General features: G+C 37.8%; 1 protein-coding gene and 1 long non-coding RNA gene across 6 annotated transcripts; one reads left to right on the plus strand and one right to left on the minus strand.

Annotated features, from left to right (window-relative positions):
- Positions 1–2736: 2736 nt before the first annotated feature.
- On the minus strand, positions 2737–11123 carry LOC121061980. The gene is made up of 3 exons (XR_005815359.1): positions 10400–11123; positions 5709–5790; positions 2737–3102 (listed from the first exon to the last, which is right to left on the minus strand). It is a non-coding gene; the product is annotated as an uncharacterized LOC121061980 (long non-coding RNA).
- A 1377-nt stretch (positions 11124–12500) lies between these two features.
- Positions 12501–107360, plus strand: DTWD2 (DTW domain containing 2). Of its 5 annotated transcripts, XM_040541482.1 has the most exons (9): positions 12529–13243; positions 43304–43394; positions 49673–49767; positions 72425–72614; positions 93108–93180; positions 93484–93533; positions 101152–101280; positions 106068–106217; positions 106978–107360. In XM_040541482.1, exons 1-9 carry the CDS (start codon positions 13083–13085, stop codon positions 107005–107007), a joined length of 969 nt encoding a protein of 322 aa, XP_040397416.1. In that variant the 5' UTR covers positions 12529–13082; the 3' UTR covers positions 107008–107360. The 5 variants fall into 5 exon arrangements, 4 of the variants coding, with proteins under 4 accessions (XP_040397418.1, XP_040397416.1, XP_040397417.1 ...); XR_005815358.1 differs by lacking the exons at positions 93484–93533; positions 106978–107360 and having other exon boundaries at positions 12513–13243; positions 106068–106205; XM_040541485.1 differs by lacking the exons at positions 12529–13243; positions 43304–43394; positions 49673–49767 and adding an exon at positions 68867–68977.
- Positions 107361–144179: the final 36819 nt, after the last annotated feature.

The following is a 144179-nucleotide window of genomic DNA, read 5'->3' on the forward strand; positions in this document are numbered from 1 at the left end:
AGGGGGTGAGGAGCTCACTGGTGCCCTGTGAAGAGTGCATTCGTAGCCCTCTGTTGGACAGCCGTAAGCAGCAGCCCCTTAAGAGACTGTCAGAACTGGCAGTGGACAGGAGAAAATCAAGGAAAGAAAGGAGTGTGCCCCTTCTGCAGCCTCTCCTCCATGACCATGGTCAAATGAAATCTCTGTGTTCTTGCCCTAGGATGGCTGGGATGCTGCCCTTGTTCACAGGTGCCACGTGGAGGCACATATGGGTTTTTTAAATGTGCCTCCAGTACTTTGCTGGCAGCCTGCACCACGGCTGCAGTCAGCGCATCATGCCTCTTCAGGCTCCTCAAGGATGGGCCACATCAGGAGAGATGAGCCAGCCAGTGCAAACCAGGTTATTTTACAGCTAGAAGCTCTCTGCTAAAACTGCCTGCACTTCTCTACCTCTATGTAATGGAGATTTTTCCGTGTAGAGTGCATGCTGAGCACCTGAAGGTGGTGTAAATTCGTGCTCCCAGTAGATTAATAAACTCCTTCTCGCAGCCTTCTGACTTTGCAGTGCATACATCATCAACAAAATTTCTGTTGCACTCTAATAAAAAAACTGTCTGTGAGCCAAGGTGATCTGACGCTAAACCCTTTACAGGCTGTCTGTGAATTTCTCACCTTCATCGTATCAGCAAGGAATTTTTAATGTAAAAGCAGTTTTATTAATTTTGCAGCCGAGGATGGCACACTATTGATGGATTATGACTGTTTTCTCTTTCTCTGTTTCATAACTTTAGGTGGCAGCACCATAACAAAGGCCTTTGCTGCACATGACCACACACATTCACATGACAACAAAATCTGTGCAAGAAGCAGCTCAAGTGACAGAAAACTCCAAAATATAAAGCTTTGCATAATACCACAGAGCCACAAGCAGCACTAATCTACAATCTTTGTGCCATTTGGCTGTTGGGTGGCTTTTCTTTCAGCATTGCAGGCACAGGGTTGCTTTTAAGATTTTTTTTTCACACACGCATGTCACCTGAGCTGGCCTTGGACATGCAGGAGATTTATTCCCTCCAGCCTGTTTCCTACTGTTCACTGAAGTGCATGCTGATTTTTTTTTACCGATCTCAATGGAAAAGCACTGAGCCATCTTTTGCTATTATCTCACAGCAGCTCTCTTCACTCTGCTGGCCCCAGTGCTGTAGCATGTGACTTCGAATTCCTCTGTGTCGCAGATCACGCTTGCCATGGGAAATGAGAGGGTGTGATTATTTATAGGCCTGTTTAGCAAGGTGCTTCCAGATCCTCAAATAAAATCTGTATATACGCATGGAATTAATACTACAAAAAAATACAGCTTTCTATATTTATCTTTCAGATTTTTTTTCTTTCTGCAAAGCTGTTTACAAGGGGAATGGTTCATGCAGACCTGCAGCCAGACTCACAGCTCAGACCATAAACACGAGGCCAGGGGATAAGGCCCAGCTGTGGCTGGAGAAAAGACAGGGCTGGGAGCACCCAGCAGCACCCCTGTGCCCACGGGGAGCTGCCAGAGAGCCTGACCTGGGCTCTTCTCAGTGGGGCACGGTGGGAAGATGAGAGCCTGGCACTGGGAAACCTCTCCCCAAGAGCAGAGGTGAGTGGGGGCACGAGCTGCCCGAGCTGCCTGGGACTGTGCAGGCTCCCTGTCTGCCTGAGCAGCCTGGTCTGGCCCCAGGGCTGGCCTGCTGGCAGTAGCTCTGGACACCAGGATTTTTCTTTATAAATTAATTGGTGTCAGTTACACTTTCTGTTGCCTTGGTGAAATGAAAATTTCTGGTTACTATTTTATATTAATTAACACTTACCCTGGAGACTTTCTGTTTTTTAAGGTACAATTCTGAAGTTCAGCAGTGCCAAGCCTGGATCCTGCATCAAAGGCCAAACTTTGAAACATCTACTTGCTCCTTTATCACACTTCCCAGCAAACACTTTTTTGGATAATATCTGGGAATGCATATTTCCTGTTTAGCTCTTTAATCCCCCACTATTAGTTTAAAATCCTGACCTCTTAGAATGAACTATTAATAGACCCATCAGTGCTAAAGGTTTTTGTTTGACAAATACAGATTTATGGTGTTCTGTGAGATGATTTGTTAATAGAGCCTCTGATAATGTAATTTCAGCCTGGTGACAGATCATCATAGCACTGTCTTCCCAGGATGTAATTACTTTAGAATTTTCCTTCTATGTGTCCTGAACTCCATGAATACACTCCTTTGTCCACATCAGTACCTTTTACAATTTTCATACTTCTTATTTCTCTGTGGACCTCTCTTTTACAGTTTGTTATGCTGTGTGTGACCTCCCCATGTTTTTCAGAAGCCTGCTTAATCTTTGCACCAGCATCATTTTATTACCTTAAAGTAGGAAGTCATCAATGACACATATCTCTGAACTGAACAAGTAATATGGGCTCAGTGCGTAATTCCCCAGCTGCCTTACTAGGGCGACCTTCAAAGTGTCTGCAGTGTCTCATCTTTTGCTGTGATCTCTGCAAATTTATTCCTCATTACTTCTGACATTGGGTAATCTAAGTAAACTACTCACGCTGTAAAAGTCTATCATTTTCAAGTACAATTCTCAAATACTTTTGAAAGCATGTGTCTTATCAGGTGTCTCTTATCAATCTTTATTTCCCTGTTTACATTCTGTTATTTAGCCACACAGTAATATCCAGAGAAAAGAAAACAGTCACTGTGTATTGGGAAGCACACCATTTTATTTCTCCTTTCTGTATATTGTGAATTTCTAATTTGCTTCTACCACAAAGAATATCTCCTACTTGATTACCCCCAAGGACCACAATCAGAATCTGTAATCCTTTTTTTTTTTTTTTTTAATAAATATTTATAATGTAAAAGGCTGTTTACACTGTGCTTTGAGCTTTATTCTCATGACTAGAGAGAGGAATCCTTCTGGGAGGAGGAATCCCTGGGCAATTACCTGCTGTTCCACAGCTTCCTCAGCCAGACACATTCTGCTGCTAAAGATATACTGATGCCAGGGTGGTTTTTGTTTGTTTGTTTGGTTGGTTGGTTGGTTTGTTTTGTTCATTCCTCTACATATGCACAGTGCAAATGGCTGCCAGAAGAAAACAGAACAAAATGAAAAGATTATATTAACTATTTTTTTTATAAGTGTACAAAACAAACCAGTTCCTAACTTTAATTCCTACTAAAGAAAGTGATATCTTGAGAGAGACAAACAATTGAATTGTTTTCTTTGCTACCATGAATTTCCATATTTGCCTTTCTCATTTTTTTCCTCTCTCTCTTATTCAGCAGCTACATTTTTAGCTGCAGTGTATGCCTGAGTATCAGTGTTTAATTTGCATGAATGCCATCACCAGTGAAAGAAGCAGTTTTCTCAGGTCAGATAGTTCTAGCTAGTGTTCTTGGTTGCTCACTCCACTGCCTTCCCATCACGCCTTGTTTTCCTAATTGTTAGGTATTTTGTTTCTTCCTGTCCTGACTGCAAATTAGTGCAAATTGTTTATATATCTTCCTGCAACTGTTGCAGCGTTTTTCAGGTGTTGCACATTGTTTGCAGCTGTGCAGCTTCTCTTCTGAGAAGTTTCCTGTCTTTTCAAGCTCTGTAGCACAGTCTACTTAGTGTAGTTGTATTTTTTCCCTCAAACGTTTTATTCCTAGGAAATTTGTTTTTCCACCTCACACACCTAGAGAGATCGATAAAGGTTAGTCTATGTCTTCCACCAATCTTTCCCACATTTTGGATCCTCGAGTTTTCTTTCTTCCTGGATCCATTTTTATATTCAGAGTGGAGGATTTATATTCAGAGGGGAGGTTGGAACATGTGGGCCATGGGCTGTTGATCCACAGCCTGCATCTGTGGCAGTCTTGACAGCTCTGCACTGGCTGCGCCTCACTGGGGCACTGCTCCATCGTTTTGAGCCAGCTCCAGGTAGTGGCCTTTCAGCCTGCATTATATGGCAAGTTCAGAGCAGAGTCCTGGAACAAAAATGGTGCCAGAAGGCTCTTTTGTCTTCTCCCAAAGATTTCACAGCTCCCACTGATTTCAGAGCAGGCTCTGATCCTCCTGAGGATGTGCTTGTTGTTGGAGCGTCGGCCTATTGCTGTGAGCCAAGCTCCCTCTTAATGGACAATTCTATAAAATACAAATATATGCCTTAAACTCACAAACCTGGTGTTCCTTAATATGGAAACTCCCTCATAATATCCACATACACCTCTGCCTCCAGTTTCCTTGTGCTATTTTTAATGATTTTGCCATCCTGTTGTCTATGATGCTATACAAAATAGCCTTTCCCTCCTTCTCTGTTTTCCCCTTCCTTCCTCTGCAGCCTCAGGACTAACATCAGGCGCCTACACAGGGCAGCTCGGTTTAGGAGTGATTCCCAGTGTGCAAATGCACCCTGCCACTCCATTCACCCCGAGCACAGCCTGCTGTCCATGCTGAGGCAGTGTCGGGCAGAAATGGTCCCAGCATCCTTCTAAGCAAATCCCTCTTGTGGCTGGTTGCAAGGCCAGAGGGGATCTGCAGACTGCCAGAGTCGAGGTTGCTGACAGAAGATGATATTGATGCCACGTCCTGGTCTGTGAGGTACATTGCCCTAGGAGGTACATTGCAGGGCCATTATGTCTACATTGCATCAGGGTCTGCACTGACATAATTATTTTAGGTATTGATCATGCCTCCTGCAATACCTACCAAGCAGATGGTAGAGCTGCAGTAGCCCGTAATAGTCAGTGCTAACACAACTATTTACTACTCAATGCCACTCCATGAAACTCCATATTTAGGTTATTTAGCTTTGTTCAAAGTCTGCTCTGGAAATGTTAAAACTTCTTGGGAGAAGAGATTCAATCCAGACCAAGGAAAAGAATCTAGGCAGAGTCTGGGAAAGCATTCAAATTACTCCATTTAAAAGGAAACTGGATGCTCAGCAAAATCTAAAGATCTCTAAAATAAATAAAGCATTTTATTTTTACTCTCTCTAATTTGCTAACTACAGGAAGAAAAAACATGTTTTGCTTGACAGTACTTTTTATTATGCAAACAGCTCTTTGTAGGGGAAACAGGCCCATGAACTTCAGTGAAAGCTTCCTTAAATGCCTGACATCATTAACGATATTGTTGGGAGGATGAAGGATTGGCAAGTGTAAACAGGAGTACCCAAGATGACTAAAAGCAACGCAAAAACAGAATCACAACCCAAGATGATTCAGCACAGATAACCACAGGGCACAGTATCACATCATGTATCACCACTAATATTTTGTCTAAAAATGCCCTTAGTTGTTTGCATGCATCCATTTAACAATTAAGGCTCAAATGTAAGAATAAATATCAGCTTAAGGGTATGGCTGTGATAGATGCAGTGTGTCTCAACATGGAAGATGGGGATTAGAGACAGTACATCTGCACTGCTAGACACAGAGTGAGAGGGCTGATTTGCCCTGTGGCAGTGAGCAGGAAGCACCCAGGAAAGGCCCTGGCCAGCAGCAGGTGGCACCCTGAATCATCCCCCCAAATGCACTTGCCAGTGCAGAGGAGAATAAGATCTGCTTTGCTCTGTACTTGTCTGAATCAGACATGGTTTTGTTCAAATTTCCTTCTGCTGGAAGTGTATGTCTTGTAAATACACCTTAGTTTCTGTGCCATGTACTATTTTTACCTCTTCTAATGCAATGCATGAGGCTACTAACCTTAAAGTAACCAGTGCAGGCTGGTTGCATGTTTGCCCCTCTCACCCTTTGCTGTGGCCTGTCCTCAGACTGTAGTGTAGGCCTACAAGAGAGGGCAGATAATCTGCAGATAACATATAATAGTAATTTAGGGTTTGATCTGTAGGCAGTGGCTCTGTGTGAATATCTGTTTGGAATAAAAGAGCTTTTCTGTCTTGCCGCGCACTTTCGCATCTGTCAATAATTTTCCTGAGCAGTGTACAGATGAAGCTGTGAAAGACAGATGCTCACATTTTCCAGACTGATAGTCTTATTCCATTGTGCTTTACAACAATTCTCAGCTGAATCTTCTGTGCCACTGCCGTTACCTGAGGCTTTTATACCATTTCATGTAGACTTGCCAAGGAGTCTGTGTTTATGGGAGCAGGAAAACAGATCTATGGAAGGTATCGTGCGGCTGCTCTGTGAAATTTCCCAGACTAAGCAATGGCAAGATGCTGCTAAGCACATGGGCATGAGTAAAATTACCCTGACATTTCCCCTCTGAATTGTCATGTTCTCCAAATGACCCAAACCTCTTGGATTTAAAAAGAGAGCTACTTCCTTTTTTTTTTTTTTTTTGGAGGTACATTCTTACAGCTATGAATAAATCACATGCACCACCTCTCTTGTTTGTTTATACTGTTCTGATAGATGGAACACTAAACAATATGCATGTTACATTGCAAGACAAATACTGTTTGGACTTCTTTCATCCTTTAACTTTTTTGCTTGGATATTTGGAACAAAGGCAGTGCAGCTACTCTTATTGTGGTAGATGGAGCAGGGAGTAGTATTCACTTGTGACTTTCCACAGCTGCCTCCTTTGCCCACATAGGAAAGGGCACACCACTACTGGAACCAAAGCAGAAAACACTAAAGAAATAGAGTAATTGTGATCTCTCTTTTCTCCCTGTGATGTGCCCTTCTGCATCAGCTGAAGGGGCAGGTACAGGTGACTCCATCAGTGCTTGTCAACCTTCCAGAGACACCTAAAGTGTGGGAGTCACCACTGGGGCATGCTGAAAACAAACTGTTTCATAAGCACTCTAAAACTTCAAAGCTGTGGGGACATATTGACTCTTTCATGCAGTACTTTAGCTGATACCACTTCAAAGGCTGCCTCTCTCCTGCTTATTTCAGTATCTCCATCACTTAATTTCACCTGTTTCATTCTGCATTTGCTCTTTGTACTTTCAGCTGGATTTTATAGCTACCAAATGACAGATCAAGATTATAAGACCAGCTATACTTGTGTCTATACAGTGCATAGGTTTTGATTTTTGAATCCGATTTTAGGCAGGGATTTTCAAATTAGCAAGAGTTGGTTATTACTGCAATGTGTTCCAGGTCACCTGAGTTGCAATTGCAGGCTGCAGTTACAGGTTTAGTAATTATAATTACCCCTGTTACTAACCCAGTATCAGGAATGAGGCCATGGCACAATCAGCAGAAGGACTGTTACCAAACTTTCAGACCAGTGCTTAAAAAACTGTCTTTAAAGATGTCTTTACATTTTACAAATACTCACTTTTTTTTTTTCCTAGAAGAAAAGAATAAAAATGAATGACCTGTTATATAATGTGTTTCATTTACCTTGGATGCACGGTCTAAGCTGTTTCAAACAAGGAGATGACTCTTGCATGTGAACTCATAAAATATGAAATGTTATGAAATTCCATACCAGTTTCTTATTGAAAATATGAGAACTACTTGCAATATATAAAGATGAAAGCAACTGAGAAGGTAGCTAATTTTTAGACACATAAAATCTGTGAGCCAACTTTGGCATCCAAAATAATACCGTAATGTATTTCTCCAAATTATTTTCTCTTCCACACCCTATGCAACCTGCAGCGCTAAGCGTGAGCACGTCCCGATTGCACAGAACAGCGCGCCACCACCCGGGCAGCAGCACACACCCAGTAAAGCAGTTTGTTTTTCCTGGCATGTGCGTTTCTAGTGCTGTTTTGCCTTTTTACCGACACCGGAGATCTGAACGATGCTAGCAGGGAGGGAGACGTGTTTCGGTCTGCAAGAAGGGGGTGCCTCACCCAGCTGCAGCCCGCCTGCCAGCATAAATTCGTCGGCATGGGCTGCTCCCAAATGATGGGCTTTTTCCTCTCCTCCTCGTTCCTCCTTCCTGCACACTTACGCCAGCACTAATACCTGGCTGGCCAAAGAGCAAACTGCACTGATCTGCCTGAAAATAAACCAGAGGGACAAACTTGCTGGGTGTCTGTGTGGCCACATGTCCTCGTGTCACCACACGGGGAGATAGGGAGTGTGGTAAGAAAGGCAAGATCACCACTTTTGGCAGCAGCAACAATTTACAGACATCTTCAAATTATGTGTCACATTTAGAAATATGCTATGACTCTTAAAGTTTGCTAAATATGTGGAGGCTTGAACAATGTGCCCGTTCAAGCTTGATGGAAGATGACTGGAGGAAGCCAGCTGTCAGCATCATCTAAGACCTGCTCCACTGCCAGCACCCACCAGTCTCTGAGGTGGAACAAGGAGAGGAAGACTGGTTTTCCTCCACTTTTGTTTTACTGACAACTCAAGGTGTGCATGCTTGTTGAAAACTCTCACTAGGACGTGTAATTCACTGTTAAAAGTGATTGTCTTACTGGGCACAAATACTTGAAGAGCCCTTGTCACCTGCCCACCAAACACACAATGCTGAAGTCGATTGCCAACAGCCATGCAAGTGTTTGGGTATTTATTGAATTCCTTAGGAGTAACTATCATTCTGCATAATTTGCATCATTCTGTAGTAACAAATACAAGCAAAATGCTCAAATGCTCTTTTTCAGAAATATCTGCTGGTGTAATTCTGCCTGTGCCAGAGACTTCAGACTCTGCCAGTCATTTGCAAGTGACGAATGATGCCTGCAGAACTCTGTTGTCACAGACCAGTCTTCAGGCTCGTAAGTGATTCTGTCTTTGAAATGAGACTAAACAATGTAAGCCACCATGGCTAAACCAGTTGATACTTAAAAAACAAAGCTGTAGTCTGTACTGGTATTTGTCTTGCCCCAGTGCTTTCCATCTTCTTGGAAGATAAATACTGTAATGTAAGTAGCTTTAAATAATTTAGTTAAAATTAGTTCCAATGAAGATTCCCTAAAAGAATGGAGTGCTGTAAGACTGACAGAAGAAATAGTGATACCCATAACACGCATCAGTCTACACTGTTACCTTTGCAAAATGGGAGATAGTTATCCCTAAATGAAAGGGAGAAGGAGGAAAAACACTTCCTCATATTTACTGCATGTGGGAACATGTAAACCAACAGTGTTGTGGTGTAGTAGTTATCTTGTGAAGTCACACCCTTGTTATTCCATGGTAGCTCATTTGTGTAGTCATAACCTAAAATCAAGGTGTACATACAGGAGCTACTGTGAGGCAGCTGAGATGAAATAGTTATTTTGAGCTATTTCCTCGCATGGAAATAGTTCATAACAGCTTTTTCTTACAGAGTGTCTCCAGGCTGTAGAGAAAAAAAAAGTTTGAATGGATCAACATTGTTATTCTCCAAATCCTGTGATTCTGAGAGGGAAACAAACTTGTGGAAAGTCTCTCTCTCTCAGCAAACAATGCAGAAGAGAGGAGTTAAAAAACAACAGCCAGCTCTGCAGAAAAACTTTCATCAGACAAAATAAAGGAATAGTCACTGTTACAAAGCATTTTGGACATGGTTGCACAAATTTTAGCCCTTATGTTAACAAAAAAAAATGCAGATGAAAAATAAGGAACAAACAGGATGTTTCTGTTGCTGCTGCTGTTCCTTTGGTATGTAAAAGACATTTCCAACCACTTGGTAATGACTAAAACAGCTGAAATGAATTCTGTGTTTTTCAAGTCACTTGCTGTCAGTTGTTACAAAGCAGTAAGTTATCAGAAATGACAGACAAGTCCAAAGACTTTAAATAGAAAATCTGAAGCTCACAAACTCAACAGATGGAGACACATGACACGTTCTACATCATTACATTGTTCTTTTTTCAGTACTGCATGGCTAAATCATTTTTACAGGTTTTTTTTTTTTTTTTGTATGTGTAATCCTTAGCTGCCCAGGCAAACAAACGGGATAGGATGGTTTACTCCCAGCTTTTGCATTGTAACTCAATTATATTACGGCACATCCCAGTATGGATATTGTCAGACTCAGCTTTTGCTCTTGAGCCTCACAGCATCTCTGCATGTGGAAAAATACAACGCCTCCAGTAGAACTTGTCACAAAATCCTTGTTGGGAGGTTGGAGTTGTGTTATACTGACCAGCTGGCTTGTCCCATTAAACCCTTCTTTTTGCTTCAAAAAGGCCTGCATTAAGCAGTGGGCTGGCAAATCTGGTCAGCATGTGCTTGAGTCAAACAGAAATAAAGCTCTTTCCCAGAACTCACCAGTTCCTCGTTCTGAGTAGTTCAGATGCTCCCAAACCTGTCTGGCATGTACCAATTGTCATCCACTGAGGTGTTTACCAACATAGCTCATGCACCCCCTTACCTAATATACTGGCTTCTATATGTCCATGTAGGCTTCTGTTCACAAATGTTCCCATCTTAGAAGGTGCTTTGCAAATGTCATTTTTCTTTATAAAAAACACCTGCCTTCTGTTGTGAGAAGCTGTGATAGAAAAAAATGAAAACAAACAAAAAAAACCCACCTTTCTCACTGCAGCATGAATGTTTGTGTGAGTATCTCCTAGCCCACATTTTCCAACCATGTTTCCACTTGTGACTGCGCTTCCAGTGCTACTGCCTCTGAATTTGGTTCACTGTCCTCTGTGCCGCTCAGTTCCCCAGGCTTGCTGGCAGTGTGCTGAGACAGCAGCTTAGCCAGTCGTGGCTTCCAAGCTCTGCCTCCACGTTTGCACCCTACACTTGGTGCTGACGCTGGTGCCCCTGCTGGGAGCCTGTTCAGGCAGTTCATCCTGCTTAGCTGCTGGCTTTTGGAGCAACCCTGTGAATGTATAGCTACGCATGGGGGTGGGCGGGAAAGAAAAAGAAGCCCGAATTCAACATTTGTGAGCCACCATGAAAGCATATTCTGTGTGAGGCTGTAGCTTTTGCAAAAGCAGGTCATAAGCTCAGCAGAATTTCATATGCCTTGTGTTGGTACTTGAAACCACGAGTTGAGACAGGGAGTAGAAATGTGGTGCTTTGCACCGAACTGGCTAAAGCTGCTGGGGAACACCTGCCATTTGAGTATGCTGGTTTGAAAACTGCTGCCCTGGAAAAGTGGCTTCTTCACATCTCCTGGAAACAAATGTATGTTAAATTGAACTTATCCAGAGGACTTTTCTGGGTACCCTACTGGTAACAGCAAGAAGTGTAACTTGTTCTTACTTGGTATGGGCAAATCCTAGAATAAATGTGAACTGATTTACATAATAATGCAGAAGAGATTGGACACGTAGAGGAATGGTACTTTCCATAAAATATAATGGACTTTCCATAATCCGGTGAGTCTATAGATAGTCACCAAACATGTGATCACTCACAGTCCCAAAAAAGGGAACAGTGCAGTACATGAAGGAGTATTAAGTGCAGATAAGAAGCTCCCAGTCATGCTGTCAACTGAGTTGGTGAATTTACAGATTGCAAACATAGATCCAAAGAGATGCTGTGAGTTTCTCAGGTCTCCAATAGGAGGGGGGAGGTGTTAATTTGGATTGGGGTATGCACAGCAAATACTCAAGGTAGTTATGCATTGAAGTTGTAGTATGGACATATCTTCCATATTAGTCTGCAAAAAAATGATTATCAGGAAGTCTTAAAAAATATTTACCTTTTTGCCTCTATCTTTAATATTGAGACATTTCTCTTAAACTTTAGACTCTTTGGCTTAGAAATTGTGCTTCTGCATTGCTTTGTTTTAAATAACTATTTGGTGTCAGATTTGTAGTTTGCTGGCCTGTAATTAGAGAAGTTACTGGTCTGTTAATTTCTGGTACAATGTGTAAATAACAAATACTAACTCTGTTCCACAGAAAGCTAGGGTCGGGCTGGTTTTAAATTCCTTTTGTGTTTGTTTGTAGTCCAGAACAGCAGTGTTCTCATAACAGGAACCCACTAAATTCAGACATACGTTTTAGGCATGGGTAGTTTATCCCAGCTTGGTCTTGTACCAACATTTTGCTTTGCCTTAAACTACCCACTTTGCTTTTCAGATGGATATATACAAGAAACACTATATTTGTCTGCTTAGCCTGTGGCTCATCTCTGCTACATTCGCCCATTCCCTCATCAATAAAATCACCCCATCTACCTTTATTATTACATTTATTTTACGCATCTGTCAGTATATTAATTTTCTTCTGTGTGTGTATCAGACTAGAGTGGTTTACAATGGTTTGTTTTTAAGCTTATGACTGAGGCTGATTATCCTTACAAGATTTGCTCTTTGTGGACTCCCATGGGACGCTGTGTGCATGCTCCTACCAGTAGCACTGCATGGGAAACTCTTTTTGGCAATTGGAAGGGTGAAGATGACCCTGGGCTAACTTAACAATACTCTTTCTCCTGTCCACTACAGTGGCATTACTTCTAATAATTAAGTCAAAATAAATCCTTTGCAGTTTATACCAATGTGTCTTGTGACAACACTGTCCTTCAGTTAAGGGAAAACTGAACCCTTTTTACCTCTGTTGGCCTCCAAGCCCATATTAGGTAGCATATAATATTTGCAGTAAGTAGCTTTGTAATTTTAAATTTGCAAAGCAGATTATTGAATTTACACTAATTTTACAGCCAGCTTCAGAAACCCAATTCTTTTGACTAAAATGCATTCTAGTAGGAAGAAATTGAATACATGTGTATTGTAAGCAACAAACTACAAAAATAAACAAATAAATAAATGGAAAACATCTTGTGTGTGTACCTAGTACCAGCAAGTCTAAACTATACCAAATGGCTCTGAAGATTTTAAATATGTAGAAATGTTTTATATGCTCAACAGAAAATATGACAACTGGACAACTCAGTTGATACTTTCAGGAGAGGATCTTCTGTACGCAGACTCATTAACTACCGTACGCCAGTTGTTTTCTGAGGTCAACTGCAACAACTTTGGTGACAAATTTTTTACTTTATAACTGGTCCGGCAGCCCCAAGCCTTGGCTCGGCTGGACTGGATGACCGCAGGGCTCTTCTCCAACCTGCCCGTCTCTGAAACCCAAAACACGCCGCATCGGGGCGATGCCGATGCGGTCGCCCCGCACCTCACCGCGCCCGCCATAAGGCTTCTGCGGCGCGGGAGAGGCGGGGCAAATGGCGGGCGGCGCCTCTCCCTGACCGCCGGCGCCCCCCGGCGGCGGTAGCGGGCACCGGCCCCCCTCTACGCCCGGCATGGAGCGATGCGGCGGCACCAGCGCTGCTGGCCCGTCCCCGTCCCGGTCCCCGTCCCCGTCCCCGTCCCCGTCCCCGCCCGAGGACCGCGAATGCTGCGCGGGGCTGTGGGAGCTGCCGGTGGAGCGCTGCGAGAGGCGGCCGGAGTGTGGCCGCTGCAGGTGAGGCGCGGCGAGGAGCCGGCGGCAGCGGGAGGGGAGCCGGAGATGGCGGCCGCCGCTGCGGGCCGGGCCTGGCTCCGCCGGGCCGGGGCGGGCTGGGGCGGGGCGGGGCGGGGCACGGCACAGCGCAGGCGGCCTCAACGGCCGGCCCCCGCCCCGCCCCGCCGCTCGGAGGCTGCGCTGAGAGGCTGGGAGGTGCCTGCTGAAGGGTCTTGGTGAGTGTTGTTGCTGCTCCGAAGTTGTGATCCCTGCGTTGGGAAACGGCTTCCCCGCTGCTGGCAGTGAGGGCAGCAGGCATTTGTGTGGGGTTTCTGCGGATTTAGGGACGCTGGGTGAGAGCTGCTGTTGTGTTTTTATAGAATCATTAGTGTTGGAAAAGACCTTCGAGATCATCTGGTCCAACCATCCTCTTACCACCAATGTCACCCACTAAACCATGTCCCTAAGCACCACGTCCAGCCTCTCCTTGAACACCCCAAGGGACGGTGACTCCACTACCTCCCTGGGCAACCCATTTCAGTGCCTGACCACTCTTTCTGAGAAGAAATGCAGTCCCCCATTGTTTTCACCCACAGCGTAAATCTGGCTGTTCCAGCCCAAAGCCTCTCCTCGCACACTGTGGACATGGGGAACCTTGTCCAGGTTGCCCAGGCCTCACCCAGGTCAGGGTGGGCAGGGGACTCTGGTGTCCTCTATGCGACATGCAGAGAGCAGCCAGGCTTTGGGTACTGTGCCACATGCAGCTTGAAGGCAAGAAACTACCAACACCTAACAGTTTTTAGGTAATTCTAAAATCCGTTCACACTCTGGGATGTGGAGGGGTTAATACAGCTTGGTGGGAACTCAGGTTTTTCGAGCTGTCAGTGACTTCTGATTTACAGAAATACGATGTAACCAGGCTAGATGTATATATATCCTTCTCGTGTAGTGACTGGGCAATACCTCAGTGGCTCCTGAAGGAAAAAATCTGTGCAAAACCACTAAATAAAATATTTTCTATTACCTGTATTTATTTGATGCGTTTCTGTTGATTGGCAAAACAAATAGAGAGGCATCTAATTTTATGAAGTGTAGGTGTAGTCACTGTAAAGTAAAGCTCTTCAAAACTTAAGAATTCAGGAGATCATTTTTGGTGAGGTTCCTGTAAATAGGTCTTGTAAATGTTCCTTAAATGAAAGTTGATGAGGTTTACTAGCAGATCTGCTATGTAAACATTCTGATGTTATGTCTAATTTTGACTTCATTGCAAATGTATGTATAGTGTCAGTCATAACATTTGTAAGTGTAAAGTTAGCTGTTTAAAAAAAACAAACATGGGTAAAAGTTGATGGCCAAGGTAAAAACTGGACAGATGAATGACTTTCCTTTTGCTACTCTCATTTTCTTCAGCAATTTTAGCTCAGGGGGCTTCTTGAGCCAGATTTGGCTTTGTGATTAATATGCTCCAGTAGATTGTTTTCCTGCTGTGCATGAATGTAAATGTAAAGTTCTTGTATCCACAACGTCTTGTTGGCAAAAAGACACCTCAGGCCTACAAAACCCAAATTGGAAGAATTATCTGTTTTTGTTTATTTTGATTCTGGCTTTTACCTTCTTTTGCACGCAACATTCAAGGTGTGAGGGAGCTGGAGATTTGCACCTTGGGTAATGTGTTTCTGTTTATTCTTGTGAGGACCCTTCCTCATGCTGTGACTGCATAGTTTCCTGGTAACCTTTTGGTAAGGGACTTTGTTAAATGCCTTTTGGAAGATCCAGGTTGGTTTTTAAGAACTAGAACACCCTCATCTACATGTTTGTTGACCGTTTCTGAGGTCTTCAGTAGTTTTGAAAAGCAGGATTTCCTTTTGCAAAAGACATGCTAATTCTTCCCACGTAAATCACAGAATTTTGTGAGTGTCCACTAACTGTATTTTAATTATAGTTTCTGCTTATGTGAAGTTTTATCTGTGGTAGATTTTTAAGTTTTCTCACATTTGCTATTTCTAGTCCTGAGGGGTCAAGGAACTGTGAAATGAGAGTTAACCTACTGTCTGTCATTCAGCCAGTTAACCTTGAGTTCTTCTGTAATGCCTGTCCTGGTTTCAGTTAGGACAGAGTTAATTTTCCTCGTAGTAGCTGGTAGGGTGCTATGTTTTGGATTAGGATGAGAAGAGCGCTGATAACATGCTGATGTTTTAATTGTTGTAGAGCAGTGCTTACACCAAGCCAAGGACTTTTCAGCTTCTCGCTCTGTCCTGCTAGCGAGCAGGCTAGGGATGCAGCAGGAGCTGGGAGGGGACAGACCCAGGACAGCTGACCCAAACTGGCCAAAGGGGTATTCCATACCATCTGACGTCATGCTGAACAATATATAGGGGTGGCTAGCCAGGGTGGAGGGGGGGCCGGCTGCTCGGGGATAGGCTGGGCATCGGTCAGCGGGTGGTGAGCAATTGCATTGTGCATGACTTATTTCATACACATTATTATTATTAATACTATTATTATTATTATTTTTCCTGTCTTAATAAACTGTCTTTATCTCAACTCACAGGCTTCACTTTCCCGTTTCTCTCGCCCATCCCAGAGAGGGAGGGGGGAGGGTGAGCGAACCCCTGTGTGGTGTTTAGCTGCCAGCCGGGCTAAACCACAACAGGGTGCTGCTGATTGTTGTTTATTTTGTCAGTGTGTTTCACAACCTCTGCTGTGTTTTCCTCAGTTTTGGACAGGCTCTCTGATGAGTCACATACAAAAATGGTTTTCAGAATAGGAATCTTGTTTTTTTTTTTCCTTAGTAAAACATGATGGAAAGTATTTACTCGGCCTGTCATCACCATGTAGTGTTAAAATACTGGCTTTCTGAAGAGCACTAAATGAGATCTACTTGTTGCAAAGAACACTGAAAGAAATGCAGGGACAGAGAAAGAAGGGAGGATAAAGAGACCATAGATCCACGTGCTTTTTAAGAAACAAAGAAAGTGATGAGTGTAACAATTAAAAAAAGTTTTGATGGATATTGTGATGACAGACTGCACTGTGCAATCAGTCTCTTTGTGAAGTGTTTTCTCTCCATCATCTACCACAGGAACAGTTTAACTAAAGTATGGTTTTCATTGATCATAGCATTCTGGGGCACAACTTGGAGTAAAAGTGAACACTTAGGTGACTTAGGGTATGTCATGGGAAGATGTATTGTGAAACATGATTTTTACCCTGAATATTATCATGAATGATAGTTGGGGGCAGGTATTTCTAAAAGAATTCCTAAATTTTCTGAAAAAGTAGATTTAAAGTAGATTTTCCCCATAAAGCACCTTAGTGGATGTGATTTAAGAGTATTTGTACTCAATACTTGTAGTGGTGATAGTCTGAGTTCAGTACAAATGCACAGAAGAATGGGTTTTCTTAAGCATGATTTGGTGATCCCTCATGGGGACTGACTTTTTGATATGGCAAGACAATTGACTTACAGCTTCCTAGCAAGTACTGAGTCAGTAAAGATGTGAAAAGGAGATTTAGGATGGAATAAGGTAGGTAAATTTTCATTTTAGATAAAATGAATGACTTGAAAATGTTGAAGGAGTAGAATGTTTGTAAGTATTATGCTTTAGAGAGCTTTTTCTTTTGGTTGCAGAGAAAATGGTGGCATTAGTGATAGGTTATGATGGTGAATTTAAATGAAATATTGTAAAGAAATTTTATGTTTTGAAAGTTTTTTTTTTTTGTGTGTGTGTGTTTATGTACGTGCAAGTGTGTGGAATTGCTTGTTTACAAAGAAGAGATTGTGGGAAATGATCCTACTCTTTGATGGTGTTAGAGATTGCATATTGCTGGTGCAAAAGAAGTATGTGCAGCATACTTTATGCTGGTCTATTCTTGAGGCTACAACTTGATAAATATTCTGTTTGCCTGCCAAAACCAAAAGGTGAGTGGTGATTAACTTTGAATCACTGATGGCTATTTGGTCAGTTTTTAAGGCTTCCTTGGCAGATGTAAGTGTTGACTTTACTATCAGGAGTTGAATCCCTACCCCCGTATATTTTAAACGGAAAATAAGCTCAATGTAGCATCCAAGTTTCTGTTAGTATGTAAAACAAAATAGGCAAGCCCCACAATAGCATCCATACACAATTTGGTGCAACATGACGTGGTGTGACAGTCTTGGAGCCACATAATGTTTTGAAAGTGTGTACTTGTGGGTCAAAGCTCGTTCTTTTTCTGGATGCCTGTTGTGCTTTTAGGCGAAAAGCCATTTGGTAGTGCAAGAGTTATAAATGTACAGTGATTTGCTGTTACACATCTTAACTGTGCATGTGCTGAGTTCTGCTGTAGTAGGAGAGCTTCAGGAGGAGTGTTTTCAGGAAAAGTTGAAAGACTTGTAACTGTGAGAATCATTTATGATATATGTTTAGGCATTGCTTGGTCTCAGTTTGTGGCCAGTCAGAAATCTCTACTGGAAACTCCTGTATGTTTGCAGGACTTTTTTGTTGTAAAATTAGGATAACAACCGGTGGTGTTTTCTCAGGTTCTACTATGATACAAGCTGTGATACAGTATTTGTATTTCCAGTTAAAAAAAAAAAAAGAGAGAACTTTAATCCTTTAATCCCATTGCTCCCTTTGCCTATACCTAAAATATTACATATACTTACAATTGGTGTTCCATGTGGCTATGTGTTAATCTGTTAAGGTCAATAGATGGATAATGACGTGATGGAACAGTCTGACTTCATACTTTGAGAAAAATATAATGTTCTTACATAAGTATCCAATACTTACTAACAATCCTATTGAGTCCTACAAATACTGAGTGAGAAAAAGTAATGTGATCTTTCTTCAACACAAGTAAATATGTGCAGCTGCTTTACAGCACATCGGTAAGGTATTTAAGTGTAAACATGAATTTTAATGTTTAATTAACAATATCAGAGAAAGCGAAATAAGCATGCATTGATTCTTTTAGCGATGCCTTGTGCATAAATTGCTTCTTAGCCTCTGATTTCTTTGATGTTCTTAAAATATGAGCTGTAGGCATTTATTTTCACTGCTCTAAGCATATTGCAATTTTTTACTTCCTGAAAGTACTGGTTGCTTATCACTATTTAAATAAACTGCTTATGCAACTAAACCTATATATTTTCCTATGGTTCATGACTTGTAAGAAGTGACTGACTATTTTGCAATGTAAGATATTTATAAAAAGCTTCATGCATTTCCTGTCATATTTGCTTTGAGAAAAGAAAATATGCGTGGTGACAAGCATAACTTGAATGGATTTTACTATGCCAGGTTCTTAAGAAGTGCATTGAGGGTATTTTATTTTATTTATTTTATTTTATTTTATTTTATTTTATTTTATTTTATTTTATTTTATTTTATTTTATTTTTTTAAACAACTATTAGCACTTTCAAAAACTCCTAAATCCGAACAGTATGTATTTATGCTGTGATTATACATATCCTTTTTGCCCTACCTTTTTGCCCTGTTCTCTTAGGATCCTGAACTCTGCCATCCTGAACTACAGCCATGGCTACCTCTAGCTTTCACACCCCTGAGCAGTTCTGTCTTGTTTGTACCCACCGGATTCAGCACAGCAACTTCCCCTGTGGGCTTCTCAATCACTTGAGCTGGGAAGTTGTCATCAACCCACTCAGGTGTGTATTGCTTGAGCCTGGCTGTAGTCCTCCTGGCAGATACCAGGATGGCTGGAAATGGCCACGAGGACCAAGACCTGTGAACATAAGGCTTCTTCTAGTTGTCTGAAGAAGGCTTCATCTCCTTCCTGATCAGGAGATCCAGAGCACTACAATACTGCAATAAATATTGTTAATAAATTAATTATAGAATGCACCAATGCAATTTTAATACAATTATAAATAATACTTATATATAAAATTATTTATACAGAAAGTTATTAATAACAAGTTTTAAATAATAAAATTTAATTCTGAAATGAAGCAAAAAGCCTGTAGAGATAGTCCTTTTTAAACATGAAACTGACCTCCTAGCTTTCCTTATTCACAGTCATAGGTTACATTATGATGATGCCACATACTAGAGTTTACGTCGCAGTGTCTCAGAAATGTCTGCAGTGTCAGCATTTGATGAGTAAGGTATTTTGGTAGATAGTATTCAGCGTTTTGCTGATATGTGTAACAAAGCATGTGTGAGGAGTGATCATGTTGAAAAAATTAAATCTTAAGTCTGCGTTTGGACGTGTGTGGAAGATTTGCTCACTTTTCCAATGGGGAGGAGGGCAGTGACCAGCAGGAAGACACGGTGGTGAAGGTGTTTTGTCTTTATTAAAACAGCTGTCTTTGCTGCTGCTAATAGCAAACAGGCTGAATTGTTTCGTGTGTTGCATTATAACTGAAGGAATCCACAATTATTAAATCCTCATGGAGTTTTGCCTCTATAACTTAACTTTATTTCTTGTAACTTTTTCCATGATTCTGTGCTCTTCACCCAGAGGGTGGTCGGGCACTGGGACAGGCTCCCCAGGGCAGTGGTCACGGCACTAAGACTGACGGAGTTCAAGAAGTGTTTGGACAGTGCTCTCAGACACATGGTCTGATGGTCTGATTTTTGGCTGGTCCTCTGTGGAGCCAGGAGTTGGACTCAATGATTCCTGTGGGTCCTTTCCAGCTTGGGATGTTCTGTGATTACTTTGCAGAAAACACAGTGCATTTGCAATTCTGTTGTACATTTGTGTCAGTCTAGTATCTGCATGCATGACTTTTTAAACTGTAGCCCAAATGTGGGCACAGCATTCCCCGAAGTGGTGAACTAGTAACACCTTTGTAAACTAGTTTCAACACAGATAAGCATGATTAAATAGTTATAGAAAATATAGTCTTCCCACCCATAAGTTGTATTTCTTCAAAAAATAATTAGAAGTGTTGGCAAAGATATCTCACTACTGTGAAAGTAAAATATTTCTTTTTTTTTTTATTCTTATAATTTAGTTGTTTTTCTGTATATAAATCACTTCAAATATGTATGTAATTTAATACAGAGAGGTAGGGATGTAAATGTATTCCAGTTTCCATAAGCTTAAGCAACTCAGAATAAGAGATCTTGGTGTAAATTGTGCCTGACCCTGATCTGGCTCTTTGATGACCCTGTAGCTAACATGAGTGGCATGAGGAAGCGCTCTGTTGCCATGACAGCTTTCTTTTTGATACCTGATTTATGTATTCATATCCAGACCTGAGCCAGCTCCCACCAGCCCCCAGACTTTGAGTTCATTGCGCTGTACTGGCCAGCTGAGAATCAACAAGTTATTGTTGTCTTTTGCTTAACATTTGTGCATTTAAGCAAAAACATTCCTTAAAGGTTTTATAGCCTAATGCAGGGTTATTAAACAATAAACACTTATTTTTACAACTGGAAAAAAAAATGCAAAAACTTTTTATTTTTTGGCCTTGCAGTGATTTCAGCTTTAAGTGGTTATGTAGATTTTCCTGTCATTGGAGCAATAGAGATATTTAGGCAGTAATATGTCAGCTCTTCTGAAGAGGCTAAGAAATTTTAGTGGAGTTGCGGGTGTGGAAAGCAAGCATGCACAAGCCTGAAAGTCCCTGCCAGTTAAGAATTACCTTTATTTTTCTTATATGAATATGTCTCAAGTTTTTAATCTTTTTTAGTAGGAAACTCCCAAATAAAGGAATTTTAAACAATGTTAGGAGGGACTTCTGAAATTACTTACTAAGAAATAAAGTACTTGTAGAATTTACCAACTACAGGTAAAGTTGAAACTTGACTGAAATTGATGCATACACCAAGATATATGTAATTTGCATCACATTTTAGGAAGAGATGCTACAGGTAAGTGGGAAGAATGACCAAGCATTAGTATAGTTCCCAAGTTCAATGCCTGTGATTTGTTTTAATCTGCCACACTTTTATTAATGTTGCTTTGAAATGACTGTAGTTTGCATATTAAATTCTGTGGCTTGTATTGGTTTGAAATATAAAATATCAAACTAAGCCTTGTTCGGTGGGTTTCAGTTTATTTTTATTCTGCAATTAGTAGTTACTGTATATATAATAATTTATCATGCTGCTGTTTCCTTGTCCTGAATTAACAGTAATGACTGGTGCCAGTGCTGTTGATGAATTGAAAATTTCACTGACTTGAATGCTACTTCTTTCTGCTCGGCTAAACTTCGAAGGCATTTATTCATTTCCTATTATATTCTGAACAGACTAATGAATACTGACCTTTTTAGGCCACTTATTTTGTGCTTGGCCAACTTAGTAGGCATACGTTTTGATCTGCTGGAATTAAAAAAAAAAAAAAGCCAATGTCATGCTGGCCACATCCTTTTGACTATGGATAACTAAGTGCTAGTAGAAGCACAACCAGAGACAAGAACTGCAGCAGAGAATAATCTTGTTAATTAAAGCAACTGTAGTGCCTTTGATCTGCTGCTTTTCTGTAATTACATCAAGTGTAACTTTGCCTTGGGGATGGTAGTTTATTGTAAGAGAAGCCAAAGATGTTTCAACAGTGATCAAACCTCCTCAGTTTAATCATATGGGATACTAAAAATACAAATGGTACCTTTACAAGAATTGCTATGGATTTTTATAAACATAACACAAAGCAAAAAACTAAAAACCAGTATGTATTTTTTCCTGTTTACAGTGTGATGGTAGATGAGAGCTCAAGACTCTTATCTCTATACCCAAAGGCTTGGTTTAGGTGCAGCCAATTCTTTAATTTTTCTTGCATTTTATGAGGGAGAATTTGGCAGAATTCTGTATATCCAGAATTTCTTTCTTTTTTTTTTTTTTCCTGCCTTCCCTGAGAATGAATTGTCAAGATCATCTGACTTCTTCCACCTGTAGTTTTTTGGCATGCCTGTCATTTATGTATTTTTCTTGTCTTCTGTTTCAGTTACGGAAAGTGGTTGTTGCTGTCATCTCTCCTCCCAGCGGCTGTATTTCATTCCATCATCTGGTCCCTGTTCCAGATTTACCCCTTTTAATGCTCATGTTTGTTACTTCTTCATTTTTTAAAGTCAAATGCTGTCTGCACTGGATTTGGTTTTCCCTTGTCTCTTTCATAGCTTTAACTGGATCATAGTTTTGTTCCATGAGCTCTGCTGAAATGTTTTTTGTCAAATTCTGTAATATTTTTTGCTTGGAACAAATAATCAACCCTTAGATTCCTGGATGTCAGCCTGGTGCTCAACTGTGTTGTGACTGGAAGCACGGCTTTCCTTTGCCTTCTAAAACATTGCCCTCAACTATTTTTACCTCTGTCTTCCTATGTACCATTTCCGAGTTACACCAATTAGGCCTATCATTTCTGTTAAGTTTCTATAAATTCTTTTCCTCAGTTCATAAAGCTATTAAGCTTCTATGTCAATGTTAAGGACCTTCAAACTCTCTGTAACAGATGGTTTGGGTTCACTTGTCTTCTCATGAGTGTCCAGCTGCTTCAGCTTAGTCACATAAAGGAGGATGTGTCCTTGCTGCACTTAGTTTTTGTCTTGCTTGGCCGTATGTAAAGGAAACAGATAAAGAGTGTCCTGGGAGTTTCTTACTATGGCTCTTCTGGCACATCAGTAGTAGACTGTAGATAATTTATGCTGTAAACGTGAATGGTATTTTTTCTTACCTAATAAGTAGTCAAATACTTATCGTCCCGGATCTTTATTTCTCTCTACACGTTTTTCTTAATTGTGTCTATATTAATGATTGATAATATATATATATATTTTTAATTTTCCAAGCAGACAATCAACTGACATCCAAAAGACTAGACATTTTACATAAAATTCAGTGTGCATGTTCCTTAGGTTTTGGAAGGAGCATCTTAAAAGGCACATTTTTTGTACAATTTTTTCAGTGTCTACTAATACACCCTTAGAATGTCTGTTACAAAATATTTTCATTTTCTTGTGGTGTCATTGAAATTGACATTCATTCCAATACTTCTTTCTAGTTTCAGAACTTCAACACTTCTATTTATTTCAAAAGTCCAGTTTAATGAAGTTGAAAATAGGGAAATCATGTGAACAAGGGAGTTAATAAATGGACCAAATTGGAATGAATGTGAAATGTTCAGGAATGATGTATTCGGATGCTCACATCAGAAAGTGGAAAGAAAATACTCCTTATCTTATATAAAATACCTATAGTTTGTGGGTTTATTCAGGAAGCCAAACAATCTGGAGAAATCCAGTGCTGGAAGAGTTAAACTGTCATGTTTTTCCATGTGAAGAATAAAAATAAGTTACTTTAGATACTAGATGTCTGTTTACATTTCTTCTATATTCTAAAAAGAAAAAAAATACCAAAAATGCATTTAAAATTATAAGAGGAATATAGGATATTTGATTCAGATGGTAGCCTTTCCAGCAATACTTTGAATGTGTGCTAAAATGGCAGTTACTAAAGCTAGAGTCTTTTATTGGCCTAGATAACCTTTTTTATCCAAGATATTTCAAGAGATGTCAATTTAAAAATTTTCTTTTGGTATCTAATTTGTTTTGAAGTCTTGAGTAATGGGGTGGAGAGTGGAGGAAAGCTAATGCTGTGATTATGTGTATTTAATTTCAACTTCACAGTGGTTACCAGCTTGACATAATTCTTCCAGACTTTAATGTTAAAAATCCTACAGAACTTGACATAGAACCGTATTTATGAAGAAAGGGCTTATTAGCAGGGGATTTTTAAATTTTTTAAAAAGCTTGTAATACCTCCTTACCTTCTTAGATGTTATTACATATTGAGTCAGTAAAGGTACTGATATAACTATAATTCCTGTGAAGAAAGAAATATCAGTACTGAAAAACTGATAGAGTGAACAGTAACATTGAAAATTAGGTAGTCTCAGTATAACTACAGTCAAGAAACCTAAACCCATTACTTCTTCAGTTAATCATCAGACAAACTTAGTTTTGGTCTTTGTGAGTATTTCTTCCTTGGGTGACAGGGAAAAGACAACGATTAATGACTGTTTTCTGATCTTAAAAGATGGATGGATAGTAAGAATTGTCCTTGAGTAATCAATCTGTGGGAATAAGAGGAGAAGTCAGGTATCTAGCAGCAGAACAATGTGGTGGAAGCTGCAGTTTTTGAGAGGATATTCCCTGGGTAATGTCTATCTGCAGCTTAATAGATGGAAAAAGAGTTCCAATACTTTTTATAAGAACTTTTTTTTTTTTTGTAGGAGAGTTTTCAAAAAGCAGCCCAGACGTAAGGTCAGACTGTTGAGAGGACTGTGACTAACAGTGACTAGTTTTGTTAACACTAGTTTATATTCTTAACTGCTAGAAAATAGTAAATCAAGAGAGTGGTATTTTAGAAAGAAAGGTGCTCAAAAAAGCTATTTTGGGACTTCTTTGATTTATTACTTTTATGGGACAACAGTGGTGGTCCTCTTCAGTTTTATAATGTATAGAACTTGTTTATTTTGGTAGTTCTGAAGTCAGTATTACTCTTAAGTAATTGGGGATTAGTCCCTTTAGGGTTTCCCTTAATATCTAGTGAGACTTCATTTAGAAACTTGGTAACTGCTATCTCTTTATTAAGTGTGTTCATCAGACTGAACTCTTAGTCTGTAAAATCATTAGGATTTAAATGTGTTTTGCACTTTTTAATATAAGTACTTGTTAATTGTACTCTCTAATAGGGAATTTCTTCATTAAAATACCAAAGAGATGAGCAATTAAATCCAGATGTGGTGTTTCTCTTGGAGACCTACACCTATCTCTAAGTTCTCTTGAACTTGGAATTTGACCATTTAAGTTCTTTTGAAAATCCTCATGTGTGCAGAAACAAACATTAAGTTGAATGATGCAGTATGCAATGCATTCAGTTGCTTTTAACTGCCTCCTTGAAGGCCATCTCCAAGTTGATTAAAAAAAAAAAAAAAGACCATCAAGTACAACAAACGTTCTTCTGTGTATGGCATCTGCGTGCACTGTGGAATTTAAGCAGAGATGCCATGAATAGTATGTATGCATTTTAAACTCAAGCAGTTTCAAGGGATTTAGAAATCTATCTTAGAGCTTCAGTCTCTAAAACTACTTTGGTAATGTCTTTGACATTTGTAACAGTACAGTGGTTATAATCCTTCAAACCCTATTTAGTTATTCTTTAATGCCATTCTGTTATGAGCCACTGCTTTGGTTTGGTATTTATTAATGTTTGCAAACATAGGTTATGTAGCAATTATGAGGGCAGGCAGGGGGGAAAAATCAACAAGGGCGGTAGCAGAGGATTAGTGAAATGTACCACAAAATCAAGTGGGGAAAGGAGAGAGAAGGAAAAACAGCATACACACATTCATACCTGATTGGTTAACAGAGCTAATAGTATCTAACCAGGATGACAGGTTTTGAGGTAGCGATGGTTATATTTGAGTGAAAAATTTCAGAAACTCACTTGACATTTCTTTACAGTACCCTGGTAACCAAACTGAGAAGATACAGATGAGGTGAATGTGTCTACAAAGTAAGCAAAGAGCTGGCTGACTGTGGAGCTCTAATGATCAACAATTAACAGCTGACATGACAGCTGTTTAGGAGAGGCTTTCTTGGGAAATGCTGTATCAGAGGCTGCTGGTCATGTTCCTGTTAACCTGGTTGATGGGGTGGGAAGGCAAGCACAGCAAGGCTGCAGGTGACACTGACCTGGGAGGAGAAGCTGCTGTACAGCAGGAGGGTAGAGCTGCCATTCAGAGAGATGTCGAAAAATTGTCATATCATTAGGAACCTCACAAAATTCAGCAAATTCAGCATCATACACTCAGGGCTGAACAAGACCTGGCAGCACTGGAAGCCTGCATAGGGGGTGGTTTGGGAGCCTCTCTGCAGCAAGGAACCAGGGCACGTATGTGGTCAGCAGGTTGAGTGGGAGCCGCAGTAGTGTGGCCCAGCAGCAGAAATGATCCAGCTCATGCCAGGCTGTTTAACCAGGGATGTAGCAAAAAAAAAAAACAAAAAAAAAAACCTCACAGTGAGAGTGGTGTAGTGCTGGGGCAGGTCACTTGTTAAGGCTGCGAAGCCTCAGTTTACGGAAGTGCCCAGTTCAGCTTGCTCAGGGCTTTTGAAATTATTCCTGCTTTGACTGGGAAGCTGGCCCAGATGACCTCCAGAGGTCCCTTCCAATCTGAACTATTTTATGAGTCTGTTTATAGCTTTGTACTCTGTGCTCTGCCTGAGCTCGTACCTGTGGCCTCTCAGAACAGGCAGTGCTAATTTTCTCAGCACAAAATCTTACTGTTGCAGTGCATATCATTCCCATCAGTCTTTTAATTACATATGTAGGTGCTGTCTATCCTCGTTGTTGTTGCCTTTTATGAGAATGCTTGCTAAATACACGATGTTTGGTACACAAGTTGTATTTTCAAGTTGCACAAGAAAGGTTAATTTCTGCATTGGACTTTCTTATTTGAAAGGAGGTATTATTGTAAGGAGCTTTTCCTCAGGAATGCTGTTAGCAGGGTGCCTTGGGTGGTCATTAGGTACAAGTTAATGTGGTTCCAGGGTTTGTTAGGGGGACTGCTATATCCAGCATTTAAAAGCACGTGCTTAATTGGTTGTATACCTTAAAAGCAGTATCTTAAAAGTATCCCCAAAACATTAGAGTAACTTAATTAACTTGATGTCTAGATATATACATAAAAAAGACCATGTATTCAATAAAAATCAACATTTTAATGAAATCTAATAACTGTTGAATAACAGGTTTATTATTTTAAAATACATTATTCATTGTATTACACCATGAAATTGGCTTCTATTTGATAAGATTTACGTGGAAGATTGCTAAATCAAAACCAAAGTGAAAGTATGTGCAACAGAAGTGCCTGCTATTTAGAAAAAGGACACTAGAGTGTAGTATAGCATTTATGTACTTGTACAGCTACGAGCTATCAGAAAGTCTGCCAAACAGGACATTAATCTGCTTACATACAGCCTTTTTCATACGGTTTATAATTTATAGTCAGAGAACTTGAGTATAGCTCTAAACAAAACTCCATTCTTCTACCACCTATGACAGAAGTGAATAGTTCACTAGAATTAATTGAAAGTTGGTTAATATTTAACCATTTCCTAGCATTGTTTATTCATCATATAAAGCTCTGTTAACTGTTTTTTTATTTGGTTGGTTGGTTTGTTTTGCTTTCAGTTGAAGATAAACTGCAGTGAATGGTGGATTTTCATTTTTATGTGAATGTGTACTGCTTAAAGAAGTAATTTTGCTTTTTAGAAGCCTTCCACTTTTATGTTCATGCTAAACATGGGTTGGAATACGCTTTCTGTTGTGGATTCATTTGTTTTACCAAAATAGAGTATAGCAATAAATTAATTTCATTTCATTGCTTTTTTTGTTATTTGTGAAAGGAAAAAAAAATTAAATTCATAGCTCTAAGAGATTGGTTAGGGCATTGTGGCACAGATTGGGAGAAACAAAAACTTAGCTCTTCTTTTAATTTACTTCTGAAAGATGTGTGGGTTCTGAGCCTGCTTTCATTTAAAATGAATGGTAGAATTCATTTCTGAGTTCACTTGGTGCGAGACTGAGCTTCTGATTTAACTCCGCTTTCTCATCTGCTTTGTTTTAAGCTAAGATTCAGACATGGTTTGCTATTAGCAGATGGTATGCATGGCAATAGACTCTGTCCTTAAAGTAATATGTTAAATAAGGTAATGTTGCATAGATAGGCCTAAATTTCAAATGTTAAGAGCTATTACTTATGTGGAGGTAAAGTTACTTAAAAAAGTCAGTTGTGTTAATTACATGGTCTGCGTTTTTTGGAACAGGAGAATCTTGTGGATGTAACCTAGAAAAAATAACTTCAAAACAAAACTGAAAAATCTTCATAAAAGTTTTGGAAACTTAGTGCTAGAAGTATTTATTCTTGTGTAGATTCTTGTAAGGTTTCCCTTAGTGACAAGCTGTAATTATCCTTTTTAAATAATAATAAAAAAAAACAACAACAAAACATCAGCGGATGAAGCTGGTTAGCATTTTCACTTCTGTTTGTAGACCAGGTTTACCCAGCTTCAGGTTCGTTTTGGACCACTGGAGGCAGCTGAAATTTCCTGTCACAAGCTCCAGCTGGCAGTGTCGTAGTCCTTCCCTTTTTCCAGCTGCCCTCTTCCACATAGGGTACAGGAGAGCCTGCGCTCCCCTGCTCCAGGATGCCAAACTGGGAGAAAGAGGGGGAGAAGGGCTGGTCAGCTGTAAAGTGTGAGGGCTTTATGCTGTAGTGAGGCAGTTTGGGCAGGTACGCAAGGGGCCAGCAAGGCCTGAGGCTGAAGAGTGACCAGGCCTACACGTCCTGGCTGGTCAGAGGAGTTCATCTGCAGTACAGCTGCCCAAGAGCCACGTGTAATACATTTTTGGTCCTCTTCTGGATTATCACGACAGCTTGGTGCCAGCGGAGTCAGCTGTGTGTGCTGTGTCTGGTGGCTTCCCTCACTGGGGAGGAACTTTTCCCTTTTGCTCTGCAGGCTGAGGGGGAGGCAGAAGCAAACTTCCCTTGGGCTGCACTAAGGTTTTTCTAATAAATCAGTTGCGTATGTTCCTGTGTGTGGAGCTGCAGGTGTTAGCAATGCACTGGACTGGATTGTCTTCCAAATCTATATAAAAATGTATAAAAAGATTAATTGTGTCAGCTGAAATTTAAATTTACATAGCTATTATTTGTTGCTAACTTAAAACAGGAACTGAAATACATCTAAAAATAAGCTTGCTCGTGAATGTATTAATGCTCACTAACATGCCATTCCTTGGTGTTAAACAGAATTTATTCTTGGATGGAATTTTTTGTTTTAAAGCCTGCTGAAACTGGAGCAGCAGAGGATGTTTCAGGTGCATAAGTGGGTGTTGAGATCCATGGATGCCCGGCACTGGGTGGTGGGTCCACCCGAGTCAGGTTTGGGCTTGGTAGCATTTGGTGGAGAAGCCACACAGCAGGTACTTTCAGTCTTACAAACAATTTAGTTTCTCTGTACTGTTTTATAGCTTAATGTCTTCTTGACCTGCTCCAGCCCACATCTTTAAGGTCACTTTCAGCTTTTTATTTTCAGCACTAGTGAAGAAAGTAAGATAATGGAAATATTTCCAGCCAGGTTAAGGCAGACCTGCCCAGTGTATCATGTTGTTGCAGGTAAGCAGAAAAGGCAACAACTCCAATTCCAGTGAAATGGCTGCTCATGACTTTTCTCCTTTTTCATGTGTGCACATTTAGGAAGAGGAGTAGATCAGATTCTGTATCTGTTGACAGACATAAAGAAGGTTTGAGATGGAAACTTCAGGAAACTCTGAGAGCATTTTATAAGCATTTTGTGTTCTTACATTGGCAATAGTTTGGTGCAGCATTTAGCATTTTCAGATGTAGGCATTTCTTAACCAACTTTTAAATAAGCTACATGTTAATTTAAATAAGTCGTGGCTGGACCCAGCTTTATCACTTCAGGCCAATAGCACAATTTCTCACTTTTTAATTATTGTTTCAAAGGCTGAAATAGTAACAAACGTTTGTGGAAAGAAGACTCTTCAGCTGGAAACAAACATTCAAACGTGTACTTCTGTAGTCTTGTAAAAAAAATTTCTTTGGCTAATGATATCCACAGACCTCATTTAACTTATGAAGCATTAATTTAGGAACTCGATATGCTCTTTAAAATATACTTCTGTTTTTACTTTATGCTGTTAACTAGTTTGTTCTCTGCATATGTACAAATGGATGAAGTAAGATCCTGATTTTATACTGTCAGATTTTTTTTCCCCCTTGGGTTTGTGAGATCCTCTGTTTCCAGGGAAATTCTGGGCTTTTACACCAGATTTTCTTTGGTTATAGAATTTTGCTCATCAGTGGCAGCCTCTAAATTTATGAGGCAAATTTGGAATTATATGGCTGGCAGTGTAAAACTGCAGTTTAACTTCCTAATCTTAATGTCTCAACTGCTCTGTTTAAATGCCCATACTGCCTCACCTCATTCAATAAATTTAAGGCTCTGCTAACTGTCTGGCATCAAGCTTATCAGAATGCCAGCTATTTTGCCAGACTGTAGAGCCAAGATGCATGAAAATGTCAGCAATTTCAGGCTCATTAGGTTTTGACTTTTCTGGCCTCTCTGTAATGAGTCCAGTGCTGCATAAGCTAAATGCTATTTTTTTATTTACTCCTATTAGTTATTGTGGAAACCACAGCCAACTTTAATATATACAGTTGAAATAGTTGCAAGGGTGTTCTATTGATTTGTTAATCTCAGTTATTTGTGAGGAAAACTGCCTGCCAAGGTCTGCTTCCATATAATAGGTTAAGGAAATATACATGGTGGGTGTTTTGTTCTTTGCTTCTTAGTATCTTTTCTCTGTTATAGAACTGGAAGGTATTTGTTGTTTTTAATATGTTGAGATTAGTTTTATAAAGCTGTCATGAACATCACAGGCTAAAAAACCTTGAACTTAGTTGTTTGTCCCTTATTTATTATACAGTTGGTCAGGCAAAAATGCTGTTTGCCTTGGAAAATGGTCACATTAGCAGACTGCAGAGCTTAAAGTCTTTCATGCAGGTGGTGTGGACCTTGTCCATGTTCCTGTTATATGAAATATATTCATTTTTGTCTATATAGCTTTAGCATGAAAATATGCAAAAGAACACTCGATGGTTAGCATTCGTACAAATGCTGTACTAATGAATTTAATAAATTTGTTGGATAACCCATTCTATTGTAATGCCAAAGCCTAGAGTGAGGGTCCAAATTAATTTAAAATACTTCTAATGTAATTGCTTGTCACTGTGTTATAAATTTATTCATAAAACCCACTTCACCCTTAAGAGTCAATTTTGTAGGATCAAGTGTCTTTTCAATTTAAAAAATAAATAGTCTGTTGTACAGTTTACTTAGTGTTCAAGACTAATATGAAAACTATGATAATACAAAACAGAAGGGAAGCCTGGAATGATGCATAAACTACCAAATACCTGAAAGTTTTTTCTTGAAGTTTTTTTCTTTACTAATTTCACATATTTATACAAATGCATTTTTTTTTTTCCTGGAGAGAAATACGCGCACACACACACATACATTTACTTATTTGCCTATTGTTTCAAGAAACACAGTAGCTGGTGTTGTTTTCCAAAAGACCGGAATGTTGTCCTTAAACAGAACTCTGAGCTTGTCATGACATAAGTGACTGCTTACATCCCTCATCTCCAGAGAGTTGCCTTTACTTGTCCAATTCTGGTCTTAAATCTAGGAAGAATGACACTTTGTAATCTTTGTAAGTAATGCTTTTCAAATGTTTTGCTTTAGTTGTTCAAATCCAGCCTAGTTGAGCTTTGACTGAAAATCATTACACACTGATGGCTGTTTGGTGCTAAAAAGGAAATGAATTGGTGATATAAATCTCTTTTCCAATGGTTGGGTGCCAATAGCAGAAAACACCAAGACCAAATTCAGCACTAACAGAACAGCTTCTCTAAAACATGCTTTGAAGGTAGTTTGGATGATTTTGCTTTTCTTAGATATATTTTGCTGCTTTTTCTTCAGTAAGAGCTAAGGACATAGTTCCTAAAATGTATTGGGTTTCTCTGAAAGTAAATAGTAAAATGGGACTGTGCTCCTGTGTAAAAGTATAGTCTGCGTTCTTGTTCTGAACACTTCACTGTGTTATTTTCTTTGCTTGTGTGTAGGAGCTGTGATGTGGTCTATTGCCTCACTTTTTTTTTTTTTTTTTTTGCGATCTGTGGCTCAACAGCTTGTTAATGTTGTTATTCAGTAATAGTAAAATACATAGTCATGCTGATGAAGACTGAAAGACCTGAGAGCTGCTTGTGCATGGCCTTACAACTATTTTCTTTTAAATACGTATCTGTGCCAGCAAATCACACTGACAATGAATGGGTCAGACCCAAGGTTCATGTGGTAGAGAGTTGAATGGTGGAGAAAAACAGGTGCCTGGGGATGAGGATAAATACAGGGCAGCTGTAGAGTGATGTTTCCTGGCTGATAGGAATTCTGGGATTTTCTGAACCAAAAAGCATATCTTCATGCTTTAATAGCTCTTCATGATGGATACCTTTTTTACTGTCATGAATCATTTGTTTCCATGATTGTGTGATAAGATGTGTAATGGAACTATTCATGAAACAGAGGCAAGTAGGTGTTTCCTTTTGAACTTAGTACACGTTGGTATTGTTTCGTGCTTCTCTCAACTGCTTTATTCTTTGTTTAGGTTTTCTGAAGTCCTCTGCCCTGGGCAAAGTTCAAGGAGCATTTCAAATTTGCAAGAGGCGAACAGTTTTCAAATTGATTGAGAAAGTTCAATTGAATATAATGGAAAACACATTCTGTGTTTTTGTAGGGAGATTTGTAGCCCGTGTTGTTGAGATTGAAAAACAGAGAAGGAAAATGGATGTGTCTTCTCACTGCAGCGCTTAGGAATAGGACAACTGCTGGCAACTGGTTCCAAGGGAAGCCCAATGCTTGGAAATAGTGCTGTGATATTTTTGCTGCTCACAAGTAGTGCGTGTGTTGTCTCTGTTGTACCTCTGTTCTCTTCTTTAAATTATCTCTGACCATATCCCATTTCTTTCCCTGGGAGAGAAATCCCCTGCCTGCAGTAGTTTCAGTGATGGAAAGTATTGAAGGTTGGTGTAGAGGCACTTTTTGTGTAAAATATTGTATTGCTTTTTAGGTGCCTCTATAGTGTATCATGCCTCTTCATACCTTGTTGAAGCTTGGTGTGTTTTTAGTGTTTTGTGGCAAGAACAGATACTATATTGTGTCAACTTGTAAGAAGTATCAGAAAGCTCGTCTGGAAGCTAATTTATCAAATACAATGGTGGTTAATAGGTTACTTGTCTGCTTACTTGGTTTAATAGGTTACTTGTGTGCTTAAGTTGTATTGGAATTACCCCCTAAGATTCATGGTACTATCCTGAAACATAGAATGATTTGAGCTGGAAGGGATCTTAAAAAACATCCAGTTCCAACCCCAGTAGACCAGGTTATTCAAAGCCCCATCCAACCTGGCCTTGAGCACTTCCAGGGGTGGGGCATCCACAGCTTCTTTCAGCAACCCTGTCCAGTGCCTCACCACCCTCAGAGTGAAGAATTTCTTCCTCAAATCTAATCTAAACCTACCATCTTTCAGTTTAAAGCCATTACCCATTGCCCTGTCACTACATTTCCTTGTAAAAAATCCCTCCCAAGCTTTTCTATAGGCCCCCTTTAGGTACTGAAAGGCTGCTATAACATCTCACCAGAGCATTCTCTTCTCCAGGCTGGACAACCCAACTCTTTCAGCATGTCTTTGTAGGAGATGTGCTCCATCCCTCTGATCATCTTTGTGACTCTCCTCTGGACCCACTGTATCAGGTCCATATTCTTATGTTGGGGGTCTCAGAGCTGAATGCAGTGCTCCATGTGGGGTCTCCTTAGAGCAGAGTGGAGAGGGAGAATCACTTCCCTCAACCTTCTGGTCATGCCTCTTTAGATGTAGCCCAGGATGTGTGGTTGGCTTTCTGGGCTGCAAGCACATGTTGTTGACTCATGTTGAGCTTCTCATCAACCAACACCCTGAAGTCTTTCTCCTTAGGGCTGCTCTTAATCCATTCTCCCCACAGCCTGTATTTCTGCTTGGGATTGCCCTGGCCCAGGTGCAGGACCTTGCACTTGGCCTTGTTGAACTTCATGAAGTTCGCACAGGCCCACCTCTCAAGCCCGTCCAGGTCCCTCTGGATGGTATCCCTTCCTTTCAGCATGTTGACCACACCACACAGCTTGGTGTCCTTGGCAAACTTGCTGAGGGTGCACTCGATCTCACTGTCCATGTTGCTGACAAAGATGCTAAACAGCTCTGGTCCCAAAACAGACCCCTGAGGAACACCACTTGTCTCTACCTGGACATTGAGCCATTAACCACAACTTTTTGAGTGCAACTGTGCAGCCGATTCTTATCCTCTGAGTGGTCCATCCATCAAGTCCACGTCTCTCCAATTTGGACACAAGGATGTCATGTGGGAATCTCTTCTGATACAGCAAGCTAAGCTTATTCTGGTATGTTTTAATGAATCTAAAATGTAGTGCTATAGGGGCTTTTCCTGGAACTTTTTCCTGGAACAGTTTTCAAACACATAATAGAAACATTGCAGGTTCAGATAGTTCCAGTCTGATCATGTATCACTTCCAGGAGGACGCCTCTCTGTTTCTGCCACTCTGAAACAATGGAAAAAGGAAGCTGCCAATAATAGGCATTTTCATGGAGTTGTTATAACACAGAACACCTCTACCTCATTAGCAGAGGTCATATGTCCTATATCTCTGAAAATGATCTCTCACAAAATGTAAAGACATCAAATGACTTATCAGCTCCCTCATGCTGTAGCAATAGAGCTTTTGTGTGGTATAAGAACTTGTTATAAGAACAAGTATTTCAAATTTCTGATTGGATGAGTTAATTTATTACTGGGTCAGATTGTTTGTAATGCAGTTGCTGTACATTGGCTGGTAACATAGAAATACGTGTTTGTTTTTTTTTTTCTGTTGTACATGATCTTTTCTTTGGATAGAATACCTTTTCTATATACGTTTTTGTAGAGCAGGTTAGCAGAATAATTAGTCTTGTGCTCTTTAAATGTTTCCAGAACTTACGAAGAGGTGGAGAAGAAGTATTTGCATGTCTTTTCCAGTAATGAAAATTGGCTAATCAGCAAATATGATAATCAGTTTTGAAAGCTGTATTTTATTACTACAGACATTAATATATTGATAATAATACACTTATAATAACAAAGTTAAATTCATTTACTATCATAAATTAATAGCCCTTTAAGCTATAGATTTGAAATTTAAAAGATAGAAATAATTTTCACTACGATTTGCATTAGATGCTTCTCCATTTAAGTGAATAATTTTTTCAGGAAACTGGGATATGTTCCATTAAATCCACTGAATAAACCTTTTAAAGCAAAACAAACAAACAAAAGACCCAACAACAACAAAAAACCATACACACCTGTTTTATTTCTTTTAACTTCTCACAGGAAACAAAAACTCAGCAGTTTGCCTTTTTTTTTTTATTATTTTTTTTTTATCTCCAGGAAGCTGGTGTTATATGAATTCACCAAGTGGAACAGGAAGTGCTTTGTTGATTGATGTCAATACTCTCTCTGCCACTGTTTCTGATTCTGTGTTTTTTCTTTATGTGGCTGTTGACTTTTATAAAGTTTGTAAGAATTAAAATTAAGTTTGTATGCTTCTGAGTTGCAAAGTCTTTTGACAGTAGTTGGAGGAACATGGTGGAGGCAGAATGATCTCCTAAGCATGACTTTTCTCAGGAAACACCATTAAACTAAGGTTTCGAAGTTTTTCATGGGTAAAAAATGTTCAAAATAAGCACAAGAGAAACATAAACAGTGCTGATGGGTTCCTCTGCTTTCCATGAGAGCTCTAGCACTTAGAAAGATGGCTTTCTAAGACTCATTTTGAAGAGCGAGTGAAGAGCTTGGTAGGCATGGAATTAGAAAGATGAAGCTAAAAAACCTGTGAGCTTTGATCACATTTTACTTCTGATATATTTTTATTTCTTGATTTTTGCCTGTGGGAGTCAGTCTTTGGTAGGCTAGTTTGTTTGAACAGTCATGAGGATAGAGTTGTGTTAAAGAGTGAGGAAGTTTGGTAGGACCTAAAGCCCCTTGTGTTCCAGCATGTCCTCAGGTATCAGAGGGGCTGGGGGCGGCTGGACTTAGATTCTGAGTTTTGCCTGATTTGGCACTATATGTCCAGTCGCATTAATCACAATCACAGATGCACAAATAGTGCAATACACTTTCAGTCTAGCAAAACAGTTCCATAGTACCATCCAGTTACTTATCCCTGCAGTGATAGCACAGAGCCTGGCTGTGGTGTCTTCACTACGCTCCACCCTCCATGCTCTATCTCTTACAGTCAGCACACCAAGCTCCCCTCATGTCACCAATACCTAAGGTTGCAGGCAATACTGCCAAGGGGACGATCATGGAACAGATTCCTTGCATATCTGCCACATCTCACCCTGGAGGTTTCCTCAGTGTTGAACCTTCTCTTAAGATGTGGACAAACATTTAGCCTCATTAAGTCACCTCCAGCAATTATTCCACAGATCATAATAGACAACTTAAAAGTAATAGTAAATAAAGGAAGCAGGGTAGTCAAAATAACAAAACATGATGGACATGAATTTCATAATTTAATCTAAGGTATGGTAGAGATTATCTTTGGTTATTTTTGTGCTCTGGAGTAACTAAGCATGAGACTGAAGGACTACTAGTACTGCCTTCACTTAAGAAATATTTACACGTTAATATTACAGAGACGTCTTGTAGTGGCTTAAAGTCATGCCACATTACCTGCTACAAACTACTACTACTGAGAAAATAAGGGCACCTTATAGTAACTGAAACAATGGTATTAGATGAATTGGCACATCCTGTTCAATTATAAAGCAAAGGAATACAGATAACTCCTTCATTTATCTTTTTCAGTATTATAGTTCACAGTTTCCCTCTTGTACTGTAGTTTAAAAGCATATGTGAGCTTCAATTAACAGAGCAGATCAGTAGAGCTTGTATATGTAGAACATCAGCTATGGAGTTTCTAGTTTAAATATGATTCATATCTATTAGGATCAGAGGGATGGGCAAGTTTTCAGAAATCTCAGGTATACTATGAAGACTTAGGCCTAAACTTCACGCTCGCTATCTTTAATGTACAGTTCAGCTGGTGACCATGGCAGTTTGGCTGCTTGTGCAGGATCCATGCATTTTATAAGCAAAAATTCTGGGAATACCAGATGCTCCTGCAGGCTGCACTTGACCTGGATTTCACACATAGGTGATGGGTCTCGGCTATGTAGAGGACAAAGTAATCAATTATTTCACCTCCACTCAGTGCGTGAGAGAGAGAGGTTCTCATTTAATCGGGGTGGCTTTTTATCCTCCATGAATAGTGGCAATTGCATCAGATCACACACTGTATATATGGAGAGTGAAAGCAGAAATACAATGTACCCCGCAACTTCTATTTAAGATAACATTAAGTCCTGTCTCTTACAGAAGGAGCTGTTAGATTTGCCCAGGGAAATGCAGAACTGCACAAATAAATTTTAGAGATAAAATGCAAAAAGTAAAAAGTTGCAGGTAGATAATCCCAAGCCACTGCTGTTGGCGTTGCGTATTTTGTTTTAAATTGTGCAGAAGGATTAAGAATAGAAGAGTGGTCAGAAATGGAGTTTGTCAAAGGTCCGTTCTGCCCAGAATGATGCCTTCAACCATGAGCAGATATAGTCTTGAGTGTGTACCTTACAGCTTAGGAAGAACAGTGTAAGCATATGCTGCCACTTCTCTCCTTTCTCCAATTGCCTTTAGCTCAGGGAGCTTTGACTTGGATGCGACTATGTACATTCAGTACTGGTGTTTGCATATTTCATGGATTTTTATTTCATGACTGCTTCCAGTTTCCCCTGAACCCATGTAAAGTTCTTGTATCCACAGCATCAGTCAACATGGAGATCGGCGGCTCTTGGCACAAGGAATTATTTCATTTCCTCATGTTTGTTTTTGACCTGGCTTCTTCAGCCTTCTTTAATGCTCAGAGTACAAGATGGGGCTAAACCAGAGGTTCATGTAGTGGCGTAATAATGTTTCACCTTGCTGTGCAGCTAAACTCCATCACAGCCATTCTTTCAGTGTGCCTCCTCAAATGGAGAGAAAATACAATGGAAGAAAAAATATGATGGAGAGAAAATATGATGGAAGAGGGCTCAAGGTTTGATATAGGGAGATCGCTCTCTAATTATCATCATGGGCAAAACAGATTCAGTCTAGGGAGATTTATATAATTTATTGCCTATTACTAACGGATTAGAGAGAGAAAAAAATAAAAGCAAACTAAGAACACCTCCCCCTCCCCCACCCCCCCATCCACCCTCTTCTGCCTTCTCCCCCCAACCCTGAGTGGCGCAGGTGAACGGAGAATGGGGGCTGCAGTCAGTCCATGATGCTTTGTCTCCGCCACTCATTCACGGTCACTCTCTGCCCCTGCTCCCCGTGGGGTCCCTCCCACGGGATGCCGTCCTTCCTGAACTGAGCCTGCGGGGGCTGCCCACAGGCAGCAGCAATTCAAGAACTGCTCCCACATGGCTCCGTACCACAGGGTCCATCCATCCCCCAGGAGCAAACTGCTCCAGCACGGGTCCCCCCCGGGTGGGTGGCAGCTCCCCCCAGACCCCCTGCTCCTGCGTGGGCTCCTCTCCACGGGCTGCAGCTCCAGCCCAGTGTCTGCTCCTGCGGGGGTCCTCCACAGGCCGCAGCCTCCTCCAGGCCACATCCGCCTGCTCCAGGCCACATCCGCCTGCTCCAATCAGGGGCTCCTCCACAGGCCGCAGGGGAACTGCTGCTGCGTGCCTGGAGCACCTCCTGCCTTCCTGCTGCACTGACCTTGGGGGCTGCAGGGCTGGCTCTCACCCTTCTCTCCTAGCTGCTGTTGCCCAGCACTTCTTTCCCTTCCTTGACTCTGCTCTCCCAGAGACCCACCCAGCGTTGCTCATGGCTCGGCTCTGGCCAGCGGCGGATCCCTTTTGGAGCAGCTGGGGCTGGCTCTGCTCTGACATGGGGCAGCTGCTGGGCTCCACTAGCAAAAGATTGTGCAGCCTTGCAGCCCCCTGCTACCAAAACCTTGCCACATTAAACGAATGCATCTGTTTAATAATTTTAGTCTTTCCTAGTAACACTTAACTTCCGATCTGCATTTTTGAGAACTGACAGACTGCCATTTTCACAGAACTGTTTATTATAACTGTTTCTTACATTGTAACTGTTTATTACTCCTGGCTGTCATGCTATTTTAATGGACACCTTAGACCCTGGGTTTCCTATTGATTTCTTCTAGATGCATAATTTTGTTTTTATCTATATTTAACTTAATCCACTTACTCTTTTAAAATCCTTCTGTAACTGTTATGGTTAAGGTGGAGGATGCAAAATGTAATCTTAAAACCATTTTTAGTATGTTTGTCCTCTAGCATAAAACTAGCAAAAATATTGTTTGTTCTCAAATTTTATAAAACTTACGTGCTTATGACGCTAAGCTTAAAACATAGCATAATAAAACTCTTGAATGTTTTTTCAATGTACATGTGTAATGGACTTGTGTCAGTATAAAACAAGTATTAAAACATTAGTACAAAACAAACATATGATAACTGAGTGGCTTCCCTCCAGACTTTTCAGGTGGATCTTGACCTTGAAACCCTTGGTGTTTCGACCTAAATAGTAGAGAAATCTAATTAGCTTGAAGCAGCTATTTCTGTTTGGCCAGGCATGTTTCTTTGAAAATAGAGTCTGGGGCCTGACCTTGGCAATATGCATTGTAAGATGAAAATGCTGCCACAATTGTTAGTAGTTCTAGTTCAAAAACATCAGCTTCCTTTTTATTCTAATATTGCAAGCATTGTTCCTGTAACATGTGTTTGGCACACCTAACCTCTTTATATGTTTCCTTAGAAAAACCTACAAGTGCTGAGCATAAACATGTAACATAATTTTTCTTTGCTTACGGTGGGCTAAATCCTTGATTTACCTTTAGTTTTCTGAATGTAGATGTAAGAGTGCACTTATTTGCCTTCCTGGAATGGTGTCTGTTTTCAGAAATACGGTGGACATGCTGTAGGAAGGTAATGGGCCTGATGCGAGTATAGACATTTGTATTTTGTATGAAAACTGTACAGGGACTCTTCGAAAGAGTTTCAGAATTAGCTTGCTATTTTCCAGGCTGCCACATATTCACTTTTAGACTATCTTTTCCCAGAAACTAGTAATCACACTAAACCTGACACCACAGCAATGCACAGTCCACTGTCTTGAATCAGTTCTGCTGGAAAAAATAGACTAAATGTTATTCTGAATCTGAACATTTCAATTTAGTTGTGAAGAATGAAAGGAAAGCTATAAGAGTTCTGTGCATGGCTGTCTGTTCAGTACATGGCTGTATATGAAGCACTTCTGCAAGACAGAGTTATTTTTTAGTCCTACCAATGTGACTGGTTGCTTTGTCATGAGTTTTTGAACTAGAAATGCTGTATTGAAAAACGGGTAGAAACCTGTTGGGTAGCTTTGAGCAATAGTGAAATTGCGTACAGGGGAATAATACTATAAAAATCGTCCTTCAAATCCTACTCCCCACCCCCAGGCTTTTCCATAATATTTTGAATACTGCTGCTCTTGCCTGGAGTCTGGTGTAGATTGCTTTCATTTCCAGAAATGGATGAAAACTTACTGTCATTAAATAAGTTCCCTGGTGCTGCCCCTACTCTTCTTTTACAGCAACTTATGTAGGGAAAGTCTGTACCAAAAACTTTAAACAAAAGAAAAATACAAAAAGCCTTTTCTTTCTAGGTGACTTTTCTGAGAGTAAAGGCAGCCTTTGTGGTGGTGGAACAGGACTTCTCTTGTTTGGAAGTGTTTCCTATCTGACTACTCTAGTCTCATAATGTAGGTTTCATGTAGGGATAAAGTTTTTTTGTCTCAGCACAATAACCATTAGGTATCAAAGTGAAAGTACAAAAATAAGTCCTTGTGCCCCCAGGATGGGGTTGTAAAAGTACCTATTCAACATAATTAGGTACCTAATTGCGTTATTAAAGTTAAGTATATACATATGTAAGTAATTAAAATTATATTGGAAAGTATTCTATTTGTAATAGTGTGTGCTCTGCTCTCTACAAATCAAATTATAGGTAGAACTGATTCTGTGACAATTTAAAAATACTTGCTTTTTTGGTAATTTCCTTTCCTTTTTTTTTTTGTAACATTAACAAAGCCTAAAAAACTACCTATGAAAAATATAAGCCAGTGTGGAAAATACAAAAAGCATATACAAAAGTGGGACTTAAAAATAAGTAAATTGTATCTGGCCAACTTTGTTATAGTAAACACCCTGAGGTCAGAAATCATCAGAAACTGTTTCCATCTGCTTATAAAAGCTAGTGAACAATGCGGCTCTTTGAATCGAAGTCACCAGTTGACTGTTTTGGAATAGCTTTATGTAGTAGATTTTCATGCCTTAATCTCTCCTTAGTAGAAAATGCAATCATGGGGAGAACTTTAGCAATTTCTCTTGTTAATGAAACCAGCCATGTAATAACGGGGAGAAACTAAGGAATCAGAGTGCAAAACTTGAGTTCCCAGTAAATTTGTTGATCAAAAATAGGATGAGCTTCTATTTAACACTTTGGGCTCAGCCAACAAACAGCCCATGGGAGTATTTGATGGTTCCAGGTTGTGAGGAAACTGCTTTCAGAAATTTTTGTTTAAATCAGTTACATGTGAAGAGAAAAAAATGGAAAAGAAAAAGACAGTGTTACAGCACTGGAGGCAAAAAAAAAAAGACAAGTGTTACAGCACTGGAGAACTGATAAGAGATTCATCAGACCTGGAAGTGAGGCTGGTTTCAGTAGGTTCATAGTGAAGGGCCCCGTTACACCCCACTGAATACTGAAGTTAATGAATGCTTAATTTTAGGCTCAAGGCCTGTCCATTAATGGAACAGAATATACTAGATTTATGGTGGAGTAGCAACAGGAAAATGTCAGCACTAAAATGCATTGAAGAAAGAAAGAAGGCAGGCCACTGAAGCATTATTTCTGGAGTGCATGAGAATAATTTCCATTTTGTCAATTTTTTGGCCATGAGATTTTTAGTCTAAATATTTTAAAATACTTTTTCCAGTTCTTGTTTTGAACAGTGCCAATTCCTTCCCCGCCCCCAGTCTGGATTTAGGTTGTTGTTAGATAACCTTTAACTGTGTACTCCGTGGAGAAGGGAAATAATCTCTGTGTCGCAGTAGTTAGGGCTAGAAGTAAGGGGCTTAAATTAACACAACCTGCAAGCTGTTAAAGAGCAATTTATCCACTGTTATTGCCTTTTTATAGTGCTGCCATTTACTGGTAAAAACTAATGTTTTGTTTTAAGATTGACTAGGGAACAGTTATGCTGGTTTAGATCACCAAAACATTTAGTGAGCTTGACTGGGTGTGTGCTCTCATGAACAAGTGTTGCAGTGTCTGTTGGTGGGGCTGGACACAAACTTGGTCAGGGCCTAACTTGAGTTAATCACATCTACTGCAGTGTTTGCTTACTGTGTCTCATGTGTGATCAACATACAAACTTATTTTATTTTATTAATCATGGAAAGCTTTGTTAGCAGACACAGTATGATTTTAAGTGGTGAATACCGGTAATTGCTTCAGAGTTCAGGAAATCCATCGTTTTTTAAGTAACTAAATGATATATGCTAGTAGCTGTAGTGCATCTGTGTGTGTGCATAACAACTTCAATTACTCCTTGTCCATCTTTAAACTTAATTCTTTGCTTCTGTTTATTCTTGGCCACCCAGCATATTAGTTTAATGCCAAGTAATATTTAGGTTAATTTATGTGTTCTTATGGTTCTTCTAGTAATTTTAACACTTGCAGTGCAACAAAAAAAAAATCAAATAGTTTTTGTTTTCTTTTTTCAAGCTTCAGTTATCCTGATAAGTTTTTTTTTTCTTGTCTACTATATGTTTCTGCATAGATGGAATTATAAAAAATGAACCTGATCATAAATATAATATGTTTGGGGTTTCCTGTGTGTATACTTTTAAAATACTCTATTAGAAATACTCTATCAATTATAATTATTATACATTCTATTGTAGTATTCTATCAAATTGTTGAAACACTAAGTTGGTATGAAATGCAGTAACAGATTTGTCAAACTGGAGTATGGTTGCTCCTCTTGAAGATGATGAAAAGTTTTTTATAGTGCTTTAGTCCTAACCAAACCACAGGAGGGGTTTGAACACTGTTTTTGAAACTCTGCCTGAATGAAAACCTTGCCTTCTTTTATTTTCAGAAGCAGTAAAAATCTCAAACAAAAGTTTATATAATATTTTAGTACACTGTCATAAGGGGGAGTTCTTAGTGTGCCTTTTTGGATAGGGTATGTATTTGTACAATATATTTATACCATCTGACATAAATTGCTGATTAATTTTTGTTCTCCTGCTCCTTTTTGTCTTGTAGCCGTCCTCGGAAGGTGTGTTTGTGCCCATTCCTGCCCATACATCCGCTAAAAGTCTCCACCTGCTTGTATATAATTCAGCATCCAGCAGAGGTGAGTAAGGCTCTTGTAATTTTTAAGAGTTCATCTAGAATTTTAATGAAGCAAATGGCATACAAGTGAAAACAACCATGTTTTTGACATGATATAATGATTTTTCCTTTTAAACCAGATAATTGAAATGTCACTTCATCTGAATTATTTTGTCTTTTGAAATCACACGTGACTTCTGCAGTTTTCTTACACACAAGACATCTTTTCTAATTTGTATAGTCATACTAGAATTGGACCTTGCCTTGGCTTGGCACAAACTGTTCCAAGAGTGAGTATTGATACAGTGTGGCACAGAGGCACTTGTAATCGAGAGGAAGGAATATGCTTTATTTATATCTGTTCTCTTTTATTGCTGTTAGTCTTCTGTTAAAAATATGAGTTAAGCAATGCATCTTAGGGGTGAGCTTAAGTATTTAGCCAATGGAAAACTGTGGGTTAGCTTCAAAACATCAGGTGTGTGTGTGTGTGTGTGATTTAGAAGAGCACATGAGAGAACCACCGAAGCAGCAACTTTCTTTGAAGTTTGAATTGTTTTTTGCCTAAGGTACTTTTGCTTTTCAAAGATTCTAGGTGGTGGTGTAGTGTGTCCTATACTGGACATGGTACAGAGCATCCTTCTATGTTGTTGCCTGTTCTGTGTCTTGAAAGATTTAATGGACCCTTAATTTTTGGTTTAACTAATAGGGGAATTTATGTTGGTGTTTTCTTGTCTATTAACAATGGAGTATGGTGGTGGATCACAAGGATTTTAGAAGCTGAACTGCAGTTACAGGGATCTGGATAGGCAGTGTGTTTACAAATTAGACTGTGTCATTCAGAACCTGTATTCTTCTGATGCAGCTGTTTACTTACAGTAGCTCAATCTGCAGGCAGAGTCTTTGCCTGAAGCAACTTCAGCAGAATATAAATGACCAAATTAGAGAAAAGTGTCTAGAGAAACAAAACAGAAGTCATGATGTGTTTGGTCCCTAAACAGAAAAGCTGTGATTTTTAATTGGCTACTTATAGTAAAAATACTGTTTTGTATTACTTCTTTTCTCAAAAGTTCTTAATTATACATTAAGTCACTTGATGGAAAAAAAAGTTTCAAAATGTGCCAGAGAACTTTGAACTGGCATTTGATTTGTGCTGAATTTCTTGCTCATGGTGGAAGGTATTTGAAAAAGTTTGCACATTCTCTTCAGATTCCATGCACCATTTCCGTGTCCTTCTGAAAGGCATTGGTGTATGTTAATGGTAACAACTGATCCAGGCAATGTTATCCAAGTAATGATAATTCATATGATAAACTAGTAGTGGAGGACCACTTTAAGTGAAGACTATCTTAGAGGAAAAAATTAACTACTGAATATACAAGGGAACTTGGCTTATTGGAGATGAATCCAAAGAAAGGCTGAGAAGCTAAGAGTACGGTGTATAAAGACCTTTGGAAATGTTTTAGATGATCACAGGTGATTCTTTTGATCTCAGAATGGCAGAGGCATGCTTGCCAAAGGATAGGTTCGCTTTGCTGTAGCTCTGTCTACTCAAAATGCAAAAAGTCTTGAAGGCAGATAAGCCTTCCAGATTTACTATCAGTAGCTTATCCGTGAGTCTGCCATATCATTACAGTTACTTTTGAAATGGACTGTGGGGTATATATCATTAAACTAACCAGACAGGCTATGTATTTATCCTACTGCACATCAGTGCTGACTTTCATTCTCCACGTGCTTCATTATTTATTGGCTTTGGAAGTCTGCAGTGCAGCGAAGTAAACCACCAACTGTGGCCAAGTGATGCTATTTAGACGTGTATTCAGGCAAGATGGTAATAGAGGAAGGTGGAAGCAGTATTTCCTGTGCTCTTTGATGAATGTGACTGTGACTCCAGTCCTTACAATTCAGAGGGCATTCTGCCAGATACACTTACGTGTCGGGTGCTTTGAAAGAGGGAGGAACCTCCCCATGCACAGTGGTAGGGATTCTCTAAGATCCCAGGTTAGGAATCCTATCATCCAGCTTCCACCTTTGCATAATGGGTCCATCAATTAATTTTTGAAGGAATTTTAAGAGTATATAGTATTTCATGTCTAGGGCTAAATATTTGTTTTCTGAATAGTGTTAGTGCGCCGTTGTTCATAATGAGAGTAATTTAAAAACAAAGTAGATACAAACCCACTATCCTAACCAGCAGCAGGAGTAGTGGAAAGGTGAAGAACTTATTTGCCTACCATAATTTCTACCCTCTGAGGGCGGCGGAGACACTGTGTGTGTGAGGTGTGAGCAGGTGAACGACCTGCTCAGCCTGGTGGCAGAGCTCAAGGAGGAGGTGGAGAAGTTGAGGGCCATCAGGGAGGGTGAGCGGGAGATAGACAGGTGGAGCAACTCCCTGCCAGGCCTGAAGGAAAGACACCGGGGTGAGACACCCCAAACAGTGGTGGACCCCTGCCCTGCCGAGCAGAGGGAGGGGACCTGGGAGATGAGGAGGAATGGAAACAGGTCCCTGCTCGACGTCGCAGGCAACCCCCCTCCCTACCGGCCCTGCCTTCCCAGGTGCCCTTACACAACAGGTTTGAGGCCCTGGAGCTTGAGAGACCGGTCGGTGAGGATGAGGTGAACAGTCTACCCAGGAGGATGCCTAGGGCAAGGTAGTCAACTCCACGCCTCAAGACTGCCTCCACTAAGAAAGAAAGAAGAGTAATCATTGTAGGCGACTCCCTTCTCACGGGAACAGAGGGCCCTATTTGTCGACCTGACCCTACCCGTAGGGAAGTCTGCTGCCTCCCTGGGGCCAGGGTCAGGGATGTTGCCAGAAAGCTTCCTAACCTGGTTCACCCCTCTGACTACTATCCTCTTTTGATAGTCCAGGCTGGCAGAGATGATATTGCTGAGAGAAACCTGAAGGCTATCAAACAGGACTTTAGGGGACTGGGACGATTACTAAATGGAGCAGGAGTACAGGTTGTGCTTTCCTCCATCCCTACAGTGGCAGGGAGGGGTACAGAGAGGACCGGAAAGCCCACCTGATAAACAGGTGACTCAGAGGCTGGTGCCAACACAGAAATTTTGGTTTTTTTAACCACAGGGTGCTTTACTCAGCACCCGGCCTGCTAACTGTAGATGGGTCCTACCTGTCTCTAAGGGGAAAACGGATACTAGCACAGGAGCTGTCAGGGCGCATTGAGAGGGCTTTAAACTAGGTAGGAAGGGGGATGGGGATGGGGATGAACTAAGGCTCGTTACAGGTGCGCCAGGGGGAACAATGTCAGGGTCTGGGGAGCTGGCAGTGGCCCAGTTGAAGTGCATCTACACTAATGCGCACAGCAAGGGCAACAAACAGGAGGAGCTGGAAGCCATCGTGCAGCAGGCTAGCTGTGATTTGGTTGCCGTCACTGAAACATGGTGGGACCACTCCATGACTGGAGTGCTGCAATGACTGGCTATAGGCTCTTCTCTTCCTTCTTTGCACATATATGTACATATAAATAAATAAATAAAACCATTTTCTCATCTTTCTTCTCTCATGGCCCCACTTACAGACCTGATGTTCAGTGGCATAGTCAGGTGTACAAACTCCTGTGCACATTTTTCTTACCTTTGCCTTTTATGGTCCTTGGAGTGACCTCCAGCAGAGCCTAGGCCATTTGGTACTTTTCAAAACCTGAGTGTAACTCAGGACAGAAGACTTAAAGCACAGCGGAGAGTATCTGTTTAGGTTGATCTGTTTCTCTGCCTCCCTTCTTTGCAGAAGCATAAGAATTTCCATTGTTAAGCATCTATAAAGAAAACTTGTGTGTATTTAATGAACTTATGTACCGATCTAATGCTAGTAATTAGCTTTTACTTGCTCATTGTAATATGTGTTTTGTAGAATAGTCTTTATTGAACAGTGAGAATCAAATATAATTTGCTAATTGTCTTAGTAATTCCTGAAAAAAAAAGAAGGAATTATATCTGTGAGCTTTCATAAGTATTTGTATTTGTTAGAACAGTCTGTTCACTGTAGAAGGACAATACTATGTTAACAAAACATACCATGGATTCCCATAAAAGAAAAAAACAAACAACAACAACAAAAAACAAACAAACAAAAAAACAGCCTGAGAGCCAACCAACTCTTCCAATCCTCTTTCTACTTCTGTAGATCAATAGTCAAATAATGAATAAACAAAGAATTGCAAATCACAATTAGGACACTAAGAACAAAGTTGAGAGTAACTGTCCACTTTCAAACCAGAAAATGGAAACTAACTGATATGGTAATGAGCTATATATAAACTATTTAAATACAGACATTTTTAAGAAGAAAATTCTAAACAAATGAAACCTATTCTAATAGTAATTTTGCTTAACTGTTTTTAAGCTTCTGTTCACAAACAATTTTTTTCAACTTTGAATTTTATATTTTATCTTCTTGTAAACATAGATTGTTTTTTAGATTGGAAAACTCCAACTTTTTCCCAGCTAGTAAGAGAATGTATTTATTTGATAGAAAGGTAATTCTGAAGTAACGATATGACATTGGTTGGAATGGTTGAATGACTTTTCCTTGACTGATGATAGCTCTTTTTGTTTTGGTTATCAGAGACAAATAATTGATTTTCTTCCAGTTCCTTTATTGCCATTTTTTACATTCTTATGAAGAGGAGAGTCTTCTGACTAGTGAATTGGAGTGTTACTTGATTATGATGAAATAAGGACAAATAATCCTGTACTACCAATGATAGCTTATTTAGCTTTGCAGAGATGGATGGAATGAATGGTAGATTGAAGGATATTTCTCCCTCCCTTTGCTAACACTTCATTCACCAGGTACTTTGATCTTCATCTATCCCTAGGACACATTCTGCTGCTGCAGTGCAAAGTGGTGGTGTGTGTAGCAGGACTACTTATTCCTTCTGATCCATGATGTTTTATTTATACTTTAGTGAATCAGTAGGTATGGAACAGAAGAAGCAAAATTAATAAAGGTTTTAGGCAACAGTGATAAAGGTACTCACAGAACTAATTTAACAGCAGGCTGGTAGGCAGTGGGAGCTGTAGGCAGCAGCACATGGATACCTGAGGAAGGTAACGGCCGCCTGGAGAGAACTGAGAGAGCTAATCAAGCCTTTATTTGTTCACAAATACTGAATTGTTGATATATGACTTACAAGTAAAAAGATGGACACCCCTCCGCCCCCCACCCCCCCCGAGGTTTTCATTAATTAATCTTGTGGTTTAGGGACTGATCTTTGGATTTTCATTGTCAGAATCGTAAGACATTGAAACTGAGAATACTGTAAGAACTAATTTTTTATTGGGTTTCAGGCTTTCATAATCATAGCTCAACCTGTAGTGTCTTGACTCCTGCTAGATTCAACTAATGTCCATCCTTTGTTCCTCATGTGATTAAAAAGACTAAAACTACTTTCATCTCTCAGTTTTTCAGTGTTGGCTTTTTCTTTTCATGAAATGCAAGATAAACCCACACTCCCTCTATTTTGCCTGGAAACCAAAACTGACATTTTCTCTGTACTCTCTAACATTTACTCATGAGATCCTAAATATTCAAAGTCAATTTACAGTACTGTTTAGATAGATATTAGTATGTTCCCAGCTGTGTTACATAAAGTACAGAAACAAATACTTTCTTCTTCCTCTATTTTCTGAGGCAGGTGTCCTCTAGTCCAACACAGCTCTCTTGCATACTCTTTGAGATCTGCAGAGCCCCTGACCTCCTTACAGTCATGGTAGTCTTCTCCTCATGTGCTGCAAAGATGTAGGCAGATGCCTGGTCTACACAGCCTGAGTGGCACAAGGTAGAGCACTTATGGCAGCATTGGCACTGTTATGCTTGTTACTGTGAAGCAACCACGGAGTGGAGATGCTTGTATTGCACATTGTTTTGACACACCCACCCAGTGCTCCTATTTTTAGTACCCATTTGTGAAAATCAAGCCCTCCGGTTATTTTCCAATATGGAGACATTCTCTCTCTATTCTATTATGTTAATGCTAACATTTTTTGCCTACTTTTTATTGCAATGCAGTGAATTGTTGTTAATTTTGATACTGATAACCCAGCTCAAACTTCTGCTAATGATCGTAAGTTAGGACAAGGTTGAGTTTATTATTGTCAAAACAGTATGGTTTAAATGTATCTGAATTGGATATTTTTTGTGTAGGTCCTTTTCTATTAGCTGGTAAGATTGTTCTGTGGGTGTAGTCAAAATAACTTGAAAGTAAATTGAAACATTAATAATTCACAGAAGCCCTCCTTGATTTTATTCAAAAGTAACTTTTCTTTTTTTTACAGGAAAGTCGAGTGTTAAGGACAGTACCTTTGCTAGCAGCTTGTCTCCCTCCAGACAAATGTAAAATTTTGATTGGTCGACGTTTTAGTGAAGACAGGTGAGCAGAATTGATTATGCATGTCTCTGAGTGTCTGTAAATTATGGAGGTATTTCTTTCATATCTTCATTAATAGCAAGAATAGTTCTTAATAGTTCTTAATTTTCATTTATAGTGTGCACATTGCTTTCTGATATAAGCTTCTGATTTCCAGCAAAGATTTATTTGGTATGGCAGTCTGAAATGTTTGATATGTCTTCCTCTAGTTTGTAGTTTCTACTGTCTCAATTTTTAGCAAGGTGCTGTAGCACAATATTTTCTCTCTCATAATGGGCTGCTTTCCTTCCTTATTTTCAATTTTCCACTTTATTTGCTACAATATCACCAGTATTTCAAGTAGGAAGATGGCCCATTCTGTCTTTGCATTGGTAGTAGATGACAATGCATCAAGTTTTTCAGGTCACTTTTTGCAGCTGTGGTGCTCTTGGAAAGTTCCAGTGGTTACTCTGCAACTCTTAGAAAAGCTTTTTACAATTCTTTTCTGACCCGGTACTTAGTTTGTCTTGCTGTTCTCTATGATTCTTTCTGTATTTACTTTGTTTGACAAACCACTTGATGTTACTGAAATGCAAGTAATAGTTTGTATTTAAGTGTGGGAGATTGTACTTGCGAAGGGAGTCCAGAGGTAAAAAATTCTTAGAGAATGTATTTTCTTCAAATCCTCTTCTTTTTCCTCTTATAATTAATTATAAGAAAACACACCTTTCAGATCTTTTTTTTTTTTTTTTAATTTTTTTTTAGTACTCTGGACAATATTGGTCTCCTAGGTAATGTCTTTCATCTTCATCAGTCTTAGAAACCAGTTCTTGGAACAAATGCTAATTAAATTTTTCTACATACATTTTCAATAAAAGCAAACAAAAATCATAAATACTGATGAAGCAAATTAATTCTGAAATTGAGTTTAATCTTTGGAGAAAACTTTTTATAGAGTTCACTGGACACAAACGTCAGAAAGTGATTCAGACTACTGCTCCCACACCTTTGCGTTGCCTGTATGATAGCTACAGCACATTAGAAATACATCGCTTTTCTATTAGTCTTCTATAATAATCACTATAATAATTATCTAAGAAGTTCCAGGCCACAGGGAAACTGTACTTTCCTCCCATTAAACCTGAAAATGAAGTAACTTTTTATACTGATGTTTGTAGAGTGGAACACCGTCAATGAAGTCTATTTGTAGTAAATCTCCTTAGATTTTTTTTTTTTTAGAAGTGATGACTACAGTATTAAAGATTCTTCAAGTTTGAATATCAAAGTATTTATCTAGCCTAAAGGATTCTCTTTAGGTCAAAATCAGTTGTGGAACATCTCAACCCCCAGTTTAAATAGATTCAGAATTATGTTGTCTCTATGAGAAGAGTCTTTTCTGCCACAAAATATGTTGGAGATGGTGGAGGAAATTAAAATCTTCCTCAGGTTACTTTGAATTTTGGTGATTTGACTTTGGCTAAATGACGTAGTATCCACAATATGCCTGCTTTGTACAGTGGATGTGAAACTGCAGAATTTTGGAACGCTCAGTCATTATCACAGAATCATAGCGTGGTTTGAGTTGGAAGGGACCTTTGAGACCATCCAGTTCCAGCCCCCCTGCCATGGGCAGGGAAACCTCCTACTAGACCAGGATGCTCAAAGCCTTGTCCAACCTGGCCTTAAAAAACTCCAGGGATGGGGCATCCACAGCTTCTCTGGGCAAAGTCATTGACATCATTTGCACCTTTCTGGGAGGTAGAGGGATGAGAAGAATGTATTTTCCATACATTGCAATGTGTATTTCTACATCTTTTTTCTTAATCTTTTTTATTTTCTTTTTTCTTAGTTATATATGCAGCTCGTCCGTGTTTTATTCCATATTCCTTATTTTAACTAGCACTAGGTACTTGAATATCTGTCAAGAGGATCATATCAATGTTATTTTGAACTTCCAGCATTCTATCTGGCCATAAACTGGGTAGGTGTGTTTAGATAGCTCATGGTAATGGAATGACTTAAGCTCCTTCTCTGTTGTGGTATATTCTAGGAGTAGGCATCTGCAGACATGGGTAGAACTACTGCAATGTTTACAGTGAATGGGGAGGGCTGTACTGGTCCCTGCCTGCTCTTAGAGTGAAAATCACTGCTAATGGGAGTCTAAAAAGCCCATAAAATATGAGCCAAACCACTGCAATTTATCATATATTAAACTATTTTTTTTAAAAAAAACTGCTTTTCTCAAAAGCTACACCATCTGTAAGTAATTTGTTAGCTGCTATACGAGTTAGTTAATCAACCTTGCTCCATGTGGGTGGATGCTTGTTACTTCGAAGAAAACAAATCATAAAAGAGTGCTTGCTGACATTTTATAAGGATCATTGTTTTGAAGCATAGGCCTTACCTTTTCTTCTTTTGAAGTTGTGTGTTTTTATTTACGTCCTTTGTAGCTTCCACCAGAAATGCATAGGTTGTAAGGAAATAGAAATAATGTAAGTAAATCCTGATCTTGCTCTGATCTTGCATGTGAACAGTGCCTATATGTAGAGGGATAATATGGTGCACACGTTCTTTTTTCTGCATTCAAGTAGAAGCCCTACCATGCAGTAGATCAAGGACAGTGATATCTGTGGTGGTTACCTATACGTTTGTAAATTCTCAGAATAGAATTACAGTGGGCATATTTGTATTATCACATGATCTAGCAGCTCTTGGTAACAGCTCTGAAAAATTTAGAACACTTCAACCTGGCCCATGGGAACATAAGTAACTCTCATTATGGTTTTGAGTAAAGATTAAGCTGTATGTGCCAGCTTTGAAGTCTCCATCACCACAGCTCTAGCAGTGTCACACCCAAACAGCAAACTGATGATTGCTAATCTAGTGATCTGAAGAGATCTGCTTTCAGGTAGGGATGAACATACCATATGAGCTAGGTAGCTCTTTCTGTCTTAGTGCCCCTCTCCTAAAGGGGCTGACAAGCTTGTTGACCAAATGTAGCTTATTTTTCCTGTTTTGTCCAAGCTGTACAAAATTACTTGTTTCCTATGGTTTGTAGTCAGCATCTAAAATTAATAAGGAGCACAGAGGGATTTTATAAGAAACTACATGGATTTGGGTACGAGTAACTGGGTTGATTTGAAAGCTTAAAATATAGGTTTCTGAAGCTTATGATGATAAGTTTGAAAATTAAGATTTCTTTTCAATTCTTACTTCATGTGTGTTTTTTTTAAAAAGCACATCTCTTTAGTATCTAATCTACTGAGCACTCCCTTCATGGGCTAGCTTTTGTTGTGGTTGATAACCAATACACAAACCATTCAGATTACATGTACCTTATCTTTGATTGACCTATATTGCAGACAAATTAAAGGACCAGCTTTTGCTTAGTCTTTCCATAAGTAAATAGCTAATGAAAGTTTTTTTTTTTTTTTTAAAAGTTAATATCTTTAATATATAATTGACGTAGCAGTGGGAAAGATGAAAAGTGACCAGTCAAGTTATTTTTAATTGCTATTTTTTTCCCCCAGTCTTGTCCATCTTTCCTGCAATCTGGCATTTAAATTCTGGTAAAAGTGTGTAATGTTTCCATGCTGAATTGACTCATCAGATGGCATTACTGAATTGAAAGACCAGTTCTGTTGATTATCTGCATTTGTGTTTTTTTTTTTTCCAAGTACCTGAAGACTTAAACTTTTGAACTTTTCGGAGTTGATCATGTTATTGACAGAAATTTGGGTTAATTTTTTATATAATAAAAAGATTAAAAATGAACAGTTTAGCATGAGCACTTAGTGAGCAGTCTTATTGTAAAAATAGTACTTTTGTGAATTATTAGTATTTTTTTCTCACTTCTGCTTTTCGTAGATTTACAGTGAACTCAGTATTGTAGTACTGTGTCAGGCAGGAGTGTGAGAGAATGGGTTAGTGTCACTGCCATATAGGAGACTTCATTTTACATAAAACTGTAAAATACTTACTTGGGCATCTGACATCTTGCTGGTACTGATTCTGAGCCTATTAAATACAGGTACCTTGTAAGAGTCTTAGACATTGACTAGAAAAACAGCATAAACAAGCAGAGGGCTCAAATAACTTGTATTGACATTTTCAAAACTCAGAGCAAGCTTCCTTCCTTGCACAAGGTCAGACTGATTCCAGGGAAACTAGTTTTCACTTACAACTTCATGAAGTGGCAAAGTAACCTGTGGTGAGACACTTCCAAGTTGATAGTAAGGATTAGCCAGACCTGCCAAAAAGGCGTGGAGGTCTCTGGTTAATTTCTGTATTGCAAATGGTTCATTAATTTCATTGGTTCCGTGGTTACTGTATGTTGCTGTTTTTTCATTTCTTTTTTTTTTTTTTAATAGTATTTTACTTACTGACTTTGCTGACACTCATGACATTCATATTGCTTCTTTTCTGCTTGTCAGCTTTCGAATATGCACTACTTATATGCATAATTTCATTTCCCTTTTCCTCTACCTTTCTTGTTATGTTCACATTACAAATAAAAGATGCTATTTTTCTTTTTTCTTTTTTTCTTTTTATTTCTTTTTTTGATTCTTTGCTTAAGTCTTTGCTTAAGTCTTCTAGCAGCACAAATCCAGGTAACATTTCCTATCTTCTCTTGTATCATTACATCTGGTTATTTTTCAAAACCCTTACTATTTTCCCTAGCTACTACCTATCTAAACCCTTTATGTTTACGATTTCTAGGTCTTCCTTAGTTGATGGTATCTGTAGCATAACTTAGTGTAACTTCTGGTTCACTGTTCTTTATCAAAAACAATTTTTATTTTATTGGTATCTCTGTTTCAGTGCTTCTGCTTAATAAAGGTATATGTAATTCTTCAAACTTAATGTTCTCTTAGATTTCTGCATATTCCAGACTCCCTCTGAGGGAGCTAAACAGCTATACAGACTATTGCTAAACAGCTTCCTCCTTTCTGTTAATCAGTTCTCAGATGGTTTCCACTTTATCAGCGATCACTGTGGAGACTTTCAGTACCAAAATTGATTTCTGTTCTCCATTGGTACAACAGACCTTCCAGTCCATGATAGAATTTATTTTCTTTGCTCATCTTAGTTTCTCCTTCACTTCTGCTGTCTTTTCTAAACAATTCTAAATTTTCATTTTATTCAACACGGTGTATTTTGCAACCAACACTGTCATCATCTTTATTTCCTGAAACATCTTTGTCCACTTCTTTTGCCATCCTTCCTCAGTACTGATGATTTTTCTAGGATAAAGTTGACGGTGTGATAGTGGTTTTTTTTTTTTTTTTTTTTGCTTTTGTTCTTGGTTTGTTGGCTTTCCTCCATTCTGCTATGCACTGGCAAAACATATTTGTCTCATACCTTCCTTTCTTCTAGCTATTGTATTTGATACAGTGACACTGTCTCTTCTGATTTCTCTTGGCCTGCTCTTACCTCCTCTCTTACCATTTTTTTTCTAAACTTTATTTTAATCTTGGAATATCTTCTACATTTTTTCTATTCTTCCACTGTTTACTTTCTGTCTTTGTGTTATCACTATTGCTTCGAAATGCTGTTCTCTGGTTCAGTTTTGTGTATGGGTTTCACAGAGGGTTGTTTCTTTTCTCTGCATCTGATTTTTGCTGATTTTCTACAAACACGTGGTCATATCTTGCAAAAATACTGAACACTTACAAATCTGTTCACTTTTAGAATAGAATGAGAGGTCATAATTTTCTGATATGTTCTGGTATGAATGCTAGGCTGGAGATTAAAATTCTTGTTTTGGCTTTCGTGTGTTGCAAATATTAAAGCATGCTTTTCCTGGCCTTGACAAACATAATAGTCCTTTCCCAAGAAAGTCTATTCAAAATCTTACTGAGCAACTGTTTTCTCAGCTTATTGAACTACTTCGTCCTGACTGTTTTACACATCAGAATGCTACCTCTTGTCAGATTGAAAATAAGCTCATAGCTTTCAAGACTTTTCTTTGTTTAGTGTGCTGTCATCCCATTCGCTCTTGAAATGTGTATTCACACCTCCTGTTACACAAAGATGTCTGCTTCTTTTTGATTATTGGTCAGAGCTGTTCCATGTTTAGGCTTGTTTGATAGTCCTGGAAACAAATGTAGGAGTAATTAGCTTCTGTTTATCTGTCCTAAATACTCAATTTGCCATAAATTTTATTATGTTCATGTAGAATCATGTCAGGCTCCTGATAAAGTAGTTCATATTCATGCTCTCCATTATTATTATAGGTTTCTTATTCCCTTACTTAATCTGTTTTACATCTGGTTTATTAATTCCTTGATAGGGACTAGCTCGATTTTGTTTTGTTTTTACAATTCCTCAGTGAACTGAGGTCTGGTCTCAAAAGGTAAGGGTCTGCAGTACTTGAATAATGGAAATTAATGCATTAGAATTTGCATATAATACAACTTGCATATGCAGTTGTATTATGTATGTATGTGTTATGGTAATGTACTAGGTAGCATTTTTAGTATATTGTATGTCTGAGGTTTTTCAAGTGCCTTTAGCATGCAATTACACATGCAGCAATAAGTGTAGCCTGAATCAAATCTGGTCATGATCATGTTAGCATGGAAACACTGAATATCTATCTTTTTCTTCCTCCCTCTACTTCACTAAGTTTGTGCTTCTATGTAAGAACTCTTTAATACTGAGTTATACTCGAAAAATAACACTTGGAAAATATTTTGCTGGACTGCTCATTAAAGAGCCTATAAGAGAGGGTCTTAAATGTTTTTTCAACGTCCTGAAGTTCTGACCTGAGCACTGCTAGCAGTAAGTTTAGGTGTATGCAAACAAATTCTGGTGGATCTTTTTTTCCTGGGGGTTATGTTTGCCTTGAGAGTACTCCAGGAAAGAAAGACTGCTGGACTCCAAGTGGAATAGTAAAGTTGCATGGTAACAATGATTAAGGAAATAAATGGGAAAACAAGATGCCCATTTGTTCAAGATGCTAGCACTCTGGAAAGGAAGATCAAATCCCAAAGTCTGTTCAGTGAAATGTGTTCAACAGTAAGTTTGCTTTACACGATCTAAATTTCAATCTCTGAAAATGCACAGAAAATGCAATATATTATTGGTAATATATATGATATGGTAAGCAAGGGCATTGAAAATACTAAAAAATGGAGGGGCAAGACAGAGGGGTACCTAGGATAACTGTCTCAGTTAATCTAGGTCAGTTCTTTCTGAGTACAGAGTTAGTGTAGTTTATATAGCCAGATGAACAGTATTCAATGCATGACTTGTGAAACTCATAACTACAAAAGCATTTACATTTGAAGAATATCTAGTAAGACACTCTTAATAAAGATGATACTTTGAAAAACGAGAATGGAGAAAAAAAAAGCATTTTGATGTCTTTTCCTGGGATCATTCATAGGATCTATGAATGCAATCTAACAATTGCAGTACATTTTGTGACTGAGCAGTAGATTTGCTACTCACTATGAAAATATTAGTGTGAAAAAAATGTAGAGTCTCATATTCATGAATAAAATATTACTACTGTGATTCATGTTCTTTTTAGGCTACTAATAAACTTATTGTAGGTGATTGTTCTTGAATAATAATACTGTTTGTTCCGCTTAACAGGATATTCTGACGTATTTAACGGCCATAACAACTGTATCTAACAAGCCTAACATGTCAAAAATTGGAATTACTTTAATTTGATATCATAGCTATATAAACAGCCATGTCTCTACTGTGTTTGAGTTTCATTTTATTCTTTGTTACAGCTTGGGAGGAGTGGTCTTGACTTTTCCTTTCCAGTAAAAAGAAAAAAAAAAAGTCTTATTTTCAAACCTCTCTTTGAAAATAGTCATATATCTGTAGTTTACTAATTCTGTCCACTTTGATTAAATAACATCCTCTAATGAATAATAACTACCAGGAAAACTGATGCAAATAACTCTGCATCTGCCACCCTATCAGTGACAACAGTGGTGAAGCAATTACATGTTTATTTGCATTGCTATCTGAAATCAAGCTACAGAAATCTCCAGTACATTCTGTACAGCATAGGTGCTAGCTCTGCTACAATAAAGTAATTTTGACCAGAAATGAATTGGGCCACTTCGGAAAAAAAAACTAACTTCAACAACAAAAAACTTCAACTAGTATTGAAGTAATTGAATGCAACTTTTTTCTTTTAATATTGTAAAGCTTTCTGTGCTAATTAGATACTGTAGATAGGGCACTTTTCTTATGCTTGTTGGCGAATAAAACTGTTCTTACTGTATCAAATATCAGCTAACCAAGTCCTACCATTTACCAAATAATTTAAAGCTATTTACAAGACGTGGTTCCTTTATTTGTTCAAGGAGACTTTCTTGTTAGGCCTTTTTCATGTGCTTCAGTGTGACTGTGTTTACTAAACTAAATTTTCAGCTTTTGTTTCTGTATCTCAACGACCAAGGTGTAGATGTAGCCAGAGATTTGAAATTAATGCTCACTCAACAGGTGCTTATTTACTTCTGAAACTATTTGACCATATCAAATTTCAGATTCCTCCATATAATTTGGGTAACATTTTCTCTAGCTACTGTTGCTTTGAATTCGCAGCCTTCAGCTTGGCTGTTAGTCCATTGTAGTTCCTCTCTGCTGCTCTTTCCCCTTCACATTCTTCCTCTGCCCCTCCACGGGCTGCAGCATGGAGATCTGCTCCATGTGGGACCCATGGGCTGCAAGAGGACAGCCTGCTCCACCAGGGGCCTCTCCACAGGTCGCAGGGGAACTGCTGCTGCGTGCCTGGAGCACCTCCTGCCCTCCTGCTGCACTGCCCTTGGGGGCTGCAGGGCCAGTTGTCTCACTTTTCTTTCCTTTGACTTCTCACTACATTTCTGGTGCTTGTTCTAAACACATGTTCCCTGAGATACTCTGTGTGGTGCTGGGCCCAGCCATGCCCAGCAGTGGGGCCACTGGAGCTGGCTGTGTCTGGCACGGGGAGCCCCCACCCGGCCTCCCCTCATGGATCAGCCCCATGCCAGCGCATGGCACCTGAACCCAACACAGCATTATGAACTTCTGCTAATGTTTCTGTTCTTTCGTAATATTCTAAGATTATTTCTGATAGTAGTAGAAGAAAAAAGATTTGATGTTAAGGGATCTTTCCCTTTATGCAGGGAAAGAACTGAACAATTGATCATAGTGACCAATGTTCATGTTTCTTGAGCTTTGTAGGAATAATGTGACAGTCTACATTAGTCTGCACGGCATGATTCCTCTGAGCCCATCCCAGCAACAGCTTTGTGAATTAGTACCAAAATCGGCATTTTTTTTTTTACATTGAATAAAAAGTGGAATCTATCTAGCATTAGTAATTTTTGTTTGTTTCATTTGGAAAATCATTTGAAATCATTTGTTACAAGTACTTCATATTAATAGGGAAATGGATTGCATTAGCCTAAGTTACAGATGAGAAACAAGTATGTTACCTTCCTGATGCAAAACTTGGAACCTTTTTAGAGAAACAATTGTGGATGTAATTTGTTTAAAGGGATGTGACATTTCTAGATATTCTAATCACAGCTGATGTTTGAAATATGCGCTTTACTTCCTGGACTTCAATTACTAACTTTCTTGGATATTTTTGCTGTATTTAGAAGTTGTATTCTGTTTTTTTTTTCTCTGTACAATTATTTGCTTTCTTTTCCTGTCATGCTTTAAATTTTTTTTATTTAATCCCCCCCCCCGCCCCGCCGCCCCATTACTTCCCTCCTTCTTTCCCCCTGAGTTTATGGAGTAATGTTTAGAGAATTTTTCCTCTACCAGAAAGAGTGGAAGATTATTTTTGTCTCTGGTGCCTTCTGTTTCAGTTTGGTCCTCCTTCTCAAAACAAGCACTTTGAAGAAGTACTTGCTTTTAGGATATACATGATTGACATACTAAAGTGTAGCAAATGAGTTACAAATAGTGAAATACAGATATTAAAGAAAAATGTTTAATAGAAGTTTTACAGCCTTGGAGGGAGGGTCTTGTTACATAAATTAAGCTTTTCAGATGTTTAGAAATGCTAAGGGGTGGCTAGGTTGTGTTACATAAAAGGCAGCTTGAGACAGTAAAAAACCCACTACGAAAACCTGTGAGCATTACTGCAGTTTCTCTGGCCACCTTTTTAACTGATTCCTACATGCTGTTTGAGAGAGGATTAATCTGGATGTTTGTTGTATAGCAGAGAATTGTTTTGGCATATGATTGCAGCTTTTAGATAATGCTATGTACTGCTCTGTGTGATTAAAAACTAGGTTTCTCCACAGTTAATTGATTAAAGAAACTGGATATAACTTAACCAACTGATGTGCATTGCTGTTGCTTTTCTATGAAAAGAATATTTATTTTCATATATTTGTTCTTTTAATTTTTAACATGAAGCAGCCATAAAATGTTTTGGTAAGTTTTAGGTTATATGTGCAGTACATAGGAAGAGGTTACTAAATGCAGAGGAAACAAAAAAAAGTCTCTTTTATTTCATTATTATTTTTTTGTTTTGTGATGAACTCATATTGTTTAAAAAGTCATTAAGTATTTGAGGGAATTAGAGGTTCACAAAGGGAAAACTTGCCAAGATAATGACTCTGCTTTCCATTTGTTGACAGGACCTTACCTTTAGAATCATAGAATCGTAGCACTTGGAAGGAACCTTCAAGACCAACCAGTTCCAACCCCCCTGTCATGGGCAGGGACACCTCCCACTAGTACAGGTTGCTTAAAGCCCCATTATGCCTGGCTTTGAACACTTCCAGGGATGGGGCATTCACAGCATCTCTGGGCGACCTAGTCCAGTGCCTCACCATCCTCTGAGAGAAGAATTTCCTCTTAATATCTAATCTAAATTTCCCCTCTTTAGTTTAAACCCTTGTTGTATAACTATCTACCTGACCAAAAAGTTGCTCTCCATCTTTTTTATAAGCACCCTTTAAGTATTGAAAAGCTGCAATAAGGTCACCTCAGAGCCTTCTCTTCTCCAAGCTAAACAAGCTCAGTTCCCTCAACCTTTCTGCATAGGGGAGGTGCTCCAGCCCTCTGATCATCTTAGTGGCCCTCCTCTGGACCCGCTCTAACAGATCCACAGCCTTCTTGTGCTGGGGTCCCCAGACCTTATGGAGTACTCCAAGTGGGGCCTCACAAGGCCAGAATAGATAGGGACAATCCCTTCCCTCAACCTGATCACCACTTCTGTGATGATGCAGCTCAAGATTCAGTTGGTCTTCCATTCATTTCTAAAAATAATCTGCCTGTGTTACCAAATATGACTGTTGGCGTGAAAACTAGGTAGGATGCTGTATGTACATTCATGGGTGCTGTTAGGTTTGTGGGATAGGGGCTAAAATATTCAGCTCTCAGATGATGATAACATATAAAGAATTACATAAATTAAAAGTATTTTTTGTAGAAAACTTCAGCCTTCTTTTTTGTCTGGTGATTGGAGGATATAGAGGAATAATATATGTATTATTCTGATTAGGTTCATATCTTGTATGTTGGTATGATTTTCTTTTCAGTGTTTTTCATTTACAGCTTAAAGAGATGTACTTCAAGTAGCTGAATAAATATCAAGCATACTTCATAAAATAACATTTCATGTGGATTTATTGATTTTCTGTTTATCATGACTGTGTATGTTGAGAATACATGTAGTAAATACTATGATGCTAGAGATGATACAAATACTAAGATAAGTGCGTATTAATTAAATATGAAAACAAATTTCTTGACTTAAAATTTCAAATCATAAAAATGCCCTTCTACTGTTAGATACTCTTCTAAGTAATCATTAGTTAGGACTGTGATAGAGTAGGTGGGTATTTATTTTGTTATAAGTCTCTAAATCAAGCTGTAGGAAATGGTACTTCTCCATGAACTGCAGTTATAACGAACTATATTTTCTGAAAGAGTTGCCTGCAAGCTGCCACACTACTATATTTTTTCCTCTTCGTCCATTCCACTGCAATCTCTTGGATTAATGCATTTTTTTTGAATTTCATTTTCACTGAGAATGATTCTTGTGATTCATGCACAATGAATTTATTTATTTATTTTCAAAGAGATATTTTTGGATTCATAGTGACATTCGTAGAGTTCCGTTTTGACCAGTCATTGCTCTCAGTTGTGGCGGATGACTGCTAGCTCTTGTTAATGGGGACATCATGGAAGGACTAAATGTAGCCTTTTCCTTTATAAAAAGAAAAAAAAGAAAGAAAACAGCTAGTGTTTTGATTATAACAGAATTCATAACTGTGTCACTATCTTCAATCATATTGATTCTGCATAATGGAACAAGAACTGAGAACAATTCAGAATTATGTGCAATCATAAAGAAAAAAGATGTTTCAAGCTGGAAGAGGTAAATAGTATTAGGTGGAAAATAAGGTTTTTATATGTTGAGATTGGTTAGAAGGCATTTTTCTATGGATCTGCTAATAATCAAATAATACAGACAGGAAGTAATTGCTTATTTATAATATTTTTGTTAGAATTTAAGGACAACACATGAGAAAGGAGAAGTAAGTGGAAACAGGAATAATGAAAGGCATAGTAAAAAGAACCACTATTCTTTTTATTTAGTTGATTAAATGTTTCAGGCCAGCTCCACTTGCAACAGTAGTATGAAACTTACATTGTATGGTCCCTGTACAGACAAGCTTCTCTCTGTTTTATGTATGTTTATGCTGTAAAAGCTAATGTTATTTGAAAGCATTGGTAATGGTGTTTATTTCTCTGGGGTATTTGTCAGAGTTTTCACTAAGAAAGTATTTTATATGCAGGTTCTCATAGATTAAAAAGAGTCATTTAATCAGCTATATTTATGTCCTTTTCCCTTAGTAAATTGAAAAATATTTACCTGTAAAATTACAGATTTCCAAACCTTAAAAACACATTTTGTGATTTGATCTCATAATCAAAGTTAATTTACATAATTGCTTTGTTTAAAAAGGGGAAAAATCCAGACTACATTTGAGACTAAATGCCACTTACCTACAAAAAAAGTAGCGTATCTTTTATGAAAACATCAGTTTTCTCTTTCTCTGCATCTCTCATTCTTCAATCCTGATCCTGGGAGATGGCTTTGAAGTGCAGAGATTATAGAGGGTCATTGCCTTTATTTTTATTCATTTAACTACCTTATGTGAATCATGGAGATCAGTATTTGTGCAGTCTTCCAAGTGGAGGAGTGTGAAAAGGGGCCAAGTCACCTGATTATGACCAAAGTGAAACCGCAACAATGATGAGAAAAACCGAGAAGTTTCTATTAACCTGATGGTTTTCCACAGATAATAAATTAGCATCCGTTCTATAACGTTACTACCATTTGTGACTAAATGGTAAATGGCAACGTTGGATTTTTTTTTTTTAGAATGCTTGCGTTTGGCACTTGCAATGTTTAATAGATCCCTGTTGAATTAAAACTACTTACAGAGTTTCAAAGAAACTGAATATGGAAGTGTCATAAAAATGTTTATGATACTACAACTGGATTATAATGAGATAAGATAGTGCTTAAATACACATCTCAAGGGCATGCATCCCAGAAGTAATGAAATGCTACTTATCTTAAGTAGCACCATGAGAACTTATAAATCTGTTATCACAAAGTGGTGGCATACAATTCAGCCACATATGAAAGATCAGAATATTTCTGCTTAGCATAGGTTGTTGTCAGAGTAAATGGATTATATGTTCTTACAATGCTTGCTGCATGCTAAAACGAAGGCTGAACAGTGGTCTGCATGAGATGCAAGTATTGCGAGTTCATGACCATAGTTGCACCTTAAAGCACATTATTTCAATCACATCATCTTTTTGAACTTTGCATTAGCAGTCCATCATGGAAACATGGGTAACAGATAAGAAATTTTATATTGATATATTTATAGAAAGAGAAAATTATGATCTTCAGATTGGTCTAACTTTTAATTATTCAACTAATATGTTAACTGGATTAAAGTTGAATACTGCCACTGTAGATAATACAGATTTGTTTTACCTGTTAATTCCAGCATTTTTTAAGTTCCACAAACTGCTAATGAAAACTCAAAAAATAGTAATATATACAAATTCAGAAAGTACAGTGCCAGCAGTGAATGTTCGTAGGAAAATCATGAGGTGTTAAACTCAGGTGTGTGAACACAGGAAGTATCATCATGCATGTTTGCAAGATAATCCTTCAGCATAGTTCCATTACTTAAAATCACTGTGTTTAAGAATACGTAAAAGGGAAGACCAACACTGGCACTTGACATCCATTATATATATAGCTGCATAGTTGGAGAAGTACATCTGGAAATATCCTGAGGATGTCACTGTTACTTCCTTATGGAAGTGAAATCCACGGTATATAGACATTGTATTAATATGGTTGAGTATTGGAGAGTCTGCAGAAATCTCAGTGGGTTTGTTTTAATATGTGAACTTAATGTTGAACGTTGTTACCACTGGAAAGATTGAGTGGTTTTTTTTTTTTCCCCCCTCCCATTTAGTTTCAAACCTTATTGCTGCAGTTAACGCTTATTACTTCTTTTCCTGTCCTCTGTAGACATGCAGAATAGGTTATTTCCTTCCCCTTGTGTTTTTGGAGACTACTAACTAGGTTTTCCTTTGGTCTTCTTTTCTCTGAAGTTTCCAACCTCTGTTTATTCAGACTCTCTATAAAGACATTGATCCCTCTTGCTGTTTTCATTTGTAGACCTTCCCCAGATAGTTGACATTCTTCTTGACAGCTTCTTTGTTTCTCACAGAATCACAGAATGCCTGAGGTTGGAAGGGACTTCAGAAGATCATATAGTCCAACCCCCCTGCTGAGAAGGATCACCTAGAATACATTGCGCAGGATGGCATCCAGGCGGGTTTTGAATATCTCCAGAGAAGGAGACTCCACAATCTCTCTGGACAACCTGTGTCAGTGCTCTGTCACCCTCACAGTAAAGAAGTCTCTTCTCATACTCAGCCAGAACTTCTGTGTTTCAGTTTGTGCCCATTGCCTATTGTCCTGTCGCAGGGCACCACTGAAAACAGTCTGGCCCCATCCTCTTTACAGCTTCCCTGAAGATATTTGTATACGTTGATAAGATCCCCTCTGTTTTCTCTTCTCCAAGCTAAATAGGCCCAGCTCTCTCAGCCTATATGACAGGTGCTCCAGTCCCCTAATCATTCCTCCACTGGACTCAGTCCAGTAGTTCCATGTCCCCCTTGCACTGTGGAGCCCAGAATTGAACACAGTTCTCCAGGTATGGCCTTACCAGGGCTGAGTAGAGATTATGTCTCTCAACCTGCTGGCAACACTCTTCCAAATGCAGCCCAGGATACCGTTGGCCTTCTCGGCCACAAGGGCATGTTGCTGGCTCATGGTCATCCTGCTGTCCACCAGGACTCCCAGATCTCTCTGTAGAGCTGCTCTCCAGCAGGTCAGCCCCCAGCCTGTACTGATGCTTGGGGTTATTTCTCCGTAGGTGCAGGACCCTGACTTGCCTTTGTTGAACCTCATGAGGTTCCTCTTGGCCCAACCCACCAGCCTGTCCAGGTCCTTTTGAATGGCAGCATGGCCCTCTGGGCTATCAGCCACTCCTCCCAGCTTTGTGTCATCAGCAAACTTGCTGCGAGTGCACTCTGTTCCTTCATCCAGGTCACTGATAAACAAATTGAACAAGACTGGACCCAGTACTGACCCCGGGGGACACCGCTACCTACAGGCCTCCAACTACACTGCTTTGCTGACCACAAATCTCTGAGCTTGCTATTCACCTAGTTCTCAATCCACCTCACTGTCCATTCATCCATCCTATGCTTCCTCAGTTTATCTGTGTTGTTATGGGAGACAGTGTCAAAAGCCTTGCTTTAGTCAAGGTAGACAACATCCACTGCTGTCCCCTCATCTACCCAGCCACATCCCATCACAGAAGGCTATTGGATTGGTTAATTATGATTTTCCCTTGGTAAATCCATGCTGACTACTCCTGATCAACTTCTTAGTCTCTAGGTGCTTGGAGATGGCCTCCAGGATGAGCTGTTCCATCACCTTTCCAGGGCTGGAGGTGAGGCTGTAGTTTCCTGGATCCTCCTTCTTGCCCTTTTTGAAGACTGGAGTTTGTTTTTGTTTTGTTTTTATTTTGTTGTTTTTTATTTGGAAAGCATGTTGGGAAGCCTCTGCTAGCTTTTAGCAACATAGAAATTACTAGAAAAAAAATCCAGGCTTTTCTGATCCTTCATTTGCCTTCATTTCATCCTTTCCCTATGTAGTCATTACTTAGACACTGCACAGAGAAAAGATCTTTCCCTGCCTTTTAGACTTCAGAGAATGTACCACCTCTTTTTACTGGAGTATACTTCTCCAGCAAGCTCTATTTCTATTAATGTCCAACACATGAATTTAATGTCCCTTTAGCCCCTATCAAGTGTCACTTCTCTTACATAACTTAAGTTTTTATAGTTATATTGCTTAATTTTCACCCTACGTTAATTTACAAATGTAGATTATATACAGGCAACCAAGCCATGTTTGTTATCAGGTCCTTTTGGGTAATGTCAGCCAAAAACTGTTACAAAATTGCCACAGTTTTTAAATTTCCATAAGGAAAAAGGAATCTCTTCTCTCACTTTTTTTTTTTCCCCTACCCCACAATAATAGGAATTAAGAACTTGGGTAAGAATTTGCCATGGCTGGGTTGGAACGTTACAGATCTGTACATGTCTTGTTTTTTACAGGAATGAATGAGTTGTGTATATTTGTAACTTCATCAGAGATTCACCAGAACTTTATTTTTTTGAGATTTTTATTTAAGGATGTGAGATTCATGGCTTCAAAGTCTTAATCATAACAAATCTACGTGAAGCTTTTGGTAACTGCTGTTAAGATGTTAAGAGTGCATGAATACATGTGATTTAAAATAAATGATTAACTTAGTTAATAGTTTTCATGGCTATTAAATAAACACAACAATTTTGTACATTAAATTATTTATCTTGTCCACGTCTTTAAGGAAAAAAGTTGTTTGCGAAATAGCATACAAAGAGGACTGATTCTAAAGCCCATTAAGTTTGGCAATACAGTAAAGTACAGTACCTAAATTAAGAAATGAATTTCTCATTTTCACTTGGCTAGGAGTTTATACCATTCTTTTAAAGCCTCTTTAAAAGTGCTGGGGAAGAACAGACTGTTCATGTTGTTTTTTTTTTTTTTCTCATATGTAACAACATTCTCTTTCTTTTTTCCCCTGACTGACACAGAGTTGTAAATTCTTTAAAACTTCTGATCTGTAGGAAGAGAAGTACTTCTTGTTTAGAAGTTCAACTTCTCAGTCACCTCTTGAGATTTGGTAGCTTCAAAGAGTCTGCCATCAGCATGTCAACTTTCCTGACTGAACTGGAAGTTAAAATTAAAGTCCCCATTAATTCTTTGAAGTTAGTCGTGCTTTACACTAAGAAAGACTTCTACAAAAGCATTACAGAAAGGTCTAGGACAAATGGTGTGGAATAAGATGTAACTTTCTCTCCAGCACTGACCAGCAGCCACACTGCATTCACCCTCTTCTTCCCCTCCCATTCTAACCTCATGGTCTAACTGTTGAACCCTGTACCATGCCCAGCATTGTCATTGTCTTTGACATGTCTGCTGGTATTAGGCAACAGTCGTGTTCAAGTGTTTGCAGATGAGCTTTCAAAGACAGCAGGAAATGTCGATGTCTTGAAAAACTGGTGAGAAGGGATATGATTACAGGAGGAACTTCTTTCACTGCATTGTTCCTGGATCCAAGTTATAATAAGCTAGTAGGCAAACTTGTTTGAGGAGATATTTCTTAAAGAAGGCTTTGCTGTGAAGCATGCAGTCCCACTGCCTTGTCTGCAGCAGCTGCTGCACCCAGCACAGACATCCCCATTCTTTATCTGTACTGCCAAATCTGTGTATCTCGGTGACAGGCATGTTAGTCACAAGTGCTGTGAAAGCTGTGGAGTACTGCATATCAAAAGATGAGAAGCAAGGCAAGGAGACCCCATTTCTGACTGTGGGCAGCTGCTGTATGCTACAGTCATCTGTTTGTTCAGGAGCTTGGAATGGCTTATCCTGGTGTGACTGCTTGTGCCCGTGCTTATCCTAACTTGTCCGTGTACTCCTAACGTGCCTCTGTGTTTCTTTTGGGTTTCATTTCCCCACATTTACAAGTCTAGCTGAACTACAGAACTGTGTTAATGAATTTGAATAAAATCAGATAGATTAATAAAAAACCAACAACCAACCAACCACCACCAACAAAAAACACAACACACAGAAACCTAAGAAAATCTCACCCCAAAGGTTAAAAAGCTTAGAGAGAAAGAGTGGCTGCAAGCCTGCTAAGCCTGTAGTGAGTCTTACTCAACTCCTCATATCTTTTACCTGTTTCGTACACTTGGAATCAGGGATGTGTCTTCCTAAGATGTTGCTAAGCTACCTCCCAGTACAGTGTGTGGCCTGAGATTTCTATCTAGTTATTCTAAGTAAGGCAGTCTGGACAGTGCAGTCTGGACAGTGCATGTAAGCAAGTGACCTATTGCTGAGCTTGTGACTCTGCCCTTGTTTATAGGGAAAAATTAGGTGGGGATGAAAAGCAAAAATAAATTTTCTTTTGTAGCATTGCACAGAGCTACTTCTGTTGGGGTTCTGAGAAATTTCAAAACTGGCAGATATTCTTTAATATTCCCTGAGTTGTCATGAATACTAAAATCAATCTCAATGAAGTTATCTCCTACATTTTTAACAAGACACAGTATTTGTCTAAAATCAGTCTCGTACTTCAACAATGGAACATACTAATGGTATTAAAAAAAAAGAGTATGAAGATTTTTAATGTGTTTTTTTTTTTTTTGTAGTAGGATTATATGCACTTTTAGAAGTAACACTCTGGGAAGATCTAATTGAAATCTAATTCTTAGTCTTACTTCATGCTTTTGTAGATTTAAGCATGCAAGATAAGGCTTCTATAGAAAAAAGTTGTACTGTGGATGTGGATCAGGTTTTCAAAAGAGCTTAGTAGGCAAAAGCTCTATTTCAGCATTACAGTGAAATGACTAATTTTTCACAATTGTTTCCTGTGAGTTTCTTTTAAAAACATCTGCCTCTAGTAGAGAAAATCATGCCTTATACAAGTACTCATAAGTAGCTTATGATTAAGTATACCGTATCACAGTGTTTACCCAAAATAAGCATATCAGAAGCATATTCTTGCTCAGTGGCTGTGAAAAGTGGTAAGTGGTATGTACTTGCCTTTTAAATGCCATTCCAATTTGATGAGCTAACAGCTTCGTTCTTATTTAAAAGGTATAAATTCAATATTTTGCTGAGACTTATACTGATGTCTTATACAGATTTCTTATACTGATCTAATTAAATTCATCTGAAGGATGCAGATATTTTCAGGGGCAAATTCTTGGTTGTTATGGTGTCTGAGCAGAAAAAGTCTAATTGTGTTATGTATCAAAACTAACAGGAAACAAAGCCTTAAAACCCAAGCAATACAAAACTTGCAGTGGAATTAATGTAACATATGTATATAGAGATGCATACAAAAAAACATATTGTTTGAACTTGCAAGTTTGTGTAACAAACCATGTCCCTTTCTAAGCTAAGCATTAGGCATATATTTCTATTAGGTCATTATTTCTATGTTTATCTTACATTTTACGATTGGAAGAGATGTGATTTAATAAAGCTACTGACATGGACTGCTATAGTTCTGTATAGTTCTGTTTGTGTGAGCCACAACCTGCAATGGTTTTTGCAGCATATATTTCTGAGAAATCTGTAGCTATGAAAGGAATAGCTCTCTACATGTGCTCAGTGTCACTCCAGGATTAAGTCGGTGGATAATAAGCTCTTTGAAGATACCAGTTATTTCCAGTTTCTAAACCACTGTAGATTTTTATGGCAGTGTGTATAGGCAGCCTTCAAATCCTAGGATAAATATGTGGGACTTGCATTTTGAACCATTCCCTCCTTTGCTTTTGCATATAAACTGTTGTAAGATGAAATAACTGGAATTTTTGGAAGAACATGCATCAAAAGCTGTTGCTTCCGTCTGAATTGTATTGCAAAGACACAGACTTTAAAATAACATTCATATTTCCTAATGCATTCTTTTCTTGTGAACTTTTAACCGGGTGTTCATTTTTGCTCCTTGGAATCATCTTGGATTTCTATTTTTGGCAGTGTTTTGAAATACTTTATGTACATAATTTATTCTTTTAACACGTTTTCATCCTTTCTGTTTCTTACATTAGTATGAAACTGTATGTACATATGGTCTTTAAATTATTTGTTGGGAAAAGTTTAAAGATAGAAATAAGTAATTCAAAATATGCAACTTGTGTGCCCCCATAAAACATATAGTAGATAAATTTAGCCATGAATTGAATTAAAGGAAATTTTGTGCATTTGTACAAAGCACAGTCATTTTGGCAGTTGTGTAGTCCTTGAAAAAGCAAAACATGACTTGCAGTGCTGTAGAATCATTATGCTTTTGAATTAGTTTAAAGAATTCATTATTTTCTCCTTCCTTCAGAGCTGAATACACATTTCAAATACACTGTTTTCTTCTAGGAGTTGGACTTGATGATCCTTATGGGTCCCTTCCAACTTGGGATATTCTATGATTCTATGATTCTTACTCTTATTTTTATTATTTTATTATTATTATCTAGGAGTCGTTAACCTTTTGAAACCTCTGTCAACCCTGAATTAGGATACTTAGCTCTTCTGAGGATTTAGGTTCTCAAGACAAACATCTGAAATTAGTTACCAATTTTGTAGATTTAAATCTTGAATGCAAGGTAGCTTATAGTGAGATACCCCTTGCCTGTGATTTTGCACAGCATGATTTTTTGTTAAGCTAAAGTAATACCAAGTTACCGTAATGTAAGTTAGGTTTAAAAATACAGTGGGCAGGTAAGTTTCCATGTAGTTCTATTTGTCACAGACTCATCTTACAGATTTCTTGTCTCTGTTTACACTTTTTACTGTTTATTTTGGAGGGAGAGATTGTTACTCTTTTTTTAGTAAATAATGTTGACAGTAATTAAACAGGTAGTGTTGAATCAAATCAGTTTGGACTGTTTGCTTGGGAACTGAAAATGGTCAAATATTGGAGTACAAGATCTGGGCATACTAGTACACTGAATTCAATTCCTCTTTCATTTTTGATGGCTCCCGTATGGCCTTATATGAGTCTTAAACTCGGAGTCTCAGTCTGAGGCACTACGAATGTGCCTGAACTTAATACTGATACAATTGTGTTTTCACATACGTCCCCAGAGAGAGATGATGGAGTGCACAGGTTTGAAGTACACCTAGTATATGTCAACTCAAAAAACATACTAAGCATTGCTTTCATCCCTAACATTTTCCCTGTTCCCTTTTCCTTTTTTCTGTCTTGTATTTTCCTTTTTTTTTTTTTTTTTTTTTGTCTGTCTGTCTTTCTGTTTAATAAGGAAAGTAAGAAAGGAGATTCTTGCTTGAATTTTAGAGAAGTGATGCAGGAATCCAACTTGCAGGGCTTAAAAGCTGTGAGGTCGCAGTGTCAGCTGGAGTTTGTGAGCTTACATCTCTACATCCTGCCTGTTTTGGAATACGTTCTTGCTCTTAGTGGTTCTTGATAGGTAGAATAGATAACCTACTCTGTGTGCTGGCTATAGCTAACCTCATTCTAATTTTAGTTTTTAATAATTCTTATTTTCTCTGTTCTGGCTTACCTTGCCACGTCAGAGCACAGTCAGTCACATGCTATTTCAGTTGTTAGCATTTTCATGCTATTGCTGTGTTCCTCCTACCACATCAGTCATTCTTTATAATCTCTGAACTATGCAGAATTAATTTCTTATTCTTTTTCACATGCTTTAGTCAACTCTTGTTTTGCATTTCTTCCTGCTCTTGGAATTGAGGCAACTGTGAAAACAACACAGTGACACTGCTGAAATTGATTTAAGACAAGTAATACAGTGTTTGTTACAAGACCAACTTTTTCTCAGATTCTCCCTTGCCAGCTTACGCTACTAGGCATTTTTTAAGGCTTTTGGTATTACATGAATGGCAATCCTCTCATAGATTTTATAAACTAACTTAGTATGTCTTGCAAAGACTTCAGGAATTTCTGTGTACGTTAAAAGAATGCTTAATAGACAATAGCTATATCTCTAATTCCAGTGCCACATTTACAGGCCAACAAAAAGGAAGAAAAGAATGTGTATGTTTTGGGGCCATAACTGTAGAAGTAGTAATAAAAAAATAAAACTGAGGAGATTGTGGTACTTCTGTGCTTAGCACTTGAACAAATTTTACTAGAATACATATGATAAATTTTAGTAAACAATACAAAACATCTTTTGTTAGAGGATTACATTAGAAGATGTTCTTAGACTTAGATGTTCTTAGATCGAAGTATTGGGAAATGTTCCTTACAGATTGTTTCATTGAGCTTTTTACTGATTACTTTTGTGGGTGTTATTTTCCTTCTTCATATGAGCTGAGGAAGGACCAATACATTTTTTTTGACGTGTTGGATAGAGAAATTGATATCTGAGTGATGGACCTTTCTTGGAAAGTTAAAATTTGGAGAAGATGAATTGAATTTAGTATTGTAATCTGGAAGTATGTATTTGGCATGGAAACCTTTAGTAATTACTGTCATTCTGTGTGTGTGCATTAAAGGTACCCTGAGTTAGCAACTGTGTGCAGAAATCCCAGTACTCTTATTTTGTATCCTGGAGCTGAAGCAACCAATTTGGAAGAAGTCACTTTGGGGTCTTCCAGTCCACCAGTTATGATAATCATTGATGGAACTTGGAGTCAAGCTAAAGATATATTTTACAAAAATTCACTCTTCCGGCTTCCCAAACAGGTAAGTTGTAATATGTAAATTAAAAATGTGTGTATAATAGATGCTTACTTTCTGATCAACTAGAAGGAAGTGCTAAGTGAAATAATGGATTTTTTTTTTCCTTTTCAAATGGAGCCAGCTGACAAGGAAGTAACAAAGTATGAGTTTATTAGAAAGTTGTCTTTATAAATATTGCTTTTTTCATTTGTCATTTGATTTTTTTTGAATTAATGCATCCAACTTCAGTGTATCATGTTTTGTTTGCAAAACTGAAAACCAGCTTATGTCAAAATCTTTTACCTGAGGTGTTAGACAATGTGCAGTGAAACATAAAATTTTTTGCTGCATTGCACTAATAGAGAAGGTGGAAGTAGAAATTTGTAGTCAGTTACGAGGAGACAGTCTTTTTCACACATTTAATCTCCACTGTATTTAAACCTTTATGACTTGTGGTAGATGTTCCTTAGAATTTAAGCAGAACAAATAATGGCCATGTGGGCTTGTTTGTTTGTATTTTAGGAACATCAACACCCACCCACTCTGCTGTCCTTTACTTGAACTGTCCATAAGACATAAGCTGTAGTTATACAATTATTGCAGCTCTTTCTGCCTTTATGAAAATACCTTAGATTACAATATAATGTTAATAACATTAATGGCGTAGGTTCCTTTCACTGCATGGTATAGCATCGCTATTCAGGGAATTTTTTAGAGGAGAACTGAGTGAGTCTTTGGCACAGGAATCTTGAATTTGAAGGTAAAACTTAAATCTTATCTAACTGAGTCGCTGTCACTGAGGAAGTTTTTTGGCTATTATTAGACTGAACTCAATTATATTTATGTTATATAAACACATCAGGCAGCACTTCATTATGCCCTACAATGGTCTCTCTGGTTAAATGTCTAAATTTAGAAATAAATCTTAGAATTTTACAAATAGATTTTCTATACAAAGCTCTCATTTTGCGTATTTGTAGTTTTGTGTCTGCGTTGTGCATCATTCATAACCAAGTGCTTCTAAATCTGGAAGTTTGAAAATTTTATTGGTTTGATTCTTTGTAAGTTTCTGAAAGGAAATGTAACTATTTTTTAAGCGAGTTTCATCATATGCTTGTCAATGGAGCATGCTAAAACTGGTCAAACTGTTATATTTCTACTGTGGCTAGAACTTATCTGCAATACTGTAGGTTTAAATTTGTTTGAAAGTCAAACTGATGTCTGAAGTTCAACGCTGCCATTGCCTTAGGATTCCTGTTGTATTGGTTCTTACAGCAAGGTCCTTGATTTTGTTCCTCACCAGTTCCCTTACATTTGTAATGATACAGAAGTGGTGTGGTACAGCATGTCTCCTGGAGGGCTACATGGCCTCTGGCACTCTGTAAAAAAAAGACGCACAGCACCTTGAACTGTCAAATGCAGTGGGAACAGCCCTTTTGTAAGACTTGTGTAGGTCTATGTTCTAGTTTATAGCTTCCTTGCAATTTCTTGTTTATTATGCTCTTTTGAAACTTCTGTGGACTCCAAGCTTTTCATTGAATTCTCAAATGTGTGGGTGTTCTGAAGTATTTGTTTCCGTCAGCTAGCTCCGTGTGGCTGTCCAAAATCACATGGAGGAGTGGTTTTGCTACAGATTAAAAGAAAAGACAGCATTTTCTCTTGGGTTATTGTAGATAGTATCATATCTGTGAGATGTTTATCCCCATATATCACTATAATAGTGTGGCTTGGAGGGAAGCTTTTCAATGGTTATTAGAGTACTGCATGTTTGGTCATATAAACAAAGCTTTTATTTTTATTTTTTAAATATTTCCTTGAGACTGGGATTATTTGTCCAGGTGTAATTGGTGACAAAATTTCTTTTTCATTCAGGGGTGTTATTGAAACTATATTGTGGAAAAAAAAGGTAAATACTGGCATTTTTAATAATGGAAAAAATTTCCTTCATTGTTGGTTCACCCCTTTTGTCAGCGAAAAGCTGACTGTTACTTCTGGGGACAAACCAGAGGCAATATGCAAATTTATAAAAATCCAGGCCCTTGTTGACTATGATGTTAGAATAGTTTAAATGGAATACTGTTAGTCAACATGCTGCTAATTCAAAAAAAGAGCTACAACTGTAACTGCTTAAGTTGTAAATAATTTGCTTTAAGGGATGAAATCTCTTTGATATCAAATCTGGGAGTTGCTTTTAAGCTCTTAGCAATCAAGTTATATTGTTGTAAATGAAATGGAAGAGTAGATTCTAGGTTTTAGTCCAATTGTTTTGGCTTTCAGAGGAAGATGGAATTTACAGCTAGGAACTTACGGGATTCATTTGAATGTATTTCAGTTTAACTGCAGTTTTATGAACAGATTTTATGGAATTTATTTCACTGCAATTCATTTCAAATTCTGCAGAACATTTGTCTTACACTGGCATACTTGATTGCTGATACATGACGTGCCTTTAAGTAAGAAAGTGTTACTAGACATAATCTCTTTAGTTGGACCCTACCAAATTTGCCAAAAAGTCAAACATTCCTAATTCTGTAAACTGGCTATTCAAAATTCAGAGTTATTAATTCCTGAGTTATGAAAAGCAGAAGAAAACGCTTTTCTTAGTCTATTCACTTGGACAAGGGAGATAAAGGCAAAACTTTATCATTCTTCTTGTCTATTCCTTTTAAAACTTGCAAAAATAATTTTACCTTTATTAGTCAAAACCTAACTATTCCTGTGCTTTTACAACTTCTCTATTTATTTATTTATTTATTTATTTTCGGCTGGGAGAAATAGATTAATAACTGCAAATATAAGATCTGATGTTTTCAGCTGAATTCCAGTTCAGTATTCCACACACACAAGAAATCTTTTCTATTAATTTGTATTCTGATTTGTGTCCTTACTTGAAAATTAATTTGGTGGAGTAGCTTAGGTGTTTTAGGTGGCCTTGGCTTCCACTCTTTTATATCCTTGCTGCTGATAGAACTTCTCTCAGTGGTTATATTTGAGGCAGGTAATCTCTGCAGGAGCTGGAACAAAAAGTGCATTACGTGTTTTCTAAAGTTATTTTTTTTTCCCCAATCCTTTTTAAAATTGACTTGAGTTCTTCTGTTTTGTGTCACTCAACTTTGTTTGAAGGGCTGAAATTCATGCCACTTTCTTCTGTTGAGCTGAAACCTAATCATTATTTTATTTTTTTCTGCTAGCTGTTGAAATGTTTTCCACAGATTTTTGAAAGAGCAGTTATTTGAGTGACATTCAGGATAATTGCTCATTTACGCCACTTCACTACTAGCTTTGTCTGTCCAGAGTCAATACATTTGGCAGATCTGATCAGTAAGAACATTATGGTAAGAGAGGACTGTGTGTAGATTATCCATTTTGTCATCTCTGTCCTCTTCCTGGTATCTTCTTCATTTCTCTTTCATTATGTCGGTGAGAGTAGCTTCTGATTTTTTTCCTACTGGGCTTGGATTACTGCTATTTCTTAGTATTTCTAAGTACCCTTCTCTGAGGTCCATGACTTGAGGAGGTGGCTGATGATTGTTTTTAAGATTTTGCTCTTAAATGTTTTAAACTTTACTATTCCAGAACATTGCTGCTGTAGAACCTGTTTCTTATTCTGTATTCCTATCTTTTTTTGGGGGGCGTCTAATCAAGTGTTAACATGTAAGGTAAATTTAGTTTCTAAATGACTTCAAGAAATAAAAATATCTGAATATGAAAGAAATTGATGGTATTTATTTTTTTCAGAAAAAAAGCTAATATTTTGCAGATTGTTATTCTGTACCTGATTTTATTTATTTATTTATTTATTTATTTTTGCAATGAAGTTCAGCTTATTTCACTTTATTCCTTCTTAGCACTTATTCCTCTGTGCTTCATTCTTGCACATTATTGTTCAGGAAAAGAAGTCATAAAGTGACCAGCTAGCGAAGCATCATTTGATTGCAACAGCTAACTCTTCTGAATAATCAAGAGAATTAAGGGACATAAGGTGAAGTCACGTTTCTGTATGGGAAAGGTATTGGAAATAAAATATTTTCCAAATACTTCTCTTAAACAGCTTCATGCTGGAAATTTTTTTGCCATGTGTTAAGGTTCCATTTTGCCTGAGAACCATAGCTTTATTGAAATGAATATAAAAAATATAGTCAGTCATGCATAAACCAGGAGAATTCATTGAGCACTACAAAATTGGAAGGGTTATAGCCAATCTAGTTTTTTGTGATAGTTGAAAAAGTTCTTTAAGCACAAAATTGGAATCTTCAACACAGCAAAATTTGACAAATTCATAATGTAAACGAAGTGACATAAAAAGGATCAGTATTAATGTATAAAGCTGAAGTATTTGTTCTAAACTGCCAAACATACCATTGAGTAAATAAAACGTAGAAGGTCAATAAAAGTTCAGGATAAATTCTGCTCTTAATTAACCTTCTTTATTGCAGATTAATTTGTTTGATCATACTGATGTAACTAAAATATCATGCAGGTGCTTGTCAGGAACACCGGATAAGAAACATGTCTATGAAGAAAATCACCCTTCTGACATTTTAGTCATGCAAATTCTGTCTTGCCTATTTCTTATTGCAGCAAGTGCCTGATAGTACAAAGGAAGTTATTAATCAGGTTCATACATCGTCACTATAGAAGAACTCATTGCTGAAAATACGTTTCTTAAAATTCTTAAATTCTTTTATTTTGAAAAATCCCAGTGGTTTTAATTTTTTTTTTTTTTTTTTTTTTTTTTTTTTTTTTTCTGTCAGAAGTACATAATGGTTTGACAGCCTTTCGGGTGATCTGGTCTTATGGCAAGAATTGAAGAAAACAAGGGTGAAATTTTAAGGATCATATAGGGTCATTATTTTCAGCAGAGGTCCATAGAAACCCTGAAAAGTAATAAGTCTCTAATACCTAGGCTTTGCTATACATTTGAAAATGTATTGTGTTCCTTTCAGACTCTTTCTGATGTTTTATAATTGACTTTAATTCTCCTTGTGGAACCACTTCTTCATGCTGTCCCTTTGTTCTTTCACACTGGGCCCCTTGCAGAAGTCTGCAGGACCATAAGGATTTCCGTGCTAGGTGACAATAGGTAGATAATAGTCAAATTTTGAAGATGATACAACCTGAAGCTCCAGTGTTTAATTCCATTTTAAAATGGTTGGCAATTCAGGAGTCTTAAAATCAAAAATCCCTCTCCATTTTAATTGAGAAGGATGTTCTGCCAATGGTGCATATTTCCTCGAGCTAGTTTTGAAGCTATCAGTTTAAACTAGGCTGTTTTATGCATCAGTAGCAATTTTACGGCACCAGTGTGGTGTGACACAGCATGTGCTGTATAAGTGTGATTACAGTCCTGGTAAACACTTATTAGCTTAAGCCCATGCTGTTAACTACTAGCTGACTTGAATTTATCTATGTAAATGCTCATATGGTCTAACTGAAAGTCAAAGAAGTATGGGCTAAATACGTCTGCAGTTTGGCATTCTACCTGTCTAAATTTTTTAGACCTCATAAAAAATATAATAACCCTGTAACTGTTAAAAAGTTTGTTTTATTGAAAGAATGGACAGAAATTATTGATCACTAAAATACCAGTGATTCTTTTAAAATTCTGAAATCTTGCTTAATACAAAATGAAACTGAAAAAAAAAATTGAGGTAAGACATATAGAAAATGATTTAATTAAAATAAAGTAAGATATTATGCCAAGAAATTCATGGACAGGTAGCATTGACTATATAGCAGGAAACATTTTTTTTTTTCTTTAAGACAGCTCTACTAAGTGGTGATAGAGTTGGATTTTGGTATGCAAAGCTGAAATAAGTATTTGCTGGATATGTTCATCGTTCTTGCTGTGGGTTAGTTTTGTACTTGTCCGTACACTGCTGTCTGGATACCTTTTTTATCTTAAACCAACAATAATATAGTATATTTTTCATTGAAGACTGGCAATTGCTTTTCAAGTTTGGAGTGATACTAATTATAGGATGGTAGGCAGAGATAGAGTACTGGGGTTTTATGTGCTTAGAATCAGTACTTTGTAAGAGTCCAGTTGGAATTAGTATTCACCTTCGTAAGCTTTCTCCTTTCATTCTGTGATTTTTGAGTAGTGTTTTTCCCAAAACTTTAATTTCATAAGAATTAATGATATTTAATAAGTGACAGTATTAAAAGATCCAGTTAAAACAGTCCATTACTGTACTTTAGATTCACTTTACTTTAGGTTCACTATAAGTTTAAAATTTATCTGCGTCCTGCAGGAAATTAAAAAGTAATTGCTGTTTACAAATGAATCTGCTAGTACTGTAGGAGTTTGTTACACCAGAAAGACTAGGTATAGATTACATATACATGTGAATTTGCAGAATCTTCGCTTGCACATAACAGTTTTTGGTCTTTTGAAAATTATGTTTTGAACAAAAATTAATATAGGTAGGAGCAAAGGTAAATGTTGCAATGTTAATCTGGATCTGTATCCACGTGAAAATGAACAAAAGCATGCAGTTACAAGGTAGCCCTGGAAGCTCAAGAACAGCCTTCAACATGCTCAGCATCTATTGCAGTGTGTAGCTGTTTAAGACTGCAAAAATGAACTGTCCCATTATCATTAGGGCAAATCACAGATGTCTTTCTGAGAAAGTTTTGAGGCTTTTTTTTTGAATGATGAAGCAGTGATACAAATGTTCATACTCAGTTCCTAGGGAAAAATATGAGAAGACAGCAGAAATATTTAAAAAGTTCATAGCAGATTTTCTGCATTGCTTGGATCACAGCCTTTAACAACTGCATTTGCAGCCTGTCTGAATTAGCATTCTGTGCTTCCTGTTTGAACTTTAAAGAAAGGAGTAGTCTGCTATCCCTACCCTTCTTTTTACTGGAATTCCATAGCAACTGCTGTTTTAAATTGTTTAAATTCCTAGTGAAAATGAAGAACGCAGTGACTCTTGAAGTATCAAGAATTAATACATATATTAAGATATTTTTGATACTGATGGATTGTTTGGTTGTTACTAAATATACCAGGGCTAAAATCAATATTTGGTCTGAAATATTTTATATGCTAGTTGATACTTGCTGTTATTCAGATCACATTCAGCTGCAAGAGTTTTAGTGACATTGTTAGAATGCTTTATTGAAAGTACATCTCCCTGCAGGAAAAAAAATAAAATTGTTTTCCCATGCTGAATTGTGACCTAATTGGCTTAGATCTCTTTTGTCAAGTTTAAAGTTTGTATTTAATGGTTTGAGTGTTATTTTGTTTTTGCTTGTGCAGTTCTGATAGTACAGTATTAAGTCAGAACTTGTGCTGTAATGGCAATAGCCATCTATCAGGCAAGTAGTAGTGAAGGTACCAGTTGAACATGGAGCAGTGCGAAGTATATACTTAAGCACTGTTTCCATAAGTGTGTGTTTTGTGCTATTTTGTGCTGAAAGGATCTAGAGGTACTTGTGCAAACCAACATAACCTCTGAATAGTTAAAATTAGCATTCAGGTGGTAAAAGAACATACTAACACTGTCTGTAAGCAAACACCAGCAGTCTGACTGCTTAAATTTTATTCACTCTGTGACTATGTTCTGTGTTTTTTCTGTCTCATTGAACTAGATGCTTGGGGCCAACTCTGCAGGATTTGCTGTCTTTTGCCAATTTTTGTAGTTTAGTTTTTGTCTTAATTAGAGAAATAGGGCTTGGCCTTTGTAATTGCTAACTCTTGTTCTGACCACATGGGTTCCTCCTATATTCAAACTGTGATAGTTTGCCTTAAATTCAATTACATGAATACACACACTGGCTTTTAATAGCCTCTATTTTGATGAACTTTGTGAAAGATCAAGACAAAAACTAGAATCGGGTGAACAGAAAGACTGTCACGCATGTGCATTATAATTCATGTTTAAATATTCTGTGAGTGATTCTCTATCTGACTGTGTGATTTTTGTTTCATGTTTTGAAGCTTTGGGTTTATAATGCAATTTTGCAAGATCAAAATGAGTAGAATGTCATTAGATTTGGAACTTTGGAAGTTTTTTATTCCAGAGAGTGGGGTAGATATTATCTAAACAAGGTATTAAAGGAAAAGTGGACATGATTACTACCAGAGTTATCTGTAAACCCAAGCAAGAGGAGCTAGAAGCCTTGGCTTAGCCCCAGAGCTATGTATGGCATAAGTGAAACCTGGTGGGAAGAGTCCTGTGGCTGGCATGTTATGATGGATGGTTATAGGCTCTTCAGAAGGGACGGGCAGGGCAGACGAGGTGGGGAGTTACTGCTGCTTGAAATTCAGGGCCTGTGATGTATGGTACTCGCAGTTGATGATAACATGGTTGAGAGCATCAGGGTAAGGATTAAGGGAAGAGCAAATAAAGGGAATGTTGTGGGAGTCTACCGTAGGCCACCCAGCCAGGATGATGACACTGATAAATCATTCTTTAAGGCACTCAGAGATACCTATAGATCAGCCAACCTAGTCCTTATGAGTCACTTCAACTTGCCAGACATGAACTGGGAATACCACACAGCTGATACAAGCAGGTCCTGGAGATTCTTAAAATGCCTTGATAATAACTTCTTGGTACAGGTGCTAAGGGAGCCAACTAGGAAAGGTGCCCTCCTAGATCTGTTGCTTGTTAACAGAGAGGGCCTCATGGGTGTTGTGGCAATTGGCGGCCGTCTTGGCCATAGTGACCATGAAGCAGTTGAGTTTAAATTCTTTGTTAATAGGAGGAAAACTGCCACCAAAACTTCAGCCTATTACTATCTAATTTATATATAATAATATATATATAATATAATATATATAATATTAATATATAATAACATATTGAATGATTTTAAAGTTACTGTAGGATATTCTAATAAATTTCATTTTTTTGACAACGTTTTTTCTTTTTGAAAGGAAGGTTTGAAGAAATACAAGTTCAGCTCTTCCAGAAAATCCCAGAGGAAATATACTTATGGCTATAACATACTTAACTTTATCATTATTATTTTAATTTATGTCTTATTGTCTGATTTTTTTTTTAATAAAAAATAATGAGCTCGGAAAAACTTTACAGCAGGAACTTATAAGACACATTGCTTAAGGTGACTTTTATAGTTTATAATATGATTACAGTAATTATGTCGTGTACTCTATGAGCTGACACCCTTTAGAGAAGCACACTATCCCAGGATGTTTTGCATAGCCACAACCGAGGAAGAGACCACAAACATTAGAATATGCACTACAGGCTTTCTTGCAACAGCTGTTGTGCTTTGCAAAGGTGGTACAGAAAAAGTATTGCATTAACTTGGACCAGTGGATGCAATTATTTCAGAGGGAAGAATGAGCTGGTTTGCACAGCAGGCATCCTTGGCACAGTTAGGCTGCTAGTATACTGTATGAAGCAATCACAGAGCACTGTGGGTGAAGCTGCTTCCATTTATGAGGAGATAAGCATAGCATAGTGCGAACAGATGGCTAAAAAACGCATTTGACCTTCTACTACTTCATCACCAAAAAAAGGCTGAAAAAAAATAACCTAGGGACAAGCACAAATGTAAAAATATGGGCAAGCTATCCCTAGTAATTACTGTTTTATTCGATGTAGGTGATAAGTGAATCAGTTTTATTTATGTTTTAGTGTGTCTGGGACACTGTTGTAAATCTAAGCATCTGTTAGCAAGTACCTAAATGGATTAATTCTGTCATCTTGTTTCTCTGTTTTTTTTAAAGAGCCAATGAACAACTCTATGGAGTAATTAGGTTTATACTTGCAGAAAGAAAGAAATATTCGCTTCTTAAAAATGTTGAACTTTGAAAGTGATGCACAGTTGAGTTTGATAATTTGGGTGGGGGAGGAATTCATATACTGGTGTTAGGGTTTCAAATAATAATTTACACTGTATGTACAATAATGTATGAAAACTATAGGTCTTTTCATGTAATTTTTAAGCTGACATCTATCTAGCCAACAGTCCAGAGAAATGTTATTTCAGACAATCAGGAAAGGGGTATAAGGTGCATTTCACTTTTAGTTATTTTGCATTTTCTTCTTGTATGTTTACACATAAGATTTATGCCTAATCATCTGTAATTCCTTGACATTTTGTGGTCACGCAATACTTTTTTTAACACCTCAGAAGAGCACAGTACGTTTTTATGAAGTTTGAGTTTTCTACTTATAATGTTGCCATTTGCATAGGTTGTGTGACTTTTTGCTCCTGGCCTTATTCACCTGGTGTGCCTGCTTGTGCTCGAGTAGGCATGGTTTGAGGCTAGGGGTAACTTCACATTCCCTTTCCCTCTATGATTCTTTGTTGTTGTACTCCTCTGCTAGTTAATGGGCATAATAATGCCAGCAGCATAATGCCAACAAATCATCCTGTCTATTTGTGCATTTATCACAGGATTGCTGTTATTGAAATATTCAACACCTCATTTTCTTTTTCTATCAGCCTCTAGCAGGTTTTGACAAATCTTTGTTTTGCTTATACTTCAGTTGTCATGTAAAAATTGGTATCATCAGCTAATATCTGCTGTCTTGCAGCAAATTTTTAACTCTTAAGTTTTACTGTTCAATTTCAGCTTGCAATGTATGCTGTAGTCAGCTTGATAGGTGGTTGAGATTTGTGAGCATATGTTTATACTGTTCCAAGCACTAGTTCTCACGTGAGTTGATATTTTGGTACTTCAGATGAGATTATGCCTGTGATCTCTATTGCTGTCCCTCTCTCTCTGTCACCACCCTTCATCACTGACAGACTTACTATTTCTGTGAGTTAGCTTTCAGATCAGGGAATCACTGTTAAATCAGGCACATTGTAGCTAGTAATTTAACAGTTGTAAATTATTTGTTTATTTCTCCTCTTGGAAAAGAAGTGAGTTTGAAGCTTATGGCAGAAGCACCCAGAAATGATGATCATGTGTAAATACCATGGTTATTATTCAGAGGCTTTGACAAACACTGTCTACAGTAATTTTTGTGCATATTTATAGATTTTCAATACTAGTTTTTTATCATGTAGAGTTTTTCAGAGCAGTTATTTGTGGTAATTCCTAGAGAAGAACAACATATAATAGTTAGAAGTTATTTCAACTGGCACAAAGTAGACTATCTCTGGCTGTTTTTTAATGTGGGCCATATCGTTAAAGATTTAATTATATTGATCTAAACACCTAGCAATATTTGGCACACGCCTAAAATATCTTTATCAGAAAAGATGGTAATCTTCTGTGTTGTATGCATCATGATGTATGTACAAGGATGTGCAGCCCCTTCTAAGAGGCAGTCATTCTGACTGATGCTTTAAACTTCCAGGGCACTTTTGATGCAAAGGAAGTTCTCAAAATGAAGATAGTTTATTCCAGAAAAATCTTTTGGTCACAAAATTTATGTGCAGCTCTAGAACGATCAATATTCTGAGCTGTTAAAATTTGTTAAAGTTGACAGCTTATTGTCTTTACTTTTTTTCCTTGAGGTATTTTCCAAATAGCAATACTCACTTCTCTTCTGCAAATTCACTAATTTATTTGGAGCTTCCATCTTGCTTCTTTCTGTTTCATTGTTCTTAAATATATTTGATACAACAACAGAAAACAGCCAATGGCTTGCTCTTGTGTCTCCTGTCTGTACAGCTATATCTGATTTTTTCTTAATTGGGCTTTCTTTTTGTTTTATCTTTCCAGTGGTCTTATGTGTTACTTGGTATGAGAAAGTTATGCAAATCTTCTTTTTGGCCTCACCACATAAACGTTCACAAGATCAAAATCTTTTACAGAAAACTATTATGTTGTATTGTTTTGGAATTTGTCATGTAAGTTGCTGGTATTGATAAAAGGCACTTCACAGCCATTTTGGAAGAGTGGTTTTGCAGGATTAGTTATGAATCAAGGGGACAACTAGATGTGATTTATTTTTAAAAGTAAAATTAAGATGATCAGCCCTCTGATCATCTTTGTGGCCCTCCTCTGGACTCATTCTGATATTTCCATGTCCTGGTGATGGGGTCACAGAGCTGAACACAGCACTCCAGAGCAGACTCCGCTCACAAGAGCAGAGCAGAGGGAGAGCCTTCCTTGCCCTGCTGGCCACGTTTCTTTTGATGCAGCCCAGGATAAAGGATACTTCCTTTGAATCATGTACATGTTAACTACAGATGGATTGACATGGATTTATTTTTAGATAACTATTTTATATCTAAATAGAAGTTCCTTCATATTGTCATTATTTAATTATGCTATCTAAATAACTGGTAAAATCCAGACCATTGGATTTTCTTACAAGGCTGAAGGGGAATCACCCATCACAGGTTGTAGTAACCGTAGAGCCATGCATGCTTCATCTTTTGCAAAATTATTAGAACTAAGGAGTTCTGATAATTTTCTGATTAGGTGGGAGGCAGTGGTTCTTACAAATACTATGGGAAATGCTATGTAGTCATACTTTCTAATGCAAAGGGAAATTGTGAAATGCTTGATGATCTACATACAGACCCTGCAGAATTGCTCTTGTTCTTTTGGTGGTTCATTCCATTGCTAAATTAAGGAGGGGAGACAAATCTCCTTTAAAATAGCCATTAAAAGTGAGCTGGAGCCATGGTATTAGCTAATGTCTTTAAAGAAAGTTTTGAGAAAGCCACAGCTGCCGGAAGCAGAAGCCTGCTTTGCTGTTTCACTGTGACTGAGTGCACACAAACTTACACTATTTGTAGGATTACTTAGTTTTCCAGGTTTGAACAATGTGTTGCTACACCAGGGTCATGTATCGTTTCCACAGACCTAATTACCTAATTTCCCTAGGCCTGATTTTCCTCTTTTTCTGTAGTCCCGGAATTTCAACATGTTGATATTATGTCTTTTTTTTTTTTTTTTTTTTTTTACTGGGTTTGTTTTGGGCAAAACCAAGGCTACTGACTGGGAAGTAATTTCAATCAATTTAGTTAATTTTCAGTTAACAAACTTCTGATTATTGATTCTACTATTACAAAAAGTCAAACAAAGACTCAGGGAAGTCCCCCCTGCTTGTTCTCCAGTCCCCGCACTGCACACTCCACTCGTCCCCTTCAGAGAGGAGCTGGGCAGTGCTGGGGTCAGTGCATGGCGACTGCTGCACTGAATCACAGAATCACAGAATCACAGAATCGTCTAGGTTGGAAGAGACCTCCAAGATCACCTAGTCCAACCTCTGACCTAACACTAACAAGTCCTCCACTAAACCATATCACTAAGTTCAACATCTAAATGTCTCTGGTGACTCAGAGAGACTCTGGTCTCTCTTGGTGACTCAACCACTTCCCTGGGCAGCCCATTCCAATGCCTAACAACCCTTTCAGTAAAGAAGTTCTTCCTAATATCCAACCTAAACCTCCCCTGGCGCACCTTTAGCCCATTCCCCCTCGTCCTGTCACCAGGCACATGGGAGAATAGACCAACCGCTACCTCGCTACAGCCTCCTTTAAGGTACCTATAGAGAGCGATAAGGTCGCCCCTGAGCCTCCTCTTCTCCAGGCTGAACAATCCCAGCTCCCTCAGCTGCTCCTCATAAGACTTGTTCTCCAGACCCCTCACCAGCTTCATTGCCCTTCTCTGGACTCTCTCGAGCACCTCGATGTCCTTCTTGTAGCGAGGGGCCCAAAACTGAACACGGTACTCAAGGTGCGGCCTCACCAGAGCCAAGTACGGGGGGACAATCACTTCCCTAGACCTGCTGGCCACACTGCTTCTTATACAAGCCAGGATGCAAGAGACTGATAGCAGTCCCCTCTCTTCATTCAGCTTCAGCGTGGTCTTTTTTTTTCTGTCTCCTCTCTCCTCCTACTCTGTTCCTTTTTGTCCTTTTTTCCCCTCCTTTTACTACCCTTTGTTAAACATGTTATTGTGCTACAACATCCTTTGCTTTGTTCACAGATGCTGCATGGTTGGCTGATGGGCACAATGGTAGGTCCCCTGCAGATCCAGCTGGAACAGCTGTGTATGGCACAGCTTTTTAAGCATCATCAAAGCTTAAATAGATGTGCTATCAGTTCTACTCTCCGTACAGGCAGTGGGAATGTACATGGTAGCAGTGTGCAATGCATCCAGTGAAGCTCCCCTCCTTGCTCCTGTAGAACTCCAAAACCCGAAAGCATCACAGTGGTTTTATTGACTGTATGCATTCTGATCTCCACCCCTTGTTAATGTGGACCATGATACAGTATTTAACATTTCAACAACACCCCTTTTATTTACAAAACCTGCATTCAAAACATTATAGCTACTTGAATATTCATCAAACACAGTTTCCACACTGTGACCCTCGAGGGTGTTTGAATGGGGTTCCCTCCTTTGTGGGAACAGCAGGATCGATCCATTGCTCCACATATCCCTCCATCAGCTGACCCCAAATGCTTGTTTTCCTACAGAGGACAGCATTTATAAATGTCAAAAGCCCCAGGACTCTGCTTTCTGGCACCGTCAGTGGTATCCCACCAGCTCTGGTTTCCCAGCATCTCCATAGCCATTACAGAGGCCTCTCTCTGGGGCAATAGCTGTGGACCTCCCTCATTCCTGTAATTTCGCTCTGAGAGAAGAACTGTTGAGTGATCATGCCCCAGCAGACTGATGTAACTGGATTAGTCTGTATGGGCTCAGTTAATTTACTATTAATACTTACTAATTAATTATTACTTACTAATTAATTAATATTTACTACTGTTAATTTACTATTAGGCTCCTCTGTTTTCATGTCAGGGTGTCCTGTTCCTGCTCTCTGACAGCTCCCACCTCCGCAGCCCAGGCAGCTCTGAGCACAGGTTCCCACAGAGCTCCAGCACTGCTTGCTGCTGATTCCAGTTTGCACTGAGCACTCACTAGCTGCCCGTATTACACCAGCAAAGTCTGTCGGTTGGACTCCTCAGTTCTGCTCAGTGGTCCTGGTCTGCCTCTAGTGCTGGTCCAGGCCACCATGGGATGGGCTTGAAGGAAGACCTGGCTATTGTGGAAGTGTCTGCAACCAGCTGTATCTGGCACAGGTACACCTACTCCCACCAAGGTCTGCCCTCCAGCTACGAAAACCCTGACAATCAATGTCCAGTTGACATTGGCAAATGCACAGGTTCTAGGTCTGAATCTCTGTGCTGTGACTCACCGTCTAGGGACTCCCAGATGGACTTAGAAATGTGCAGGGAGCATGCAAGGGTATTCTTCTTTTCCATAAGAGAAATGGGAAGGTGTCTTCCTGACTTCATGACACTGCTCCAGGCATCCAGGGCAGTAATGGCTGTGAGAAGACAAGTGTAATAGGTGGCAAGCTGTGGAGCATGAGGTTTTCACTTTGAAATAGGGTGTTCTAAGTCATCAGTGTTGGCTGCACAAAACAGACAGCAGGTTTCTCTCAAAGAGGGCCAGGTTTTTAGGTCCAAAGAAGATGAGTTTAGGGAGCCCCTGTTGCTGAAGATGCTGTTTTGCTGAAGCACTTTCCGCTCATTTAAACAACAACAAAGCAAGGTTTTTATGATGTCTTTCAAGGAGCGATGGGCTGTTAGCTCAAGCATCCTAGCCAAATTCTTCCACTGTAATTAAACATTTTCTAAAACTCAGTTTCCCTCATTTTCCAACTGAATTAAGTGTTCATTGTTACACAACTTTATGGTCTTGAAATGAACTGTATAATGAACTAGAAAAGACGGTGACCTACTGGTAGGTGAGGTAAATGCTACCATATGCTTTCTTTTTTAATTATTGTTTTTTTCCTGCCAGTTACTCATATTTATACGAGGTCTTAGGAATCCTGTAATAAAAGGTACTTTGCAAATGTGTAGTCTTAAAACTCTTAAAACTTTCAAGAAGCTCCACATTTACAGGCAAATGATGGTTCAGGGACTTCAGGGAAGTTTGTTTAGGAACTTGTTTGGGGCAGTAAGCCCAAAAGTTTCAAGGTATCACACAAATATTCATACTTGGCACTGCCTGTATAAAAGTATAATTCCTGCTGAGTTTATTTAATCCCTTCTGCTTGGCCTTTGTGCAAAATTCTTACTTCATGCACAGGATAGGCACAGTCCACTAAATGTGCTTCAGTTCCAAACAATATGGTCAGCTTGTTAAGAATGCTTACTGATAATCTAAACTACCCTAGTACTCAAAAAAAAATCTTCAAAATACTTCATCTTCTTTAATAGAAAGGAAAGTTTTGCCAAAGGTGTTACTAATGACAGAAAGTTATGATCTTTGACCTCGTAAACTGGTTAGTTAAAGCCATTGCTGCCACTTTACAGTCGGTGTGTTGCATTCTAAAGAGGCCCTAAAAGTTTGAAGGAGTGAACCTTGAACTGCAGTCAACGAAAGAGAATTTTAACAATGTATGGGGCTGGAGGAACTCTTTCTTTTTCTTAGCTTTTGAGAAACATGGCCCAAAATGTGTTTTACAATTCGGAAAACAGTGTGATGAAGTATTTATGAAGCACTTGTGCATTTCTGTTTCTTCCACATATTTGCTAACCATCTTGTAATGTGCTTGGACAGTTATGAACACAAACTGCTACTTAAGTTTCTAGAGTTTTGATCTTTCACCAAAGCCAGTCACATAAACATCTGCTGTAAGAATGTATTGGCAATTTACCCTGTTACTCACATCAAAACTTCATGCATGTGTGAACAGCACTTACTAGATGAACTTCACCATTTCTGTGCTGCCTCTGCTGAGTGAGCATGGGCTCACAAATACTTCAGAGAGCCTGAGAGTATGTCTTACCAAACAGCTTGCTTGAAGTGCTCTCATTGTAGGGACTCTTCTGAAGAACGTTCTCTTCTGTAAGTCAGAGAAATGATGCTCAGATGATTGGCAGAACCTCACTCACTGTTGTGCTGCGTCAGCAGTAAGAAAGGGTGGCGCTGCACTAATAGTGGGAAAGCAAGGTGAGGGATCTTTGTTCAAACAAGCTGACGCAAAACAGTTACTAATTTCAAACAAACAAACAAAAAAATAAAATAAAATACAATAATTCTTCTAGGTATCCATCTTTTTCAGCTCTGGTGTTGAGATAGTTGCCACTGGACTTGCTTGCTTGGAGAAGCCTATAGGAAAGAAAGGAGAGATAAATGATATACAGAAAATGATAAAAAGCTATCGTGTTTAATGTAGAGTGTATGGCAGGTAGAAGAAAAAGCAAAAGTGTCAACAGGTGTAAGACATAGAAATGTAGTTGTCAGGGACTTTAGACAGCCCTTCAAGTTGCAGCAATGCTCTAATTATCAATGCAAAATTGGCAGCATATGCAGTTGAGCAGAAGTTGAACTTCATTCTGTTACTTTCCAGTAATGATGGGTAAAGCGTTGAAAGAGTTGATAGATGAACTGTAATGGCTACAGATGTGTGAGTAGATGTATTGATGCACTTTTTAACATGCAGTGTTGTTAGTAGTCTGGTCTGTTGTTATGTTTAGATAATAAAGTTTTATTTGTGGATCTCCTGTTTTCAAGCCTAGAGGATTAAATAAGGGGTAGCAGTCTGTTACTGAAAGAATGTCCAAAGAGCAGGAGAATTTCTGTGCCTGGGCTAGCAGCTGTTCTGAAATGTAATCTGCCATGTAGATAAACCCCTCCCAGAGGAGGTTATCAACTACCTCCTAATACAGTTAGTGCTCACAGACATGGGTGTAATACAGATTAAGATGTATAGGCAATTGTCTGAACACCTTGAGAGAGGATTATGTGTAATGTAAAAATTTAAGTGTAAGAAAATCCATTCACATGCATACAGAAGACATACAGAATTAGAGTGAAAGACAGCAAGAATCATTATCGTCATCTGTCTGCACCTTAGTTTATTCCTTTTCTGATGTTCACTTTCTAGATTATTTTTATAAAGTGACCTATTCAGTTTGCTCAGGACATACAGAGAAAAAAAAAAAAAAAAGCTCTTTCATCCTCAACAGCTATGGGACTTGGCAAGTGAATGTATGAGAACCAATTGAAAAACAATGCCAGGTAGTAAATACATTTTATTACAGTCTGTTCGTGTCCTTTATCTTTCTGTTTTCCTATCTCTGTTTTGGTTTGTCGCCATTTTCAGTTTGCATGAGAAAGAGATTGAATAATAAATTTTGCCATAGAACCTAAGAAAATGGTCTATGCCCAGTTTAATTATGCAATGAAAAGGGTTAAGGTGGTAAATAAGGGGTGCAGGTGGGCAGGAGGCTGATCAGAACCCAAGGCAATGGAGGCCAGTCAACAACAGGTTCATGAGTGCTGACTCCTTGGTGGTTTGGTTTTGGTTTTAGTCGGGTTTGGTTCTTTTACCTGTAAATGTGCTTTTAGGGGGGAGGGAAGGTGTAATATTTGTGTGGAGTCTGTGTATTTGTAGCTCTGATGCTCTGTATTTCTGTATATCCATTTATACAGAGGGTTATGCATTCAGTCTTGCATCCTGCTACTAATGGGAGAAAATACCTTGTTTCCACTGACTTGTTCTATAAACATTTTTGCTTAAATCTGTGTGATTTTACTAATAATCTCATAGAAGACAGTCACTTGTATCTGGAAACTTGGATAATACATTTTTGTTTCTGATTTATGTTGGTGTTTTTGAAATGTTTAATTTTTGAAGTTGCAAGAAAACTTGTTTTCATTAAATAAGCAGATTGCATCTTCCTACTGAATGATGACTTCAATGATAAAGAAAAAATAGTTAAAATATGCTATATATTCTGAAATGTTTGAGTGTGTTTAGGTTTTAGCTGCTATCTCATTTCAACTGAAACATTCAAGAGATATTTTTGGACTCTAAAGAACAATGTGTTTTATGCTAGGACTGGCTGAAACTGACGTTTGAGAGACTGACATCAGTGGGTGAGAACTGAGAATTACCTTGGGTCAAGTTTCTTTTCATTCATGTAGTGATATGATGCTGAGCAATCACCAGGAGTCTGTCCTTCTGACATTTAGGTTAATTTGAATTACATTTGTCCACTTTGACATTTTTCTGTTCATAAGTATGCATTTATTGCCTCAATACAGTGACATTTCCTTTGTGACTGAAAGATCTCAGTTAATTTGTCAGATGTCTGTAGGCTATGCTATTTTCGTTCTTGAGTTGTGGGTAGAAACTTTGCTTTTAAATTATTTCTTTGCACTTTCATAATTACTGTTAAACCTTTGCTTCTATTTCATATCTATAGAACTGAATAGTATTGCTGCTAGAAAAATTCTGAAGCAGTTGCCAGTTTTGTATGATTGTGCACATACTGAAGTTCTTGTGGTACATGAACACTTTGTAAAAAGTAAGCTAGAAATACTTTTCATTTTGATTGAGCTTGCTTTCAAAAAGAAAACTATCTAATTAATTGAAAGATTTTTTTTTCTTTTAATCTTTCTTGCTCCCTTCTGTCCCCACCAAAGTTCTCAGGAGCTCCTTCCACTGCTTTTTCTTCCTTAAAACGAAGGTCTTACTACTATTTAACACATTATAAGTAAAAAGAAACCAGAGAAAGCAAAAGTAATTAGTAGGTTCCAAAGAACAAAGTCATTGTGTTGATGCTACGTTATGACACTGAGGTATTTAATTTCCCTTTTCAATTTTCTGATATTTGCAGGTAATTAAAGTTAAATGGCTGTGACAATACGCGTAATTAAATTTGCTTTCTACATTTCACGACCCCATTCTCTAGATCTGTACTCTGCTCACTGACTGAATTTACTTGCAGCACTTTCCTGTTGTATTAATTATTAAAAGAATAGTGCTGCATAAAATATTGATCTGTTGCCTGACATTCGTTTTTGAAACGTAAGCAAAGCAAGAGAGATATTACCAAAAATAACTTCTGGATCTTTCCTTTCCCTAAATACAAAACCACAATGAATGGAAATGAACTAAGAATGCATAGGCATTTTATGAAGTGCCAAGCATGCCCCGTAAAACTCACATTTAAATATAATTACTTTTACATAACATAATGTCACTATTAAATTATATCATTCCTTAGGTATAGGTAAAAACATACAGTTTCAGAAGCTGAGACCAAGGCCAGATGGTACTTCAATTATCTGTAGACAGAATTTCGTCTAAATATCACTAGGTCAGTCCTATCCTCTGTTTTGTCTTAGCTGTGAGACTTTTCCTTTCATTACAATTTCACTATGTTAGATGTTAATTTTATGTTAGCCATTTGGGTTAACCTAATGATACATTCTCTTACAAGAATTTGATCCTTTGGATTAGAGCTTTAGCCTGTCTGCGCTAGAATTTTATTTCAGTTATGTATGTTAACTGAAGACCATACTATTTTGCTTTCTTTAAGAATAAGGGCTTCTTTATGATTTTTTAAATGTTTGTAAAATATTCACGCTTGTAAATATTCATTAAAGAATCACAGCGAAAATAGTGAAGGGAACCCTGATTTCTTTTATCCCCATATGTAAGAAAGAATGGCATAATTAGGTTGCTTTTTTCTCCTTGCCTCTCCCATAGCTTCTTAAAAAATCGCACACATACACAAATGAAGACGGAAAATACTCTTTCTTTTCTCATTTCAGAGCAGCACTTACTGTTTCCCATTTGTCTCCAGATTCTCCATCTGCCTTCTAAGTGCTTTACAACATTGGCTACAGCTAGAGAACTTGGAGCTCAGAAAAAAAAAGGTGACTTGCCTAAATTGTCACTATGGTTTAGTGAGCATTTCATGACATCTAGACCAATGTCTTGTCTTTCTGAGCAGGATTCATGTGTACAGACGGAGGCTGACACTTACCTGTCACTGTTAGCAGCCTGTGGTTCTGATATCTTAGAAAGTGCTATTCTAGATAACTTCCACCCATTAAAATTTTTAAGTAATTTGGTAGTTCCTGTTCCTCTTGTAATAAGTTAGAAACTTTGTGCAGAACAGTGATATTAAAGAGAATACTTTCTTTTTTACATACCTCCTGCTTACATGTCATTTTTAGAAAGTAGGCCAGAACATCTTGTCTGCTTCTATGAAAAAGGAATCCTTCAGGTAAGCATATTTTTTTTTTTTCTTTTTTTTTTTTTTGGTGTGGACACTTAGTTCTTACTGTACATTTTCCACGCATGGTGCAAGTGATGACAGACATTTTGGGAAATTGTTTGAAACTTGAGGATTCTGTGATTTTACCCTTTCCATATTGTATGCAATGGTAAGGCCTCAAAATATGCAGATGGGCATAAGCAGCTCTTGAAACAGCTTTAAAAAACATTGTTTATTTTGCTGGTACTTCTAAACTACTAAAATTTGCAGGTGTCTCGACTACCTTATTTGAGAATCTAAAGAGGAAGCAATTTTATTTGATTTTTCCAATATGTGACAAGTACTAAACTGTTGGATTCTCCTGGCTCCTCTGAGAATTTGCTCAAAATTTGAGTTGTTATGAAAACTCTAATGACAGGTAAAGAGCACTTCAGAAATGATTGGATAGGCCAGAAGGACCTGTTGTAAATAGTTTTATAAAGCAAATGAGATGTTAAGGAGGCCAGTAGCAGGTCTTGTGTATTTTTATGTAGCTCTTTGATTTTGTAGTGAATTAAAGAGAGAATTATTCAGGGTAAGGAATTTGTTGGTAGTTGTTGGACTTTCTCAAAGCAATCTGCATATGTGGTACTAAATATTTTGAATTACCTTTTTTTATTCAAGAAAATTATGTTTTAAAAATTGAATTTTACAGAATTCATACAGAATACTATGTAAAGATGATAAATATGGATATATGGATTAAATTACAGATATATTTTAAAAAGAGATATCTATTTTGGTTGCTATTTTTTAACTTTTAAAAGTATATAGAAGGTATTTTAACTATTTAATGAATGGAACTTTTTTGTTCAAGTATCAAATGCTACAGTCTTTACACAAACTTTTCTACAAAGTAGAAATCATGCTACATGGGAAACTTGTCTTTTGCAGATAAATTATGCCATCTGTTTGTTTGTTTACAACTTTTTTTTTTATTCTGTTCATCACAATTCCTGGAGGTCTTCAAGAAATATGTAGATGTAGAACTTAGTGGCATGGCTTAGTGGTGGACTTGTCAGTACTAGGTTAAAGGTTGGATTAGATGATTTTATAGGTCTTTTCCAGCCTGAATGAATGTGTGTTCTGTGATTCTGTGATTTACCTTATTTTTTAAAAATGTGGAATATGTGATGTTATCTTTTAAGGTCATAAGAGCTTTGGATTTATTCTGATTTCTTTTTAAAGGCAGTCTTTTCTTTGTGAATTCATTGCTTCCTTGCCCATGTCTTGGAAAGACCTGCTCAGGAAAGACTTCCTATTGAACAAATTTGCCTGAAGTGTTACAGGAGCACTCTAAAAACCTTCAATTTTGCAGGGATGGTGTGGAGAAAGACAATGAGTACACTTGTGCTTTTTTTTTTTTTTGCCACATTTCTTTTTTTTTTTTCATTCAAAATTTTCTGTAGTTATGCAGTGTAAGAATCTCTGTCTGTGAAGAGCACGTTCCTTTTGCAGTTTAATTTCTGCCAGTCAAATATAAAAGTGAAAGCAAGGCACACAGTAAAGAAATATTCTGTACAATCTTAATTATCTCCATCAAAAAGATATTTAAAAAGAAAGGTCAGAATATTGCAAAACACTGAAAAACATTTTTTTTGAGAATGTACATATAAGATTCTCAAATATTTTGATTAATATCAAATTACAGCACATTTATTTTCTTTCAGACTTCTGTGTACAGTAACAGGAAAGAGATATAATGAAATCCAGAGATGCTGGTTTTAAAAGAGGTGTCATTGGACATAGTCAAGGAACAAAGAGACATCTTGTAGGATTATATTCAGATGATGAGCATTAGGTCACTCAATGAGTAGCTCTAGTGATTTTTTTTTTGACCATTTATCTTTTGTGTACAGTGCCCCACCGGACTAACATTTTGATTCTTAAATTGTTTGGGTTGCAGAAGCAAAGTAAAAGCATTCTTGAAAGTGCCTAGAAATATAATGCATTTTCATATGTTAGCCACATATTTAATGACCTTGGAAAGAAATTCAGGTACTTTTTATAAGGGTGTAAGAAGGTTTCTGTTTTTGACCTGTGAAAGACTGAATGAGAATTGCAATTCTGCATTTGGGTTCTTGAGCACAGGAAGAAAGGAGAATGGGTTGACAGAAAGTTTTGCAGCCATATTGTTCTGTTCAGCAGAAGCAGTTCTGCTTCTCTACGAAAGAGACGATATTACGTGTTTACCTGTCACAGCAGCAGTGAGATATCCCAAGGCTTGTTGTAGTAATAAAGTGTAACCTAAAGTTATAAATTGCCTGAGAGGAAAGTTACCCAAGAAGAGTGGTTTTGGGGGGTCATTGGATATTGTCCAGGAAAATGTGGAAAATATCTTGTCATTTCATAGAAATTGAACAAATCGCTTTTCCTAAAGTTTACCTGGAAGTCACAATGCAATCTGTGATTTGTTTCAGTGGTTTACACGGAACATACACAGGAACGTCATAGATATGTCTAAATATTCAATGAAAAGACATGCAGAGTGGGCAGAGGTTTTTGTGACATCCATTTACTTTTTCAGGCTATCCATTTGTGACAGTTTCATGGCAGTTATTCCCTGCAGTACTTGGAAACAGTGCTCTTAAGATGTCACTTTAAATTAAAGCCAAGATTTTGAACAAAATTATTTATTTATATTCCTGATCTAAATTTTAGTGGCCTGCTGAGGCTAACTTTGCTCAGGATATTTTCTCTGTCACGAAGGTAACTTTATTTAACTGTTTGAGTTTTCTGTGCTTTAATACCTACAATATTTTGTGTTGGCTTGCAGGTAGAAGGTACTTGTACCAACTAGATACTGTGTGAAAGATGATCTTCCCCATGCCTGACTCCCTTTTCTGTTAGAAGTTGTCTGTGAAGTAGCACACAAACAATGCTTTTCCTCTTCAGTACCCTTAATTTTTTTTTTCCTAGTTTCTAGACTGATGGGCAAGATGGTGGGATGTGTTTGTAGTCTCTCTTTTTCTGTGATTTTGGAGTTCCTTTTAAAAGAAAATGTTGTTGTTGTTGTTGTTGTTTTCCTTTTTTTTCCCACTTCATTTTTTTCCTGGAAGGTAGTTATTAAAATAGCAGCACGTATGAATAGTAAACAGTGCCTATGTAAAACAGGATGACTGATGGTACTTGCTTGCATCCTTCTTTTAAAGTTAAGCGAATTAATTCCCAAACAGAAATCCAGATTTTAGAATTTCTGTTAACACAAGTAAGGGAGGAGGGACTTCAAAATAAGTGCCAGGATTTTCCTTGAAGCCACAGCAGCATGTTCTTCTTCTTGCTTTGACATGCCTATAGTCTAATTGCTGAAAATGACAGAGAAAACCAAAAACTGCTGAAAGTGTGTGTCTGGGAGATGGGTGTACTAACTTTGTAGCTTATCTTTGTTCTTTGGGATGTGCTGTTTTCCCAACATGTTTATGCATAATGCTGTATTCTCTTTGGAGACTAAATCTAGTAACAATAATGATGAAGAAACTGGCATAGAAAAGGGGAAAAGATAAGGAAATTGACATTAAGGAGAGAACTGAGTTAAAACTTCCTGCAAGATCTCCAGTCCTAATTTTTAAAATAAGAGCAGAAATCAATTGCCTGACTTAACTGACTTCATTTTTGAAAATTTCAAACAGCTGTCTTGACCATATCAAGGCAACATTTTCGCTTCCATCAGTTCTCAACAGCCAAACTGGATCAGAGGGGTGTTTTTTGCCTGGGACATCTCCAAAGAGGGAAGAAAAACGCAGCCCTCAGAAATTCTGAAGGACCACTGTTTCTACTACAGAGTTCAAATACTCTGTAAATGCTCAAAGGCTCTAGCATTTGCTAAGAGTATGTTGGCAGAGAAGCCTGTGTTTATTAAATTAGTGTAACAGTGTGTAAGAATTTCTGACGTGGGTTTCTGGAAGGCCTAGGTCTTAAGTTACACATAGAAAACTCTATTGTATGTGTTGCTTTATGCTTCTGATGGCTTGAAAATTAAGTCCCCAAACTCTCTTGGACTTACAAAAAGCATAGATACCCTAATTTCAATGTTTTGGCTAAACTCCAGTGAGTAATTGCATTCAGCTTATCTAAATTCCCCTCTCTAGTTTGAATTGATTTAGTTAGTCTCCATTTTCTGTCTTATGCTATTTATTTTGGTGAGTGGTGTTAAATGGGCTGCTGTTTCTTCAACCTGATGTTGCTGTGTGTTGTTAGTAACTGAAAATATTCCAAAGTATAGATATAGTTTGCAAATTACTTTGACTAGCTAAAAGAAATTAATTATTGTACCAATATATCTTCAAGATTTTATAGGGAAATGGTTATAAAATACCACGATTCTTTTTTGAAATGGTGTAAAGGTGTTTATTTACACTCATTGTGAGATTTTGATGTGTAACGCTGGAGTCAGATAATCCAATTTTGTTTACATTAACTTTGAAGGTGCATTTCTTTAACTTAGAAGTTATCTTGCTCATTTGAGATACATGGGTAACAGACAAAGGATTAATCTGTCTAGATAGTGGAGAATTTTTGATGAGACTGTTACAATACCCTTCCTGAAGTGGCATTGGGTGCTATTAATTAAACTCCACAAAAGGCAAGGGAAGTTTTAGACTTTTCGGCTGAAAGTGGTAACATCGTCCTCGTCCCCAACCACATACAAGAAGAGAAAATGTTTTGTGTATTTAGGCATCTTTTCTTCGAGAAAATATTCTTCCCATATGAAATATGTATTGATTCATTCATTTTGATGCCTGTGTTGTTTTGGCTTTGTCTTACCATTCAGTTTATTCTCAAAGTTGGTAAAGAATAAACCTCCTTTGTGTGTTTTATTCATTCAGTGAGTGTACCTACTTTGAGATAGACAGTCATTCAGTTAATGCATCCAATTTGAGATGAACAATAAGGCTACCCTAGTGTATTTCAGATGATGTTTCTGTGACTAAGGATCTCTTAGTTAGATATCATGCCTCTTTGGAGTTAAGAGAAGGTAAAATGCATGTTTGTTGAAAGAAGCCGAAGAGATGAACTTTAGGAGGGAGTTGTCCTGGCAATACATTCTTCCTCCAGTCTCCACCACTGTGCTGTCTGTCTGTGGTATTTTCATCTCACCCCTGTGAATTTGTCATTTTTCAAGAAAATGGATTAGGACCAATAGTTTCCATCTTCTCATTCTCCCCCCAAAAAAGAACAAAGAATCTGGTTGCTATTAGAAATACGAATTTGCCTTTTGTACAATGTCAGCTGTTTGAAATCTGTTCTTATAGACTTTTGGACTCCACAGTGTAAGGTAGAGTGCAGGCTGCATTTCTTCCATAAAAGTTGTTTTGCAATCATAAATAATCATTTTCTCTCTGGAATACTGATGATCTTAAAAGTATTTCAACATAAGCAATATGCAATAAAGTATAGAAACTACCAGATAGAACTTTTCCCAGGCAGCTCCTACAAAGCGAAAAAAAAAAAGCCTTTAGGCATTGTTGATAACGCCTAAAGAGGGGGAAGCCAATGCACCTTCAGTTAGTTGATGAGGTGGTTTCTCTCAGTCTCTGTAGAAATACTCTGTGAAGATTTTGGTTGTGTGGTGTTGAGGAAAATAAGGGTAGGCATTTGGTCTGCTGCTCAGGCTACATCCTGGAGCAGAAGGGTGTTGTTTGGATTTACCCTGTTTTTAATACCAGTCTAGGAAGTTCTGAGAAGGGACTAAAAGCTCTCCTCAGTACAGAGCTGCGTGTAATTGCAATAAACTAGATTTCCTAATACGTCATGATGGAGATCCTTACATGGTCCCAGAAGGGGAATGTAAACACAAAGCAAACCTTGAAGGACAAATGAAGATATTAATTTGCCAAATTTTCATTTGCTTTTGCTTTTCATTTTTCACACTGAGGTGCAAATTCTACATTTTCTACCTGTTCTCTTCTAAATGTTTATCCCCGTTTGATTTTTCAATACTGCAACAAATTGAAGGAAGTAGTTGATAAATACTAGTATGTATCTCTGAAAATGATCTCTCCAAGCTACCTAAACAGTCCTTGCTAGAAACTTTTACAACATTCAGAAACATCCACATTTTTGTCCTTCAAACACATCCGGTAAGAAGACCAGAATTTAAAAAATAAAACCAAAACAGTTTCCTCTGATAAACAAGTTAGGACCTTTTGTCTCTGAGATACATTTTTCTATTTTCCTGTATTTGAGTATATTAAGCTTTTATAGCTAACTTGTTTGGCCTTTCCGGAATGGCTTTGTTCTTTTTTATTTTTTTCTTTCTCTCTCTCTCTCTCTTTTTTTTTTTTTTTTCTCCCATTACATTGAGGTCAGTTAAAATTTGATGTAATTCATTCAAGGTTGTTCAGCAGCTCAGATGTTCCCTTTTATATACGAGGTGTCTTGAACTTTTAAGAATGGGTAATTGCATGTGACAGAGATAATGGAAAATGACTAAAATAAAAACAAAAATGGGAAAAGTGAAGAGGGTAAAGGCTGAATAAAGTGAGAAATGCTGAAAAACGTCTGGCAAGCACGATGGAGGCAAATATCACAATATAGTGACAGTCACTCATTTTCCAGAGAAGACGGAAAAATAAAGATAGTTTTTAGGATGAAATTCAAAAAGGAAATGAATTGACTTGCATGTTTATAATAATCCCATAGGGTTTGTTGCATCATACTATATATATATTTCAAAATAAACTGATGTTTTATTAAGAACGGTGATAATGCTGATAAAACATTAACTTGTATGGTAAATTATATTTTAAACTTATTTCTTTATATTTTCATAGAATAGTATCTGAATTTTCTCACAAAGTCTAATTATGTAAATTCTGTGATGTTTAAACAGCTGTGTAGAAATGCAATAAAAGCTTTTGTGCTGATAAAACAGACGATGTACTGGTTGAATTACATTTCTTCTTCTGAAAAACCTTTAACTTATAAGGCGGTTATTACTTGAGGCAGAGCAAATAAATCCATTTCAAACACAATTTAGGTAAGCAAAGAGTTCTAATAAGTTACCTAAAAAATTATATGAATAAATGTAGTCTCTAAAAGTCTTTCATTTGGAACATGACAACTTTTAACCAGTGGAAATAATGTCAATGACTGTTCAGAGTCATTATATACTATGATGTGTGTGTATAGGTTACTGTCTAGGCTTGTGCGTGTTTAGATTGTGCAATAAAACAAGCATGTCTAAATAGTTTTATTTTTGTTATAGGATGTCTATGGGAACTGAAATTGGATGCAAAAATTTCTTTGTTTTGAGGGATTTTTCTGGTGAAAAGCACAGAAGAGTAACAACTTACTTATACTGTACAACCTCTATTTCTCTGAGTCTTTCTCTAGCAAACAATTGTATTTTCTTTAGATGTTTGTACAGTAACAAATGTGCAGTTCTTGTCTCTGATGGTGACTCATAGGTTACGTAGCATTATACATAGCAGTAGCATATTGTTGCTTACTGGGAGAAAAAGCATCAGAAAAGTTAGAAGGCAATTAACCACAGAGGAGAAGGGGCTTTGTTTTGCTTAATATTGGGAAGAAGTATCTTGTTTGCTATATCGACGAGATTATTTTCGTAGAGTTTGCTATTTTTCAGGTGCAGTTAAAAACCAACATTTCAAGTCAATATGTAATTCGTACGCAGCCAACAAACACCTGTCTCTCTACACTTGAATGTGCAGCTGTTGCTCTTACTATTATGGAAAAAAATAAGAATATACAGGAGGTACGTACATAATTTTAAATACTTGAGTTTTTAAATGGTGGCGCAGAATTTTTTGTTCTATCCCATAATAGAATTAAATTGTTCTTTTGCCACAAAAAAAAAAAAAAAAGTTGTCTTTTCTGGAAAAATTCAGGGATAAAAATCTTGCCTTGATGATGTTAAAAGTACCAACTAGTGTCAGATCATCTCCTGAATGTATTTGGTGCTGGAATATACATCTTGGATGAATGCAGAATTTATCTTACAGATCACTTTTGCCTTTGGTAATGCTCCATTTTGTATTTGGAGTAGTATGTTACTGAAAATAACTCATATCCTCAATTCCATACCAGGGATCTTCTACTGGAGCTTAGGCGAAAAAAGAAAGTGTACGGCTGCTAGAAGGAGGGTCAGGCGACAAGGAAGGAATACAGGGATGCTGATCGTGTTTGTAGGGAGAAAATTTGTGTGGCCAAAGCCCAACTAGAGTTGAAGCTGGCCATGTCTGTGGGAGACAATAAAAAAGTTTTTTTTAGATATGTCAACAGAAAAAGGAGAACCAAAGAAAACATAGGTCCACTACTTGATGGGGAAGGTCTCCTCATAGACAATGACTTAGGCAAAGCAGAGACGTTTAATGCCTTCTTCGCCTCTGTCTTCAACACTGATGATGGGCTTCGGGACCCAGGGTGCCCTGAGCTGGAGGACCATGACGGTGGGAATGGCAAACTCCCAACCGACCCTGAACGTGTGCGGGATTTGCTGCTCCACCTGGATCCATACAAGTCCATGGGTCTGAATGGGATTCATCCCAGCATGCTTAAAGAGCTGGTTTACGTCATCGCGGGACCTCTCTCAATTATTTTTGAATGATTTTGGGAATCTGGAGAGGTCCCAGTGGACTGGAAGCTGGCAAATGTTGTGCCAATTTTCAAGAAGGGTAAGAAGGAAGACCCTAGCAATTACAGGCCTGTCAGTCTCACATCACTGCCTGGTAAAAATATGGAGAGGATGATCCTTGAAGTTATTGAGGCGCACCTGGGGGACAATGCAGTCATTGGTCCCAGCCAACATGGGTTCATGAGGGGTAGGTCCTGCCTAACAAATTTGATTTCCTTTTATGATAAGATCACCCATCTAGTCGATCAAGGGAAACCAGCTGATGTGATCTTTTTGGACTTCAGCAAAGCTTTTGACACAGTTTCCCATAGGATCTTACTGGACAAAATGTCCAGCATACAACTTAACAAAAAACATCATACGATGGGTGAGCAGTTGGCTGACGGGCAGGGCTCAAAGGGTTGTGGTAAATGGGGCCACATCTGGCTGGTGGATGGTCACTAGTGGGGTCCCTCAAGGCTCCATTTTAGGGCCAGTCCTCTTCAATGTTTTTATAAATGATTAGTTGTAGGACTAGAAGGCGTTTTGAGCAAATTTGCCAACGACACCAAACTTGGAGGAGTTGTGGACTTGGCTGAGGGTGGAAAGGCCTTGCAGAGAGATCTGGACAGATTGGAGAGCTGGGTGATCACCAACCACATGAAGTTTAACAAAAGCAAGTGCTGGGTCCTGCACCTGGGACGGGGCAACCCTGGCTATATGTACAGACTGGGTGACGAAGCGCTGGAGAGCAGCCCCGCAGAGAGGGATCTGGGGGTTGTGGTTGATAGCAAGTTGAATATGAGCCAGCAGTGTGCCCTGGCAGCCAGGAGGGCCAACCGTACCCTGGGATGCATCAAGCACTGCATTGCTAGTCGGTCAAGGGAAGTGATTGTCCTGCTCTACTCTGCGCTGGTGCAGCCTCACCTCGAGTACTGTGTGCAGTTCTGGGCACTGCAGTACAAAAATGACATCACACTGTTGGAGAGTGTCCAGAGGAGGGCGACGAAGATGGTGAAGGGCCTAGAGGGGAAGACATATGAGGAGCGGCTGAGGTCACTGGGCCTGTTCAGCCTGGAGAAGAGGAGGCTGAGGAGGGACCTCATCGCAGTCTACAACTTCCTTGCGAGGGGGAGTGGAAAGGCAGGTGACCTATTCTCCGTAATCACCAGTGATAGGACCCACGGGAACAGTATTAAGCTGAGGCAGGGGAAGTTTAGGCTGGACATCAGGAAGAGTTTCTTCACCGAGAGGGTAGTTGCACACTGGAACAGGCTCCCCAGTGAAGTAGTCACTGCACCAAGCCTGTCTGAATTTAAGAAGCGATTGGCCTGTGCACTTAGCCACGTGGTCTAAACTTTTGGGTAGACCTGTGCGGTGCCAGGAGTTGGACTTGATGATCCTTATGGGTCCCTTCCAACTCGGGATATTCTATGATTCCTATTTTTTTTCCTCCCCTTTTTCTTTTCTTACTTTGTCTACTGCTTTCCCTGGCACTTCAACATTTACGAATTTTCACTGTGCTGCCGTGAGGTTACTTTGTATCAAAATTCCCTTTTTGCAGTGCAGTCTTCAGTTTTATTTTTCTCAAGATTTGAGTTCCATTTTTCTTGTACTTGTTACTCAGTCTCCCTTCTTCCCTCTTATTTTTCTCCTTTTTGTTTGTTCTTTCTCTCTATTACATTCTCTCATTCTATACTAATTTCTTGCACACTTCTTCCTGTAATTTGAAATTTATTGAGAAGGGTGACTTAGGTGCTCTTCATCCATACATTACATATTTTTAAAAGTTGATTTATAAGGCACCACATATATGCTGTTCTGACAAAGCTGAGGATTTAGTCCTAAATAGAAGTACTATTGTGTATACTGTAGATGCATGTGATGCATAGAGGCACTGTTGTAGTTATCTTTTCCTGTGTTTTTCTAACTTTCTAATTTTTTGGGGGGGGCATGAGGGGGAGGTATTTCTTGAAAAATTATTGGATTTTATGTTTTTCTAATATTCTATTTATTGGAAGCTCTTAAAATTTGGAAACTATTGAGAATTTAAAAAATAACTTTGGATAGAATTTGTTGAAAAAGAAAAAAAATATTTTGGTTTGAGACAGATAATTAAGTATTTTATTGCATGGAAAATAGTAAGTTTTCCTCTGCAAAAGCTAGACTGTAGAGATGATTTGAATACCCTCTCACAGCTAGCTTGGAGATAAAGTGCTTTTGTAAGCCTGTCCCACTGACCTCCAGCACTTCTGTAACCATGGAATGCAACACCCTGGCTTATGTCTTCCTGCCAGTCAGCTCACAACTCTTAGGTGTCATTCAAGGAATTTGGGACTTAACAGTGCTTGAGTTTAAGTTTATCCCAGGTCAAAGAATACTAATTAGACATTATCCTTTTCCTTGCAAGTTGTGATCCCTCTAGTCTGTGATGAAAGAGATTACGTCCTTTTTATAATCTTTTGTTGTTGATATTAGTAATATCATTTAATAAGCCGTTTGAAATAGACCTAAAAGTAAATCCCAAACATAGATACTGTAATCTGATTATGTGCCCAAAATGTAGTACAGAAGAAGCCATGAAAGGAGATTTAAAGCTCAGTTGTGTTTTCGCTACGTTCTAGAGTCCACCCTGAGGTGTTTATATCCCTCTTCATCAGATAATGAATATTTTGATACCTGACCTCTGTTTACTGAAAATGGTTCACAGGTCAAAAGTTGTTTGCACAATTGACATGGCGTAGAATACACCATGTGTATGACCATATTCGTGTCAACCTCTGTGACACTAAAGAGTCACCTCAACTTTCAGTCAGTTGCCTTTAGAATCAAGCTAGGACAAAATGCATGGCTGCAGAAGTTAAACCCAAGGAAAAATGAGGAATACTGAAATTAAAGTGGGTTTTGCATATTTCTTTTTTCCTGTAGTGTGCTGGGACAATGTTGACATATTTTTCCTTCATTAGGATTCCTGTTTTTTACAGACCAAGGGTGGATATTTCCTTAGTGTTCATGGTCTTGTATTGTTTTATCTCAGCCACGCAGAATTCGGCCCACCCTACTTGTCGCAGACAAGATTAGCAGTTTCTCAAAGGTGCTTCTATGAGTTTTCCAGTAGCCCAGAGCTTTATAAACATTAGTGAACTTTTTTATAATCTCTGTGACTTAAGCGAGTGCTATAACATATAAGATGGCAAATTGAAGTCCAGAGCAATGGTAGTTAAAGATGAGTGCCTAATTTGGTGCCAAAAGTAAGTCACTTGATTTTTTTATGTGCTCAAAATAGTCACATTTTACATGGTAGAAACTCAGCTCCTGCTGACTGCACTTACATTTATGATTTTTACACATCTGCACATATGGCCACATGATACTGAGCCAGGCAACCAGAAAATGAAGAACCCACAGTTAGTAACCACTTGAGTTAAATAAGTGGCTTCGTTAGTCCTACATAATTTCACTGGGCAGAGGCAGGAATGCAATCCAGTCTCCAGGATAGCAGTCCAACTACCTTGATCATGAGACCCTCCCCTCTTTCTAAAACCCTGCTTCAAGATATTCTGTTGTTCTGCAACCACAAACAGTTTAGTTAGTTACTTATTTTATTACTGTCTGTTGGCTGAGTCACCCTAATGATTGTAGTCTACTTCTAACATCAGGCTAAAACCATAGCTTAGAGTAATGTAGCTGGTACTGAAGACGGCACTGACTGTGTCTGAGGAAGAAGTAAGGAATGACGGTATGTGGATTTGACATGTCTCTTATTCAGCTGTGTCCTCTGTGGCTCCAAAGGTTCTGTCTATGTCATATTTTATAAGCATTTTAAAGTAGTTCTTGAATACAAAACCTCAGATAAATGATGTCTCCAAGGTGGCTTACTAAGTCTTCTTTTTTTGTCTCCTTTGCCCCACCCTTCCATCTTTCTGCAGACTATACTCCGTCCACTTCAAGCTTTATGCTCTTTCCAGCTTCAGCATGGTGCCCAGATCCATCACAGCAAGGAGCATCTTCTCAAGAATGGCTTGTACGACAAGCCAATGCCAAAGAATAAGCGCAAACTCAGAAGAATGGAGCTCTTGGTGAATAATGTAAAAATATAGGTAAACTGTACCTACAGTATAGTGGGATTTATTTGCAGCTAGCAAATGAATATTAATCTGGATTTAATCCAGACAGATTCCCATACTGTAATAAAACAACTTCTAGGCCCTTCATAGTCAAGAGTTTGTCTACCAGTATGACAAACAGCAGTGGATTAACTTTCATTTTGCAGTAGGCCAGATGCCTTTGTTCAGATGATAGAAGATCATTCTCATTTCCTATAGAAAAGGAGAAAATTCTGAGCATAATTTAGAGTTATATTATCTCTTGGGTGAATAGTATGATCCTCAATAATACTGGATAAATTTACTTTGAAGAAGCTTTTATGAGTATGAAAATAAGAAGAATGTCAATGTAATCGAATGCTGAGGCTTCACTGTTTAGAAGTATATTGAATTTCTGCTATTTTAATTTCAATATATAATTACAATAGGTTTTCAAACTGTAATTCCTTATGTTATTTAGGTCTCCTGAGCATAAGGCATGCTATTTGTATAGTTCTTTTGACTTTGAGATTTTTATTTCTTCCATTATTAGAATTCCTTTTTGTAATTGTATGTAACATTTTACAATGCAGTCAGGTTCAGTTTTTATCTTAGTCATAGCTGTTTAAATTAAGCTCATATATATATATGTATATTTACCTGAACACTTCTGATTTAAAAAAATAGAAATAAAAAAAGATGTGGAGAAATCATTTTGGAATTATAATTCAGTATTTTTTTTTTTTTTTTTTAGCAAAACCAGTTTTTCTTCAGAAAGGGATGAAGGGGGCATTTTATGCATAGGACCAGCAAGATAACAAGATATATCATATCCATACCCTTACATACAATTGTTATGACAGTTAAGGGATTAAATAAACCCAGTGTAAACAGCACATTCAGAAGTATGATGCAATGATAAATGTTTATTTTTAGATACAACCTACTAACATGTTTACAGATCCATTAGATTTATGTGGGTTCTTTAGTTCTTCTCTTTTAACTGTGATACAAAATGTATTTCTTTCTAATGTGAATTGCTACAAACAGAAGGATTGGGTATTTTTTACAAGCTTTGTGAATTAATGTTTTATGATCTAGAGAAAAAAAGAGATGAAATAAAGGTTTTGATGTTCCTTTCTTCTTGTTTATGTATTTCTCTGTCATGAAACTGATGAAAATGCTTTATATTTGTCTTCACTGTCCATTCCACTCAAGATAACAACATGGATCAAATTGGGTACTAATTAGTCTTTGACCAGATAAAGACATTTTGTCTTTAAGTTATGAACAGCAAATAAGGAAACTATTGAATTGGTGTGTAAACACTGCTCATCAGTTTATTAACTGAAAACATTTCTGCAATTAACAAGAGAGGTCAAAATTAGGTCAGAGATTAGCTAAGAAGTTCTGGTTAACCTTACGCTAATAGTGATCTTTTGTTTAGGAATGGATTAACGATTTAATTTGTCTGGCTAAGCTAGTTTATATATATATATAGTTTATATAACCTTGTCCTCTTCTGGTCGACATAAATGCTGTATTTGTCACTAATATCAGTAAACCTGAATTAGTTTTGACAAATCTGAAGGAAAACAGTCTCAAGTGACTAATGGTAGTGTAGATGCACTCTCCATTGGAATGGAGAAAGGGTATGTTTATTCTGATAGCAAAGCATAGTGCAGAAGTCTCCAGCCTAGCTTGGAGTCTGAACTTGCTGTCTTGTGCAACTTGTGTGTGCAGTCTTTTGTGTGACGCTCCCTCTAGTTTTGGGGTTGGCCTTGCTCCTGCTGGTCTGTGAATCTGTTTCCCCCATGCTCTGGGATCCAAGCATTACTAAAAGAAATGGCGTTATCAGTTAGGATTTATTTTTAATGTCATTTTTACGTATATGGATGATGTTCACATTTAACACTGCATATTAATTTGGTTTACCTTGTTTTAGACTCATTTAGAACAATAATGTATCTTTTGATAAATATTGTGAAGATTATTTTAGTAAACAAAACTCTAAATGTGTCTTTCAGCAGAATGTGAGCTTATGTTATGCAGAACAGAAAGGCATTTGTTTTACTGCCTGGGATTCACAGACATCTGTAAAATGCCTTGGAATTACAGGATCAGAGAAATAGTTGTCCTAATTGAGTTATAATCCTGCATGAAATACTCTTGTGTATACAATCTGTGGATTCAGAGTTTTCATGTTTTTCAGCAAAGGACAAATTCCACACAGCTTAGTTTTTACTTTTGTTGATTCCTCTTATTCTTCTAATTTTGCTCCTGTGGTTAACAGGATTTGTGGGATCTAATGCTGGATACATGGAAGGCTTTAATTGCTAGTTTCCCATGTTGTACTACTGTACTAGATCAATCACTATGCGGCAGTTGCTGAAGAAATGAAAAACAATTCACTGAAAACCTCCAGGCATTTTATTTTTTAAGATTTTTGTATATCCCATTGCATCTCTAATAGAGTGATCATTTAGGTGCAGCACAGCAATCATATGAAGTTCAATTTCAGATTTGTTTGAAGCTGTTAAACACATAATACAATACTTATACTTTTTTTTTTTTTTTTTTTTTTTTTTACTTTTTTTTGGTAGAACTTGTCTGGCTTTAAAAATATATGCTGAAGAAAAATTTAAGGGTAAGAGTTCATAAAGTTTCATTTCAGGTGTTCTGGATTCAGAATTTTCAGAATTTACCTCTAAATATATTGCCTCAAAGAATCAGGTACTCCACAGTTCAAACTCTTTTGAGGGAAGTTGTGCTTGATGAAGCAGCACTTTTCGCAGGCAATTTCATTAGAATGAGTTTAATTTGCAGTTTTATTTTTTGCTGCAGTGGTCATTCTGTTTAGTATTTTTTGTACCAAAAGATTAATGAGTCAAAACCAGCAGTCTAACAAGATATTGATTAAGAAGAAAGGAATACATTTGCTTCTAATGTTTGTTTCTTTGTCCTTGTCCACTTTATGTTTCCAAATATTACTTATCAAAATGAAATCTGCCTTATATGTTCCACTATGTCATGCTTTGGGGAACCTTTGACATGGATAGCAGGCTTTTGAACATGTGTATAAGTTTTGCAAAAGTGTGCACTGTTAAATCTGTGTGTTTTCATAATCCACAAGATGAAGTTTGTTGAAAAAAAAGGCAAAGCTAGAAATCTTTCAAATTAAGAACGTAAGAAAACCCTTATGTTTAGAAAGATTTCAAATTAACAGGTTCAAATTTCTTAATCTCAGATTAAGAGATGCCCAGGACAAACATAAATTTTCTGGAATGTGGTGGTACCATATTATTAAGAAATTACCTGTTGATTAATTTTCCTTTAAATAAATGCAAAACTTTTCAAGTGACTTAAAAATTGGCAAAAAATATTTTAAGGCCAGGGGTTTCCTTCTCATCTGTTGTATTAGAATAAAAAACTGCTTATGTTGCATTATTTTCTACAACTTTCCTGCTGATTTTGAAATTTAATTAAAAGCTGAACTTTTAAACAGAGTAGTAGTTCATGCTTTACTCTTGAGGTTTGTGTTTATTATGTCAATATATGGGAATATACATAAATTATATACTTGTTTTTGCTTCGAAGCTATGGAAGATCTAATTTGCTGTGTTCATGTGCTGCTGTGTCTCTACATAATTGAATGCTTGCATATACTGATATCACAAGAATGTATACCAAATCCTTTGTTGTGCCTTTTTAGCACCTTTCGTTCGTTAATGAATAGACGTGGCTTTTTCTGTGCTATTTGAAGAAGTGTTCCTTTGCTATCCATTAAAAACTGCATCAAGATTAAATTTCTTTGGCAGTATCCTTCAAGCATTGCAGTTTTAGTGCTCTCTTCTCTCTTTCTGCAGTAGTGGCTGACTCCTGTTTGCTACCCCACAAACACACACGCCTTCCCATACTCTAGCACCCCCAAAATGATGCATCTCCAGCTCAGTGGCCTACCAGCAGTAATGACCTGAACATGCTGTATCACCCATACCCTTTCCTTCACCAAATTCTTGTATTCAAGTGAAAAAAAAAGAAAAAGCTGGTTCTGTTCTTATCTTCTCCCTACTATAAAATGTGTGTTTTAGGAAGTTCCACGTGCCTGCAGCTACCAGATTTGTTGCTTGTATCCCTTGTCACAATCCCTCCAAAGACCTAGCACTTCATGTCTTGAGTGTTTCTTCTTATGTAGTGGGGGACAGATGGCAGGGAAGTGAAGAGGGGAGAAAGGAGGGAAAAGACTGTGTTTTAAGAAATTGGTTAGGGGACTTAAATAAAAGTTGCTTCTATTGTAAGGTATAGCTGGTATAAAGCTTGATACATGTCACTGTGGCTTGGTGTTTGCTTAATATGAGGATGTTCCTAACAGTTTGGCTTGTTTGCAGAGCATATCTCAGGATGGCTTCTTTGTTTTACTGTTATAAGATGCACTAAAGACTTTGGACTCCTTTATATTTTATAAAAGAGGCCAATTATTTTTTCTACATGAGAAGGTACTCACTAAGCAACAGAAAAAAATGCTGTACCTATGTGGCTGCAATGCTTGCAGCACAATTAGTTATAGCTGAGGCTGATGCATGTGCCCCTCTTGGTCTGGGTGGATTGTGTTTGCCTGCATACTGCAAATCTTCTATCATGGATGTAAGAGGCAGCAGATGCTCAGTTGGAAGCGGCTTTGAACTGTTCTCTCTGCCCATGTGAGTAATAATTAAAAACGTCAGTAGATGTAACAGACCATATGCTATGCTGTGGCCTACTGTGTCTGTAAGGACAGGTAACAAGTTTTAGCTCTTATATCTGAACCGAAACTGGGACCTTATCTGGCATATGAATACTGCAACCAAGGAGCATTATTTGGGCTCGAATGCCAGGATATAGCCTCAATAAAGATGTGCATCAAAGGGTATATACCAGTGACTTAAAGCACATTGAGTCAAATCTTATCATTTGTGTATTAGTGGAACAGAGCAATTGCAAATATTTGGCAAATCATTCTATTTACAAATGTAAATATAGATCATATATTTATTATATGAATATAAACGTAGTTATAAATTACCAACAGCTTTTAAATAGCTTATAAAAATAAAATTAACTTTCTATTAAAAAAAAAGTCAATGGTTCTAGCTCCTTGTCTAAATTACCAACAGCTTTTAAATGGCTTATAAAAATAAAATTAACTTTCTATTAAAAAAAAGTCAATGGTTCTAGCTCCTTGTCTTCTTTTTGCTGTACATGTTTGCATTAAAATTTGAAAATATAGAATATGGTTAGATGAAAGTAATGGTAATTTTTTTTCCTAATACATACGTATTTTAAATGTATTTATAGTGAAATGGGTTATATACTGGATGTGATTCAGCATTTGCAGAATTGAGGTCTGTGTTTGAACCTTTTCCATAAGTATTAACAATAGGCAATGAGAAAAAGTGATATTGTATTATATTAATTTATCAGTTAAGGTACTTTATTATACTGCAAATAAACCTCTAAGGGAATTTAATTTTACACGAAGTCAAATTCCTTGTTTTTTCAGTTCTGGAATTATGTAGGGTGTTTAAAGTCAGTGCTAGATGTGCTAGTGTATTCTAAAAATGGAATAAGTGTTGGGAGGAGTAGTGACTTTAGATGAAAAGATCACCTATACAATTTTTCTTTGAAAGGTTGTGAGGATTTATTTCCTTTTTCAGTAGGCATGTCTATGGTATACACATTTTTTTTTTCAATTTAAGTGTAATAAAATTGTACAGAACTTATTGTTCGTTCTGTTTCATTCTGGATTATATTAATAATGGATTTGTTAATGAAAGGTGATGGTAGTCAGGTATTAGCCAAAAGGTCGAACACTGACCCTTTGTTACCCTTTCTTTATCCAAAGCAATTTTCTGTCTGAGTTTTTAAGCATACATTTTTTTTGTAGATGAAACGTGCATTGCAGTTGACTTTGAAACAGTTGTTAGCTTCTTGTACTGTTTTGCTTTATTCACCTGCCTCCCCCCACAACAGACAGCAGTTCTTTCCTCTGGGGTTCATACTGCTGGTCTGCCTGTGATCAGCAAGTGTTTCACACTCTTTTGCAGGGCACGCTGAACGTACACCTCTTCCTGCAAAACTAAATCATCTTGGCCTCTCTTCAGACAGCAGTCATATTTCCATTTTGACCCCATCATCACTTTGGAGTCACAGATGATATTGTGCAAGGCTGTTCCATTTTTCTGGGGGCATTACATGTTTTTAATAGGAGTAAAGAGAACACAGTATGAATGTGAATATCCATTGCAGTTATTGTTTAACAGAGGTTTATTTGAAATGGGGAAAATAAAAAGTCAATATTTGTCAAACGATAAAGGACAAAATATGGAAGTGAGCTTTTAAGGACCTAAAGGACCAGATTTTATACCGTGTCTAGGAAGGAGCAAATAATGGGAGAACCTTCTTTGTGTGCCCTTCTGTTCAAGGCAATTGAAGAGCAATTCCTTCTCTGTGTCTCTATAGGCATGCATCGTTTCAAAGACGGAGACAAAATGGCATGACTATTGCTTACCTTAAAATGGTTGTAACCCTCTGTGTTATTTCTGAAAGAGCAAAACTCTAGATAGAATGCAGCCTCTTCTTTGGGATGTTCTGTTTTAAGTTTCTAAGGGCTTTGAAGCAGGAGGAGGTTAAGTGTATTTAAAAATTAATCAAGAGAAGCATTCTTTTACCTGGCAGCATTGTGTACCCCAGACATAAACTGGTCTGAATTACTGTTGCTATTTTCAGTGTGTATACGAGAAAGTGATACCTAATTCAAAGTGTTGCTAAAGTTTGAGAAGAGCGAATTGAGTGTTTCTGCTTTTGTTTGTTTGATTTTTTTTTTAAGGTAGCTATGAACAAATTTAGGAACAGGGGAGTAGTTTTTGAAGGAATTGGTTGGATGTGGAGGGAGGTATGAATGACAGAAACAGAGAATTTGGACCCTGTGATTTACATCTGCTCTGACTCCCCGTCACTTTCAAGTCAGAAATACTGTAATGTGAATGCTATAACCTTTCAGAAAGCTAGGTCAGTCTTCATCTTCATATTCCACTGAAATTCTCAAACAAGGTCCTGTGCTGCCCTTTGCAGAGATATGAACTTAACTTTTGTAAAGCTTTCAGTGAAATTCTGGTGATTTGGATTGAGTTAACTCTAAGTTTTAAATCTGACATCTTTGATTTTTTTTTTCCTTGTAAAACACTGAGTACATTCTTCTGCCTCAAAATCACTGAAGATGGAAACCTATTTGTATTATTATAGTTCTTTGTACGTCTCAAACTTCTGAAATGAAACATCAACTTCCTGAAATAATTGTATGAATTGTGTCCATTTCATGGCAACGGCTGAGTTTCTTCCCATTTATGCATTCATCTAAAGTTACTGTCATACTAATTGATTTATTTTGAGAAAGTTTCTAGTTCCTAGAAGTAGGTGTTTGTCAGGTAGTTATTTATCTACTTATATCAAAATGCTATTCATATCAACCTATTTGTATTTACTCACAAATTTTTAGGAACTTTGTCTAGTGCACAACAGATGTACCACCTTTTAATCCAAGATGCTGTTTCTGATGTGTGGCAGGTAATAGACATCCATAAATAAATGCTTTGTACAATCTTTCTTTTTTTTTGGAGAAAAAAAAAAAAAAAGCAGCACTTTTGCTTTACATTGGAACCTAATGAAGGGGAAAAAATAAAATATGACAAGAGTGTTCTGCTGAGTGATTCTTCCAGTTAAGTTGATGATTTCTACAGGAGAATGCATCATGAATAATTCAGATGAGACAGAAGCAAGTGCCGCACTGGCCTATGACTCAATGAAGAAATCATGTTGGAACCAAAGCATCCTATGTAAAATGTATGATAGTGTTAATGCTGATGTTTAAGTATTAATAAGTTTTGTCCTGTAGTGCAGCCAGGGGTGCAGTAGGATTGAATCCAAGTATGCTGTCAAAATTATACACACAGGTGTGTAGGAGTAGAGCACATACCCCATTTCATATTGCTCAGCTTCCTGAAGAATTAAACTTTTTTTTTTTTTTTTTTTTTTTAAGTTAAATACTGTAAGCAGGAACAGAAGAAAACTTTCATAGAAATCCAATGTCTTTTAAATATGAACTGTGGTAGCTCATGCAGGAAATGCATAGCAAATATGAAATGCTGAGTTTTAATTTCATATTTATTAATCAAATATATATTTGTTGTGCAAATATGCCACAGTTTTGAATGCAGCCCATAGTTAAGTTTTACAGAAGATAATGAGTGTTATCTGAGGATCTTTGAGGAGTTTACAAAGGCCGCATAATTTAATCATTTTTATTTCAGTGCCAAGAACTGATAACATACTTGCTCTCTGCTTGAAAGGAGTTTTAGGAAAGTAATTGGGTCAGTTTTGCCTTTCTTATTTCTCTGTTTCATTAGTGCTGGCTAGTAAGGCTAGAATTCTTCCTCTGCAGTGATTGTGTCTGACTACTCCTTTAGCATTTGCCTTACTCTCCTCATGAATTTTTACACTGAAATAAGGACTTCACTGCAGCGTGTAAAATTTGTTTCAACATCTCAGAGCTGAAAACATGTTCTAGTGTGCAATGGCATTCAAAAGCTCAATATAATACCTGGATAGCTTAGGCAGAGACAAGACTTTGAATCTTTTATGTAGCTGCAAAGAGAAATGGAAAGTGGCTACATCTCCCTTATAGAGTGGCTCTGACATAGCTTTCTGCCAACTACACTACAGTGCAAAAGAATTATGACACAAATCTAGAATATAACTATAATCCAACAGAGAGAACACACTGCACAAGTATCAAATACCTAATTAGTAAGGTTGAGAAGATTATATGCTTAGGGACATATATATATATATATATATACACACACATTTTTAATCTTAAAGGTTTTAAAATATATTCTACTACAATCTAAGGTAACTGGTTGAAATAGTACTGTACACTATTTTGCCATTACTTTGAATCTTAACAGCTTGCTGTTTTTGAACAAGCAGGAAATTTCTGCTTGGCAAATTTTTAATTTTGTTAACAGTAGCAATATTTTCTACAGCTCTTGCATACTATCCTTATCTTTAGCAGTGTGCCTTACCGCTGTATAATAGGATGTAAAAGATCTTAATTAAACCAACTCAGTTTGACAAAAAATATTTTAATGATGCTCCATAATGCCAGAGGTTTTATATTTAATGTCACTTAGAGAGCATTGACACAGGGAACTGTAATGACATGTTTATATTTCAGAGGTCCTTGGATCAAAAGTCTGTTGTAGTAAAAAATGACAGTACTTGTGATGTGATACATAGGTCATCAGTTCTTAAGGCTGCATGGAACAGTATGGCTTGATTTCAGGAAAGTAGATGTCTTGGTGTAGAAAGTAGATGAACCCACTGAAATTTAATGTAAGTTTTATCAGGAGTATCAGGAATTTGGATTCACAGTAGCGTTTAATTCTTTTAAAGAAATTAAATCTCAAACTGTATATTGTTGAGCATGACTTTTGGTTAATGGCACAAACAAAAAGATTTCAGATAATGTTGCAGAGTAATACTATTTCTTGGTGGGTGAGATGTGGTAACTGGCCACGTTTGTCTTTCATATAAGCTACAATGTAAAGTGGTTAACTTTAAACATCATTATGAGGGTAGCATCTTTTCATGTTTTGCAAGTCCATGAGCCGTCCAGTTAGCTGCAAATATTCAGTGGAGCGATGTAGGTCATATTAGTCTTTAAGCTTGTCCCTGCCAAAGTACTTGAGGAAGAAAAAACAAAACAAAACATCAAAGCTAATTTCAGCGTAGATAATGCAAACTTCACCTATGTGTTATTCTGTTCTCTTAAGAGACTTTTGTGTGTCTGTGAAACAGAGAAATCAGGTTTGCTCTCTTGCTAGGGGGTTCTCAATCAGGCCACAATTTATTCATAGCAAAATTGTAATTCTCATAAATTGCAAACATAGTTTACGTTTTACAAAAGCATGAGATACTGCAGATACCTCTTCAAGAATGCTTGTGTTTCCTGAGCCTTTCAAATTCCTCTGTTGTCTTTTCCTTGATTTTCAACACCTCCTTTATGCTAGGAATTATATCCCAGCCTCCTTGGTTTCTCTCTTGACATGCCCTCTTCCCAAATTAGGGCATAAGCTGACCCACCTCTTACAAAAGCTGCATTTAAATATCAGTGCCTTGGCTTTTGCCTGACAAGTTGCTAAAAACCAGATTACCCAGTTTTCCCAACTAATAAATTATCAGATCCTTTCTCTTACATGTCTAGTTTTTGATTGGACACAGTTGAGAATACTTCTCAGAGTCTCTGGAGTTTAACAGCATATAAATTAGTTCTTTCATTTGCCCTACTGTGCTAACCACTTTCTATTAACATCGCTTTCAAAGATCACTAGCAACATTTTCCATTTTCTTTGCTCCAGAGTTTTCATATGTCAATGTGAGATTACAACACTTTATGGTTCATACGGCTGGATCTTATACTAAAACGGCAACATACAATTTTCTGCTGCCATGGCATCTGTTTTCTATAAGTTGTGTTTTAAATTCGCTCCTCAGGAAGATCTCTCTAATTTTCCCATTTGGGACCTCTTTGGCCTTCATGTGTGAGCTGACATTTTATCAGATCGTAACTTTCTATAGAGCACTTATTGTGTAATAAATTATGAGAGCCAGCTCAAGATTTGTTAATTAAATTATAAGAGATGTGCATAGATGACTTTTTAAGGTCACGTTGGTGCTCTTCCGTCTTCTCACTTGAACCCTGTCCTTCAGTCATCCATATGCATGTGGCTACTTCTCCCCTGTGTGAGGAAGGTCTACAGAAGAACAGTCCTTCCTTTTTCCCATGCAGACACAACTGGTGCATTCCAAAGGGGCCCAAGTGCACTCTGGTGGAGATGCAACTGGTATGCACAGTGCCCAGTGAATTTAGATGTAGAGGTGTTTACCAGAGTATCTGAGAGGTAGTTCTTGTGTCTGTTCCTTGAGGTAACCGAGAGCCTCAGTCCTTCACAGGTCCTCTCTGGACTCTGCTTCCTCCACAAGCAGCACATGTCCAGTGCAGCACAAAATGTCCAATCCTGCCAATGTTCACAACAGCACCCAGTTACATCAAGGCACAGGTTTGCAAAAACAATTGGTCCTCCTCCTCTGCTTACTTTCCCTCTGTAGCTTGCTCATGCTTCTTTGGACAATGAAACAGACTTTGATGGCCAAAGGAAAGATATGTTCAGACACTCTCTTGAAAGTAATTTTATTTGACAAAACTTTATTACATTGCAAGTGACTATCATATCACAAAACCAATATTATTTCTCCCTTGGGAAAGAGATTAAGCACAGTTAATGTTTACTAATGAACAGAGCTGCAACTTTTTTTAACCTTCCCAAATTTTGCCTTAGTGTTTGTTAACATTTCTGTCTAGTGACAAAATACCATCTTCCATTAAAATGAAATTTGTGGCTCTCATTTCTCAGAAATCCCCCAGGAATCCCATAGTTTTGAGTGCTGGTCCTGCTAAAAGTCATTTATACCAGTCATTTATTTTAATTAGTGGCTGTGGGTAATGGAGACATAGGCTTTTGATGTTTACTCAGTTTTTGCTGATGTTATTGTGTAAGCAACTTTTCCATGGAATGGAAATGTTTATGTAAAATTTGACTATACAAGGCAGTGGTAGTAAAGCATTGTCAGACCAGTGCCTGTTGTGAACTCCCTTTAACCAATATGAGGGTTCAAGAGAAGCTGTAAAGTTTGTTAAAGATTTTTAAGATGTGTCTGTGTTAAACTGGAACTGAATGGGCATATAAAATGTAGTAGATATGGCCAAGGGGAGACTCAAAGTCCACTTACTTTCCTTTGTTTTGTATCTACTATGAAAACGTTTATGTATGTGACAGTTCATGGCTGTAACAGAGTCATGTCAGTGACTGAAATGATTCCATTTTGGCTAGATAGCCTTATGTGAACATGAAGTATTGTTTTAATACTTTTTGGAAACATTGGATGCTCACTTCTAAACGTATGTGAGCACTGGAGCTGTTGTTAAACTCTAGTTCCACGGTGTGCATTTGAAGTGTTCTGTTTCTAAGAATGTTGAAAACAAATTTTGATTTTCAACTAAGTATCCCCTTGGTGAAAGAAGTGAGTAATAGCAAATAAATCGATTTGCCTCTTAGGGAGTGAATCTTGTGTAGTGATAGAATGCATAGTTTAGTGCAGAAATAGCAGTATGACACTGGGGAACAGAGATGGTTGAGAAGCAGTATCAGTTCAAGGGAAACATGTTAGTGAGGCATTCTTAACTGTGCAGCTGGGAGAGAAGGAAAATAGCTAGGAAATTTCCCAGCCTAAAGAGAGAGACTGTTGAAAAATGTGGCTAGAGGTTTAGTGGAGCAGAGAAAGTACTAATATAACAATGGGAAATTCAATAGATTTGGTAGGTGCTTTTTCAAATTGTATGTTTTATTTGTATATATATAAATGTATAAATAGACATGCAAAATATTGTGTGATTAGAGAGAGAAGAGAGAATGTATACTTTGTCACCAAATAGTGCATAAATGAAAGCTATTTTGTTTTGCATTTCCAAGAATGTGCTTTTCAAGCTGTTTTTCTGTAGTTTCTGATTTCAGAAGAATCCCTTTGCTGGGGTTGTGCTCTGTGGTGCATTGTTAGAGGAACTTTACTTATAATTTCTTTTCAAGCAAAATTAATTAATGGTAACCCTAGACAATTTGTTTCTCCAAAGGAGAAATTATATAGTATTATTCTGAATATATTGTGCATAGAAAGTAGTTTTTGGAATTTGTCTTAATTTTTATTCTCTCACACGCACTGTCTTTTCATGCTGCAGATCATATAGTAGTGGAGTCTTACAGCTACTTTCCAGTTTCTAATATCAATGAGTATAGTTTGAGGGGAAGACTGGCATAAATCCTTAGGTAGGTAAACTTCGTGGGCCTTCCATATCCAACTACTTTTTTGCTCAGATACGTGGTCATATAATAATAATATGTCTCCTGGTTTGGGCTGAGATTTTGTTAGGTACCAAGTCTTCCAATGAGATTTGGGCATCCTTGTATTTCTTTGAAAATTCAGGTGCCAAATAGTAGTTGAAGCTGTTTTCCAATACTTTATTACAGTTAAAGCTCAGCAATAGCATCTAAGCTCAAGTACACAGACAAATACTTTGGCTAAAGGAAGTGTTGTGAAGTAGCAGCTCCCTTAAACTACAACAGCAGTTGTGGCTGCCAATCACTAGGTGTCACGCTGGAGGCATTTCCTTTGTGGGCCATTTTAAGTTCAGCTCAGATATGTGGGGAACGTAGGACAAACAATGAATCTGAAAATCTTGAAGTTGTATGTAGCTTAGAAAGAGCTTGAATATTTACCCAGGTGACCCGTAGAGGTAAGGAGAAAAAGACAGATCTGAAGGCTATTTCAGTTTTTATTTTATTTTATTTTATTTTATTTTATTTTATTTTATTTTATTTTATTTTATTTTATTATTTTATTTTATTTTATTTTTTTATTCTGTGCAATGAATCAGGAATACTATTATCCGTTGTTACTTCAAGAAGATGAATTTGATGATTTACATCATCTTTCTGACAGAAAGAACATACCTTATCTGAGAAAAGTGTTATTTTGCTTTTGTTTATAATTCAATCCTTGTTCTTCACACAAGAACTATTTTGCTACAGCAACTTTACTAGCACCCAGTAGACTTCATACATAGCTTGTAAACGTTTTTTTTTTTCTTTTTAAGCACCTTCAAAGCAAAGACTTTGTCATGGTTGGATGGACCAGTACATTGCGGAAGCAGCTGTTAGACCTGAAGACAGACTAATTAGATGTCTGCCGTTTGCTACATGTTATTAAGACTTAAATTCTAGCACACCTAAAGTTCATGCCATTCTAGGCATCAGTCAATTAGACAAAAGAAAAACAGTTCAATTTATTAGACTCCATGACTCAGGCAGTTGATTATACTGAGAAAACACAGAACTTGGTGCTTTAGCAGAGGGTTTGCTTTTGTAATTGACTAACTGCTGCCTCCTGCTCTATTGACCTTCACTAATTTGTAGTATTGTCTGTCATTCCTTTTCTGCAGCTGAGTGGGGAGATTCATATGTAAACATCAACATCATTAAGGTCAGGGAGGACTACATCTGTCTCTGTAGTCTGTTCATTTTAATTGTGTGTACAGTCAGACTGCAGGCTTTCTGCCATTTCGTTCAGCAGATCTATCTGAAAATCTGCAGTCTTTGTCATGCTGTCACTGTTTTAATAATGATGCAGTGGATAATGAAAATAGCTATGGATCATATAAAAGCATTAAGAATTTCTTCTGGTACAGTCCCCATGCTGCAACAGAGTCCAGTGTCCCATGGACCTGAGGGGGGCAGCTCAGCTGTGGACGCTGCTCTGTGACAGCTTTTTGGGTACACTGCAGGCTATGCCACCATGGCTTCTCAAACATTGAGAGCTATGTCCTGTTGTTGCTGTGGGCCTCTCTCCCCTCAGTATATCAGCTGGGAGGCTGAAACAGAGAGCACTCCCCCAAACTTTCACTTTGAAAAGTGGCATAAATACTCTGAAGCTGCATTCCCAGTGTCTATATGAAGTGAAAAAATGTGCCAGTGTTTACAACAGCTTTTTAAGGAAAGGGCTATTTCCTGCTGTTACCTATGCAACATTTACGTATTTGCAATTTTTGAAGACATTAGCTGTTGTGTTAGATAAAAATATTGTGACAAAAGTGCTGTAGGATTAATGCTGTTTGTTAGTTTCTATATCATGTAATTTCTCCTTCAGAATGATTGTGTATAAAAACATTGCTCTTTTCCATCTCTAAACGCTTTCAGTGTTTCAGTTTTGTTTGGGATAATTCCCATACCTTAATATATTTTAGCATTTTTTTTTATATTAGCCATATTGTGTCCTTATTTTAATTTCATCTTATTGTTCAACACAGCAAGCTTTGCATTACAGCAAATCATTCTTATTACCTTGATGTTTCTTCCCTTCAGATGTTTGCGTCTGCCTGCTTTATTTTCCCCTTACTTTACCCTGGCTAAGCTGATACACGTGATAGTCTTTTAAGAGTTTTTCCCAAAATTCTTCCTCATGTCTGTTATGCTGTTATTTCTGTTAGTCTGAAGCTTTTCAGTAAGTTGTCTAGATATATACCCAGAAGTCTTGCTGTTAACATTTTGCTAACAAATGGCTGCTCCTTGTCTGCCCCCTAATGAGATGCAGGACCCAAACGTATTTTTTTCACTTCCCTGCTATGTATCCTATTAAACTGTCCCAATTAATAATCAGCTCCATTTCAGTATCAGGATTTTGAATTGTTTTGCATGAGCTGGTTCTAGTTTGACATTTTTCAGGTTGATTTGCAATGTGTTTTTTGTTCATATTCCAGAGCTTCTGTGTTTTCCAAACAGTAAATTTATGCGTTCTTAACCTCTACTGACGTGGTATCAATCAGGAATAAAATTGACACATTTGCTTCCTGCTAAAGACTGTGGATGAGAATGCTAAATAAATGTGCTTCTCATGCTCTCATTTGATCACAGAGTACAAAAGCAGAGGGAGTAGATACTTCAAGGTCTGATTTCAAAGTAGTCTTGAATATATGGAAAGATGGTGGGTACATTAATGGGCAATCAGCAGTTTCACTTTGGAAGAAGTTGATGAAAGTGTTTTTAATGGCAGTGACCTACCTGATCCTCCCTCCAGCTTTGCCTACTTCAAAACGATCTTCAGAAACCAGTGCCAACCCATACAGAATGCTGAGAAGCACTGAAACTCATTCTGTGCATCGTGATGACTAATTGAAAGAAACAGCTTGATGAATTTTCTAGTCCAGTAAGTCTGGCTTTTGCAGAGAAATGGCATTTCTGAATCGTGGCAAGCAGAGACCAAAAAGTTATTGCCTCCAGCAGTAGGTCTTTGATCTGGCTCTGACTGATGCTGTGTAGCTGCGAATTCCTCAAGGTGACGCAGCATCACTTCTGAACCATATTACTTACAGATCTGGATGATGAAGCATAAAAATAACCTGTATACATATTTAACCCTGCAGCTGTGTTACACTGCACTTCCTTGAGCTCAGGGTCATGTTTACTCCTTTCATTGCTTTCTTGAGAAGAGCAGGGCTGTTTACGTATTTGAGAGCCTTAATGGTGGTGTCTGTTCTTCAGTGTGACCAAGAATCACTACTGCCTACTAGGAAAATGTAGATGAAAGAAAACAAACTAATTGATGCCCTTGGGCAACTGCAGTAAAATACTATCCTCCTCCATCAAATTTGCACATTACAAGGGTGCTAAAAGAAAGCAAGCATCCCACAATTCTCTGGAGGCTGAGAAGGGGATAAGACCAGCCAGGAAGTGTGGCAAATTTCTTGTACAGCTAGCGGGAAGAAGGAAAATCCTCAAAAAATTTGGTTCCTAACAGAGTTACATAGAAATTATATGTACATTCTTGGATGTTATTTTCCTTAACCAGCCAGCTGACATCTGTCTCTCTCTGCCTTAGTAACATTACAGTAGCGATGAGCAGATGAAGAGTGAAAGGAAGTGGAGGCAAGGGCAGCCCCCAAATGAAAAACCATTCTATTCTACCAAGTCTTTTATGCCCAGACAGGGAAAGCTTTTCTCCTTTAAACAATGCTTCATCTTAGTGACAAGTGAATGACTGAAACACAGAGTGAAGTGGAGAGCAAGGGGTAATTGGGTTAATTCAATTTGACCTATATTTTCAAGATTTGATCAAAGACTGACTAAATAATTTGATGGAAGTTGTTTGGTTGTTTTGTTTTGTTTTTCAGAAGATTAATTACTGATTGTAAGAAAATTGTCACAACATTCTAAACTTGACAAATATTGTGTGAAACAACATATATATAACATATATTGTATGTACAACACTGATACTGATCAAGAATAATTTCAAACTCCTTTGGAAATTAGTAGCTTATGTACAAACCTATGCAGTGGATGACATAGGCTATGTGAGTCTAATTCCTGTCTTAGCAAATTACTTTGAAATTACTGGTGAGCAGAATTGCCTTTATCAGCTCATGGTGAAAAGGTGAGAGTGGCTGGGAAAAGAGATCATCTGGATGCCAGGGAAGGCAGTCAGGGGATTCTGGAGAGAATAGCATCAAAACTGGGAGGAGGGAGCAGTCCAATGGCAAGGAAATTTCAGGCAGGTGTGGCTGATACTGTCAGAAACCTCGGTGGATGTAATATTAGCATACATAAGTGACCATGCTCTTCTCCCTTGAACTGACTTGTTCAAAGAAGAGAAACAGAGCTGTACAAGGAGAGAAATCGCTATCCCGCATTATGACAAAGAAAGTACATGGGAAATTGTGTTAGCAGATTCATGGAGACCTGTCTGAGATTTAGTGGTAAGAGGGCAGAATATGGCTGATTTGTAGAACCTGATAATTAGGCAGCTAGTTCACATTAAAGAGGAATCACAAAACAGTGAAACCTCCTGAGCCTGCTTTTCTGATTTTGCTGTTCTGTGTATGTTGATTTCCTTATCTCTTCTCATTGTCTATCTAATTATATTAAGAATTCCAGGAGAGAATGTTAATATTTTCATAATTTTTATGTTTCTAGGCCAGAGATCCCCAGTCTGCTTTACATGGAGATAATCACATATGCAGCACACTGGATGAGTCAATGCCATACTTTGGAAAAGAAAAAATATACTGTAAAAGTACAGGGAGATTATAAGAGGCAAATTCCAAATGCACAAGCAGTTTTTGCTGTAGTGCTTTGTATATATGTGTGTGTGTGTGTGTTTTGCTTGACTGAAAGTAAATGTGATGCATTACCGTACAATGGGGTAGTGCTGCTGCTTTATAAACCCAGGTATTAAATCTACTGCTCTTTTTCTCTGTCCTCACCCATGAACAGAGGTTTTGAATAAGGCATCCAGCCATGGCCTCCACGCTTCTGGGAGTGTGATACTTGTTTTGTAGTGCCAGAACACCCCCAGGTGCTGAAGAGCTCTACTATGGAGATAAAGCCAACAGGGACTGTTGAACATTACTGGGATCAAGTACATCTGTGATGAGGGAAACTGGATGTTCTTGGTGGTTGAGGTTATGGGGGTAGTTGTGCCTGTTACTTTCCACTCTCCACAGGCCTGTTTTTAACTAAGCACAACTCCTGGTTTATGTCAAATACCTACCTATGACCCCAGGCCTTGTCCAACAAGGTCAAATGGGGTTAACTGCTGATGAGAATGGAGATCCATTGCCATGTTCTCACAGTTTCTGTTGACTTACAGCACAAAGATGCTCTGAGATAGAAACACACACACACAAACGTATCTTGGTTCTCTGAATAGAACCCTACAATTCTTAGATTTAGCCTGAGTTACCAGCATGAAACATTGGTATTTGCTAACAACATTTTCTTTGTAGTTCCACTTGGACATCGCAGGGTATAGGTAGATGGAGCAACTTTAAAAACTCCTGCTTACAGAGGACCAAAAGTCTCTTTTCTACCTACTTGAGGATGCTAGCCCGTTTGAACAAGATGCAGAGTTTCAAAGACAGTTGCTCCTGTGCTGTAAGGCAGTGGTCACCCAGAGACATTCACTTTAATCTTATTAATGCTCATACATTATACATGATGAAGCTGTGTTAGCTTACATTGTATCTGATGTCATGATGGTAATCAAATGCTGAATCTCACATGAATGATAATCTTTTTTTTTTTCTTTTCTGTTTTTTTTCTCTCTCACCACAAACCTATATTTGGACTTTGTTACTTAATGACCAGGCACAGTCACCAATCCTCAAGTTTTTCTCATTTAATGTTCTTTTTTCAGTCTGGTGAAGGCTAGACTTGACAGGACTTGGCAGATCTGTGCAGACCAGAGTTCCCACTGATCAGTATTGCCATTTTGTTGGGTAGGTGGGACCAAACAGGTTAGGCTGGGGTAGGATGAGGTACCTACCCCATCCTCCCCTGGACAAATCACATCCATGTTGCATCTAGATTCCAGTCTTTTCTGGTCTCTTACATGCAGACTTAAGACCGAGGCTGAAAATACAGTGTTGCTTGTCACTCTTGGCTATTGGTGAAATATACAGTTAGTAAAGCACCTGTTTGGATTAGGATAAGAAAACACTTAAAGGAAAAATTATTTTGTCAATGCTTAGAAGATTTGGGAAGGCAGATGGGAAACAAGGCTGGTGCAGTGCAGGAGGGCTGAATATCCAGCAGGTGGCACCTGAAGTATTGCATTGCAGTGAGAGCAGACACGAAGCCAGAAGTAACTCAGCTTCTGCCTCTGTTCAAAGAAAAAGGCTGAACTTTGTTAACACTTTGTTGAAAAGAAAAGTCTTAATGGATGAGTGCTTTTATCCCACCACCTCAAGCATCCATTCCAACCTTTGAGTTAATCCTGGGTTTTACTGTGCTTTTAATACTCAGAATTAATTCTAAGCTTGGAAAAATTTACTTGTTTTCCATTTCATGCCTGTACCTTTTTCTTTTTTGATTGACTTGAAAAATCACTAAATAAATTCTGGGCTTTGTGGGGGTGCACTTATGATTTCTTTGGTACACTTTGTTTTGTGTTCTTTCCAGAGGCTAATGTCAAAATTTGTTCTACTTTGAATGTCATAGGCAAACAGAATATTTTTCATCATGGCAATGATTTTGATATTACTAGTTGGGTTTAAGTGGAGTCAACAGAGCTTCCATCTAACTAATAATCTAGTCTATATGTAAATAAATAGACCTGAAGTGACTGTTTAGTCTGCAAGATAAAACGAAGAAGGAGAAAGCAGAGCTCTACCAGAAGGCCCTGTTATCTGACTGAGCAGAGGCTTTGTAATAGAGGGCATTGTCAACTGCCCCCTTAATGTTACAGAGGAGAACGCTGTTTCAGCTACTTGTATTTTATGGTTAGAAAATTAAAAGCTACTGTTGGTTTGCATTCTTTTCTATGGAAAGAAATTACATAGACAACCTGAATCATAGGTATTTAAAACATTTTCACCCTTAATAAGCTGGAGCAGCTAGCTGGAGATTTGTAGCTTTTCATTAAGCATTTGGAGCAGCCAAGCCTTCAACTGTACAACCTCCAAAATGGCAGGTGTTGATTTTTCTCCCTCAGGCAGCAAGTGAAAATACACTTATATTAGCTATTAAATTCAAACTGACAAAAAATACCAGATTCTACTGTTTTAAGAAGAATCTGTAATTCTTCACCAGTCTGAAAGAGAAGAGGACTTCTGTCCTGTAAGACTCTAAGCACCTGAAGCTTTAAGTGTTGCCCCTGAACAGATGGCTAAGGATGTGTTTAAATGCTTCCCAGGTTGGAGCATGATCTCTTCCAAGAATACCTGCATAATGAGGACAAATGCTGCCTGGCTGTACAGGATTATACCTCCATTGGAATGGATGCAACAACAGCAGTGTAAACTTGGAGAGCTGTAGTGCTCAATCAGATATTTCTTGATAGCAAAGTCTTGATGGTGACAACAGTATTGTTTTAGTTCTTGAAAGGAAGAGATGGATGAGTAGCAAATACATTATTCACTCTGTACCCAGTTTCCCAGTTAATTATGAGCAAACTATTCTTGACCTCAGTTATTTGCAATTGCTATCAGAGAAACCTGTACAAATTAACTGTGAATGATCTATGGTACAAAACAGATGGTTCAACAGACAAACTTTTGTTAAAGTTTCAGAGCTCTGTATAAATTAATTTTAAAGACCAGTATTTACATATGGTTTCTGTTTGTCTTTCAAATCCTGGATCTCAGTTAGACTGACACATTTAGGTCATACTTTGGCAGTGTAAATGGGCTTTAAGTGGAACTCCAGAGGACAGCTCAGGAGAGACAGCACAGATGCAAGTCATGTGTGCCATTCTTCCTAGGCTCTAGGTAAGTAGCTAGGTCAGCTTTGGATGGCTGCTGGCAGGTAGATACCAGAAGTAGGTGGAGTATATTCTTAGGTGCTGTGTGAACTCAAAGCCTACGCTACAAGGGTGAATTTACTGGGAAGCTGAGGCACTCCACCCTCCATCCTTGTTAGCACTGCCCCAGAGTGGGCACATTTGTCTCCATGTTATGGAGACAGAAAAACTGTATAAACCTCCAGCCCTGGCCTAAACCTTTCTTTGGGCTAAAAGAAAGCATTGGCAGTTTTCCTGGAAATGAAGGAGCTCTGAAAAAAAAAAAAAAAAAAAAAAAAAAAAAGGGGGGGGGGGTAAGAAATATATGTTCCTTTACTGAATGTTTTTTTTCACCCTGGTGGCTTGGTTTCTCTTGCACACTTAAAAATTCCCATTTTCTTCCCAGAATACTTTTAAAAGTATTTTCCTAGCTGGCAAGTATTAGTAGCAGAATGAATGTTTTTATATGAAAAGTCTGTTGAAGATGTACACAAGACAGCACCTGTGTAATATTTCAGGAAATTCATGAAACTTACTTTCATTAAATCCATCTTTGAACTGTCCTTCTCATCACTAAGCCCATCCCGTGTTTTCATCCATTCCCCTGGCTAAAGGCAAAACAAACAAAAAAGCCATCTCCAAAGTCACCCTCCCCCTAGCTGCTGAGGCTTTCCTGACATCCAGGAATGTTCAGTGCAGATCTGTCAGCTATGCTTTGCACAGAAGCAGATTTCTTTCCTGTCAAGGCCTTTGGACTGGTTAACAAAGAAACTGGGACTGATCTTCACGTATTCTGTGGTCTGTTCTTTTCTGGTGTTTTAGGTGGAATTTGTGTATGGGTCATAAAATTTCCAAGGGTGTAGCCCGAAAGCAATGGAAGTCCAGGTCCCAGACAGATTGATACAAGTCTCTTTTGGTGCTGTCACAGCACCAGTGGGCAGGAATGACTGTCCACAGATAGAAACAGGCATGACAGGTAGTGGCACTATTGTAGCCAGATTCTCAGATTTTGTGTCATTTGCATTTGAAAGTTTATAACAGCAGCAAGTATTCCTGCTAAACTTTGCTGCCATCCTAAAGCTGCTGTTTATCGGGAGCTTTCTTTCAGCTCAGACGTTGGTTATCTTTTTAAATGATCTGTGCCTCTGAGTGGAAAAATAGCAACAAAAAAGATTAAAAAAACCCTTAGTTTCCTGGGTTGCTTACTGTTGAAATTTAGTTTACTTTATTGATGAACCAAACCTAATTTTATCTTTTAAAATTTCCTACAAAACGTTACCCATTTCCGTATGAGTTCTGCCAAAACAAATATTCCCATTATGTTATCTTGTGAGGTAAACTGTTGTTCCATATACTTTGTTTCTAGGTACACTTCTATTATAAAAAGACAGTCTGTATCCAGGATGAGTTTCCAATATTCATGCGTTGCTGCAGAAAACAACAAATGCTCTGAGAACATTTTTTGCACTAATTTCTGGAATTAACCCTTATACCAAATACATACATCTCTGTCTGGTTTCATTTTGTAGTAGGTATCTGGAAGTAAAAGAAGAGAAACAGATAGTTTAAGTTGTATTTGTATCACTATGTGTATTGTCATGGGGTTGCAATAAGATACTAAATGGGTGAATTAAAACTTGATAAAATGAATGTCATGCTGTTGGTGACATTGCATATGCTGAGAAGATTATTGGAGTCACTGGAAATTAAAATCTGGGAGCTTGTTTTACTGACACATTGTGCACATCTTACATTTAGAAAAGCCAGGTAATTAACATGCTGAAATGAATCTATATAACACATGCAAATTTTCTTTCTCTTTTCTTCTGTGGCTGTAAAAGCCCCAAATGAACAACGAAAATGTACCAACTGGTACATCTCAGTAGAAGACTTTACAATGGAAGGTACTGAGAGAATTAGCTAGACTAATAATTAGGCTAGCTCTGTGCCAGCAAGCAATTTTGCCTTTCTGCAAAGAAGGACTGTAAGACTGTTAAGATTAGTGAGTAAATTTTCCCCACGTGACTTATTACTTGTGGCCTTTCATAGTATCCCTTTAGCAACTATTACATGGCGTGACTTTTTCAGCATATTTATCAGTCTCAGCCTTGTGGATGATGCAGTCAGAAATGTAACTTGCTGGGGAGAATGACTAATTCCAGGAGACTGCTCCAAAATCAGTTTTTGGCAGGGGTGCTTTGAAAATCTAGTGTCCTGGCATGTACGGCTGAAGCTCTGATATCCAAGTGTAGTGTGGAATTCTAATTCCACAGCTAGAAAACGTTAAAAAAAAAGAAAAAAAAAAAAAGTCTTGTTCCTGAATCAAAAGTACTGCAAAAGTAATGAAGAAACTAGTCTCATTGAATAACAACATGAATTTGCTGTTTCAAATGCTAAAATAGATACTTATGGTACAACACATTGTTCTCCAATGAAACAGCTTTTGATTTTGTGAAAAGTTGTTTCTGCGTTTTTTCTCTACAAGTATGATTGTTCTGCATCTCCTTTTGTAGAGTTTTATATTTCAAAAGCAGAACATTTGATATTTGAGCAGGATATTATATGTGAGGGATATGCTGACTTACTGAGTTGGTTTCTTGGTTCTCCACTGTGGCATTTGTTGCATGTGTCTATGAAGTTTCAAATATTGGCTGTGGCCAGAGTATATCTTCTTTCCATTGAAACCAATGACAAAACTGCTGTTAATTTCAAAGGTGCACTCTCAAGACCTGGATGATCTAATATACTAATGCAGCTCTTCTACTCTTTACTCTTGAAAGATCACATACAGTGTCCCATTTGCAAAATAACAACAATAAAATCTGTCTTCCTGCATTAATCCACATACAAAGAACTTGATAATATATCTATGTTAGCCCATATATTTCTTTCCTGGCACTGTTTGGCAGATTTTACTCTCCCTCCCAAAGCTCTTATATCTCTGATTGGCAGGTACGCATAAACAAAGAAAGTAAAATTGTATTCTATAAAGACAGATAGGGCTGAGACAGGAGAATGGTGCAGTCCACTGTTTATGATACTGGAAGAAGGAAAGACATGATGCTTAAATATCTCAATATAACCTGTAATTTCTGTATGGTGTCAGTGACTTAAGTGTTGCTATTTGAACATATTTTAAGCAGTTATTTCTGATGTATTATAAAGTTGGTTGCTTAGTCTACATTTTTTCCCTCATCTTCTGTTTTATGGCTACCCTGCAGGACTTGTTTTTCCACTGTGACTCAGTTACTGACATTAACACCTGTTTTAGAGCCTGGAGTTTTTCCAGAGCAGGAATTTATTTTATAGCGGGTGCTACGTCAGATGGCTGTGAAATCTCAGATGTGAAGAGCGGAGAAATTCTCATTGTGTGCCTTCCTAAAGCTTAAATTTTGCATTTTGTATGTGTAAGTAATACTCTTTTTTGCTTGCTGGCTTTATATCTCTGAACTTATCTCAGAGGTCTGTTAAAGCTCTTGCAGAACGTCGAGATAGTGCCCCTGCTCAGGCCTGTCCCTGCTTCCTGCTGGGACTTGCTACTTTGGGAAATAAGGCACTCTAAGATATGAAATGGGGTTCAGTTAGGCACATTTTGATTACAGAATCCAATGACAGTTTCAATTTTCTCCTGTCTCTAGCATCTGCTCATTGCTGACTCTGATGTGATTTGTGCTCACAGAAAGGAGTTCCCAATTATTGAGTCCTTTCTACATCATGATCTCCATGTAAATGATTTAAAAAATGAGCAAACTTACATGTTATTTTTGGTCTATTTACTCTGTCAGGAACATGAAAAGGAGCAGACTTCCAGTGTGTTTGTATTTTGCTGTCCAAAATACCCAAGACTCCCCACTCCAGGCTTACATGGGAGAACAAGTAGAAAGAAAACATGAAGACCTGACAAATTTCTGGCTTCGTGAGGTGAGGCCCATAGAGAGGGAGTTGTGTTTTAGTGAAAATGCATGAAATGATCAAGTACAGCATAGGATATATTTAAAGAATGACCTCTTGTAAACTTCTATAGACAATTTCTCTACTTGTCTAGAATGGCTCCCTAAGGTATCGTTGAAAAGTCTCGCCAGAAGTAACAGGTTTGAGCAGCAGACGTCTCATTCAAAACACTTTGCAGCTCATAAACAGAGCTACCTCCATAAGAGGCAAATCATTTCCATGGAGTCCTGCTGTAGCTTGTGACGTTGTTTAGATCGTGGCAGTGCTGAGACACATGATAGCCTGTGGTTGCTAAGCCAAGCACACAGAACAATTTATCCTACAGCAATCATTTGTGCTTTCAGCATCACATGAAGAGGCAGTGATAGGCACGCATCTGAAGGTTAAGAGACTACATAAAGCTGGAATCCACAAATTGCAACCTTCTGAAAGCCTGTGCTTTATTTTATCTTACAGCATAGTTATTTCCTGCCCCTTTTCCCCAAGTTTCATTATGCTGCAACGATTTCTTTCATTATGCTACAGTGCTGCTAAGTGCTGACTTGGAATGGAGTCTGAGTCACCACCATGGTCCAGCAAAGAGAACTGGGGAAGCTAGGAAGGACCAGAGGAAAAATTAGAGGAGGTTGGAGGTACTACTGTACCTCCTTCAGAAGTACTACAGAGGTGAGTTTGGGAAAGACTGCATACTGAGCTACAAGAGAGGAAAACATGTAAAGCAAGTCTATCTTTAAACTTCCAACATGATGGTAAGACCAGATTCAAACACCACTATTAAACAAACAAACAAACCAAACTCCTATTTTTAATGTATTTTATTTTTTAACTTGCCAGCATGCTTCCTATTGTTGTTATTATTATTATTATTATCATCATCATCATCATCATAGTTCTGTTCAGAACTATGTGAAAGTATCCTAAAGAACTGAGGTTTGAGATATTAATCCTGGAAATATTGATGTATAATTAAAGCTTTAAGCATGCATGTTGGTCTCAGTGACCTATCTTTAAGGAAGTCCACAAAGATAAGCAGGTTTGTGAAAAATTCCCCAGGAGAAAAAATATTAGAATAAAGTGTCCTACTCTTTAGACCATTTTACGAAGGAAAAAAAAAAAAAAGAGAGAGAGAAGTGAATCTCTTGGTTAAATTGTTAAATTTCAGAATTTATGTTGAGTTTACGTGTTTTCAAACAATGCATGGTAGGATTTTTTGTTTGTTTGTTTGTTTTACTTATATTCCATAAAGTTTCAATTCCTTTACAATAAAGAACATCATTTTTTAAGGAATGTGAAAAGTAACATTATACTTGCCCGGTAACCAGAAAAATTGTAGTCCATGTTAGATGGGAAGACCTTTCTGAGAGTAGCTGTCAGAGTGGTCAGATGTAGATTTGCGACTAGCTTTTTTTTCCTCTCTCATCAAATGAGAAAGAGGAAGGAAAATGTATATAAATGTTTGCAACATTTTCAGTTGAAAATAAATGGCATAATTGTGGAGAGAGTTCCAGCTGAAAGATCTCATGCTTCCTCTAGTATACATACCCTGAAGTTTTAAAGAAAAATATGCACCTTGGACTTCTGTAGAGGTCGATGAAGCTGAAACATGTAAGTGGAAGTAATCAAAGTAGTCAGTCATAACCTAATATGTCTAGAATCTGTATGTCCACTGGAAGTAATGACATTTATTAAAATATTGTATTTTTCTGGCTTTAAACAATTTAATATTAAGAAATATATATTATAGTCTATGCTGTTAAAGACAGTATGAATGGTAGAAAAAAAGGAGAAATATCAGCTGGCTTTGAGATAGTTGGTAATATTGCTGCTGGATGCTTTTGATGTGCAAAGAAGATTACATCCCCATCTTTTCATTAAAAACATGGAGAATTCACAGCATAAGGACTTCAGTGATGTTATGCAGGTATTTTAAGGAGAATAAGAAAATGAATAACTTTTTGTGTTGATTTTGCAGTCTGTTCCAGTGGAGCTCTAGTCTGTGCTCAGGAATGGCAAATAGAGAAATAGAGCTCAATTTAATTGAGCAGTTGAGTGACTTTCTAGTTGAAAAAGTCTTTTTTTTTTTTCTTTTTTCCCCAGCATCAGTCCCTATTATTAACTAAGATAACATCCAATCCAAAGTGTTTCCAACTACCTGAGAATTCTCATTATATAGTAGGAGTGCTGATACCTGTACTACGTACCCCTTGCTGCTTGCAATAATATCTGTACTTGTCAGTGGGGCCAGATCTGTAGCAAAAAATTCTGAATTTCATGTCTCACCGTTGTTCTTCAGTAACTGCACTGTGGTAATGCTGGGGACGTCACTGGTGACCTATGGAAGATCACTGTTCAATGCTATGTAAGGCTGTACTAGTATGTGCTACAGAATGCCTGCAGACTCCTGCATACGAGCTGTGACTGAGCGTGGAAAGCAAAACTTAGTGCAAACCTGAATGCTGCTCCCTCACGCAGAGGCTAGGGACAGTTAGGGCATAGAATAACTAATTGACAGAATGATTTACTGATCTTGCTACAAGCTCTGTCCAGTGGATAGCTTTGTTTTTTAGATGTATTACCTGAGATTAGTTAGAAAATCTTCAGAGAGGCTTGCTTTTTGAGTGGTAATATTTAAAATGGTGTATTGAAGGAGTTTATCAGCAAGTTTTGTTTATTTCTTTTTCTAATATCTCCCAGAGGGAATTACTATGAATGCAGCTCAGTATACTAAATTTGCTTTGCTCATTTTTCCTGCCAGTCTGCTGAATTTTTTCAGTAGGCTGTGTAGAAGTTGTGTTGTGTATACTGCTTCTACCCACATGTCTTTTCAGGTTTCCCTTTTACATCACATTTATTCTTTATTGTCTTGTTAGGCTTGCTAACCTTTTTCATTCATACAGCAACCTGGATAGAGAGAATGATTTCTGGCTCGGAGTCCCCTAAAAAACAATTTCCGATCTTTTCAACTTGAATGTGAGGAATAGGAACAGCAGTATATGAAACCCGTTATGGCTAGATCTTGACAGATAATATTATCTTCCAGAAAGAAATGAGTATGCTTGCTGCCAGAATGCACTGCTGTCTCTGCCCCAAATTCTATTTCTGTTCTCCTTTGCAGAAATGAACAATAATAAAGCATTCTTTTGCCTTTTTCTATTTCTTTTTTCTTTTTCCTTTTTTTTTTTTTTGAATTGTTTTCTAGCCTAACTCCAAAGAACAGCCTGCCAGCAGAGATGAGGTCTTTGTAGAGTGGCACCTGCTGATTCTCCATGAGGGAGTCTTATCTGGCCTGAACCTGCTAGATATCTTGGCAGTGCTTCATTAACCCTGCCAGGTGAGAAGTGGGCTGTTTGCAATCACATTTCACTTGGCTGGCCCAAGATTTTTATTTTTATTTTTTGTAATGTCTTTAATTTTGCAGGTTAAGCTTGAGCTAGAATTGAATTTTATTAAATTTTTAGCTTAGCTGAATCTTATTGCCCAAAGCAATAAGACCAAAGTGTAACATCTGGCTGGATTATGGCCATGGAGGAGAGAAGCAGAGATGGGAGCAAAGTACCTGGGGACACTTGCTGCTGCCACACTGGAAAAAAGTGGGAACAGCACTCGACACACACTAGCTCCTTGTTGTGTTGGTGCCCATTGCACCCAGTCTACCACAGCTGTCCACTTCACCTGTGCAAGATAGCTGGCTCTATTCTTATTATTCCAAATAGCAATTACCGTTAACTCTTTTATTTGTTTTACAGTAATTAGAATGTTTGGAGAGGTAAAAGGTATTTTTCTATAGGATTGAACATGCACACATCTATGCCTTCTCCCTTGTACTATTTGATAAGGATCAGAGCAATAGAGTGCCAAATTCCGTGAGGCTTCTGCTCAGTTAAGCAAAGTCCACATCCTTGCACAAATGCTTAAGTTTTCTTGTCCTCTCTGGGTTGCAGAAACCATAAAAATGCTGAAAGCTATTGCACAAGAGGAAAAACATGCAGACAATAGGAGGGAAAAGGAGAAGCTGTTTCTTTACAAAAGCTGACATGTAGAGACAATTTTGAAGTGGAAGCTCTTCCACCTTTTATTCATGTGTGGGTGGATAGGATAAATTGTGTCTGAAGTTTTTCTTATAAGTATACTTATAAAATTTTAGGATCAGATAAGACCATATGTGCTAAAGATTTTTTTCCTTCCACTATCAAAATAATTATTTCATTAGAAGGGCACTGTAAGCAAGAATGCATTAATTTGTTATTAAATACTTTCATTTCTGGTTTGTGTTGCACTGCTGCTCTACAGTGTTTCTTCCCAAATTTGGGTGAGCTTTTAATTTGTCCGTGGTTGTGTCTTCTAGCTAGCTGTCTTTTTTTTTTTTTTTTTTTTTTTTTTTTTTTTTTTTTTTTTTTTTCACATAGGGAGCCAAGGTCTGCATAGGCATCCCTTAATCCTGAAATGTCTGGAATCCAGGATTGCTAAATGTAGAAGGAAGAAGTAATTTTTCTGTAGCTGACAAATGAAGAATAATTGCTCTATGGGTAGTAATGTAAGGCAGAACACAGTAGGAATTTTGCTTGTGATAGAAAAAGGTGCAAGTGATTTTCAAATATTTCTATGAGCAATGGGTGTAATTTTGTTAAGGAAGGGCTTCACAGGAAGATTAGGTAATGGAGGTAGCATGGATGTTTTTGTGGGTACAAGCAGAGCTAGAGAGAATCTTGTAATACACTGAGACTTACATTTGACTGGAAATAAGATTTTGTTACTTCTTAACAAAGCTAGTTATATTATTTGCTAACTGTGTCTCTATGAATTTCTTCACTTCCTACTATTTGATGTCAACTTCAGCTTGCATTCATTGATTTTCCACACATTCACCGACCACTTGCTTTGTATAATATAAGTTTTGCTTGTCAATGTAGTGAAGTTTTCTGTACTGCAGGTTTTCTGTAAGCGAATGGAAAAATACTATGATGTGCCAGCTATTAAGGATCTTTAACAGTGAATTAGACTAAAGAATGAGCATGGAAAATTAACTGACTTGGTTTACAGTCAAAGGCAGTGAGGCAGGGAGAAAGCAAGTATTGTGCCCGAATTACCTCACAGCTCTTGCTAAGTTATGCTCAACCCAGGGTATTATGAATACTCTTTTAGTCATTCTTTCAATAAAGCATAAATGGCAGTGAAACAGGTATAACTTTCCTTATACAAAATCATGTGAGAAAATATTCTAGCACCCAAAATGCTGTATTTAAATGTACCTGATGTAATTTGTTTAGTTCACTTTAAGTTAAGTGTTGCTTTTCTGGGCTGAAGTCTTCCTATAGAAGGTTTGATCATTTCTTATTTGGGCAAATTTTGTCAAGGTCATTTGCCTAGAAAAATGTCTTGCCCTCTACTCTGTGAAGACTTAAGTCTCTTGAAGTCTTGAGCAAAAAGTGAAGGAAGAAGTCATAGACATGGATTTGTTAGCCTTACAAGGAAGCAGCGGGTATTAATGAGACCAATGGAAAAAGAACACATAAAAATCCTGCGAGTTTCAAGCAGAAACCTGTGCCAAGGTCAGAGTGGAACCTCTTTTGGAGACAAACACGCCTTGGACACTACTGCCCTGGTTCAGAGTAGGTCAGCACACTCACAGTATGGGTAGGAAAAGCACATTACACTATTTGATGTGATGGGTGGGTGTTCTGAGTTTATAGTGAAATAAAATAGTTTTAAAGAAAAAAAGCAAAAACTATAATGTCAGCTTTGTTAGAGAGTTTAAATGAGCCTTGGGGCTCTATTTTTTGTTTTGTTTGCAAAGGAGAGGATAATGTTCTCTAGAAAACTGTGCTGTACACTTCTGAAGGGGTTGATCTCATGATCTGAAGGGTGAAAGTCTTATGATTTGTTTGGTCTTCAAGACTTTTTCTTGTGTTCTGCCTCAGAGTTTCTGGCAGCTGAAGGCAGAGAAGGTAAATCTTTAAAGCTTTCTGAGGAAGGCTCTTCTTTTCAGGAGATAAATTTGTAATTGTGCCTAATAAAAGGATTTTAAAAGTTTATTTTTTCATGGGACTACAGAGTGGTTCTGAGTTTCCAGACATTTATACTCTGGTGTTTTCCTTATCTTTTCCCATTTTTTTTTTTCCTGATGTGTCATGTCAAGCTATTGAAAGGCCATTCCGATAAAATCTTTTGATTCTTTTTCTGTGTTTGGCTTATTTGGAAAACTTCAAATAGAGTGGCCTCTAAGAAGGAGAGGGAAAAGGGGAGTATTTATTCTCTTTGATCATAGGCCAGCACTTGCTTTGGAAATAGTATTGTTTTGTATAAATAAAGGAGAAGGACTTCAAGAACTTCTGCCTACAGAGATGGGTGAGGACAGAGGAGTGATTTTTAGTGAGACAAAGATTGCTGAGGAGTAATTATTGGCAGCATGCCCATAAAGCTGAAACTGATGCTTGGCTTTCATGTCTGGTGTAAAACTTCTATTGCCATCTAGTTAGTATAGACCAGGTTCATCTAATAAAAAGGTGGTATTGTTTTGTTCCATGCAAATTAAAAATTCTGGCCAGACATGTTCTGTTTGAACAGAAGGACAAATTACAATTTATTGGGCAGATGAAAGCTTTCTCTTAAGAGGAAATATTTGCATCTTTAGCAAAAATAGAAGATGCTTATTTATTTATTTATTTATTTATTTTCCTGTTGTAAAGTGTCTGTACAGCAAACAGAAACAATTCTAAGACAGATCAGTTTGCACACAGCAGGAAAATAGCCCATGGGGCTTTTAATGATAGTCCATGTTTTGGGGAATGCTAAGAACTCAGTTCACAGCCATACCTGTTTTGCACTTAGTTGTCTTTTCAAGAAGTTGCATAAGTATTCACTTCCCTTTTCTACCTCACTATTTTGTAATATAAGATTATTCCTGAGGACTGAAACAGTTGGGAGTGCCTATCTGTTTACACAGCTGTACTCAACATATCAATTTGTATTCTGCCTGGAGCAGCACTAAAGCTTGATCAGAACAATATTAGAAACGTGTAACAGTAATATTGTGATAATTTTGGATCACTGCAGATGTTAGTAAATTAATGAACAGATATCAGAAAAGAAATCAAGATGGCATTTTCCTCAGCAATCCAGTTTGGGATTTACTCTAGTAAAAATAATAGCAAAGTTAAACATTTCAGGGCAAATTTTTATCTTGAGTACTACTAGCCTATCTTTTTCAAAGTGACAGAAGCTTCTTTGGATTTATATCAGTGTCATTGATGCCTCAATTTGCATCAGTCTTCTGTTTTGTCAAGATTTGTTACTTCATGTTAGAGAAATGAATGAAGATGGATATTTCATTCTGACAAAAACCGGAAGAGTACTTTTTCACTCCAATCACAAAATTCCCCCAAACTTCATAACACTTTGTCAGTGAGAATGGCACTTCAAATACCTGATAATCAGCCATTGTGTATTTGAGAGCCAAGGCACCCAGCACTCCCAGACTTGCCATCTGTGACAGACCATTATGGTTAATACATACAAAGTAGACAGGAAATTAAACAACACAACAAAAAAGATGGAATTGGATCTGGAAGAGATCTAAAAAAATCATGAATGATAAAATCAAATTTTTTTTTTTCTCCCTGCAATCTTGCATCTAATGATGAAGTTAAGGTCACTAGTTAAAAGAAATCATCAGTTTCACAATGGTTTAAATAAATAAGCTAGTTTTTTTCTTTCTTTTTTTTTTTTTACCTGTTAGTTTAAAAAAAAACACATTTTTTTTTTTTCCTCAATTCAGAAGGTACAGCACTTGGATTAAAAATGTGGCCTTTTACTTCAGAGAATATAAAAGTTTTCTTGAGATAATTTAAAGAGGTTATTTGTGTAGGTGTTCTCTAAAGTATCCTTTATATCCCTGAAGATAATTATGAACCAGAAGAATGAGGTACTTCTTTTTTTCCCTTACGGCACCCATGAGACAAAACGTCCTAGCAACAAGGGGAATGGTATTAAGGTCATATGCTCATGCCATGCTACAATGAAGCATGGCCGTAGGCAGCTGTAGTATGCCGGTGTTTGTGAGTAAAGCTTACACTTACTTACCTCCAGAAAATACAGTTTCCTGAGGCCTTAAATCTGAAAATAGATTTTTTTTTTTTGGAAAGAGGTAAGCATGCCACTTCATACCTAAGATATAATGCTAACAAAAAGCTACTCATTCTTTATAAAACTTTATGCAAATTGATCAAATTAGATTTATTAAAAATTATGAAGGAGAGCTAGGAAGTTTTAATGCGTAACTATACTGTGCATTATCTGTGCACAAGGCAGATGTAATGATGCATTATAAATGCTGAGAAAATTTAATCAGTGTAGAAAAAATATAATGAAATGGTTGTTTAAACACTGCAAAACTAATGTTATAGTAATTACTTCCCATTGAGCAAGACATGGTGCACATTATTTAGGCTGTGTTTGATTGGTGATCCTGTCTATGACATCTTGCCTTTTCTTAATTTTACTTCAGTATCATTTAAAAAAAAAAATCTTCAGTTCAAGCCCCAGTTAGAAAAACAGAAGTTAGCATGACATGAAATCCAGTTCTTATTCCTTTTCCTTTCTAACTCAGCCTGTATAGAAGTCTCCTGTGATTTAATATGGCTGTAGGAGGGCAGGCTGAACACTTCCACTTACAGAAAACATAGTACTGTGGATTCTGATTTTTCCCACCCCCACTGCAAGGTGATAACAGCAGCATTGCTTGTAATGATGCTCATATATTTCAAAATGTTCTTGTAGAAGGTGGATTGGAATACATTGAGGTTTTTCTCTGTATTTCTTGTAAGAATTCTTTTAAATGAATAAGACATGGATTTCACCACTGATCTTTCTCAGTTCTTCAGAGCCTACAGGGATATTTTTTTACTAATAGCTGCATGTCAGTCCCTTAAATGAAGTGTATGGAAATTTCTATTCATAGGTCCCCGTACAACTATAAAGCTTAGGTATGGGTTTACAAGGAATTCTTATTCACTCTACTGATAATTTTTTAGGACTTCTGTGTTTTAAAGTCACGGAGATACTGAATTGTGGCTGATGTTCTCTTAGCTATGTTGGGTCACAAATTATAGGTTTTTGTTTGTTTGTTTGTTTTTTGTTTTGTAACAGTCAGTCAACAAGGCTCATTTTAGGTTTTGAGTCTCGTTCAGCTCTCACTGAACAGAGCGAGTGAGGCCTTTTCACTGGTTTTATGACAGTTGAATGAAAAGCTTTTATGCAGAAGGTGTTGAAACCTCCATCTTGCATTACTTCATACCTGGAGGGAATTGTTTTGCAAATGTAGAGTAACAACATTTTTATAGAGAAACCAGACCTAAAGAAGAAATAGTAGGCATTTAAAGAAAAGATGTTATATTCTCCCAGTAAATATCCTCCAATATACACAAACAGAATTGGACTAATTATAGTTACATTACGAACTCTTCTTGTATTTGTGTTCACAAGTAGAAGAGTAAGTATATAAAAGACTGAATTTCTTGCTTTTAGTTTGAAGCAAGTAACCTATGCGTGTTTCAGCATTCTATAAGATTTTTTTTTATTGAACAAATAATTTTTCATTGTTATAAACTGAACTTTAACTATGATTTCGAATAATAATTTGTCTGTGAGCCCTAAGTTGATATTTTTAGGGTAAATTTTTAAATGAAACTATCAGAGAGCCACTAAGAGCTTACCATGATAAAAGAAATAAAAAAGGTTTTAAGTCTCTAAGATTTATATGTGGTCTTTAAAACATTAACAACTTGGTAACAGTTTGACTTAGGATATTGCAGTCAGACCATTTCTAGTGGTCTAATTTCAGGATTCACAGACTGAAACAGTTTTCAACATTTTTTGGGGTAAGATTCATTTCTCAGTTTCTTGGAGGTGACATTAGATACTTTACCATCCCTGAGATACAAGAAAGTATATGTATTGTGTTTTGCTTGTATTTTCCCCAGGAATAATTTCTGTTTTTTTAAGTCCTTGGGCTAATTTTCTAAACCTTTGATTCCATTCAAATCAATTAAAAATACATCATTTCAGAAGTCAGTGGCCCTCTGATCTTAGGCCTAGGTACCAGTTGGTACAGTTGCTACTGTTGGCATAAGCCTCAAAATGAAAAACAATTTTGGGCTAATTTGAGAAAAGAACTGGTGAAGCTCAAATAATTTTGGAGCAAGGAGAAAAAGAACAAGTGGCAGCTGCTCCAAGAAACATTGGCTTGTGTCAGTGCAGCATATGGAGGGGCAAATCATAAGCACATGATTTCATCATCTCTGTGATGAAGGCTTTGCCTTTAGATCAATAGTACAAAAATTGTTATTTTGGTTAATAAGGAAAATTGGGTTATGGCTCCTCCAGGAGAATCCTGCAGAATCACAAAAGAAGCCAAGACATGGCTTCCCTCCAGAAATGCTCAGTGTTGTGAAAAGGGTGTTAAATCAATAACCTCACTGCTAAACTGAACTGACAGTGAATCAAACTGATATTCACTTACATAGAAAATAAAAGAAAAATTTGTATGCGGTTACCTAGATAGTGTCTTTGCTTTTCCAAACAGATCATGCAGGCTTGTGCTGTGTTTAAAGCTCTTTTTAATATATACTTTTTTTTTTTTTTTAAATCCTGATGTTGCATGATTCATGTAATCTTTATGAAAGGAAATAGTGTGTCACTGTGATGCATCCTACTTTGTACAGAGGCTGCACTTTGGGTGCATATCTGTAATTGCAGTCATGACATGAAGATACAGGGCAAAACTTACAGCCTGATTTATCTTTGTCAGAGGGGTAACAATGCTCAGCACTGAAATCCAGTCTATACGTGACTAAATAGAGCAATTTGTCAAGTATTTCATTGACACAAATTGAAATGAAACTAGTTCTCATACTCTAGAGGTCACTTTGCAACAGGAAGAATTCATTATCTAAGTATACACAGAGGAAAACTATTTCACAATTGAACTTGATTTGTGAGAGATGGATGTACACACATAAAACTCAAAACTCATAGGTCACTCTTGCAAAGTAAACTATAAGAACCTGCAGGCTCAAGTATTCCCTGGCTAATAGCCCATTAGTTCCTCTGAAAAAAGCACGAGAGCCATGGTGATATCGAAGTCTATTTCAGACTTTTTGCATAAGAAAACACACAAATGAACAGCTTCAAGCTTATATGATGCAAACATCTGGTCTTTTTCATATATATGTGTTTTGAGTACATTAGAGTATTGGAGACATATATACATGCCGTGCCCTCCTAATAAAATGATCTTTAAATTTCAGGTATTTTATTTCACCTACTGCCTACAATCAAAATTTACTGTAATAATGCTTCTCTTGTAAGTGTGTTCACTTTCAATGCTGTTGCTTTAGAGGCCTGATTAAAATCATTCCTGAGTTAAATCTTGACTCTGTCCGGGAAAAAGAGGAAGTCTGATATGGAGGAACAAGCTTCACTTTTCTCATTTGCTCAAAAATTGCTGGATATGGAAAAAGAGGTGAGAAAAGAAAAACGAAAAGAAGAATCAATGATAAAGTTATGAGAGAAATGCAGGCTTATAGCTGCAGTGAAGTTTATTTGATGTATGGCATTGTTTTATTGTGACCATAATCACTGGTCACATGCTAAAGTCATCAAAAGGATCAGTAGCTACACCAGCATCATCCCAATGATGAGGATCCTCCAAATGGGTGGAATATTGCAGAGCTCCAGTGGTACATAGGCTAGCCTGCAGGCTTGTATCTCCACTGTGACTTGTGTGGGCAGTCTGGTTGAGAATGACAGCAGTTCACAGCCCCTATGCCCATGTGAGAAAGATCCCTGTGGCAAAGAGGCCTGTTGCACAGGCCTTTATTTCATATGGTGGCATCCTTTCTCTCAGAAATGACAGTCAAGTTTTGACTCTTTCATGGGAGGGGTGGAGGTGGGGCAAAAGAGATTAAGTAAAGCAAAAGCCAGCCTTTTTCTTCTTATGAGTGTTCACAATATCTTTAATGTCCTACTAAGTAGAGGTTATTGACTGGAAGTAATTCTTTATGTTTGGTATTATATATGGTATCACAGAATCACAGAATGGTTTGGGTTGGAAGGGACCTTAAAGATCATTTGTTCCAACCCCTGCCAAGGGCAGGGACACTTCCCACCAGACCAGGCTGCTCAAAGCCACATCCAGCCTGGCCTTGGACGCCTCCAGGGATGGGGCACCCACAGCTTCTCTGGGCAAATAACTTATTATGAGACTGACACTAATGAAAGATGAGATTGTGACTTCAGATGGCTATCTCATAATTTATCTCAAAATGATTTTCTTACTAATTCTTTCTTTGCAGAGAACTGGCTTAACTGTCAATTCTTCTAGCAGAAGCATATTTTTTGATAGAAGTTTTATACTGGGAAGTAAACTTTTTTTTTTTTCTAATCCTCTTGCTCCATTCTGCAAATTTTTGTTAATATGTTCTGATTAGCTCTCCTACATGCTATGTACTGCATTTTTTTTGTTTGTTTTGTTCTGAAATAAAGATAAACCAGAGTTCTCATTTGCAAAGAACAAGTTGTGATATAAACTACAAGAGAAAATGTAAAATTTTGAAATGCAGATTCCAGTGCTATATATTATCCATGAAAACAAAGGTTAAACAAACAAACAAACAAACAAACATTGATGCAGATATTTAAAAGAGCATTTATACTGGTATAACTGTAAAGAGAGTAGATAAATAGGCTGGATATTTCTGGCTAATGAAAAATGGCAACCAGAAGTTATTCAGTTTGGCTAGAAGCCTTTTATTTTTCTAGAAAATGCACCAGGAGTCAACCACTGAGGGGAAAAAAAAAAAAAGACAAAGAAAACTTATCAATACTGAAATACTGAGATGCCTGATAATTTGTTTGCTTTTGACTAGTTGTAATTCATGGAAAAATATGAATAGCATAGTAAACAGAAATAAAAATACAGTAAATATAAAAATATAAACAACAAGAGGAAATTGTAGATCCAGATGGTGA

This window comes from Cygnus olor, chromosome Z (genome assembly GCF_009769625.2).
Source record: "Cygnus olor isolate bCygOlo1 chromosome Z, bCygOlo1.pri.v2, whole genome shotgun sequence".
Classification (NCBI taxonomy): domain Eukaryota; kingdom Metazoa; phylum Chordata; class Aves; order Anseriformes; family Anatidae; genus Cygnus; species Cygnus olor.

Bases quoted from the DNA above. Each gene is read 5' to 3' on its own strand.
- DTWD2 (XM_040541482.1), top strand. From the start codon at position 13,083: ATGGAGCGATGCGGCGGCACCAGCGCTGCTGGCCCGTCCCCGTCCCGG. The intron at 72,615-93,107 runs GTAAGTTGTAAT...ATTTGTCTCCAG, and splicing joins TCTTCCGGCTTCCCAAACAG to ATTCTCCATCTGCCTTCTAA. The intron at 93,534-101,151 runs GTAAGCATATTT...GCTATTTTTCAG, and splicing joins ATGAAAAAGGAATCCTTCAG to GTGCAGTTAAAAACCAACAT.